Source organism: Hyperolius riggenbachi, chromosome 6 (assembly GCF_040937935.1).
Source record: "Hyperolius riggenbachi isolate aHypRig1 chromosome 6, aHypRig1.pri, whole genome shotgun sequence".
Classification (NCBI taxonomy): domain Eukaryota; kingdom Metazoa; phylum Chordata; class Amphibia; order Anura; family Hyperoliidae; genus Hyperolius; species Hyperolius riggenbachi.
Window position 1 is genome coordinate 361,100,231 of NC_090651.1, and position 144,179 is coordinate 361,244,409.

A 144,179-nucleotide genomic window follows, 5' to 3' on the forward strand; every position below is an offset into this window, starting at 1 on the left:
GGAAACAAACAGCACGCTTAGGAGCTTTACCAGTGAATAAACACGACTGTCGCTCCCTCCTGAAGGCTCTTGTTTGCTCCAGTTGTATTTATAAAATATCGAAAGAAGAATCCCGCTGTACCGTCTGTAGGCTAAAAGTCGGTGCTTTGGCCAAGGATCGCTATACAGCCGCAATATGAGATTCCTGGCAATTTTTCCTATTTTTTTAAACTTTTTTTTTCTATGTTCAGAGGGTGGGAAATAAAAAAAAAAACCGACATGAGGTCGCCCCTCCCGAGTCTCTATAACCCCTTGACCCCGACCGAGTGGGGCTACGCATCCTGAGTTATACCAGCCCGCATGGTCCATGGTATGAGGGGGCTCTGGGGAGAGGGGCGGTCAATCCATGGACAAGGGGCGCTTCCCCACCTCCGGTGCCCCAGGCGTAGGTGGACGTCACCAACTCCCTGGGGGGGGGGGAGTTCATGGTGACATCTGGGAGTCCCCTTTAAGAAGGGTACTTTGCTATTAACTGCTAAATTCGGCGGGTTTTTAATCACGGATAGCAAGTTGTGATCGTGAGTCGGGTGACGAGTGCGATCCCGAGTGCATTCATAATCAGCATTCGTGATCGAGAGCCGATCACAGATGCCGATTACGAACTCGTGGTTGCAAAAAAACAGCTAATTCCTTGTGATCACAAGCTCGTGATGCGCATCACTGCTCACGCGTTTTGGTGCAAACACATGGCTCCTTATTCATAGCTAGGACTAAGGAGCCATGTGTTTGCTCCGGTATTCGTGAGCTGTATTTGCTGTTTGTCCACTAATGCCACAATAAAAATTGGACTTTTAGCCTACAGACGGTACAGACGGATGTCAGAAGCCGCAAGTGTTCTCTAATGGGGCACATCTGGCTACCTATACAGGAGAACTACCTAATGATGGGACACATCTGGCTACCTATACAGGAGAACTACCTAATGATGGGACACATCTGGCTACCTATACAGGAGAACTACCTAATAATGGGGACACATCTGGCTACCTATACAGGAGAACTACCGAATAATGGGACACATCTGGCTACCTATACGGGAGAACTACCTAACAATGGGGCACATCTGGCTACCTTTACAGGAGAACTACCTAATGATGGGACACATCTGGCTACCTATACAGGAGAACTACCTAATAATGGGGACACATCTGGCTACCTATACAGGAAAACTACCTAATAATGGGACACATCTGGCTACCTATACAGGAGAACTACCTAATAATGGGAGACATCTGGCTACCTATACGGGAGAACTACCTAATAATGGGGCACATCTGGCTACCTATACAGGAGAACTACCTAATAATGGGGCACATCTGGCTACCTATACAGGAGAACTACCTAATGATGGGACACATCTGGCTACCTATACAGGAGAACTACCTAATGATGGGACACATCTGGCTACCTATACAGGAGGACTACCTAATAATGGGACACATCTGGCTACCTATACAGGAGGACTACCTAATAATGGGACACATCTGGCTACCTATACAGGAGAACTACCTAATAATGGGACACATCTGGCTACCTATGCAGGAGGACTACCTAATAATGGGACACATCTGGCTAACTATACAGGAGAACTACCTAATAATGGGACACATCTGGCTACCTATACAGGAGAACTACCTAATAATGGGACACATCTGGCTACCTTTACAGGAGGACTACCTAATAATGGGACACATCTGGCTACCTATACAGGAGAACTACCTAATAATGGGACACATCTGGCTACCTATACAGGAGAACTACCTAATAATGGGGCACATCTAGCTACCTATACTGGTGGCTACCTAATAATGGGACACATCTGGCTACCTATACAGGAGAACTACCTAATAATGGGACACATCTGGCTACCTATTCAGGAGAACTACCTAATAATGGGACACATCTGGCTACCTATACAGGAGGACTACCTAATAATGGGGCACATCTGGCTACCTATATAGGAGGACTACCTAATAATGGGACACATCTGGCTACCTATACAGGAGAACTACCTAATAATGGGGCACATCTGGCTACCTATACAGGAGGACTACCTAATGATGGAACACATCTGGCTACCTATACAGGAGGACTACCTAATAATGGGACACATCTGGCTACCTATACAGGAGAACTAACTAATAATGGGACCCATCTGGCTACCTATACAGGAGAACTACCTAATAATGGGACACATCTGGCTACCTATACAGGAGGACTACCTAATAATGGGGCACATCTGGCTACCTATACAGGAGGACTACCTAATAATGGGACACATCTGGCTACCTATACAGGAGAACTACCTAATAATGGGACACATCTGGCTACCTATACAGGAGGACTACCTAATAATGGGGCACATCTGGCTACCTATACAGGAGGACTACCTAATAATGGGGCACATCTGGCTACCTATACAGGAGGACTACCTAATAATGGGGCACATCTGGCTACCTATACAGGAGAACTACCTAATGATGGGACACATCTGGCTACCTATACAGGAGAACTACCTAATAATGGGACACATCTGGCTACCTATACAGGAGGACTACCTAATAATGGGGCACATCTAGCTACCTATACAGGAGGACTACCTAATAATGGGACACATCTGGCTACCTATACAGGAGGACTACCTAATAATGGGGCACATCTGGCTACCTATACAGGAGGACTACCTAATAATGGGGCCGTCTGGCTACCTATACAGGAGAACTACCTAATGATGGGACACATCTGGCTACCTATACAGGAGAACTACCTAATAATGGGGCACATCTGGCTACCTATACAGGAGGACTACCTAATAATGGGGCACATCTGGCTACCTATACAGGAGGACTACCTAATAATGGGACACATCTGGCTACCTATACAGGAGGACTACCTAATAATGGGACACATCTGGCTACCTATACAGGAGAACTACCTAATAATGGGACACATCTGGCTACCTATACAGGAGAACTACCTAATAATGGGACACATCTGGCTACTTATACAGGAGAACTGCCTAATAATGGGACACATCTGGCTACCTATACAGGAGGACTACCTAATAATGGGACACATCTGGCTACTTATACAGGAGAACTACCTAATAATGGGGCACATTTGGCTACCTATACAGGAGAACTACCTAATGATGGGACACATCTGGCTACCTATACGGGAGGACTACCTAATAATGGGACACATCTGGCTACCTATACGGGAAAACTACCTAATAATGGGACACATCTGGCTACCTATACAGGAGGACTACCTAATAATGGGACACATCTGGCTACCTATACAGGAGAACTACCTAAAAATGGGACACATCTGGCTACCTATACAGGAGGACTACCTAATAATGGGGCACATCTGGCTACCTATACAGGAGAACTACCTAATAATGGGACACATCTGGCTACCTATACTGGTGGCTACCTAATAATGGGACACATCTGGCAACCTATACAGGAGAACTACCTAATGATGGGACCCATCTGGCTACCTATACAGGAGAACTACCTAATAATGGCACACATCTGGCTACCTATACAGGAGGACTAACTAATAATGGGACACATCTGGCTACCTATACTGGTGGCTACCTAACAATGGGACACATCTGGCTACCTATACAGGAGAACTACCTAATGATGGGACACATCTGGCTACCTATACAGGAGAACTACCTAATAATGGGACACATCTGGCTACCTATACAGGAGAACTACCTAATGATGGGACACATCTGGCTACCTATACAGTAGAACTACCTAATGATGGGACACATCTGGCTACCTATACAGGAGAACTACCTAATAATGGGGCACATCTGGCTACCTATACAGGAGAACTACCGAATAATGGGGACACATCTGGCTACCTATACAGGAGAACTACCTAATAATGGGAGACATCTGGCTACCTATACGGGAGAACTACCTAATAATGGGGCACATCTGGCTACCTATACAGGAGAACTACCTAATAATGGGGCACATCTGGCTACCTATACAGGAGAACTACCTAATGATGGAACACATCTGGCTACCTATACAGGAGGACTACCTAATAATGGGACACATCTGGCTACCTATACAGGAGAACTACCTAATAATGGGACACATCTGGCTACCTATACAGGAGGACTACCTAATAATGGGACACATCTGGCTACCTATACAGGAGAACTACCTAATAATGGGACACATCTGGCTACCTATGCAGGAGGACTACCTAATAATGGGACACATCTGGCTACCTATACAGGAGAACTACCTAATAATGGGACACATCTGGCTACCTATACAGGAGAACTACCTAATAATGGGACACATCTGGCTACCTATACAGGAGAACTACCTAATAATGGGGCACATCTGGCTACCTATACTGGTGGCTACCTAATAATGGGACACATCTGGCTACCTATACAGGAGAACTACCTAATAATAGAACACATCTGGCTACCTATACAGGAGAACTACCTAATAATGGGACACATCTGGCTACCTATACAGGAGGACTACCTAATAATGGGGCACATCTGGCTACCTATACAGGAGGACTACCTAATAATGGGACACATCTGGCTACCTATACAGGAGAACTACCTAATAATGGGGCACATCTGGCTACCTATACAGGAGGACTACCTAATGATGGAACACATCTGGCTACCTATACAGGAGGACTACCTAATAATGGGACACATCTGGCTACCTATACAGGAGAACAAACTAATAATTGGACACATCTGGCTACCTATACAGGAGAACTACCTAATAATGGGACACATCTGGCTACCTATACAGGAGGACTACCTAATAATGGGGCACATCTGGCTACCTATACAGGAGGACTACCTAATAATGGGACACATCTGGCTACCTATACTGGTGGCTACCTAATAATGGGACACATCTGGCTACCTATACAGGAGAACTACCTAATAATGGGACACATCTGGCTACCTATACAGGAGAACTACCTAATAATGGGACACATCTGGCTACCTATACAGGAGGACTACCTAATAATGGGGCACATCTGGCTACCTATACAGGAGGACTACCTAATAATGGGACACATCTGGATACCCATACAGGAGAACTACCTAATAATGGGGCACATCTGGCTACCTATACAGGAGGACTACCTAATAATGGAACACATCTGGCTACCTATACAGGAGGACTACCTAATAATGGGACACATCTGGCTACCTATACAGGAGAACTAACTAATAATGGGACACATCTGGCTACCTATACAGGAGAACTACCTAATAATGGGACACATCTGGCTACCTATACAGGAGGACTACCTAATAATGGGGCACATCTGGCTACCTATACAGGAGAACTACCTATTAATAGGACACATCTGGCTACCTATACAGGAGAACTACCTAATAATGGGGCACATCTGGCTACCTATACAGGAGAACTACCTAATAATGGGACACATCTGGCTACCTATACAGGAGGACTACCTAATAATTGGGCACATCTGGCTACCTATACAGGAGGACTACCTAATAATGGGACACATCTGGCTACCTATACAGGAGGACTACCTAATAATGGGGCACATCTGGCTACCTATACAGGAGGACTACCTAATAATGGGGCACATCTGGCGACCTATACAGGAGAACTACCTAGTGATGGGACACATCTGGCTACCTATACAGGAGAACTACCTAATAATGGGACACATCTGGCTACCTATACAGGAGGACTATCTAATGATGGGACACATCTGGCTACCCATACAGGATAACTACCTAATGATGGGACACATCTGACTACCTATACAGATGAACTACCTAATAATGGGACACATCTGGCTACCTGTACAGGAGAACTACCTAATAATGGGACACATCTGGCTACCTATACAGGAGGACTACCTAATAATGGGACACATCTGGCTACCTATACAGGAGAACTACCTAATAATGGGACACATCTGGCTACCTATACTGGTGGCTACCTAATAATGGGACACATCTGGCTACCTATACAGGAGAACTACCTAATGATGGGACACATCTGGCTACCTATACAGGAGAACTACCTTATAATGGGGCACATCTGGCTACCTATACAGGAGAACTAACTAATAATGGGACACATCTGGCTACCTATACAGGAGAACTACCTAATAATGGGGCACATCTGGCTACCTATACAGGAGGACTACCTAATGATGGGGCACATCTGGCTACCTATACAGGAGAACTACCTAATGATGGGACACATCTGGCTACCTATACAGGAGAACTACCTAATAATGGGACACATCTGGCTACCTATACAGGAGAACTACCTAATAATGGGACACATCTAGCTACCTATACAGGAGAACTACCTAATAATGGGACACATCTGGCTACCTATACAGGAGAACTACCTAATAATGGGACACATCTGGCTACCTATACTGGTGGCTACCTAATAATGGGACACATCTGGCTACCTATACAGGAGAACTACCTAATGATGGGACACATCTGGCTACCTATACAGGAGGACTACCTAATAATGGGACACATCTGGCTACCTATACAGGAGAACTACCTAATAATGGGACACATCTGGCTACCTATACTGGTGGCTACCTAATAATGGGACACATCTGGCTACCTATACAGGAGAACTACCTAATGATGGGACACATGTGGCTACCTATACAGGAGAACTACCTAATAATGGGGCACATCTGGCTACCTATACAGGAGGACTACCTAATAATGGGACACATCTGGCTACCTATACAGGAAAACGACCTAATAATGGGGCACATCTGGCTACCTATACAGGAGGACTACCTAATGATGGGGCACATCTGGCTACTTATACAGGAGAACTACCTAATGATGGGACACATCTGGCTACCTATACAGGAGAACTACCTAATAATGGGACACATCTGGCTACTTATACAGGAGAACTACCTAATAATGGGGCACATCTGGCTACCTATACAGGAGAACTACCTAATGATGGGACACATCTGGCTACCTATACGGGAGGACTACCTAATGATGGGACACATCTGGCTACCTATACGGGAGAACTACCTAATAATGGGACACATCTGGCTACCTATACAGGAGGACTACCTAATAATGGGACACATCTGGCTACCTATACGGGAGAACTACCTAATAATGGGACACATCTGGCTACCTATACAGGAGAACTACCTAATAATAGGACACATCTGGCTACCTATACAGGAGAACTACCTAGTAATGGGACACATCTGGCTACCTATACAGGAGAACTACCTAATAATGGGACACATCTGGCTACCTATACAGGAGAACTACCTAATAATGGGACACATCTGGCTACCTATACAGGAGAACTACCTAATAATGGGACACATCTGGCTACCTATACAGGAGAACTACCTAATAATGGGGCACATCTGGCTACCTATACAGGAGAACTACCTAATAATGGGACACATCTGGCTACCTATACAGGAGAACTGCCTAATGATGGGACACATCTGGCTACTTATACAGGAGAACTGCCTAATAATGGGACACATCTGGCTACCTATACAGGAGAACTACCTAATAATGGGACACATCTGGCTACCTATACAGGAGAACTACCTAATGATGGGGCACATCTGGCTACCTATACAGGAGAAATATCTAATGATGGGACACATCTGGCTACCTATACAGGAGGACTACCTAATAATGGGACACATCTGGCTACCTATACAGGAGAACTACCTAATAATGGGACACATCTGGCTACCTATACAGGAGAACTACCTAATAATGGGACACATCTGGCTACTTATACAGGAGAACTGCCTAATAATGGGACACATCTGGCTACCTATACAGGAGGACTACCTAATAATGGGACACATCTGGCTACCTATACAGGAGAACTACCTAATAATGGGACACATCTGGCTACCTATACAGGAGAACTACCTAATAATGGGACACATCTGGCTACCTATACAGGAGAACTACCTAATAATGGGGCACATCTGGCTACCTATACAGGAGAACTACCTAATGATGGGACACATCTGGCTACCTATACAGGAGAACTACCTAATGATGGGACACATCTGGCTACCTATACAGGAGAACTACCTAATAATGGGGCACATCTGGCTACCTATACAGGAGAACTACCTAATAATGGGACACATCTGGCTACCTATACAGGAGAACTACCTAATAATGGGGCACATCTGGCTACCTATACAGGAGAACTACCTAATAATGGGACACATCTGGCTACCTATTCAGGAGGACTACCTAATGATGGAACACATCTGGCTACCTATACAGGAGGACTACCTAATAATGGGACACATCTGGCTACCTATACAGGAGAACTACCTAATAATGGGGCACATCTGGCTACCTATACAGGAGAACTACCTAATAATGGGGCACATCTGGCTACCTATACAGGAGGACTATCTCTAGCTACCTATAATCAAAGACACCTAAAGCTTCCTATACTGAGCATAAACCTCTGGCTATCTATACTGGGGGGACATCTTTAGCTCCCTAATAATCATGGGTCTGCCACTAGAATTGACTGATCATTGCCTGCCTGCCTCTATAATTGACCTGGTTTTAGGGGTGGAGTTTAGGGCACCAGACCTTATGAGTGTATAGGCTCCTGCAGAGCCGGATCATCCATAAGGCAAACCTAGGCAGATGCCTTGGCCCCAGAGAGAGTCTAGGGGACTAGTGGATGCTATGCTAGCCCCCAACCAGGGCAGACGCTACCATAGAGGCAAAGGGGGCAATTGCCCCAGGGCCCCTGAGCACTGCAGGGCCCCCCAGGTCTCCCCCCTGACTTGTGCCCTCTGAGATCCCTGCACTGATTTGTCCTGAATAGCAAGTCACCTATGGCGCCACGCTGCTTTATTCATGTTCCCTTTCCTCATCCTTCTGCCTTTTCTCCACGACCAGTTATTATGCAATGACAAGCACAGAGTCATGGAAAATAGGTAGAGGGGATGAAGACAAGGAGCATGATTGGAGCAGTACGCCGGGGTAAGTTGCTATTCTGACCAAAACAGTGCAGGGACCCTGGGGAACACAGTAAATTTGAAGGGGGCGAACTGGAGGGCGGCAGCAGCTGGCTTAGGAGCCCTGGGGGTGAATGTGCTGGGGGGGCCCCAGGCTAATTTTGCCCCAGGGCCCCATTGTGACTTGAAATGGCCCTGCCCCTAACAAATCTTACTAAAAAAGCCAGTTGATCAACAGAGGTGTACAAAAACTGCTATCTTGCTTAGAGCCCTGTTTCATGTTAATCCATTTATGGGCTCCTAATAAGCTGTAAATCCGGCCCCGCACTCACTACAAGCATCTGTAAAACAAAAAGCAGAGGCGCTTGGCTTGCGGTTTAGGCTGGCTGCAGTAAAGCAAAAAGCAGAGGCGCTTGGCTTGCGGTTTAGGCTGGCTGCGGTAAAGCAAAAAGCAGAGGCGCTTGGCTTGCGGTTTAGGCTGGCTGCGGTAAAGCAAAAAGCAGAGGCGCTTGGCTTGCGGTTTAGGCTGGCTGCGGTAAAGCAAAAAGCAGAGGCGCTTGGCTTGCGGTTTAGGATGGCTGCAGTAAAGTAAAAAACAAAAAACAGAGGCGCTTGGCTTGCGGTTCAGGCTGGCTGCAGTAAAGCAAAAAGTAGAGGCGCTTGGCTTGCGGTTTAGGCTGGCTGCGGTAAAGCAAAAAGCAGAGGCTTGCGGTTTAGACTGTTACTAGCTTTTCTCCGTTAATTGCCTGATGAAGCAGGACTGTGCCCTTGAAACACGTTGCAAACTGGAGCTACAAATAAATGTTATTTTTGTGTACTAAAGATAACAAATTTATGTCTGTTTTTCTCCAAGGGAGGTAAGTCCACCAACTTCCCACTTTTATACTGTTTTTTGACGCTTTTATCCTATTTTGGCACCTCTGTTCATACCTCTATCACTACAGGCATGTTCCCCATCAGATAATATTGTGCTGTAGCATGGGCTTAACAATTGTCCTCAAGACCCCCTGGGAAGAGGGGGACAAAGTGGATCCATCCTCTTTTTCCCTATTTAAAGAAACCCAAGGTGTGAGACCTATGGGAGCTGCTATGTTTATTTCCTTTTAAACCATACCTGTTGCCTGGCTGTTCTGCTGATCTTTCTTGTCAGTAGGGTCTAAATCACACACTTTAAACAAGCATTCATGTCATAGACATCTGATCTTCAGGCGTGTTTAGGATCTATGGCTGAATGTATTAGAGGCAGAGGATCAGCAGGACAGCCAGGCAATGTGCATTATTTAAAAGGATATAAACATGTCAGCCTCCATATCTCTCTCACCTCAGGTTCCCTTTAAGCATTGCTGCACATACAGTACTTACTGTAAGGATCTATGCATGCAGATCGTTATCAAGACAAGGCAGGAACAGGAGATCACTGACAAGGAAATACTGAGATCTGCACAGGCGGGTTCTGAAGGTGAAAAACTTGTTTTTTTTCTCCAAAGGTGCATCAATACAAATACACATACCATCATACACATGCAATCATACAATCAGTGACCCGTGAAGAACTACAAGTACCAGAACCTCGCTAACAGACTAACTATACAGGTATTTACTAGAGCAAAGTATACAGGAGCATTGGTCACACAATCGATATATAAAGTATAAACAATGACAACACATTACACAAAAACACAGACTATATACAGGCGTGGGTAAACCTAATCCACAAACAAGAGAAAAGCCACACAGGCCAGACTCAGACCAGGAAATAATATCAGTGAGCAAAGAATAGACTAGCAAGGATCAATACCGGGAAGTCAGAGTAACAGGAATAAGGGCACAAAGTAACGGAACAAGGAGCAAAGCACAGATGGCAAGTCACAACTCTGCAAAACAAACAGAATGGCCTAGCCATGTGCTACTAGGAGATCCAGTCTTAACCTCCTCGGCGGTTTGGACGAGCTCAGCTCGTCTATGTACGCCAAGGAGGATTGCTCAGCCCCTGGAGGGTCTTTTTACTTACTTTTTTTTCCAGAACATGTAGCTAGCACTTTGCTAGCTACATGTTCTGTCCGATCACCACCGCTACCCGCCGATCCGCCGCGATGCACCGCTAAAGGGGCTGTCCCCCCCGAAATGGCTAGCGCAGCATGGCGAATCACCGACAGGCTGCGCAATGGGAAGGATCGGAGCTCCCCATGATGTCATGACGTCGATGACATCATGTCCGATCATCACCATGGTGACGGGAGAAGCGACGATAGGATGTCACGCTTCTCGCGGGATCTCGGACGCGTAAGTATGGCTGGCGGGGATTGGGAGGGTGGATGCGGACGCGGACTGGATGGCGTACTACTGTAGCTACAGCAAGAAAAAAAAAATATTTAACAAAAATGGTAATGCATACTTATGTACGCCCAGAACGCCAGGGAGGTTAAAGGAGTACTGTAAAGGGGTAGGGGGAAAAAAGTGTTGAACTTACCTGGGGCTTCAAATGGTCTACTGCAGACGTCCTGTGCCCGTGCAGCCACTCACCGATGCTCCGGCCCCGCCTCTGGATCACTTCTGGAATTTCCGACTTTAAAGTCAGAAAACCGCTGCGCCTGTTTGGCTGCGGCCTCGCTCCCGCTGATGTCACCGGGAGTGTACGGCGCAGGCCCGGTATGGTTTGCGTCTACGCTGTACACTCCCGGTGATGTCAGCAGGAGTGAAGACGCACAGGCGTAGTGTTTTTCAGACTTTAAAGTCGCAAATTCCGGAAGTGAACCGGAGGCGGGGCCGGAGCATCGGTGAGTGGCTGCGCTGGCACAGGATGTCTGTGGGGGACCATTACAAACCCCAGGCAAGTTCAACACTTTTCCCCCCTACAGTATTCCTTTAGGCCTCTTTCACAGTGGTAAGTTGCGTTTGATGCGACGTTAAGGTTGCACAACGTGCCCCTAACACAGCGTATGTTAGTTTGGAAGTTGGATGTTATATTGAGCTGTGTTATGAGTCTCTTGGTGCACCGTTTTTGTCGCATACTGATAGAACGACAACGGCGCATGCGTCACATTTTTTAAAAATTCAAAAACATTACTGAGCATGTGCAAACAGTCCAACGTAGCTAACAATGCACAGCATGCAGCACTTTATAAATATTGCTACACGTTACACACAAACGCAACGTGTGCACTGTGAATGTTGCACAGACTTACTATTGCCGTGCGTTAGTCTGCGTTATTCCTTTTTATAACGTGCGACTTTAACGTCGCACTGTGAAAGCACCCTTAAAGTGTACCTGAGATGAACTATATCACAGGATTTTATACTTACCTCGGGCTTCCACCAGCCCCCTTGAGCCCCCCTCTCCTGCGTCCGATTTGTCCACTGCGATCAATGGAATCCTCTGTCCTCCATTTTCAAAATGGCCATTACCCCATAACAGCTTCCTGGTCAGCACACTGTTAAACTGTAACATCGCCCACTTGAGTCATAGGAAAACATGGACATTACCTGGCACATCAGTTGTCCTTTCAGTTATAACTGATAACAACTGATATATTGAGTTCTGGCAAAATCTTGTCAGAACTGGAAGGGATCACTGTAAGAAGAAAATGTTGAGCTTCTGAGAGAAACTGACGGTGAGGTAAGTAATATTCATTTGCAGCTACGTCATGTGTTTATTTCAAATCATTTTAGCTCAGGTTACCTTGAGACTTGGAACACACAGCAGAAACGCTAGCACTGTGGTAAACACTGCGTTTTCGCCGCTAATGCAAGTCAATGGGCCACATCAAAAAACGCATATAAAAAAAAGCATATGCGTTTTTTATGTGTTTTAAAACATGCGTTTTCAAAAACACAGGTTTTGTTGCATAATTTTCAAAAACGCATCAAAAAACGCACATAATGAAAGTCAATGGTAACGCAATGGTATGCGTTTTTTTATTGTTTTCTGATGTATTGCAGCATCCTGTTGTCTTCCTAGTGATTTGCATAATACGCAATTAAAAAACGAATGTGAACCGCAAACGCATAAAAATGCCCGCTAAACGCAAGAAAAACGCATCGGCAGTAGAAAAACGCTAACGCAAGCACACTAAAAATGCACTAATAACGCGTGCACACACACACACACACACACACACACACACACACACACACACACACACACACACACACACACACACACACACACACACACACACACACACAAACCCCCCCCCCCCTCCCTGTGCATGGCAGAAAACTCGCCCTTTCACGCACAGTCATGCGTGCACTAAGCCTTAAAGAGGAACTGTTGCGAAAATCTTAAAATTTAAAACACATACAAATAAGTAGTACATTTCTCCCAGAGTAAAATGAGCCATAATTTACTTCTCTCCTATGTTGCTGTCACTTACAGTAAGTAGTAGAAATCTGACCTCACCAACAGGTTTTGGGTTAGTCCATCTCTCCATAAGGGACGCATGGCCTTTATCCTACTATCCTACTAATATAATAAATGGGAAAGTTTGGATGTTTGGATGTTTGGATGTTTGGATGTTTGGATGTTTGGATGTTTGGATGTTTGGATGTTTGGATGTTTGTTTGGATGTTTGGATGTTTGTTTGGATGTTTGTTACTCGATCACGCAAAAATGACTGAACGGATTTGAATGATATTTGGCACACACATAGTACACTACCTGGAATAAAGTATAGGATACTTTTTATTCCCATAACCAAAAAGGGGGCAGAGACAAATACAAATTTCACTGGAAAATGTAAACTGCAGCCATTCTTACACTGTTAATGGCAGGGTTCTCAAACTTTGCACAGTTGGTCGCTGGGTGACTGGGATTAATATTCAGAAAGGTAGGTGGAGTCTATAAAAGCCAATCAAAATTAACCTATTGATTTTCAAGGGGAATATTTACATTGCTGCCATTCTTGCACTGTTAATGGCACAAGCCTCAAACCTGGTACAGTTGATCATTGGGTGACTATGGTTCCATTTCAGAAAGGGGGTGGAGCCACAAATAGCCAATTCAATTTGTTTCATTTCAATGCAAATTATTGATGCCAAACACCGCAAAGATCACAAACTTGGTAATTGAATAATTGTGTGTTAGGGTTAGAAAAGTAGGCACAGCCAACACCAGCCAAATACATAAATGGGCAATGCCGGGTCATAAGTGGGCGGAGACAAATACAAATTTTACTGGGAAAATGTAAACAGCAGCCATTCTTACACTGTTAATGATAGGGTTCTCAAACTTTGCACAGTTGGTTACTGGGTGACTGGGATTAATATTCAGAAAAGTGGGTGGAGTCTATAAAAGCCAATCAAAATTAACCTATTGATTTTCAAAGGTAATATTTACATTGCTGCCATTCTTGGACTGTTAATGGCACAAGCCTCAAACCTGGTACAGTTGATCATTGGGTGACTAGGGTTCAATTTCAGAAAGGGGGTGGAGCCACAAACAGCCAATTAGATTTGTTATATTCCAATGCAAATTATTGATGCCAAACACCGCAAAGCTCACAAACTTGGTAATTGAGTAATTGATTAATTGTGCGTTAGGGTTAGAAAAACGGGCACAGCCAACACCAGCCAAATACATAAGCGGGCAACGCCGGGTCATAACCTAATTGCGCACTGCCTGTACATATACTGTAAATATCCCCACCTCTTGTTTCCACCCCATTCCTTTAGATTGTAAGCTCGAAAGGGCAGGGCTCTCATCCTTTTGTGTCATGGACTGTTATTAATTTAATTGCTTGCACACTGTTAGACATTTATACACTTTAGTCATCATGTTAAATCAAATTGTAATCAGCAGTGCTGTATTTTGTATCAGTGTTCATATTTGATGTATATCATTGTCTGTATCGTTATGTATCCCTTGTTTGTTTTCTTACATTGTACAGCGCCACGGAATATGTTGGCGCTTTATAAATAAATAATAATAATAATAAGTGGGCTGAGACAAATACACATTTTTCTGGGAAAATGTAAACAGCAGCCATTCTTACACTGTTAATGGTAGGGTTCTCAAACTTTGCACAGTTGGTTACTGGGTGACTGGGGTTAATATTTAGAAAAGTGTTTGGAGCCTACAAAAGGCAATCAAAAATTACCTATTGATTTTTCAGGGGAATATTTCATTGCTGCCATTCTTGCACTGTTAATGGCACGAGCCTCAAACCTGGTACAGCTGATCATTGGGTGACTGGGGTTTAAATTTATAAAAGGGGGTGGAGCCACAAACAGCCAATATGAGTTGTTTAATTTTAATGCAGGTTATTGATGCCAAAGACAGCAAAGCTTACAAACTTGGTCATTGAGTAATTGATTAATTGTGTGTTAGGGTTAGGAAAAGTGGGCGCAGCCAGCACCTGCAAAATACATAATCAGGCAATGGCGGGTCATCAGTAGGCGGAGACAAATGCAAATTTCACTGAGAAAATGTAAACTGAAGCAATGCTTACACTTTTAATGCTAGGGTTCTCAAACTTTGCACAATTGGTCACTGGGTGACTGGGATTAATATTCAGAGAAGTGGGTGGAGCCTACAAAAGCCAATCAAAATTAACCTATTGATTTTCAAGAGGGAATATGTAATTGCTACCATTCTTGCACTGTTAATGGCACAAGCCTTAAACTTGGTACAGTTGGTCATTGGGTGACTGGGGTTCAAATTCAGACAAAGGGGTGGAGCCACAAACGGCCAATTGGATTTGTTTAATCTCAATGCAAATTATTGATGCCAAAAACCGCGAAGCTCACAAACTTGTTTATTTAGTAATTGTGTGTTAGGGTTAGAAATATTAGGCGGACCCAACACCAGCCAAATACATACCAGAACAATGTTAGGAAATAAGTGGGTGGAGAAAAATACAAATTTCACTGCGCAAATGTAAACTGCAGCCATTCTTACACTGTTAATGGTAGGGTTCTCAAACTTTGCACAGTTGGTCACTGGGTGACTGGGATTAATATTCAGAAAAGTAGGTGGAGCCTATAAAAGCCAATCAAAATCCACCTATTGATTTTTAAGGGGAATATTTAATTGCTGCCATTCTTGCACTGTTAATCACCTGTACCTGGTACAGTTGGCCATTGGGTGATTGGGGTTCAAATTCAGAAAAGGGGTAGAGCCACATCCAATCAGATTAATTTTATTTCATTGCAAATTATTGATGCCAAAGCTCACATACTTGGTCATTAAGTAATTGTGTGTTAGGGTTAGGAAAAGTGGGCAGAGCCAACACTAGCCAAATACATACCCGGGCAACGCCGGGCGTCCAGCTAGTTCTTTATAAAGAAACTCCCTGAAAAAGATTTATACATAGCTAGCCAGCCTCCCTGCTCGCCGTACACTTTTTTGGCAGTTGGACGGAGCAACAGCCACTCACTAAGTACTTTTTGAAAATAAAGTCATCCCTGTGAACCCCCCATGAGGAGATGGGCTAGTCCAAAACCTATAGGTTCTGTCAGGTTTCTGCTACCTAATGTAAGTGACAGCAACATAGAAGAAAAGTATTTTATAGCTCATTTTACTCTGGAAGAAACATACTTCTTAATTGTATATGTTTGCACATATTTTACATTTTCAGATATACGTGACAGAGGTCCTTTAAGGAGATTGTTGTACTGATAGCCTAATGTGTCATAATGTGTCACTGATCACAAAAGGACATTCCTGTTTGCATGTGATTTACATTGTTTACATACATCTGTCAGAAGGTGAGCGGCTGACAATGTGTGTATAATGATCACATGGTACAGATCACTGAAAGCTCCAAGCTGCTGCTGAGTTATTTCTTAAAGGACCATTACAGCCTAAAAAGTAAGGGGGCTTTTTAGGACCATTGTAGTCCCTTACACACTCCAATGAGTTCTGGGTCACCATGAGCTTACTGGTTAGTCTGTGCCTCTCGGATTCACAAGCCCTACTCCATAGAGCCAAATTAATCCATGCCATGCACTGATGAGGATCAAACAATCCGAAACAGTCTGTATGCAAGTTGGATTATTATGGCTCTGTACAAATTAACAAGCTGACACATCATTGCATTCCAGCGGTTCTGGAGATGTGTTTAGCTTCTAAGGGTAGAATGGTTAATTTGCATATATTCAGCAGTGTTGCACTGGGAGACATCTCAAGCTCACTCCAACCTGAATTATCGCAAATTCTTTCTGTTTTAAGAAAGCAAACTTTTGTTTTTTTTAGCCTAAAAAGTAAGCAGTCAAAATCTAACAGAACCGTCAAGTTTTGGACTAGTCCATCTCCTCGTGGGGGATGCTTAGGGTTTTCTTTGATTTCAAAAGTATTTCCTGAATGGCAGTTGCTAGGTCTATCTGACAAAATAGTAAGATACCAGCCAGCCTCCCTAACGGCAGTTAGGCTTAGCAACTGCCATTCAGGAAATGCGTTTGAGAACAAAGAAACCCCTTTTTCATGAACTGTAAGGGCTCATTCACACTAAGGGCGATTTCGGGATTTTTTAGGCGCCATCGATTTTGAAAATCGCCCTAAAAGCGCGTGTGCAATGATTCTCTATGAGAGTGTTCACATCTGATCGATTCTGATCCGCTCACCAAAACGCTGCCTGTCCCATTTTTGGGCGATTTGCCTATAATGGCAGATATAGGGAAATTGCCAAACGCTTGAAAAAGTGCTTTGTATAGCATTTTCCCCAGTGCTTTTAAAGGGGACCATACACCTAACGATTTTCCCGCCGATATACAGCCGTTTCGATCACAGTGATCGAAACGGCTGTGAAATCGCCGCGCACACCGCTGACAGAATGATCGATTTCCGCCCGAAAACGATCGTTCCCGTCAATTCCCGTTGACCCATCCGTGCGGAAGATTTTTCTCGGTCGCCGGCGGGTTGGGAGTGCGTCGTTAGCAGCGTTCGAATGCCCGACGCCCGACGCAATACAGCGGTAATACATTACCTGCTCCAGCCGGCGCAAGTCCCCTGGTCTTCTTCTCCGGTTCGGGCTTCGGGCTCCAGAGCTACACAGAACTTCCTGTCCCGGCAGGAAGTTTAAACAGTAGAGCGCCCTCTACTGTTTAAACTTCCCCTGGACAGGAAGTTCAGTAGCCGGAGTGGAGCGGAGCTGGAGCGGAGGAGAAGAAGACAGCGCCGGCCGGAACAGGTAATGTATGCGGGGGGAGGGGGGGGGGGCGGCAGCAGCTCCACAGATTGTGATCGGTTTCATGCTGAAATCGATTCACAATCTGTTTGCAGTAGAGGCAGCCATACGATCCCTCTCTGATCAGATTCGATCAGAGAGGGATCTGTCTGTTGGTCGAATCTGATGGCAAATCGACCAGTGTATGGCCACCTTAAGAATAAATACATTGTATTTATTCTTTTCTGGGTCATAGAAAAACAAATTGCTCTGCAAAAGCGCTTAATAAAGCACTTTACAAAAACATTGCAATGCACAGGTAAGCGCCGAGAGGCACTAAAAATAATCTCCGCACAAAATTGCAAAACGCTGGCGTCAGCGATTGTGATTTTAGATGTGAACAAGGCCTAATTAGGGCTTATTTTTGGAGTAGGGCTTATATTTAGGGATGGTCAGAAATGTCGATTCAAGATTCCAACAGAATTACGCATTCCATGAAGTGTCTTTCCAATTACCCCAGAATTTCGCATTATCTTTGTTATTTAATTGTAAAAAAACCTTTTTTTTTTGTGGTATCCGCAATTTTTTTTTTTTTTTTTTTTGCTGATGTACACTATTAAGAGTAATCCGCATTTCCGATTGGAAACCGCGGTACGCCTTTGCATTCTCTGATTCGCCTACTACTTGTGAGTCTTGTGATTGGCCTAAAAAAATCGGTGGCATTCCAATTTCCGCTGTAAAATACTGATTCTCTGATTGGTCCAATACTTACGGGTCTTGTGGCTGGCCTAAAATCTCTGAGCCTCGGTAATGCAGTATTTCCATGGACTTCCAATTTCTGTGTACTGACTTTCCACCACGGAAAGCCAAATTCTGATATTCAGAAATCGGAAATTGGAAGCCTAACCCTACTTATATTTCCAGCATCCTCAAAAATCCTCAAAAATCATGCAAGTGTCAAACTCCAGTCGTTGAGGGCCATACAGTGGGTTGCAAAAGTATTCGGCCCCCTTGAAGTTTTCCACATTTTGTCACATTACTGCCACAAACATGAATTAGTTTCATTAGAATTCCACATGAAAGACCAATACAAAGTGGTGTACACGTGAGAAGTGGAACGAAAATCATACATGATTCCAAACATTTTTTACAAATAAATTACTGCAAAGTGGTATGTGCATAGTTATTCGACCCCCTTTGATCCTTTGATCTGAGTGCAGTCAGTTGCCTATAGACATTGCCTGATGAGTGCTAATAACTAAATAGAGTGTACCTGTGTGTAATCTAATGTCAGTACAAATACAGCTGCTCTGCGACAGCCTCAGAGGTTGTCTAAGAGAATATTGGGAGCAACAACACCGTGAAGTCCAAAGAACACACAAGACGGGTCAGGGATCAAGTTATTGAGAAATTTAAAGCAGGCTTAGGCTACAAAAAGATTTCCGAAGCCTTGAACATCCCACAGAGCACTGTTCAAGCGATCATTCAGAAATGGAAGGAGTATGGCACAACTGTACACCTACCAAGACAAGGCCATCCACCTAAACTCACAGGCTGAACAAGGAGAGCGCTGATCAGAAATGCAGTCAAGAGGCCCATGGTGACTCTGGACGAGCTGCAGAGATCTACAGCTGAGGTGGGAGACTCAGCAGGACAATGGCCCTAAACATAAAGCCAGGGCAACAATGGAATGGTTTAAAACAAAACCAATCTATGTGTTAGAATGGCCCAGTCAAAGTCCAGATCTAAATCCAGTTGAGAATCTGTGGCAAGATCTGAAAACTACTGTTCACAAACGCTGTCCATCTAATCTGACTGAGCTGGAGCTGTTTTGCAAAGAAGAATGGGCAAGGATTTCAGTCTCTAGATGTGCAAAGCTGGTAGAGACATACCCTAAAAGACTGGCAGCTGTAATTGCAGCAAAAGGTGGTTCTACAAAGTATTGACTCAGGGGGCCGAATAATTACGCACAGCCCACTTTGCAGTTATTTATTTGTAAAAAATGTTTGGAATCATGTATGATTTTTGTTCCACTTCTCACGTGTACACCACTTTGTATTGGTCTTTCACGTGGAATTCCAATAAAATTGATGCATGTTTGTGGCAGTAATGTGACAAAATGTGGAAATCTTCAAGGGGGCCGAATACTCTTGCAACCCACTGAATATCGATACTGGTGTTTAGGATGGACTGAGAAATGGAGAAAATTATGATTGTAATCTGCTAATTACAGTTACGCAAAATTACGTGTACAGTTACGCAATTACGCGTACACATAATTACAAATTTGTAATTCAATTGACTTCGTATAATCATTGGTAATTACGCGTAATTTACATGTAATTTCATGCCAAATTTGGAGGTGAATAGAAAAGCCCCCAGACATGCTATTGCTAGTAAAATTGCTACATATGTTAAAGAGCATTTTCGGTACTAGTCAAAAAAATATTTTTTCAAAAAGACCTTGTAGTTTTTGAGAAAATCAATTTTAAAAATGCAAAGAAAAATGGTTTTTAAACCTAGAAAATGACAGTTTAAAAACCATTTGTTTTGTATATTTATAATCTTTTTTTCTCAAAAACTACAAGGTCTTTCTGAACAATTCTTTTTGTAACTTGTACCTGGTATTCTTCTTAACATATGTAGCAATGTTGGTAGCAATGGCACGTACGGTAGCTTTACTATTCACTGCTAAAGTCGGCATGAAATTACATGTAAATTATGAATGAGAACAATTAACTATGAAATTGCCTACACTATTCCCCCGAAATTTCGCATTATGATTACGATGCATAATTGCGTATTAAGATGTGTAATTACGCATGGGCGTCATTTCTGCTCATCACTAGGATAAATGTGCTCTACTTGATGAACCACATATTTCCTGATCCAGTTCCATCACTTGATTGGAACCAAAAAATGTGTGAGGAGGACCTCGGCCTTTGAGGACTGGAGTTTGTCATCCCCGTGCTCGGGCTTATTTTCGGGGTTGGTCTCATTTTCAGGGAAACAGAATAATGCCGGCTTCAAACAGTCCTTCATAGGACCGTGACCAAGGGCTTAAAGGATACCCGAGGTGACATGTGACATGATGAGACAGACATGGATATGTACAGTGCCTAGCACAGAAATAACTAGGCTGTGTTCCTTTTTTTTCTTTCTCAGCCTGAAAGAGTTAAATATCAGATATGTAAGTGGCTGACTCAGTCCTGACTAAGACAGAAAGTGACTACAGTGTGACCCTCACTGATAAGAAATTGCAACTATAAAACACTTTCCTAGCAGAAAATGGCTTCTGAGAGCAGGAAAGAGATAAAAAGGGTCAATGGTTCATAGATTTTAGCTTTGGCATACTTTAATGAATGTGTCATTGAGCAAAAACAATAAAACAGTTAAAACTTAAAGGAGCACTATGGCGAAAAATTTTAAAATTTAAAAAATGTGCAAACGTAGACAAATAAAAAGTACATTTTTTTCTAGAGTAAAATGAGCCATAAATTACTTTTCTCCTATGTTGCTGTCAGTAGGTAGTAGAAATCTGACAGAAGCGACAGGTTTTGGACTAGTCCATCTCTTCATGGGGGATTCTCAGGGATTTATTTATTTTCAAAAGCACTTGGCAGTTGCTCTGTCCAACTGCCAAAAAACTGTGTAGGGAGCAGGGAAGCTGGCCAGCATCACTGTTTAAATCCTTTTTAGGGAATATCTTTATAAAGAAAGAATAAAAGCCTTGCTGAGAATCCCTTATGAAGAGATGGACTAGTCCAAAACCTGTCGCTTCTGTCAGATGATTTCTACTACCTACTGCAAGTGACAGCAACATAGGGGAAAAGTAATTTATTATGGCTCATTTTACTCTGGAAAAAACGTACTACTTATTTGTTTGTGTTTGCACATATTTTAAATTTGAAATTTTTTTCGTCATAGTGCCCCTTTAAAAAGCAGATTTAAACATAAAATAAACTGTGGAAAATCTTAAAAAGTCATTTTTAGGAGCTGGAAGATAGATACAATTGTTTATTTCATTAGTTTATTTTTGCCTCGGGTGTCCTTTAACTAGAAATAACTGGGCCCCCCTGCAAAACTTTGGATCATCCCCACACTCACTGTCTGCACAGGTAAACCGAGAACCAATGTTGATCAGTTGGCTAGTGCACACTTGAATGTGTTTTCCCCATGCAGATAATAATAGACAGCAGTGAAGCACTGGGGACATTTTCTCTATCAATTGCATTAGCTTCTGTGATAAAACGTGCATTTCACTCATACAGACACACATGGGGCTTGATTTACAAAACGGAGCTAACTTTAGCACTGGCCCCTAGCACGTCTAAACTCAGATGAAATGTGAGAAGTAGTGATCGTGCGCAAAGTACCGCGCGCAAAGTTTTGCGCGCACTGCACAGAGCGCAGGGCGCTCCGCGCGAAGTGCCCACTAAAGCCTATGGGACTTCGCGCGCATAGGAGTTTGCGCGCGCAAAACTTTGCGCGTGGTACTTAGCGCACGATCTGATTGAGAAAACTGGTGCTAACCTACTTAGCACCCTGGTTAGCGCGCCTTAAGACTTTAGATGTGCTAAGTAGGTTAGCACCTCTTAGTAAATCAAGCCCATGGTATGTAGACAATGCATATAGAAAACCGACAGACGAGTGTGCTCCCAGCCTCAACTTATTACACTCACTCTGTCCATCTCTGAGGCTGGGTTCACATATGACATAGCTTGAAAGGCTGAGTTTTATGTCATGTGATATGTTAATGTTTTGTGCGTTTTTTTGTGTGTGCATTTTTGGTGTATTTGTGATGCGTTTTTCATGCGTTTTAATGCATTTGTGGTTCGCATATACAAAAAGCATATGTGTTTTTCATGCGTTTTTATATTTCCATTTATGCAAATCACTTGGAAGACCACTGGAAGTGGAAATACAGCAAAAAAAATTATTGTTAGGGGGAAAAACGTATATAAAAACGCTTGCAAAATGCATGAAAAACGCATACCATTGCGTTCCCATTGAATTTCATTATGTGCGTTTTTGATGCATCTATGAATATTATGAAACAAAACCTGCGTTTTTGAACCGCAGGTTTGTAAACGCATAGAAAACGCATATGCGGTTTTTATATGCATTTTCTCCTGCAGCCCATAGACATAGATTAACTGTAAAAACGCAGCGTTTTCCGCAATGCCAGCGTTTCTGCTATGTGTGCACCCAGCCTGATGGAGCAGGACTGGCTCTGCAGACTCCGCCAGCATCACTACAGTACCCAGCACTTGGGGAAAGGATGGAGAGGCAGGGGGCAGGGTGTTGTACACACGAGCCTGTGCACAATGAATAGGGACTGTCTACAAATCTTTGTCTGCAAAATGTATTATTCCTTATCAGTGGTTGAGCAGATGCAGTCATTCAAACAATTGTGCAGAGAGCAGAGAGTTCTTTCTTTGTGTGCCCTTAGTTGTCAGTTTCTCAGGACAGGGAAAAGAAACTTCTCCCCGCGCGGGGCCCCTCATGGCTTCTGGCCCCCCCTGCAGGCAGCTGCATCCCTTGCAGGGTCTATTGTTATGCCCCTGTTTGTGACTGTTGAGCTTGTGTCAAATTACAGTGTGCAAAAATAAGCACAAACAGTGACTGATTTGTCCTGTCATCGCAATCGCTAGAGACACACATTTGCGGAACGAGAATTGGTGATGTGGAGAAATAAAACTTCCTGAATGCCAATGACACAGCTATTTCTCTTCTAAACCCCTATGACTTTTTAGTAGTGCTTAAAAAATAAACAAAAAGACTGTCTAACCTCATCATCAACTGCACCAACCAGTTATTTTACAAATAGAGCCTCCCCAACCCCCCTACCCCCCGATCATCCCCTCCCCCCTTCTCTCCCATATAAGGGTAGGTGCACACATAACATAACATGAAAGGCTGCGTTTTATGTCACCATTCATTATATGTTGTGTGGGGGTTTTTTTTCTGCGTTTTTGCTGCATATGTGCCAATGTTTTTTTTACTGTAGATGCGTATTTCAAGCATTTTGCGTGCGTTTTATTGTGTTTGCGGTTCGCATATACAAAACGCATATGTGTTTTGTATGCGTTTTTCATGCGTTTTTCTGTTGCATTTTATGCAAATCACTAGGAAGACAACAGGAAGCGGAAATACATCACAAAACAATTTTTTTCCCCAAAAACGCATAGAAGAAAACGCATGTAAAACACATACCATTGCGTTTCCATTGACTTTCATTATGTGCATTTTTGCTGCGTTTTTAAAGATTAAGGAACAAAAGCAGCGTTTTTGAAAACACACACATCAAAAACGCATGTGTGTTTTTTGATATGCATTTTTTTCCTGCAGCCCATAGACTTCCATTAGCGGCAAAAACGCAGCGTTTTCCGCAACGCTTGGGTTTCTGCTAAGTGTGCACCTAGACAGTCTTAGTCATCCTTTAACCCCCTTACCGTTCCAATTCTGACAGCAAGGAGGCGGCGCATCACTTTTTTTTACATTTTCTTTTAATCATGTAGCGAGCCCAGGGCTCGCTACATGATAGCCGCTGACAAGCGGCATCCCCCCACCCACTCCGATCGCCTCCGGCAATCAGAGTAAGCAGGAAATCCCGTTCAGAATGGGACTTCCTGCAGGGCTTCCCCATGGCGACGGGGCGGGATGACGTCACCGACGTCATGGACGTTAGGACGTCAGAGGGAATTCCGATCCACCCCTAAGCGCTGCCTGGCACTGGCACTGATTGGCCAGGCTGCGCAAGGGGTCTGGAGGGGCGGCGCGGCGGGTAGTGGTGAATCGGCGGAAAGCGGCAGCGATTGGGATGTGCATGCAGCTAGCAAAGTGCTAGCTGGGTGCAGTAAAAAAAAATTGTGAAAATCGGCCCAGCGGGGCCTGAGAAATCCTTCTGCGCAGGTTACCCCAAGCTGAGCTCGGGATAACTGGCAAGAAGGTTAAAGTGATAATAAGGTAAAAAAAAAAAAAACAACTGCCCATTTAATTACCTAGGGGTCCTTCCAGCTCCCTGAAGTCTTCCTCGTCCTTCGCCATGATCCCCGCTCAGCCGTTCCTCCGCTGTCCTCCTCTGTAATCTGGCCGACTAACGAGTGGGCCGGACACTGCACATGTGCAGCCCCCTCCGCACATCCTCTATCACACTCCCACGTCCGGGAGCGTTCTGCACATGCGATTACTATGATTCCTTTTTGCTTACTGCCCAAGCGCAGTCGCTGGGAGCACGCTACGGGAGGCGCACTTCAGTGTTTCTCGTGAATTTTCGCCAAAGTCCTTCTCACATCAAACTTAAGAGGCGTTTTCAATTTCGAGAAAATTTTCACAAAATGAAATTACATTTGCATTATATTCTGCAATTTTCGAAATATCGCAAAAAGAAAATTTGTAATTTTCACTGCAAAAATGAGAAAAATCTTTATTTTAACGTGAAAACGCAAAAACTATTTATATTTTCTAGTGCAAAAATTCATGAAAAATGTGAAAAATCACAAACTTATTACAAAATGATTTTCAATGGCATTTTCGCTCGAAAACCGAACTTATTTTTTGTCAAAATCAATGCAAAAAGAATATCGACATTTTCAGTCATCATGTATCCAACGTTGGAGAGGGACACTGGAGGAATGGCGGAGTGCGAAATAATGGCAAGGGACCAAGAAATCTTCAGGGGGCTGGAAAAAAACCCAGGTAGGTAAATGGGCATTTTCTTTTTTTAGTTTAGGTTTCCTTTAAAGGGAAGGTTCAGGGACAGTTAAAAAAAAAATCCAAATCCACTTACCTGGGGCTTCCTCCAGCCCGTGGCAGGCAGGAGGTGCCCTCGGCGCCGCTCCGCAGGCTCCCGGTGGTCTCCGGCGGCCAACCCGACCTGGTCAGGCCGGCGGCCAGGTCGGGCCTCTTCTGCGCTCCATTGTGCGTTCCACGCCAGCGCGCTGACGTCATCGGACATCCTCCGGGTTGTACTGCGCAGGCTCAGTAGTTCTGAGCCTGCACAGTACAGCCCGGAGGACGTCCGATGAAGTCAGCGCGCCGGCGTGGAACGCACAATGGAGTGCAGCAGAGGCCCGACCTGGCCGCCGGCCTGGCCAGGTCGGGTTGGCTGCCGGAGACCACCGGGAGCCTGCGGAGCGGCGCTGAGGGCACCTCCTGCCTGCCACGGGCTGGAGGAAGCCCCAGGTAAGTGGAGTTGGAATTTTTTTTTTTTTTAACTGTCCCTGAACCTTCCCTTTAAAGGACACCCAAGGCGACAATAAACTAATGAAATAAGCAATTGTATCTATCTTCAGGGATGCTCATCCGGATTCCGGATATTCGTGTAACCCGGATATCCGAACTTTTTTACGCTATCCGATTCGGATTTAAAAAAAATCCGGCTATCTATCTGCGGATATTTGGGCGCATAACGTGGATATCCGCTGATATTGCGGATATCCGGATCCGAAATACTGTAACTAAGGAGATGACGTCCTGGAGCCAATCAGAGGGCTCCCAGCAGAAGCCCTAGCAACCAATCACTGAGGGGAACCCTGGCCAGCCCCACCTGACCTCATTGAGCCAATCAGAGGGCTCCCAGTCTAAACCCTGGCACCCAATCACAGAAAGGAACACTGGCCAGCCCCCCTGTATAATAAGGAGGGCTGCCATGATGAGACAGATCGTCCTGGCTTTCTGAATGCTCACTGAGAGACATGCTCCAGTGCTGGTGGCCTAGCAAGGGGGCTGTACACCAGAGCTGGGAGAAGGTCCTCCAGCACCCAAGGCTAAAACACCAAAGTGCGCAGCCTCATCCCTCCCACCCCAGCCGCCACACACTGATTGCTATCAGACTAAGAGGCGCCCCAGGGCCCCAAAAACCTCCATCCCCACCCCCCCCTCCCCCCACACACACCTTAATCTCTAGTTTTCTGGCTTGCAGTCACTGCCATGTATCCCCTTTTCATATTTCTCTTTGCTTAGGGGAATGATAGCTGAGTGAGTTGTACGCCGCCCCCCCCCCCCATACTGTGCCCTGAGGCTGGAGCTTCTCTCGCCTCTGCCTCGGCCTGGCCCTGCTGTACACAGTTATAAACCTGAAGCTGTTCAATGATTAACTCCTTCACTACTATCACTACACTATTGTTAAATCGTTAATTAGCTAGATTGATGTCATAGTGTGACAGTCAGAGTGTGTGCTCCAGTTCTGCTGGGCCTAGTAGCAAGGGCTGTACACAGTGATAAGCTGTTCAGTGATTAACCCCCTCATTACTATCACTACACTATCGACACACCATCAGCTCAACTGTGGGTGCTTGACGAAGTGACATGGGCAAGCCACATGCCTTGATAAAAGGGGACCCTGCTTGGCCCCGAAACAATTGTTGGTGTTGTTGGTGCTGGCACAATAATAAACTAATATGTGCTTTGAAGATTGGTGTGCTGACGATTCTTGTTACCTGACACAAAAGATAGTCCCTGCAAGAGAGCAGGGCCGGCGTTTCCATAGAGGCAAAGTGGGCAATTGCCCCAAAGCCTGTTGGGTCCCCCCCAAGGTGCTCCTCCAGCTATGGTGATCCATGAGAGTAGGGATGCTGTGTGTTTACTCTGTATAGGAAAAGGAGAAGGTGAATAATGAGAACCCCTAAAAAGCTTCTTGGGGGGCATATGATTGACACCTAATGACTTGTGTGATGGGGGGGGGGGGGTAGATTGGATCGGGCCTAGCAGCCGGCTCAGGGGCCCTGGGAATGATTTGGTTGGAAGGCGGCCATTGGGTCACTTTTGCCCCAGAGCCCCCATGTAGCTAGAGCCGGCCCTACAAGCGAGTGTGGCCCACGGGCCACATGCGGCCTACGAGCCAGATTCAACCCGCGGGCCGCTAGTTGGACAGCACTGTTTTACGTGATGCCCACCTCCCATAGGATTATGGTGGCCCTGAAACCCTAAGGTGATTTTGTTTTAACAGGTCAGGGGGTCAGATTACTGGTGCAACCTACTGCTCGCCAGGCTTCAGGTTGGAGATGGTTGCTGGGCGTACGTTAAAAAAGGGCGCCGGAAATAAAGGGCGCACGGTTTTAAACGATAAGCATAAATAACGTTTAAAAAAAATTGTGCTATATTTCGTTTAAAAATAATGTTTTATAAAGTTATAAATCATGAAATAATGTGTATGAAATCAGCAATTGTAAAAACGTTAATCTTCCCTGTTTAAAGAGTGAAATTTATAATAACGTTTTATAAAACATTAATAAGAATGTTACTAAAGCTATACCTAACCCTACTCTCACACAGAACCCTCCCTGTACCTATCCCTAACCCCTAGACCCCCCTGGTGGTGCCTAAACCTAAGACCCCCCTGGTGGTGCCTAAACCTAAGACCCCCCTGGTGGTGCCTAAACCTAAGACCCCCCTGGTGGTGCCTAAACCTAAGACCCCCCTGTTGGTGCCTAAACCTAAGACCCCCCTGGTGGTGCCTAAACCTAAGACCCTCCTGGTGGTGCCTAAACCTAAGACCCCCCTGTTGGTGCCTAAACCTAAGACCCCCCCTGGTGGTGCCTAAACCTAAGACCCCCCTGTTGGTGCCTAAACCTAAGACCCCCTGTGATAAGCATTAATAACGTTTTAAAAAATTATGCGGTTTTTCGTTTAAAAATAATGTTTTAAAAAAGAAAAATTTTACAATTTTTCGTTTAAAAATAATGTTTTAAAAAATATTGTACTGTTTTTCGTTTAAAAATAATGTGTAAAAAAATTATAAATCATTAAATAATGTGTAATCATGAGAAGCAGTTATAAAACATTAAAAGTCTCCGGGCGCCGCTTTTAAAACGTTATTTTTCTCCGGCGCCCTTTTTTCCTGTTGGGCGCCCATTAAACGATATTTATATGGGAGTGGATGGCGGCGCCCTTTTTGTCCACCTGCCTCATGCGCCCAAATTTCCTGCTTCCGGTTGCTGGAGGATGAATTCGACCTGTCTGGCCGATGGCAGCTGGAAGTTTTCAAAAATGGTCGGTTGGATATATAAAAATTGTGTTGTTCTTAGGGTCTACTATTTCCACTAGGCACGAATCACAGCTGTTGTGCCGCTTACTGCTCTGTGCTGTTTACTGCCTGTGTGAGGTGTGTTTGTGCTTTTAGGTAGTGCTTTCCATTTTGAGTTTTTTTTTTTTTTACAGAAGTATACTTTTGCGGTTTACCTTATCATCCGCTTATTTTGAGACTTTGGCCCATATGCAATTCATTTTTTCACCTGAGTTTTCTCCTAGGTGATATTTTAAAATTTGTCAATAAAATGCATTTTAAGCCATCAGAAAGCAAGAAAATGCTCAAAATAATTTTGATAGTCCTTTTCATTTACTTTTTGGTACTTTTTTAGTTGAAAAGTGCTGGAAAGTTATTTTAATTTGAAGATGAAAAATTATCTCCTAGGAGAAAAGTCAGGTGAAAAAGTGAATTGCATATGGCCCTTTGTTGGTTTGCTGAATTGGGTACTTGTGCAAGCAGCATGCTATCATGGTATATAGTTTTGCTTTACTTTGAAGACTTCCTGCTTGTAGGGGAGGTGGGGGTCTCCTGTTTGTCGTTACTTGTTGCATTGTTTTTAGGTAGTTTGTGAGTCATTTGGGGTTTCATTTCTCTATGAGAAGATACAGGTGAAACTTGAAAAAGTAGAGTATCGTGCAATGGTCCATTGATTTCAGTAATACAACTTATAAGGTAAAACTAATGTATGAAATAGGAACCCTTTGCAGGTGTTGTGGATGAATTAGCTGATTAGAGTCTACCAGCCTATATTCCTTAGATCGGTGCTGCGTGGGCTCTCCAGCCCTCAGCACCGATCAGGATTGCAGCAGGGCGATCAGACTTTCCCCCTTTTTTCCCCACTAGGGGGATGTCCTGCTGGGGGGGTCTGATCACCGCTGGCTTGCTGCGATTTGCGGCGGGGGCTCTTCAAAGCCCCCCTCCGCAGCGATTCCCGCCCTCTCTGCCCTTCCCTCCCTCTCCCTGTACCTGTGTGCTGCGCAGGTCAGATATCCGTCCTGCGCCAGATAGGATAGGCTTTAGCCTATCAGATGCCGGCAATCCCTGGCCAATCAGAGGCCGGGGATCGCCGATCTCTTTTACGGCGCTGCCGCGCAGCAGCGCCGTATGATGTAAACAGAGGGGATTTCTTCCCCGCGTGTCTACATTAGTCGTGCGAGCCGCAATCGGCGGCTCGCACACTGTTCACGGAGACACCCTCCGTGAACTGGCATGGAAAGGCCGCTTCCATGCTATACCACTAACGACCCGCCGACGCCTATCGGCACTAGGCGGTCATTAAGTGGTTAAGCCTACAATATTGAGCGTTTTCACAATATTCTAATGGTCTGAGATTGTGATTTTGGGGTTCTCATAAGCTGTCAGCCATAATCATCAACATTATAACAAATAAAGGCCTGAAATATCTCACTTTGCATGTAATGAGTCTATTTCATATACTAGCTTCACCTTTTAAGTTGAATTACTGAAATAAATGGACTGTTGATTCATATGTTTGGGAACTTTGTCAGCTTCCTGGAATCCATGTTGCACATTGTTGGTCTGTTTAAAACATGGTGGGGCCCATAGTTGATTTCTGCCCTATCTTACTAGAGTCAGTGTTACAGCAGATTATGTATATGTATGTTTTTTTTTAAAGTGGAATGAAACCTAGCATTTCTTCTTTGCTCTAAAAGTAAAACAGCATTTAAAGGGTTAAATCACAGGACTGACTCTTTCTCCTGCAGGGGCAGCCGCATCCGAACTGATGATAACCTTATCTTGTGTTTACATTCTTCACTTGATACAATGAAGTAAACATTCTCTGACTGTGCAGAAACTTCTGCTAATGAGTCCTGAACAGAAACACTGCTCAGAAATCATTACTGGGTGCATTTACAATAGAAATACAACAGATATGAATAAAATGCACCAGCAGCTTTTTAAAGTAAATAAACTGAACTTTGGGAACTTAGAATTTCTAAATGAATAGTTATACGTGTGCAAAAAAGCAAATATGATAATTGTATGGGTTATAAAAAGTAGGAAAATACATTTTATTTAATATTTTGTCAGAGTTTAAACACTTCCCAACTGAGGGGTTTTACCCCTTGAGCACCAGAGCAATTTTCACCTTTCAGCGCTCCTTCCATTCATTTGTCTATAACTTTATCATTACTTATCACAATGAAATGAACTATATCTTGTTTTTTTCGCCACCAATTAGGCTTTCTTTAGGTGGGACATTATGCCAAGAATTATTTTATTCTAAATGTGTTTTAATAGGAAAATAGGAAAAAATGTGGGAAAAAATGTATTATTTTTCAGTTTTCGGCATTTATAGTTTTTAAATAATGCATGTAATTAAAACCCATGAAATGTATTTGCCCATTTGTCCCAGTTATAAAACCGTTTAAATTATGTCCCTATCACAAGGTTTGGCGCCAATATTTTAATTGGAAATAAAGGTGCATTTTTTCAGTTTTGCGGCCATCCCTAATTACAAGCCCATAGTTTATAAAGTAACAGTGTTACACCCTCTTGACATAAATATTTAAAAAGTTCAGTCCCTAAGGTAACTATTTATGTATTTTTTTTAATTGTAATTTTTTTTTTTAAATTACAAAAAAAATAATAATTGGGGAGTGTGGAGGTAAGGAGTTAATTTTTTTGTGTAAAACTAATTTATTTGTATGTGAAAAATGCTTTAGGGTGTAGTTTTACTATTTGGCCACAAGATGGCAACAGTAACGTTTTGTTTAATGCGACCTGCAAGCGTCCTTCCGGACGCTTGCAGGAAGTACTAGGAGGCTGGGAAAGTTTTTTTTTTCCACAATGATCGAGCTGCTTATCGGAGAAGCAGCGGATCATTGCGGGGCTTAGAACAACGAACGGGAATGGATTTTCCTGTTCATTGATCTCCGGGCGAGCGGCCGGCGGCGTGTTTACGAGCGGGAGTGCGCTCTAGAGTGAGCGGGAGCGCAGAAAGTACGGATTTCTCCATCCCTGGTGGTGAAAGGATGGAAAAAGGGACGGAGAAATTTGTACGCGTGGGGGTAAAGTGGTTAAAACCGCTTTAAATAGTACTGTGTATTCATGATTGTGTGCTTTTTTTCAAGTAATAAATATATCTTTGGTATTTTTGCAAATTTTTGGTCATGTCCGTTTTTGATATAGCCCCATCTTCACTCTTTGTTTTTACGATCAAATATTATTACACTGCGTAGATTGCTTTTTGTTTGTTGCATAGGAAAAATGTTACTTTGAAAAAGAAGTTAATTCTTGTGCGAGTGTAACTAGGCATTCAGTGACATTTATTGCAGTACAATCACAATTAATGTCCAGTGTATGTAAGCTGTGTTCTATAATTTATCAGTATTTAGGAATCAGCCTGACGAAGGCTTCATTGCAGAAAGCTTACTGGTTTTCTTCTAAGTTAGCCAATAAATGGTATCATAATGATTCAGAACTTCTTAAAAAGAAGAAAACGTTGAGCTTTTTGAGATGTGCAACTTGATCTTCTCTGTTAGAGTTTTCTCTAGACTGTCTTCGGAGACAGTTGGTCTGAAAGTGAATGGGGAACCGCATTTAAAAAAACGAGATGGATACTTACCCAAGGAGAGGGAAGGCTCTGGGTCCTATAGAGCCTTCCGGCTCCTCTCCTGGTCCCCTCATTCCAGTGCTGGCTCGCCCCGGTAGTAGTATTTGACTAATTTTTTCAAATACAGCTTTACCCGGCCAAAGGTTGCTTCAGAAGTCTGCAGGGAGCCCAAATGCTCCTGAAGAAGGGCGGCCCTGTACTGTGCCTGCGCAAGCACGCTCTCTTGCACGCTCACGCCTGTGCAGTATGCAGCCGCACGTCTTCGGGAGGACACGGCTCCCGAAGACTTTCAAATACCCTTTCGGTGGCGGATTGTAATGGGGGGAGGGAGCCAGCACAGGATAGAGGGCACCAAGAGAGGAGACGGAAGGCTCTATATGACCCAGAGCCTTCCCTCTCCTTAGGTAAGTATTTGCTTTGTTTTTTTGTAAATGCGGTTCCCATTCACTTGAAGTCCCCTTTGTCTGTGGTTTGTCTCTAGACTGTCTTCGGAGACAGTTGGTCTGAAGTCCCCTTCGTCTGTGGTTGACTACACTTCTTTTTGAACATTTAAAGTGGACCTAAATTAAAAATACAAGATTTCAGAAAAAATATCTATTTTCTAAATTATAATAATAAATAAATAGCAGCCTTTTTTCAGCTGCATGATGAGAAATATCAAATATTTTACATTTATTGGAGGAACCCCTCCCTTCCTTTCATATTGCCGGAACAGAATCCGGCAAACTGGTGGAGTAGGGGTTGTCCGGCAAAGGAGGAATTGCTAATGGCTGCCACCTGTATAACCCTAGTTATGAAAAGAGAAGGGTGAAAAGCATGCACTGAAATGCTCATAGGCTTGAAGGAGTGTTTATTTATCTTTGTATGTGTCCGAGTGGTGCAATTAAATATTTTGAATTAAAAAAATGTTTGGTTTGGGTCCGCTTTAAGGTTCATACACACCTACCAACTATCTGTCCAACTATCTGCCAAACTTGTCTGTTACGCCCCATTCACACACTCAACAGCAGTCTTTTATGCTGGGCATGCAAGGCTCGATTTTGCTGCTTAATTCTCTCGCTCAATCGATTCCGCAGGCGATTCTCTAATCGAATCCTTTTTCTTATCTTTTTCCTTTGTGTTCAATGCGGAACTGAGTGGCGAAACGATCAGGTGGGAGTTGGAGGTGTCGGAAATTATCTATCGAGCCATCTAAATGGCTCAAAAACGAACCGTGTATTCCCAGCATCAAACAGCACAATTGTCAAACAGCTATTGTTCAAAAAGCTGATAAGACTGATAAGAAGTCAATCCAACTGTTGAATTGACTTCTTATCAGCTGTTTGAACAATAGCAAAATACTTTTTTTAGTTGTTTCAACTCGTTTCACAACAAACCTTGTATGGGGCTTAATGCTGGGAATATACGGTTCGTTTCTGCTGTGCGTTTCTGCTCTCGATCGTTTTTGCCACTCGATACAGCTCTCGGTTCTTATCTTCCCCTTGTTTTTCTTATCTTTTTCCATTCACTTCTATCAGAAAACGAGCGGCCAAAGAATCGAAAGGGAGATCGGAAATTATCTATCGAATCATCTTATCAGCTTAAAGTGGATCCGAGATGAACTTTTACTCATTGCATAATTGTGTTCCTTTCCTATTGTTTATAGGGCATTCCTCAAGCCAAATACTTTTTTGTTTTTGTTTTAATACCCTAAGTCCTTATAAACTAAACAAGCCACACCCACAGGTTTTCAGAGAGCCTTGTCAGTAGTAAGGGCTCATGGGAGCTCAGTCTGGGCAGGAGGAGGGGGAGGTATTACTAGCCAGAGATTTCAGAGGCAGAGGGGAGGAGGGAGGAGGAGGGAGGATTAGGTTTTTTTGCTCAAGATGCAGATAAGCTTGGCTGTGTGTAATGTTTACAAACAACATGGCTGCTGTCATTGTATCACAGGAAGAAATAATCATATTCTATTAAAGCTGTTTGCAGCTAGATTTGCTGTGTGAACTATCTAAACTTTAGATAAGATATATAGACAAGTTACTTGTTATAGTTAGTTTTTCATCTCGGATCCGTTTTAAAAAACGAACTGTGTATTCCCAGCATAACAGACAAGTTTGGTAGATAGTTGGAAAGATAGTTGGTAGGTGTGCATGAACCTTTAGTCTGAATTTTTGTAATCCCTTTATGGCGAGGCAGCATCGCAGTCTGAGTTTAAAATAGTTTAAAATAGTTTATGGCAGGGATGTCCAACTCCTCCAGTCCCCAAGCGCCATATCTACACCAGTGTTTGGGATGGACAGAGAAATGTGTTTTACTAGATGAGCCACACCTTTCCTGATTCAGTCCCATCAATTAAATTGAGCTGTGCCAAAAATATGTGAGGACCTCGGCCCTTGAGGCCTTTGTTTAGATTCCAAAGAAGCAAATGTTGTAGGTTTGGAGTGTAGTGGAATAGGAAGTGGTACATGGAAATGTATTGGACTTATATTGTTTTGTTAGAGATATCCATTGTCGTTGTTGCTACGGTTACTTGGGGTTCCTCATTTTTGTAATAAAGGGGTATTATTATTTTTTGACAAAAAAGTCATTGTTTTTGCTAGTAATGCTTATCCTTCAACTCTTGCTTTTTTGTTGAGTTACTTCTTCATTTGGTGTTAGCTTATGCTTCAGTATTTGGTTAAAAGCTCTGAAAGTCACAAGTCATTCTAATGTGTTTGCTGCCTTACCCTCTCATTTGCAGTTTCCTTTCTTCTGGAGTTTGGTGGCACATATGGAGGGAAAAGAGTGTCCCTAGTATCTCTGGGACATTATCTCACTAATCCTACTAATATAATAAATGGGAAAGTTCGGATGTTTGGATGTTTGGATGTTCGGATGTTTGTTACTCGATCACGCAACAATGGCTGAACGGATTTGAATGAAATTTGGCACACACATAGTACATTACCTGGAATAAAGTATAGGATACTTTTTATTACCGTAACAAAAAAGGGGGCGGAGACAAATACAAATTTCACTGGGAAATGTAAACTGCAGCCATTCTTACACTGTTAATGGTAGGGTTCTCAAACTTTGCACAGTTGGTCATTGGGTGACTGGGATTAATATTCAGAAAGGTGGGTGGAGTCTATAAAAGCCAATCAAAATTAACCTATTGATTTTCAAGGGGAATATTTACATTGCTGCCATTCTTGCACTGTTAATGGCACAATCCTCAAACATGGTACAGTTGATCATTGGGTGACTAGGGTTCAATTTCAGAAAGGGGGTGGAGCCACAAATAGCCAATTAAATTTGTTTCATTTCAATGCAAATTATTGATGCCAAACACCGCAAAGCTCACAAACTTGGTAATTGAGTAATTGATTAATTGTGCGTTAGGGTTAGAAAATTGGGCACAGCCAACACCAGCCAAATACATAAGCGGGCAACGCCGGGTCCTAAGTGGGCGGAGACAAATACAAATTTTACTGGGAAAATGTAAACAGCAGCCATTCTTACACTGTTAATGGTAGGGTTCTCAAACTTTGCACAGTTGGTTACTGGGTGACTGGGGTTAATCAGAAAAGTAGGTGGAGCCTACAAAAGGCAATCAAAAATTAGCTATTGATTTTTCAGGGGAATATTTCATTGCTGTCATTCTTGCACTGTTAATGGCACAAGCCTCAAACCTGGTACAGTTGATCATTGGGTGACTGGGGTTTACATTTATAAAAGGGGGTGGAGCCACAAACAGCCAATATGAGTTGTTTCATTTTAATGCAGGTTATTGATTTTAAAGACAGCAAAGCTCACAAACTTAGTCATTGAGTAATTGATTAATTGTGTGTTAGGGTTAGGAAAAGTGGGCGCAGCCAGCACCTGCAAAATACATAATCGGTCAATGTCGGGTCATCAGTAGGCGGAGGCAAATGCAAATTTCACTGAGAAAATGTAAACTGCAGCAATTCTTACACTTTTAATGGTAGGGTTCTCAAACTTTGCACAATTGGTCACTGGGTGACTGGGATTAATATTCAGAGAAGTGGGTGGAGCCTACAAAAGCCAATCAAATTGATTTTCAAGAGGGAATATGTAATTGCTACCATTCTTGCACTGTTAATGGCACAAGCCTTAAACCTGGTACAGTTGGTCATTGGGTGACTGGGGTTAAATTCAGACAAAGGGGTGGAGCCACAAACAGCCAATCAGATTTGTTTAATCTCAATGTAAATTATTGATGCCAAAAACCGCAAAGCTCACAAACTTGCTTATTGAGTAATTGTGTGTTAGGGTTAGAAATAGTAGGCGGAGCCAACACCAGCCAAATACATACCTGAACAATGTTAGGAAATAAGTGGGTGGAGAAAAATAAAAATTTTATTGCGCAAATGTAAACTGCAGCCATTCTTACACTGTTAATGGTAGGGTTCTCAAACTTTGCACAGTTGGTCACTGGGTGACTGGGATTAATATTCAGAAAAGTGGGTGGAGCCTATAACAGCCAATCAAAATCCACCTATTGATTTTTAAGGGGAATATTTAATTGCTGCCGTTCTTGCACTGTTAATCACCTGTACCTGGTACAGTTGGCCATTCGGTGATTGGGGTTCAAATTCAGAAAAGGAGTGGAGCCACAGCCAATCAGATTAATTTTATTTCATTGCAAATTATTGATGCCAAAGACCGCAAAGCTCACATACTTGGTTATTAAGTAATTGTGTGTTAGGGTTAGGAAAAGTGGGCAGAGCCAACACTAGCCAAATACATACCCGGGCAACGCCCGGAGTCCAGCTAGTATTATAAATACGAAAGTTCGGTTGTCTGGATGTTTGGATGTTTGTTGCACAATCACACAACAATGGCTGAACGGATTTGAATGACATTTGGCACACACATAGTACATTACCTGGAATAACATATAGAATACTTTTTATTCCCATAACCAAAAGGTGGGGGGAGACAAATATAAATTTTACTGGGAAAATGTAAACTGCAGCCATTCTTACACTGTAAATGGCTGAGTTCTCAAACGTTGCACAGTTGGTCACTGGGTGACTGGGTTCAACCAGCTACTTTCTTTATACTTTGGATGAATATTTGGGTGTGTGGCACCTTCAACATGGGCTTCAGGGGCGTAACTAGATGGGAGCAGCCCCTATGGGGGGCCTAGAGCTGTTTTAGGGCTTAAACGACTAACCTTCCCTTCCTCTGATACAGGAAGCTATACCTCACATCAGGTGTTTTGTGGCTACTCTTGTTATGGGTGTGGAGATCCTGATGGCTACACTTGTTTTATGACCCTCGTGACATGGGCCCCATTACCATGTAGGGCATCAAGGGGGAGGCATGGGAACGGGTATAAACATTGGGGAGCCCCATGAGTTGTAGTTACCCCACTGGTGGTCTTCATATTTTTCTGCATGGAATGTATTACATTTATGTGAGGAAGGGAACAAGAAGAGTGGTCTGGTCACATTCATATGTACTTCAGCACCACGGAAGATGCTGGCGCTATATAATTTAATAATAATATATTAATAATAAAAATAATATTGGAAATTGCTGTTATTTCCCACAATGCAATAAGCCTCATGCAGTGTGATGTCAGTACCTAGGTGTTGACATCACACTGTAGGAGGGGTTGTTATTATTATTAGTAATAAATATTTAGGTATGTATTATTATTAGGTATTAATAATAATAATAATATGTAGGTAAAGTGTACCTGAGAGGAAAGGAAGGAAAGGATTTATAGTTACCTGGGGCTTCCTCCAGCCCCCTGTTGTCCATCAGCCATCCTCCCGGTCCCCTCGGCTGAGTCTGGCTGAGCGCAGTAGTCCGCAAACAGGAGCATGCCCCGATCGAGCTCCCGTGGTTAGGAGTGTTTTGTGCAGTTTGTTTTATGTCTGTAAATTTGCTTGTGCAGAATGTTTAAAGCCACGAAAGCACAATTGAGGGGGCACGTGGACAGAACAGCACATGCGCAGTGGCCCGCAATCCTGCTGGATCGTAATCTTCGCTGTGGTACAATGGAGGGGAGTGGTTGGACATTGAGGGCGCGCAGATGCAATGCAGGGGGCTGGATGAAGCACTAGGTAAGTAAAAAATCATTTTGTCCAAATTGTCTCTCTCAGGTTTACTTAGGCCCCATTCAGACTGCACGCGTTTCCAGCCGCGTTTTGGAAACGCGTGCAGGAGGCCGACACGCACAACATCAGACAGTGCATAGAGTGCACTGTCTGATGTTCACACTGCATGCGTTCCGGACCGGTTCGGGAACGCATGCTGCACGCATTTTTTGCAAAGACGCGTGGCAGTCCCATTCACTTTTCAGTGATGGGATCAGCCACGCAACGCACACAAACGCGGATGGCGTGCGTTCGCATGCGTTGCTTTCCGCACCCATGGCCATCCGCGTTTGTGATGTGAACGGGGCCTTAAAGAAGAACTCTAGTGAAAAGGGGGAAAAAGTGAGAAGTTAAAAAATTTAGATCAAGAAATGATTGATACTCACCATGTAATTTGTTCATATTGTAGACAGCACCAACTGCCATTACCTATAACCACACCCCCTAACAATGCTATAGGCTAAAAGGCTGTTTTTTTTTTTAATAGCTATACATATTCATAGAGGGAGATACTGGCTGCTTGGCAGTTGATAACAGCTGTCATTTCCCACAATGCAACAAGGTTCACAGGCAGGAAACTGTCAGGACCTAGGTCCTGACATCACACTGTGGGAGGGGTTTCACCACAATTTCAGCCATACAGACTAATGGGCCCCCCCATGTCCTATTCAAGAAAAGGTAAAGATTTCTCCAGGGAAAGGGGGTATCAGCTACTGATTGAGATGAAGTACAATCCTTGGTTAAAGTTCCTTTTTAAAGCTGTAGGTTGGTATTTCTTTTTCATGATTTCACATTTGACTTGTAATCAGGGCCGGGTTTAGGCCAAGGCCGCCTAGGACATGGCCTAGGGCAAGTGCCTGACCACGGTTCTCTACTGCTAGCGGCCTGTGCAGCAGCCACCTTGCTCTCTGTGCACGTTGGCATTGTCGCTGGTGGCTATGGACATGGGCGGCATTGGAGACAGAGGGGAAGAGAAAGCTTCTGCACTGCAGACAAACGGAGAAATGAGTGATACAGATGGCTGCTGTGGTGTGAAGGTGAGCTGGCTACCTATACTGAAAGGTGGGAGGGGGGGGGAGGGACTAAGGGAGTCATCTTGCTACCTATACTGGAGGGAAAGGGGGAGGAGTCATCTCGCTACATACACTAAAGGGAAGGGGAGGGGTCATCTGGCTACCTATACTGGAGGGAAAGGGGGGAGGGGTCATCTGATTACCTATACTGGGGGGGGGGGGGTTTCATCAGGATACCTATACTAAAGGGAAGGGGAAGGGATCATCTTGCTACCTATACTTAAGGGGGGTGGCTGGTGACAGTGGCCTAGGGCGGTAAAGAGTACAAATCCGGCCCTGCTTGTAATTACTTTGTCTCTGTGAAACAAATGCTAGAAGGATACAGAAAATCTACAGTAGGAGTCTGCTGTTCTGAACATGAAGCGCTACTTTTCCAAACTGCATTCCCGCCTCTAGCATTCTTTGTAGCGCCCAGAATCCAGGACCCGGTGGCTCCTTCCATGTATTGGTGAGTCTTGACTTTTATTTGTGCCTGTGTTCTTATTTTTAAAGCGGAATGAAACCCAGTATTTCTTCTTTGCTCTAAAAGATTATTTACAGCATATTATATATTACCAGTTTTGTTGGGGGCCCCGTGAGCTCTAGATATACCCCTGGAAGCATTGTCATTTTTAAATAAGCACATAGCAAAATAATGTTGAGAAACGTGAGTAAAATAACTTTGGTCTTCATTATCACCATCGGGTTTCTTCAGCAGCAGGAAGCCACCAAGTTCTTCACACAGAAGGCGCTTTTTCTATATTCTTCAGCTCAGACGTTCCCAGCTCATGGCTTGAGGCTTGTGCACTTCCTGTGTAGGCCTCAGCAGTTTACTTTCACATCCTCCCTTCCTTTCACACTGCTCACATCTGCTCACCCACTTAACTGATGTAGCATCCCCACTTCCTGACCAGAGGTTAGCATTTCAGCCAATAGAGGTTAATACTTCGCTCCACAGAAAGCAAAAGCGGGAACCTTTAGGCAGATCTAGAATCTGATTAGACCTCACTGCAAAGTTCCTGTTTGGCCCTCACTTTTTGCTGTAGAACCAACATTTCAAGTGTAACTGAAGCAACATGATGAGATAAACTTGTGTGTGTACAGTACAAAATGTATCCATAACCAGGAGGTTTGTCTTGCTTCATATTGCTGCCTGAAAGAGTTAATTTCTAGGCATACAAGTGACAGGTTCTGTCTTGTCGGTACCTTGTCGGGAATATAGTAAGCATCACTGATAAGCAAATCACAGCCATAAAAGCTTTTCTGCCAGAATACAACTATTGAGAGCAGAGGGAGATAAAATACATGAGCTATTGACCTTTTTCTAACTCTGGGGCACTTATTAGGCTGGTACTTAGCAGAGGCAACAAAACATTCTAGTTTGTAAATGTTTAAATACAAAAAAACAAAAACAAAAACATTCGATAGCTAAAAAAAAAGTATTTTTTAGGAGTAGGAGGATAAATACAATTGTTTATCTCATCAGTTTATTTTCACTTCTGGTTCACTTTAACTTTTAGATGATTTATATAGTCACTCTATTAGTAGGCATAGCTGGGGGAGGGCAAGGGGTGACATATGTACCTGGGCACAGCAATGCATGAATTTTTATGAACAAATGTCATTCATTACGTTTGACATCTGTGGCGTCAGAGCCACGCCGCGGTTTGTCCGGCCGCTGGGAATCATGGGGGAATGTGCAATTTGCTGTGGAAAGGGGGCAGACAGTGGAGCTAGGCATTTTCTACAAATGGAAAAGCTGTGCCCTTCCCTGCTTCCAAATGGTGTATCCTGAGTGGCAGCGTTGGCCACCGATCCAGCACAGGTGCAGTAGCAGCAGCTTTCCGCTTAGGCTCAGGCAGAAATACTGTAGCTGAGCCTGATCAGGTCCAATCTACTGCCCAGGTGCAGACGAGTCGTGTCTTCACAATAGAGTGGACCCGATTGCACTCAGCTATTCCCACCTGAGCCTGCGCTGGAGCTGGTGAAAGTAAATATTGCAGACGCTAGTGCGCTTGCGTCACAGCCAACATCCTTGTCGGGTGTGGCTTCGTGGAGTCCAGCACTGGAGCAGAGGACGGGGGAAGCCTCATTAGGATCCAGAGGCTACACCCTCCTGAGGTAAGTACCACCCGGGGGGGGGGGGGGGGGGGGTATTTTATTTTTCTTACAGATCCTCTTTAAACTGATAGAGCAGAGTGGTAGGTACACGGATGCAGTTAGGCACCCAATATGACAAATTAGAACTCTTTACTGAAGAAAACATACAAAGATAAATCATATACCACCATCAGGAAATGCACAGAGAGTAAATACAGGAAAACACCATAGAGATCATCACTTCATTTTACAGACAGTGACATCTTGTGGTTGATTTACTATACTGCCATTTAAAGTAATTTTGTTGATACTTCTAACATAAAAAGCCAAGAAACAGTGAGAGACAGCTTGAGATAAGGTTTTACTGCAGGGAAGTTTAAAGGATCATTATTTCTGCTTTGTGATACAGCTTAACCTCCTGAGCATTACACCACTCAGGAGGTTATGTTACTTTGTGCCCCATGATGAATAAATGTGCTGTAATAGCTGCAAAACATTTAGTAAGCACTAGGCTAGCTAGTAAAAGTGTCCGGCACCCCCCGATACCCCGATCCAGAGTTTATACATTACCCAGCCTGGATCCAGCGATCGGCGCAGCCTCCCTGCACAGCTCCTGTCTCTCTATGGGGAGGATCAGGGCAGCCATCAGGGGGGGACAACTGACATTGCAGTGAGGAGCCCAGGGCTTCTGGAGGCCCTGGGCCCCCCAAAGTGCTGGAAAGGCTGCATGTGCTGGCTGTGCGCCTGTGGCTCACTAACCAGCACACCACGTTTCAGCACTATAGGGGTACCTATACCTGGGTAGTGGAGGTAGACGAGCTGAGACAGAAGGGGACAGGAGGTAACACAGGGGATAAAAGAGGCACAGGGGGAACAGAGGCAGACAAAAGAGGCACAGGGGGATAAAAGAGGCACAGAGGGAACAGAGGCAGACAAAAGAGGCACAGGGGGATAAAAGAGGCACAGAGGGAACAGAGGCAGACAAAAGAGGCACAGGGGGATAAAAGAGGCACAGGGGGATAAAAGAGGCACAGGGGGATAAAAGAGGCACAGGGGGAACAGAGGCAGACAAAAGAGGCACAGGGAGAAAAGAGATGAGATGGGAACATGAGGTCACACAGAAGGACACAAAAGAGGCACAAACTGAGGTGAGACAGAGGTGGACAAAAGATGCACAGGAAGATAAGAGGGGGACAAAAGAGAATGGATAAAGGATAAGAACGGACCTACAAATCCCTATCTCATTTGTTAACCGGGGACTACCTGTATTTTGCTAGTATTTGGCTCCACCCACAATAAGCCATGGTCATGCTCACTTTTTGCCGCATCACGCTGTGCGTGCTGCTTTCATCAGTGTCGGAGCCATGCACATTTTTCGCCGCTGCGCACTTCACGCACGTACATGGGGGTGGGGTGGCTAGTGGGTGGTAGCAGCAGCCAGTGGGTAGGCCCAGGGAGGAGGGGGGGGGGGGCAGGCCTGATGATGTGTGAGGGGCCCCAAAATTTCTAATGGCAGCCTTGGGGAGGATCGCACATGACGTTATGCGCAAACCCGATCCTCCCCATAGAGAGACTGGAGCTGTGCGGGGAGGCTGCGCGATCGCTGGATCCAGGCAGGGTAATGTATAAACGGGGGGGATTGGGGGGTGCCCGACACTTTTACTAGCTAGCCTAGTGCTAGCTAAAGATTTTGCAGCTAGTACTGCAAATTAATTCATCCTGGGGCACTCCTGAGAACAGAGAGCGATATGCCCAACATTGTGGTGTCGGGCACACCGCTAAGGAGGTTAAAGGACAAGATTGTTGGTGTCCAAAGTTTCCTGACATGTTTTGCGTTCTTACCGGAGCAGCACTCTTATCCTCTATGAGTTCAACCAAACTTGCGTGTAGAGGGGGCTATGGAGATTAGTGTTGGGGAGGGGGGGGGGTCCCAATTTGTAAATACAGAGTCAGTATTGGTTGGCTGGGTAGAAGGTGCCAGGAAGTAGTAGGGGTTAACTTCAGTGCTGCTCGGATAGCCCTTTTCAAAATCCAGATTGAATTTGGATCCGGATACCCAGATATCCGATCCGTATCGGATATCCGAGTTTGACATTTTGGAATCCGAACTGGATATCCGAACCCAGTATCCCAGATATCCGCCCGGATTCAGATATCCGGGTAGAAAACCGGAAGTGGGCTTTAAATTGCTTTTAAAATGTTTTTTATGGTAAATGAGGCATGTAGCATCATGTTTTCTTAAAAGGAAACACTTATTGATGATGTGGGGACTCTCTCTCTCTCTCTCTCTCTCTCTCCCTCTCCCTCTCTGTCTCTCTCTCTCTCTCTCTCTCTCTCTCTCTTAGCTTCTGCTTGGATATCTGAACTAATTATCCGCCCGGATTTCAGATTTCAAATGGGAAATCCGAGTTTGCTTGGATAGTGCTATTCGGATTTTAAAAAATATCCGAATTGCTATTCAAAGTTCGGATAGTGGAAAAAGTTCGGATTACCTGGGTAACTCGGATATCCGAAATCTTGCTGAGCAGCACTGGTTACCTTCCCCTTCCCTGTATAAAGTAATTGCTAGTTACTTTCAGTAGCCGGAGGAAACATTCCACCCGCCCAACCTCCATGTTGTTTGCAGTTAGATACAGCAAGCCATGGTGTTTTTGGGGCTGGGTGTAGAATACATATTCTTGTTAAAGAAGGCTTGCGGGTAAGGTGAGATATGACCCTGGCTGATATGTTGTTTGTTATGGTAATCAGAGCAGATCCATCCACAAGGCAACCTAGCAGGGGCAGGAGGCCAAACTCCTACTCTCTCTGTCCTGTCTCCCACCTCAGATTGCCAAAAGGACCATCAGGATGAGCCAAAGCTACTACCTCGCCTAGGGCCCAATTTCATCTTAATCCATTATTGATGACATAATGTGTGATTGTATCTGTTCTTTTCAGGCTTGTCACAGCTTGCGGTGGTCCCTTTGCTGGTCAAGGTAGCTACAGTGCATGAGTAGGTGAAAAAAGTTGGGTAAATTCCTCTGACACTGTTGGAGGCTCAGGTGTTTTCTCTGGATTTTAGTTACCAGGTATGGTGTGGTGTTTGGGTTTGGTGGTTAAAGGACACATGAGGCAAAAATAAACTAATGAAATAAATGATTGTATCTATCTTCCTTCTCCTAAAAATGACTTTGTAAGATATTCCACAGCTTCATTTTATGTTTAAATCTAGTTTTTAAGTTTTAACTGTTTTATTGTTTTTGCTCAATGACACATTCATTGAAGTGAGCCAGAGCATAAATCTTTGAACTATTGATCATTATTATCTCGTTCCTGCTCTCAGAAGCCATTTTCTGCTAGGAAAGTGTTTTGTAGTTGGAATTTCTTATCAGTGAGGGTCACACTGTAGTTACTTCCTGTCTGAGTCAGGACTAAGTCAGCCACTTACATACCTGATATTTAACTCTTTCAGGCAGAGAAAAAAAAAAGGAACACAGCATAGTTATTTGTGTGCTAGGCACTGTACATACACATGTCTATCACATCATATCACATGTCACTTCCTTTAAGGGTGAACACATGTAAGCCAAGGGGTTCCCGAGCCATTCTGGGTGTCTGGGAGTGAGGAGTTTCATGCTAATACCCTGGCTATGGTCAATGGGCCCCTCAGTCACCACCAGCAAAGATATGAGTACTTTGATTTTTGATATACAGTACATGGCATTGGTGAATATTATTGTTAATGTTATTTTTGGTTATGTAAACTGTTATTTTATGATTTACATGTATGTTGAATGCAACATCTCCAAGATCCGGCCTTTCCTGACCCCAGACATTGCCAAACTCCTTGTCCATGCCCTCATCATCTCCCGCCTGGACTACTGCAACACCCTTCCTCAAAACCGCACCGCCCCCTACAATTCATCATGAACACAGCAGCCGGACTAATCTACTCCTCCTTCCGTTCTGTCTCCATGACTCCCCTTTGCAAATCCCTTCACTGGCTTCCAATTCGCTTTAGAATCAGCTTCAAGACCCTACAAATGTTTGGCCTACAAATCCATACACAAGTCCTGCCCGACCTACATCTCTGACCTGGTCAGCAGATACACACCGGGCTCCTCCAACAACCTCCTCCTAAGCACCCCACGCATCTCACACTCCGATGCACGACTATAGGACTTCACTAGAGTTTCCCCCATTCTGTGGAACTCTCTCCCACTGCCCATCAGGCTTTCCCCCTCCTTCAATACCTTCAAAAAAGCATTCAAACCTCACCTCTTCAAGGAGACCCACCCCACCTCGATGCTGCCCTAATTCTCTCTGCCGAGATCTTCTTGATTCACCCCTCCCCCCTTTCAAGTCACCACCCCCTCCTTCTAGATTGTAAGCCTTCGGCAGGGCCCTCTCCCCTTGTGTATCATACTTAATTGTGTACTCTACCCAGAATATGTAAACTTTATTATTAGTAGTATTTATTATTACCATTATTATGTATCAGGGGTGTTACTAGAAATCACCGGGCCCCCCTGCAAAAATTTGGATGTCCCCCCTCCCTCCCAGGTCCGTATTGTGGGGCTGGAGGGGTTGCAGCACGAGAGGAAAGCATGGCCGCACATCGGCAGGGAGGGGGGACAGCCCCCCTCAACTTGGGCTCTTCTCTCTGCACTTCCCTCCAGCATCTATTATCAGTGGCAACAGGCGGGCAGCAGCCACACATACAGTACCTCCATCGTGGAGGTCTCCGATCTCTTAGTGCTTCATGCTACTTCCTGCTTAAACAGGAAGTAACATCAAAGATGAGACCTCCGCGATGAGGTATGTGTTGTTGCTGCTCGCCTGTTGCCACTGATAATAGATGCTGGAGGTTAGCACAGAGAGGAGAGCCCGAGATGAGGGGGGGGGGGGGGACTGTCCCCCCTCCCCGCCGATGTGTGACCATGCTTTCCTCTCGAGCTGCGACCCCTCCAGCCCCACAATACGGACCTGAGCGGGCCCCCCGCGGGGGCAGGGCTGCATCCCCTATAGTTACGCCAGTGGCTCTATATTACCCAGATACGCCCCTGTACCTCCTTTCAACTGATCGCACTGCATACCAGGCTCATCCAGTCCTAACCCTAATCCAGTTAAAATTTGTGGCATATTTTTGAGTTTTGTACACCAGGTTCGTAGATTCATGTAAGGTTTTCTTTGTAGAACTACAGAGGAGAAGAAAAACTATACACAGTGGCATTAGGATACTACAGAACAAAGTGAGTTCGTTTTAGGCTGGAGAACAGAGAACGGCAATAAAAAAAAAAAAAAAAAAAAAAGAGACCCAGTAATCGTTGACTGACTTTTTCTTCCATGATCTTCTATTATAGCATTTTCCCACTGTGTGTACTGTGAGCAGGTATTGGGAGAGCAGGCAATTTGCTAATCACAAGGACACTTGCTTTATCAGGCGCATCGCAGTGTTCTCTTTCCACTGCTTGTGATGTGATTTAAATGGAACTTTCCAATCACACTGTAATTGCATTAAAATTAAATGCAGAGCAATAGCTGAGAAAAAAAAGCCTATTGCTTCCTCCCGTGCACTTGTAAATAGCAGTGGGCTTGGAATCGGGCTTGGAATACACAATGGGCTTGATTCACAAAAGGGTGCTAACTTACTTAGCACGCCTAAAAGCCCCTTAAAGCCCCTTAGCACGCATAAAGCCCTTTAGGACGCGCAAAGTTTCTCACGCTAAGGTAGCGCGTGCAAAGTTTTGCACCGGGTGCGACTAAAACGGCACCCCGGTTGCCCCTAAAACGATGCACCGGGTGGCAGGGGCGTAACAATAGACCCTGCAAGGGTTGTAGCCGCAGGGGGGCCCAGAAGCCACAGGGGGCCGCATCCTGAGAGACTGACAACTGAGGGCAAGGAGAGAAAAAACTTTCTGCTCTCTGCACAATTGTTCTAATGACTGCATCTGCTCAGCCACTGATAATGAATTATACAAAGTTTTTCAGACAAAAATTCGTAGACAGTCCCTATTCAGTGTTCAGCAGGCTCTTCTTTCAGCCCCCAACCTCTCTACCTCTCCCCGAGTGCTCTGTCCTGGCGGAAGGGGGCCCCATCCAAAGTTTTGCAGGGGGACCCAGTGATTTCTAGTTACGACCCTGCCGGTTGCGCCCAAAACGACGCACGATGCAACATTTCGGGTGCACTGTTTTAGTCGCACCGGTGCGACGATTCGTGCGCACCGTGCATCGCTAAACTTTGCGCTCAATAAAAACTTTGGGCTTGCTAACTGCTTAGCACCCTAGTTAGCACGCCCAAAGCTTTTAGGAGTGCTGAGTTAGCACCTTTTTGTGAATCAAGCCCAATGAGTTTTTTGGCAGATAGATGGCTCGAGAGATCATTTTCGACAAGTCCGATCTGATTTTGATGATAGAAGTGAATGGAAATCGATCGAAAAAATTATCGGAAAATCGAAGGGCCAGTAAATCTACCGAAAAAACTCATCATGTATTCCCAGAATTATGAGGCAAGAGTTTACACTGTGGTCATATCAGAACATTGTGACCATATGCAACATACACACCAATAAGTTATGTTTATTAAATCCAGGACAGCTTAAAGAGACTCTGTAACAACAAAAACCTCCCCTGGGGGGTACTCACCTCGGGTGGGGGAAGCCTCCGGATCCTAATGAGGCTTCCCACGCCGTCCTCTGTCCCACGGGGGTCTCGCCGCAGCCCTCCGAACAGCCGGCGACTGTGCCGACTGTCATTTCAATATTTACCTTTGCTGGCTCCAGCGGGGGCGCTGTGGCGACTTTTTGCACGGAAATAGACGGAAATACCCGATCTCCGTCGGGTCCGCTCTACTGCGCAGGCGCCGGAAACTTGCGCCTGCGCAGTAGAGCAGACCCGACGGCGATCGGGTATTTCCGCCTACTTCGGCGCCGAGAGGCATCAGAGCGCCTGCGCAGGAGCCAGGAAGGTAAATAATGACGTCACCGCTGCCCGGACTGCACGGAGGGCTACAGCGAGACCCCCGAGGGACGCAGGACGGCGTGGGAAGCCTCATTAGGATCCTGAGGCTTCCCCCACCCGAGGTGAGTACCCCCCAGGGGCCGTTTTGGCGTTACAGTTCCTCTTTAAAGTGGATTCGAGGTGAACTTTTACTCATTGCATAATTGTGTTCCTTTCCTATTGTTTATAGGGCATTCCTCAAGCCAAATACTTTTTTGTTTTTGTTTTAATACTCTAATTCCCTATAAACTAAATAAACCATGCCCACAGATTTTCAGAGAGCCTTGGCAGTAGCAAGGGCTCATGGGAGCTCAGTCTGGGCAGGAGGAGGTGTTACTAGCCATTGATTTCAGAGGCAGAGGGGAGGAGGAGGGGGGATTAGGTTTTTTGCTCAAGATACAGATAAGTCTGCCTCTGTGTAATGTTTACAAACAACATGGCTGCTGTCATTGTATCACAGGAAGAAATAATCATTTTCTATCACAGCTGTTTGCAGCTAGATTTGCTGTGTAAACTATCTAAACTTTAGATAAGATATATAGGGCTTGATTCACAAAGCCGTGCTAAGTGTTTAGCACGGGTGTGCTAAACAGTTAGCACGTGAAGTTGCGTTCGCGGACTTTTGCACGCGCAAAGTGCCGCGATTTGTGCGATCGCGAATGTTTGCGCGCGCAATTTGCTGCGATATACGCGAATCGTGGCAAATTGCAGGCGCTAAAGTCCACGAATGGCACTTCACGTGCTAACTGTTTAGCACACCCGTGCTAAACACTTAGCACGGCTTTGTGAATCAAGCCCATAGACAAGTTACTTGTTATAGTTAGTTTTTCATCTCGGATCCACTTTAAGGTCCTCATACACAGGTACTCATACACATCAATTTTCCTACATGATTCCCTGCGGATTCAATTCATCTTCTGGGAACCAGTTTCCCCAAAATGTCTGATCAATTGAATTTGATTGAGAGTATCAATGAGACAAGGTGGAAAATCTAGTTTAGAGGAATTAGGGGTGGAGCACGAGTGGTAGTCGATTGATAGTTCATAACATTGCATTGCATCAAACAGTGCAACAATGCAATTCGATCGATTTTCAATAAATTCCCTGCGTGGAATCTATTAAAAAAAGTGATGTGTGTGGAAGGAATCGCTTCCTTTCTGAATCGATTCCAATCAGAGAGGAATCCATCCTTTTGCTACATCTATAAGTGTAGTTTATTAGAAAGAAAAGCTTGCTACAAGTATGTGTTTACCCGACTGACAATGCCCAGTTTCTAATGCTGGGATATCAGTTTTTTTATCACTGATCTGAGTCTGGTAATAGCACACCCCTTTAGGGAGTCATCAACTGCTAAGTAAAGCTAGTTTGGGCTGATAAAGGGGTGATGGTGGGGGTGTGGGCTGTGTTGGTCAGTATTGATTAGACTATCAATGAATGACACTCTCATCTCTCATCCAAAAATGAGTCCCAGATATTTTGCTGCACTCATGAAGATAAGAAACTTGAGACACACCTGGAAAGACTTCTTAACAAAACATGTTAACAGGAACAAACAACATTAATACTTAGAGTACATCTAAATGTAATACTTAAAGGGACTCCGAGGAGTGCCCAAATGTAAAAAAATACACTTACCTGGGGCTTCTTCCAGCTCAGGGTAGGCGGCGTGGTCCCGCGGCGTCCTCCTGGCTCGTCTCCTTCAGCCTCCGCCGACCCCCGGTTTTCAGCGTCCCCCTACGACACCCGGGCCTGGTGTCGGCCGGTTCTTCCTGATTAAAGACGCAATGCATCATCATGCCAGCCGCTTTGCGTCATCACGGCGGCTGGCGTGACAGATCTGCGCATGCGCGGAAAACACGCGCATGCGCAAACCTGTCACACTGGCCGCCATGATGACGCTCTGGAACAGTGATGGGCAGAAATTTCGCATATGCAAAATTTCGCATCGAAATGTACATTTTCGCATCGTAATCGTAATGCGAAATTTCAGGAAAAATCATTGATTTTGTATGTAATAGTAGTATTTCATAATTTTGCCTAATTTTTCACATAATTGTTGTGCAATTTTGCAAATTTTTTTGCTGAATTTGGCAGTTAATAGCAAAGCCCCCATACATGCTATTGCTCTCAAAAGTGGTACATATGTTAAGGAGAATATTGGGTACAAGTCAAAAAAAAATATTTTTCAAAAGGACCTTGTAGTTTCTGAGAAAATCGATTTTAAAAATGCAAAGAAAATGTTTTTAAAGAGTAAGTGTCAGGCTGCAAAAGCTAATTTAAACCTCTATTCTCCTGTGTTAAACAGTTTAGAAGGAAGCCAAAAAGGCAATACTGAAGTTAAAAATCTCTCTTACTTTGATGCTTGCTGAACAGCAAGGCTCATTATTCCCAAGCTCCTAAGGAGGCCGGCAGGACGCATAACAGATACTGCAAAGCATTCTGGGGCTGCTTCTTCTCCCCACTGCACTACCTTGGGTCCTCCCCTTCATTTCCCTATCCCGCCCTAAGGCTGCTTTCACAGTGGGAAGTTACAGGCTCATGTTACAGCAGCTTTTTTTTGTGAGTCGAATCATCAGGAAGCAAGGTTAGGGAGGATATTACATCACAAATGGCTTCATACAAGACAGACAAACATGGAACCTGCCATGAGCTGTCAGGAGCATCAATCTCTGCAAATACTATATAAAAATTCTGTGAAATCCAAACGTGGACAGTGAAATGCATATGTAATGTAAGTACAGCCAATATTTAGCTACTGATATATGTGTTTATTTTCTCTGAGACCCTATACCTAACAGCTCCTCTTTAAACTGTCTTTTTTCCAAGTTTAAAAAATATTTTTTTGAGGGAGAACAATAGCAGACAATCTCGGATGTGATTGTCTGTGTCTGTTTACAGGCAATTACAGGCAAACTGCTACCTGTAACCAAAATGCAATCTTTTGATGTATGGACTAGACCTGTCGAACTGTAGACGTCTGCCTGTGGGAATTGGATTTTGAAAGAACACAGGATTGCTTTGAAGTCTGCGAAGTGTGACAGGAAAAGCCTTGAAACTCGCATGTCACAAGGGGCTCGGCAGACTGTGATGTCACAGTCTGGGAAAATGCGTTAGTTGTTGGACTTGTACCCTCAGGCACCAAATCAGGCTATAAAACAGCAGCTAGGATAGGCACAACTCGTAGCTCTCTGGAGATAGCAAACGCTAGGGCTGCCCGACTACTGGTCGAAAGCGGCGTTCACCCGCCAATGACGTTCAAACAACGCACAGATCGATACGCTGGTACGTTTATTTCCCTGTTACTTTTGCAATTTGTCGTGTGTGTATCATTGTAACTTTTTTACTTGCATTGTTCCACTTTCTTTCTTGGAATATTAAATTGTTATTTAATAAGTTTGACTTCTGCTGTACTAAACTAACACTCATAGCCTAGAAGAGACTGAAGTGCAACTGTTTATAAGTCCATGCCTGTTTGTATGTTTGAGCAACCCTACCATATAAGATTGTAATTGCATTGTGTGTGGGACGTTTGTCATACGTTGGCCTAAAGCGCGCATCTGACCCAATGTACGAAAACGCCAGTGCGAGTAGCTCGACAGCAGAGTGGCTAACAGTATCGTTCGGAACGACTGTTAGTGGTTTTGCTTCACTACAGTGTAAGATTGCAATTGTGCGTGTGTACGTGGCGTTCCCGTATTCGGCCTAAAGCGCAAAGCTGACCTGAATACGAAAACGCGGATTGCGCGCTGAGCATTCGACAACAGAGTGGAAGTGTCTAGCAACAGCTAGTGGTGGCAGTGAGAAGTGTTCTGAGGGGTCACAGCCTTGTTTTAGCTTGACTAAGGCTGCTTCCCCTCTCGATGTGGTCAAACCCGCAGTCGGGAACCGTATACGCAGGCATGCCGCAGGCCGGTTCCTGACAACGATCTGTTGTGCGGCTAATTGGTCATCGACTAATACATTCATTACACACTACAAAGTAGATCCAGGAGCTTTATCCATGATGCAGTTCGGCAGAGGAGTCTTATCTTCCGCTATGACAACAGGAACATATGTGAATAACTATATTATCATTTTTTTTTTGTGTACAGGGATGATCCTGTAAAATAGATATACTTTCTCCTTTCTTTATATTTTAACCACTTCCGGATTCTCGGAGCGTATATACACGCCCCTGAATCCTGAAGTGTATTCCATGGAAACACGAGCGGCCGTTCCATGTCAGTTCCCGGAGGGTGTCTCCGTGAACACCCTGCGAGCCGATCGGCGGCTCGCAGGGTAAATGTAAACACACGGGGAAGACCTTCCCCGGTGTTTACATGTATACGGCGCTGCTGCGCAGCAGCGCCGTAGAGGAGATCGGTGATCCCCGGCCTCTGATTGGCCGGGGATCACCGGCATCTGATAGGCTAAAGCCTATCCCATCAGGCGCAGGACGGAAATCCGTCCTGCGCCGCTCACAGGGGGAGGGAGGGAGGGAAGGGGAAGGAGGCCAGGAAGCGCTGCGGAGGGGGGCTTTGAAGAGCCCCCCCCCCCCCGCAAGCGCAAGCAGCCGGCGGCGATCAGACCCCCCCAGCAGGACATCCCCCTAGTGGGGAAAAAAGGGGGGAAGTCTGATCGGCCTGGCTGCTAGCTGATCGGTGCTGCGGGCTGGAGAGCCCACGCAGCACCGATCAGCACAAAATAGCGTGGTAGGGAAGTGGTTAAAACTGAATAAATGTGAATTCAGTGGTGTGCCTGAGCAAAGTGAACTGTGCCCCTCCCTTCTGTCTTGAAATATAGTTAAAGGGGCACTATGGCGAAAAATTGTAATTAAATTAAAATATGTGCAAACATATACAAATAAAAAGTATGTTTTTTACGGAGTAAAATGAGCCATAAATTACTTTTCTCCTATGTTGCTGTCACTTACAGTAGGTAGCAGAAATCTGAAAGAAGCGACAGGTTTTGGAACCGTCCATCTCTTTATGGGGGATTCTCAGGGATTTATTTATTTTTAAAAGCACTTAGCGAATGGCAGTTGCTCTGTCTGTCCAACTGCCAAAAAACTGTGTAGTGAGCAGGGAAGCTGGCAAGCATTATTGTTTAACTCCTTTTAGGGAATATCTTTATAAAGAATAAAAGCCTTGCTGAGAATCCCCTGAAGAGATGGACTAGTCCAAAACCTCTCACTTCTGTCAGATTTCTACTACCTACTGTAAGTGACAGCAACATAGGAGAAAAGTAATTTATGGCTCATTTTACTCTGGAAAAAAACATACTTTTTATTTGTCTACTAGCCGACCCGCGGCGTAATATATGCCGCATAAGGGGGTAGCGGGCAGGAAGGGGGTATTGGGCACAGTGGCGGGGAGGAGGGTCGGAGCTCCCACTCCATCACCTGAGTCCCATGTGTGCTCTCACTCCAGCTTAGTTTTGTGGCGGGGAGGGGGGTCAGACCCCCCCTCCCTCACCTGGGTCTCCCATCTGCGCTCCCCCTCTAGCTTAATTTCAGCAGCAGCCGCCGCTATTAGTAAAAGGCAGCGGGCGTGGATGACTCACCTCTTCTGCGTTCCACTGTCGTCACTTCCTGCAATGCCGCCCACTGTATTGTAAGTGGCCAGCATTGCAGGAAATGACGACAGTGGAATGCACGCTGGACCGCGGAAGAGGTGAGTCGTCCCCGCCCACTGCCTCTTATGCTACGTACACACATGCGACAACGATCGTTCGTTGAGGACGACGAACGAACTTTTAATTGATGAAAGAACGACCTAAGTAAAGTTAGTTTTAAAAGGTGTGTAACGATCTGATCATTAGAACGAACGTTACATCACGTAAAGTAACTATTGCGCCTGCGCATAAAAATGAGAAGTTTCACGGAGAAATTGTGAAATGCGCATGTCAAGCCTAGTACGAACGACCGTTTCCAACGATGTACTACTTTTGCAAACGATCGTCGCGTTGGTTAAAATCCGCCGAGACAGAACTTTCTTTTGTAGCGATTTGGCTCGTTCGTCGTTTGCCTTAATAGTCGGTGGTTCGTTTTTTGTAACGATCGTCGCTGGTAAAGATTGGGGAACGATGGTTACAAACGACTATAGTCACATGTGTGTACGCACCTTTACTAATAGCGGCGGCTGCTGCTGTACTTAAGCTACAGACTAACCAACAAGCTCATGGTGAACCAGAAGTCATTGGAGTGTGTGAGGGGCTGCAATGGTCCTAAAAGCCCCTTTACTAAAATGCCATAAAAAACAAAAGTTTGCTTTCTTAGAACAGAAAGTATTTGTGATAATTCAGGTTGGAGTGAGCTCCAAGATGTCTCCCACAATGCATCACTGCTGAATATATGCAAATTAACCGTTGTTGCCCTTAGAAGCTAAACACACCTCCAGAACTGCTGGAATACAGTGTTTAGCTTCTTCTTGCTTGGACCGGCCCTGGGGGCTGGGCGATACTTCTTCTTGCTTGAAGGTTGAGGCACTTAAAATTTTGCTATTTTTTTTGCCATAGTGCCCCTTTAAATACTCTTAGTAATGCTGCCATGAAGAAAGGTAGAAAAACTGAAAATTGTATACTTCTCTGACTGTAATTTTTATTTCCTTTTTGACTCCATGATGGCATTCAAAGTTCCCACCCTAGATAAAAAAAAGCGCAGTATTACATGGTGGCACTAATAATAAAAAAAAGAAAAAAGCAGGAAGGGGCGGTTAGGGTGCTGGGCTAACCCCCATCTCCGTCGGGCCGCTCTACTGTGCAGGCGCAAGTCTCCTGCACCTGCGCAGTAGAGCGGACTCGACGGAGATCAGCTATTTTCGCCTATCTTCGTGCGGAAAGCCACCACAATTGCTGCAAATGGGAATGTCTTTATTAGTACACCCATTAATCAGTGTTGCCCGTGACTCCTGTATAAGTCGACCCCTATACTTTTTATGAAGTGAATCAGACCTACATTTCTAGACTACTTGAGTCTATAAAGTAATCATTTTAATGTTTGTTAACAACTGTTGCTGATAATAAAGTATCATTGCATTGAATGCATTTTGTCATTGGTTTATGTTGAAGGAAGGTTAGATTAGGAAAGGTGTGGTTGGAATGAGTGTGTTGGCCATCAGCTGTGGAGCGGCTCAGTGAAAGTGGTTGGCGATTGTTTGGTAGTTAGTGTTAAGGTGGCCATACACTGGTCGATTTGCCATCAGATTCAACCAACAGATAGATCCCTCTGTGATCGAATCTGATCAGAGAGGGATCGTATGGCCACCTTTACTGCAAACAGATTGTGAACCGATTTCAGCCTGCAACCGATCACAATCTGTGGAGCTGCCGCTGCTGCCGCCTCCCCCCCCCCCCCCCCCCCGTATACATTACCTGCTCCGGCCGGCGCGAGTCCCCTGGTCTTCTTCTCCGCATCGGCCCCGCCACGCTCCGGCTACTGAACTTCCTGTCCAGGGGAAGTTTAAACAGTAGAGGGCGCTCTACTGTTTAAACTTCCTGCCGAGACAGGAAGTTCTGTGTACCTCTGGAGCCCGAAGCGGAGAAGAAGACCAGGGGACTCGCGCCGGCTGGAGCACGTAATGTATTACCGCTGTATTGCGTCGGTCGTGGGGCATTCGAACGCTGCTAACGACGCACTCCCGACCAGCCGGCGACCGAGTAAAATCTTCCACACGGATGGGTCGACAGGAATCGACGGGAACGATCGATTTTGAACGGAAATCGATCGTTCTGTCAGCGGTGTGCGCGGCGATTTCACAGCCGTTTCGATCACTGAGATCGAAACGGCTGTATATCGGCGGGAAAATCGTTAGGTGTATGGGCCCCTTAAGTAGGCCCCGTTGACACTAAGGATCACAAAGGCTAGCAAAATCGCTTTGCGATAGGGCTTTTTTTTGTGTTTATTTTGCATATTTTTACTGGACAATTTTGTGATTTTTGAGCAATCACAATTCACTTTTTTTTTTTTTTACATTTCAATAGTGATCGCTCTAAAATCTCACAAAAACGATGCACATTTTCTTTTTCCGCGAATCGCCTGCGATCGCTGCAGTGAGATCTGTGCTTTAAAATACTACTTTTAACTACTGTACTGTTAATTATCCTACCACTGTTGAAAGCGCTAGCGATCACGGGCGATTCTGAAATGTGTGCATAATCTGAGGAAATTGCCCCAGTGTAAATGGGCCCTAAGCCCCATCTTCACCATATGATTCTTTGTCCGATTTGATTCAATTCAATTTGATTCATTGATTTGATTCGATTCAATCTGCCATGTCCGATTCATGATTCGATTCAATTTGCAATTGTTTTGAATCAGAAATTGAATCGAATCATGAATCGGACATGTCGGATTGAATCGAATCAAATCAATGATTCAAATCGAATTTAATCAAATTGGACAAAGAATTGTATGGTGTAGATGGGGCTTTAGTGTATTGCGTGGGGAGGTATCACCGCTGCAGTCCCGTGGATGATGCGCTGTGGATTGGTAGTGAAATGAAAACATGAAGTTGCAACACTGAAGTTGAGGCTGGTTTGGTAACAGCTTCGTAGATCATATTTTGTCCCTCGCCCCTTCCTCTTTAGATTTCCTAATTCTTTATGCAAATAACTTCTGTAGTAAGAAAGAAAATGTATATTTAGCATAGCCAGGGCCGGTTGTAGACTATTTGCTGCCTGAAGCAAACTTGTGAGAATTTACTGTGCTTCATTTAATGTTCTCACATGACATGCTGCAGCTCAACACAGTAGCACACTTGGCTGGCTGTGAGTCTGTGACTACAAACTTCTCACCCTCAGCCAGTCGGCTGTCCTCCATTCCTCTGCAGTCAGGACAGCAGTGCCACCTCCTCCCTTCTGTTGTGCAAGTCAAATGAAACACTGCTGCTCTCCTGTCTCCCCCCCCCCCTCCTTACTCACTATCAGACTTCTAACACAGCACAACAAGCTGCTTTTCTCCAATGATGACCTCCTGCCTCCCCCCTTATCACTCACTGTCAGACTCCCCACACAGCACAACAAGCTGCTTTTCTCCAATGATGACCTCCTGCCTTCCCCTCTCATCACTCACTGTCAGACTCCTCACACAGCACAACAAGTTGCTTTTCCTCAATGATGACCTCTTCACCTCACTCTCCTCTCGCTTCTCCTCCTACTCTGACTGCATGCTGTAAGTGCAAGCACAGTACAAACATGTTGCCCCTGTAATCTCTGCCGCCTGATGCAAATGTTTCTCCGTGCTTCATGGGAGAACCAGCCCTGAGCATAGCTTATCAGAGGAACTTTGAGGCTGGTATCATGAGCGGCGCCACAGGACACAGGATGGAACTGTGAGCTCCGCATTACAAGCGTAATAACTGCCGCTAGAACGCACGGATCCGGGCATACAATATAGCCCCTGAAAGCTGAGGACTCAGACTATGCAGCGATCCCCCCGGGTGTACCCAATTCGCAGCAGAACGAGCTATCTACCGCCTCTATGCAGCATCAGGAAGTAGGCCACAGCCCTCTGCAGAGCCCGGAGACAAAGCCATCATCCAGAGCACCACCTACACCGGTGCTAACGTCCCACAGCACATCGGGACCTGGGGCCAGCACTGCTCAACCTCGGGCATCCCCCCCAAATCTGGATCGCAACCGCTCAACCGCTCAGGTCAGTGACGAACGCAACCGCCAAGGCGTACAAATGGCCGCGTGGCCCGAGGGACAATGCGTACAAAACACATCTCCAGCTTCTGCAAATTACGCATCAAACCCATACACAGGCGTACTTTCGGACGCATCCCCTCCAATATCAACACACGGCCCACGCGTATCTTTAGACGCAAACCAAGAGAGAAATGAGCAAGATATAGGCGTACAAATTGGAGGGATGTCTGCTGACCAACTGATTACCACTTTAACTACGCCAAACTGTAGTGAATGCCCCCTCGATAAGACAACAGCAAGATGCACTGACGAAGCCCACGTGACTGAGTGGGCGTAACGCGTATGCAGGCGTGGTCCAACCAACCACCGGAGCGGGAGCGCAGGAGTCCGCAAACACTCACAACTACAGTTTGGCGTCTGGCCGGCCAGAGAAGATACACCTCGTAAGAGTCCCAAGTGTTGAAACACCAGGGCGGGGTGAGCAGTGGGACGCCGCAGCCACAAGCCCGAGGAGTTGGAGACAGCGCAGGGTCATAGAAGAGGTGGTGAGTGCTGCTATGCAGCATGGATGACATGTAAGAGACTTTTGAGCGATGACATAAGAAGGAGATGTCTTATCAGTTAATGTGAAGTTTCCAATTGATTGAACTGTGGAGTTATGATCGGTGGAAGATTTATACTGCAGTATATCCAGCATATGGAGCTCTAATCTGATTAAGACGGTAGATCCGTAGTTTGAAACTCTGAAGTATCCACCGTCTATGTTGCCACAATAATAACAGCATTAAACTGGCCAGACCCCGTGTTTCATGTATGGTTGGTGAGTGAATGTTAAGGAGCGCTCCTGGGTCCAGGCAGAGATTTTTAGAAGGGTAGGGGGTTTTAAGGGATTATATGTGCAATTGATAAATAAACTATTTTTTATATGCAGATTTAGAACTTGGGTTTCTCGTTTTTGTGCACAATTAATCATGATCCAATGTTCTCCTCACATGAGTTGCTGCCCTAGATATAAAGGCGTCAATTCACCAGAGGTTACCAACCTATTTATCTCTTGGGAGGTAATTTACCTTCTGTGATATCTCCAAATAGCAATTCTCCAGAAGTATAGGGGAAAATATCGACAGAGAGAAATGCAAGAGATAAATGTGAGATAAGTATGAGATAAATAAGTGATAGTTAGTAGTTAGTTTTTCTCCAAATCACAATTCACCAGGGAAGAAAGGGGGTGTGGCCATTCGTTATTTTTTCATCTCTTTATCCCCTGAATGAACCTGGAGATATCGTGGTTTTCACACAGCAGCTGCTGCTGTGGAAGATGGAGCCTTTTAAGCTTACTCTGTTAGGCCTTGTGCACACCAAAAACCGCTAGCAGATCCGCAAAATGCTAGCAGATTTTGAAACGCTTTTTCTTCTTTTTCTGTAGCGTTTCACCTAGCATTTTGCGGTTTTGTGAAGCGTTTTTGGTGTAGTAGATTTCATGTATTGTTACAGTAAAGCTGTTACTGAACAGCTACTGTAACAAAAACCGCCTGGCAAACCGCTCTGAAGTGCCGTTTTTCAGAGCGGTTTGCGTTTTTCCTATACTTAACATTGAGGCAGAAACGCCTCCGCAATCCAAAATCTGCAGCAGCCCGGGAGTATGCGTTTCTGCAAAACGCCTCCCGCTCTGGTGTGCACCAGCCCATTGAAAAACATTACCCAAGCGTATCCGCAGCCGCAAGCGGATCGCAAAACGCAGCCGAACCGCTCTGGTGTGCACTAGGCCTTAGAGCTTGCTTCTATTATGAGGAGACAAAGGCGCAGGAGGAGGGTCTGTTTAATCGCCCCTCGTATTTTTCGTGAGAGAACAGTTCTTGATAATTTTACTGAGACAGAGGTGGTGAAGAAGTTCAGACTCACTCGTGATATGATTTATGATATGATCCGGCAGTAAAAGGCGGGAATACTCTGGTCAGGTAGTGGTAAAACTCCGCCTCCTACCCACAATGCTTCACTTTCAAGCTTACAGAGAGGAAAAGTATCCCATGTAAATCATTAATACAGATTACCTAACTCTCTGCTTTCTCACACTTTCCTCATGCATATCTCTCCATTATCCCCTGCTAGCAAACATTTTTCTCTCTGTCCTCTCACACTGGTGAATTGACTCCAGAGTGTTAAAATACCTCATGAGATAAACTACCTACCTTTTTTCTCTTAGTAAATCCTCTCTGGTGAATTGACGCCAAAGTCTAGTTCACCAGGATTATACTAAATTGTAAATAAAAAGTAAGCTTTGGCTAATAAGCCTTCTTCAGACTTAAAGAGGAACGCCAGTGAAAACAATGTAATAATGTAATAAAAGCTTCCTTTTTACAATAACTATGTATAATCCTTCCACTCCCTGATTTACATTCTGACATTCATCACATGGTGGCATTTTTACTGCTGGCAGGTGATGTCAGTGGAAGGAGATGCTGCTTGTTTTTTTGGCAGTTGGAAACAGCTGTTATTTCCCACAATGCAACAAGGCTCCCACAGTTGGATGTCAGGACCATGTGGTTTTACCACAATATCAGCCATACAGACCAGTGGTGCTCAACCGGATTCCGAATATCCGGGTAACCCGGATATTCAACCTTTTTTTAGCTCTCAGATTCGGATTCAGATACCGGATTTCTGTGGAAATCCGGATAGCTATCTGCAGATAGTTGGCAGGCAATGCGGATATCTGCGGATATCCGCAAAAATCCGACTATTGAGATACTGTAACTAAGGATATGACATCATTGAGCCAACCAGAGTGCTCCCAGCAGAAGCCCTAGCAACCATTCACAGAAGGGAAGCCTGGCCAGCCCCACCTGACCTCATTTAGCCAATCAGAGGGCTTCCAGCCTAAACCCTGGCACCCAATCACAGAAAGGAACCCTGGCCAGGCCCGCCCTGTATAATAAGGAGGGCTGCCATGATGAGAAATATCGTCCTAACTTGTGAATGCTCACTGAGAGACATGCTCCAGTGCTGCTGGCCTAGCAAGTGCTGTATACAGTGATAAACCTAAAGATGTTCGGTGATCAACCCCTTCACTATCACTACACTATTGTTATATTGTTAATTAGGTAGCAGCCAGCTAGCTTGATTTCATTCAGTGAGTGACAGTCAGAGTGTGTGCTGCAGGGCTAGCAAGTGCTGTATACAGTGATAAACCTAAAGCTGTTCAGTGATTAACCCCTTCACTATCACTACATTATTGTTATATTGTAAATTAGCTTGATTTCATTGTGTGACAGTCAGTCAGAGTGTGTGCTGCAGGGCTGCTGCAGCTGCTATGTGTCTGTGTGTGTCCTGTGCACAGACCAGGCCATCTGCTGCCTGCTGGCCAGCTAGCCTTAGCTACAGTATAGGTTAGGGAATAGGATTACTGTGTTATTGTGTAGTTAGTACTGTAGTACTGCAGTCAGTGCTAGTAGTTGTTAGCTTACTTGTGTTAGCTTACTAACTGTGCTGCTGAGCAATGCCAGTGTGACAGTTAGTGTCTTCTCCTCTGCTGTCACTCGGAACGTGGCACTTGGCACGTGACCCTTGGCAGGTGTAACGTGGCACTTGGCATGTGGCACATGGCACTTTGCACTGGGCACGTGGCACTTGGCACGTGGCACTTGGCACATGGCAGGTGGCACGTGGCATTTTGCAAAGTGCCATGTGCCAAGTGCAAAGTGCCAAGTGCAAAGTGCCATGTGCCAAGGGCAAAGTGCCACGTGCCACTGCCAAGTGCCACGTCCGGCATGCTCCTGGCAGATGTTACACCTGCTGCTGCTGCATTGCCCTGCTCCTGCTGCCTGTGCAGCTCCCACCGTCAGGGTGCCACAGGCCACTGCTGCTGTGCTGATACCACCTAAATTTAACCCAAAACACAATTGCTGCGTAATTTCTGGAGGTTTCTGGGCTGAAAACTGGCAAGTCCCAGTTGTGCGGTTGGACTTTGGACACAATGTGGGCTGCACGACCGCTGTCTGGAACCTAGGCCTGATGTTAATTGACAGCCATTTTCGGGGGGGGGGGGGGGAGGGGGGGATTTTAAGTCCCCACATCATCAATTAGTGCTTCCCTTTAAAAAATAATGATGCTACATGCCTCATTTACCCTTGAAACCGTTTTTAAAGCAATTTAAAGACCACTTCCAGTTTTTCTATCCAGATTTTGCCTGGATACTAGGGTCGGATATCTGATTCTATTCGGATACCCAAAAGGTTGGATCCAGATATCCAATCTGGAACCGGATATCTGGGTATCCGGAACCGGGTCAATCCGGATTTTGAAAAGGGGTATCCGAGCACCCCTGATACAGACCCCCCCCCCCCCCCCCCCCGCCCCGATGATCCGTTTGTGAAAAGGAAAATATTTCTCATGGGAAAGGTGGTATCAGCTACTAACTATGATGAAGTTCAATTCTTGGTTTCTTGGTTACGGTTTTTATTTCAAAGAGAAATCGTAAACAAGGATTGAACTTCATCCTAATCAGTAGCTGATACCCCTTTTCCCATGAGAAAACTTTTACTTTTCTCAAACGGATCATCGGGGGTGGGGGTCGTCTGTATGGCTGATAATGTGGTGAAACCTCTTCCACAATGCGGTGTCAGGACACACTGTGGGAGCCTTGTTGCATTGTGGGAACTAACAGCTGTTTCCAACTGCCAAAAAAAAGCAAGCAGCATCTCCTTCCACTGACATCACCTGCCAGCAGTAAAAATGTCACCATGTGATACATTTCAGAATGTAAATCAGGGAGAGGAAAGATATTACAAAGGGCAACACTGACAAAATCATTTATACATAATTATTGTAAAAATTAAGCACTTTTTTTATTACATTATTTTCACTGGAGTTCCTCTTTAAGTTACGGGAACACAGTCTGAGGAAAGATTATTAGTCGAAAGCTTACTTTTTATTTACCTCTAAGTTAGCCAATAAATGGTATCTTCCTGATTCAAAACTTCTTGCTTTTACTAAACATGCACAATTGCCTCTGCTTATCCACCAAATCTCCTTTCCGAAGCGAAGTGTGAGCTGTCACATGACAACATGCCTCTGAGTTCCAATAATTAGTTCTCAAGGTTTTGGAATCAATAAAATGACAACAGTGCCCAAATTTATACACCTGACTAATTTTGTTTAAACAATTATTGTGCACTTTCTGTAAATCCAATAAACTTCATTTCACTTCTCAAATATCACTGTGTGTGTCTCCTATCTATATATATAATAGAGTAAAGCTGAGTACACACGTACGATAACGATCGTTCGAAAACGAACGATAACGACAATCGGACCGATAATCGTGCGTTCCAAATTTTCCAACGATCGTTTTTTTGGACGATAACGACCGTTATCGTTCAATCCGACCGATCCAACCCGGCGGATTTTTTCGAAAGATAATCGTTCAATCGTTGCAGTGTGTACAAAGATCGTCCGATAATGATTATCTGTGGAGTAGTACGCATGTTCTTATTGCCTGTCATAACGTCACTTCCGTTTGCGCACGCATTTTTTTATCGTTCGTCGTTCAGTACTTTATACTTATATCGTTCATGTGTGTACACAATCGTTCATTAAGAACGATCTTTTCGGTCTAATTTGAATATCGTGTAAACGTCACGAATCGTTCGTAACGAACGATCTTTATCGGACGTGTATACGAACCTTTAGTGGCTCAACCTTCGAGCAAGAAGAAGAAGTACTTTGCATGAGAAAATGTATGCGTGCTCAATCACCAAGTTTTAGGCTTCTTTTCCACGGACTGTTGAGCTGTGTGCTCAGCAAGCAGTTACCAGGCAGCAGCAAGCAGTTACCAGGCAGCAGCAAGCAGTTACCAGGCAGCAGCAAGCAGTTACCAGGCAGCAGCAAGCAGTTACCAGGCAGCAGCAAGCAGTTACCAGGCAGCAGCAAGCAGTTACCAGGCAGCAGCAAGCAGTTACCAGGCAGCAGCGAGCAGTTACCAAGCAGCAACGAGCAGATACCAGGCAGCAACAAGCTGTTACCAGGCAGTAGTGAGCAGTTGTAAGAGTTTGAGAGGCATGTTACTGCCTATCAACTGTCCGTGGAAAAGAGGCCTACCCTAGCAAGTCTGGCTTTGCAAATCTGGCCTAATTGGCTATTCATGAGGCAATGCTCATGCAAATATGCATTTGCTTTTGCATGCCAACCTATGCAGGGTCAAAAAAACAATACTGCAAAGCAGTCGCCCTGCTACATGCCAGTGATGAGCGAAAATGCAAAAATTTGTTTCGATAAATTTTTACCGAATTTTCGCCTAATTTCGTTTTGACAGGCAAATTTTCCATCTAATTTTTTTCACGTTAATTTTCGCCTAAGGCCAGTCATTTTCGCATTACTTGCGTATGATTGCGGACATTTTCCACATAAGGGTATTAGCGCCCGCATTCAGAGAAGTTTCTTGCGCATTATTGCGGGCATTTTTCCGTATAAACGTCCGCATAGATTGAATTTCCATGCGGATTATTGTGGACATTTTTCCGCATAAGGGCATAAGCATCCGCATACAATGAATTTTTGATGCTGGTCGAAAACGCAAATATTTCTGAAGATTTTCGTGAAAATTCGCCAAAAAACGAAAACGGGATTTTCGAGGCGAAAATTCGCAAGCAACACTGCTACATGCTACATTAGCACTATCCAGGAGCGCTATCTGATGTGTGTACCCACCTTTATTCTTCTTGCTTCAAGGTTGAGGCACGTACTCTATTAGATAGATTGAAGATGCGGCGTATGCTACGACGCGGGACAGCTAGTATGATATATTTACCTGACAATTTTTATCGTAACAACCAACTTTTATACAGGAAAATCATGAAAATTAACAAGGTTGTTCAAACTTGTGCATCCTACTGTAAGTAAGCAGTTAAAATCTGACAGAACAGACAGGTTTGGGAATAGTCCATCTCCTCATGGGGGATTCTCATCATTTCCTGAATGGCAGTTGCTGAGTCTAACTGTCAAAACAGTGTGCAAGTTGTTGGGAGGCTGGCTGGTATCTTAATGTTTTGACAATTAAACTGCCATTCAGGAAATGCTTCTAAAAAGAAAGAAATCCCTGAGAAACCCCCATGAGGAGATAGACTGGCCCAAAACCTGTCAGTTCTGTCAGATTTTAACTGCTTACTTTTTTCGCTGGAGCGGTCCTTTAAGATGTAAGATAGCTAGTTTTTGCCCACCGCTGATGGTCCTCTGTCTTTTATAGTAAGATTTGGTGGGGAGGCTAGCATCCACCAGGCCCCCTAGACTCTCTCCAGGCCCTAAGAAGCTGCCTAGGCTTGCCTTGTGGATGACCCGGCTCCGATGCAGAGAGTTAGGAGTGGTTTGCAGCTGAACGAGGGAAGCCTACATCTCTTTACAGTCACGGGAAATGCCACAGGGGTTAAAGTACTGAGACAGCTGTGACTCCACCTCAGTGCTCCTTCCTTAATTATTATAAACCAAACAGCCCCACAGACAAGTCAGTCTAACGAGGTCCGTCAGAATGTGCTAGCGGCTCGGTAAGTAAATATTCCTCACCTTGTAACAGTAGCGGAGTTCAGGAATCATAGCCTGCAGGGTGCAGGAGTCACTCTGAAGCCCTCTGACTGGGGAATCGCTGCTGCCTTCTAAAAAAAACCCCAATGCCGTTGTTTAAAAGTTTTCTTATGTACCTGCTTCGTAGTTCATTGTTACCCCAGTTATATGTTTCTATATGTCTGCATTACAATAGTAGGATCTGGGGTATTGTTTGTTGTATGTTTCACTTCTTTTAAACACAAGAAAATCCCGGGAAAACAGATGTATTTAATATACAGGTAGTTTCCGCTTAACAAACAAGATACGGACTGTAAGTTCGTTCTTAACCTGAATCCGTTCTTAAGTCGGAACACTGTCATCTCTGTCCCCTGTACCTACACCCTTGTACCTACCCTGTGCTTTCATGTGCCTCCAGTGTCCCCCTCTGTGTCACCTCTTTTCCCCTGTGCCTCCAGTGTCCCTCTCTGTGTCACCTCTGTTCCCCCTCTGTGCCTCCACTGTGTCCCCCTGTTTCACCTGTCCACTCATTTTCCCCTCTGTGTCACCTTTGTTCCCCTGTGCATTTAGTGTCCCCCTCTGTGTCACCTCTGTTCCCCTGCTCCCTCTGTGCCCCCCCCCCCCCCAATGTGCCATCACCTGTCTAATCAGTGTCCCCCTCTGTGCCACCTCTGTTTCCTTGTGCACTCAGTGTTCTCCTGTGTCACCTCTACCCCCTCTGTTCCCTCTCTTTGACCCCCCCCCCCCACTGTGTCCCCCTGTGTCACACCTGTCCACTCAGTGTCCCCCTCTGTGCCACCTCTGCTCTAACACTGTGTAACCCTCTGTCCCCCTGTTCCCTCACCTATGACCCCCCCCCTCCCCCGGTCCCCCTTTGTGCCTCCTTCTGTCTTCATAATGTGCTAATTTTACTTATGTAATTTCACGTAAAATTTGGCAATTACTATTATACACATTTATGATTTTGAAATTGATTTGATTTCATGTAATCGACACAAACTTCCTGAAGTTCCCGGCGCCGCATTGCCTTAAAATGTATAAAATGTGTATACAGAGCCCAGAACTCGCTATATAGTGCACCGCAGCAAAATGCCATTTTACCAAGTTTAAAAACCATTCTATCTTTCATTTAAAAAAAAACAAAAACTTTTTTTTCCTCAAAAATGACAATGTCATTTTTGGGGACTTTTAAAAAAAAGTTTGCTGTTCGTATCAACGAGTTGTTTATAAGTCAGGCATTCGCCAATCGGGGACTAGCTTTGTATGAAATAGATACAGACAATCCCCTACTTGCAAACCACTCAGTTACCACGATTCAGAGATACAAAGTTGACACCATGTACAAATTATACAGTACTGTTTTTTTTTTTATTACATGTTTTTTTGTTGATAAATGTTACAGCATTGTGTAAGCTCTTATAAGTAGTTCTGATCACTTTAAAAGCAGATTGAAAGAAAAAAGAAAACCAAAAAACATAGTTTAGGCTGGGTGCACACGCGTACGTTAAAAAGGGGCGCTGGGAAAAAAGGGCGCCGGGTTTTTAACGATAAGCATGGATAACGTTTAAAAATGTATTGTACTGTATTTCGTTTAAAATTAATGTTTTATAAAGTTATAAATCATTAAATAATGTGCATTAAATCGGCAATTGCAAAAACGTTAATCTTTCGTTTAAATAGTGAAACGTATAATAACGTTTAAAAAAAAAAATTACTAAGTAACCCTCCCTGTACCTACCCCTAACCCCTAGACCCCCCTGTTGATGCCTAAACCTAAGACCCCCCCTGTTGGTGCCTAAGTAACCCTCCCTGTACCTACCCCTAACCCCTAGACCCCCCTGTTAGTGCCTAAACCTAAGACCCCCCTGTTGGTGCCTAAACCTAAGACCCCCCTGTTGGTGCCTAAACCTAAGACCCCCCTGTTGGTGCCTAAACCTAAGACCCCCTGTTGGTGCCTAAACCTAAGACCCCCCTTTTGGTGCCTAAACCTAAGACCCCCTGTTGGTGCCTAAACCTAAGACCCCCCTGTTGGTGCCTAAACCTAAGACCCCCCTGTTGGTGCCTAAACCTAAGACCCCCCTGTTGGTGCCTAAACCTAAGACCCCCCTTTTGGTGCCTAAACCTAAGACCCCCTGTTGGTGCCTAAACCTAAGACCCCCCTGTTGGTTTTTTCGTTTAAAAATAATGTAAAAAAAAAAAAAAAAAAAAAAAGTACTGTTTTTCGTTTAAAAATAATGTTTGAAAAAAATATTGTGCTGTTTTTCGTTTAAAAATAATATTTAAAAATGTATAAATCATTAAATAATGTGTAATCATGAGAAACAGTAATAAAACATTAAGTCTCCGGGCGCCGCTTTTAAAACGTTATTTTTCTCCGGCGCCCTTTTTTCCTATCGGGCGCCCATTAAACGATATTTATTATAGGAGTGAATGGCGGCGCCCGATTTGTCCACTTGCCTCAGGCGCCCGAATTTACTGTTACCGTGATTGTCATGTGCGTTTGTGTGTTTTTATTGCGTTTTACGTTTTCGGTGCGTTTTGTGTTTTTTTTTCCTGCACATGCATTTTTCATGCGTTTTTCATATGCGTTTTATGCAAATCACTACATAGTTACATAGTTACTTTGGTTGAAAAAAGACATACGTCCATCGAGTTCAACCAGTACAAAGTACAACTCCAGCCTGCTCCCTCACATATCCCTGTTGATCCAGAGGAAGGCGAAACAACCCTTACAAGGCATGGTCCAATTAGCCCCAAAAGGGACCATGCCTTGTAAGGGAAGTCAACAGGAAGCAAAATACATCAGAAAACAATGCTTTGTTTCTTTTGTACAAAACCGCATGCAAAACGCATACAAAACGCAATATATTGACTTTCATTATGTGCGGTTTTTTATGTGTTTTCGAAAAATATGCAAGAAAACCTGCATTCTAAAAACGTGTATTAAAAAACGCATACACATGCGTATCTTCATGCGGCCCATTGACTTAACATTATACGCGTTAACACTGCGTTTTACGCAACGTTAGCGTTTCGGCTTAGTGTGTTCCCAGCCTTATGCTACATGTCCAGAGGTACAGACTAACCAGCAAGCTCACGGTGAACCAGAACTCAATGGAGTGTGTAAGGGGCTACAATGGACCTAAAAGCCCCCTTACTAAAATGCTATGGAAAACAAAAATTTGCTTTCATAAAACAGAAAGTATTTGCGATATTGCATGTTGGATTATTATGGCTCTGCACAAATAACAAGCTGACACATCATTGCATTCCAGCGGATCTGGAGGTGTGGCTACCTTACAGGGACAACAATTGGATAATTTTCATATCTCAGCAGTGCACACCAGGGGCTTGATTCACAAAGCGGTGCTAACCTACTTAGCACGTCTAAAGTCTTTAGACGCGCTAACCAGGGTGCTAAGTAGGTTAGCACCGGATCTCTCAATCAGATCACGCGCTAACTTTGCGCGCGTAAAGTTTTACGCGCGCTAAGTCCCATAGGCTTTAATGGGCACTTCGCGCGGTGCGCCCTGCGCTCTGTGCAGTACGCGCGTAAAGTTTTACGCGCATAAAGTTTTGCGCGCGTAAAGTTTTATGCGCGAAAAGCTTGTTTAGACGTGCTAAGGGGGTTTTCACAGGCATGCTAACAGTTAGCACCGCTTTGTGAATCAAGCCCCAAGAGTGCTTCTAAACGTTTTTCAAATCAACAGTGATTTGAAAAGCGCTTGACTAATGTTACCCTATGAGGGTGTTCCCACAGCAGCGTTGTGACTTTTTCAAAATCGCAGGTATACTGCATGTAGCATGTTTTTGAGCGATTCATTCAAAAATCGCTCTGAAAATTGCTTCACAAAATCACACTCACAAATTGCTAGCGATTGCTATTGTCATTTTGGCATTGCACTAGCCCAGAGAGAGGAGTGGAGAAATTGAGAACAGCCTGAGATGGAGCAGGGAGCTCATCTGTATTGCAGTCCAACATCACACAGAGGCTACTTGCCTGTAAAATGACTCCTGTCCCTGCCAGTCTCTCACACAAGTCAGCCCTCCTGGAGTCTAGGGACTGTCAAAAACTTTTCAACTTGTTTAACACCTTATCCACACATGCAGTCATTAAAACAATGGGGAGAGACCAGACAGATGTTTGCCCATGGACCCTCCAGGCAAGCTCTGCATCATGCTGTGCATATTTACCAGCTTGCCTGCCCTCTAATTGCATCATGTACATAAAGTAAACCTCTTCTGCCCTACATTACACTACAGACAGGCATTTCAGGGGATACTTCAGGGCACTTATAACGGAAAAGGCATTTACACATTTATAGGCTAAAATTCAGGAAATAACCTAAGCTCTGTCAGGCATCATGAAATAGTAGCAGTGTTTGCAGCTTCACTGATTTGTTAATGTTTGTGTTTTCTTATCTGCTGCACTTATTTACCTCTAGCAGAGCTGAGTTGATAACACAAGGAGGTCAGTTCCTCCCAGGTCCATCCGAGGTTACACACTCACAGCTTCTGCAGACTGCAGCACAGGGCAGGCAGGAGTGACTGGTGTCTGAGTCCTGGCTTAGCTGACACTTCTGTGCTGTGGAGAGTCCGGGACTCTGAGAATCAACATTCTCTCACTGCAGGCTGCAGCTTCTTGTGGGGGAAGCTGGGCTGCCTCTCTCATTCTATTAGCTGGAGGGAGGCGCCAGAAGTAAGAAGGAGAAGTAAGAAGGGAGGGAGAACCAGGCTGTTTATATTATGCAGGCTTCCCTGGCTGAATACACAGCTCAGTGCAGGGGGGGTGTTCCAGACACCCGGAACAGCCCCCTCCGTTCGCCAGTGGCATGATCCGTGTTTACTGCACAGATGACGCAGCAATGCAAGTCAGTGGGTGATGTGCGCCAGGCGGGAGTGTGGTGGGATGGGGCATTCCAGTGACGTACATTCCTGCCCAGCAGGGGAGTGTTCGTCACCGAGCAGGGGGCGGTGCTATGCATATGATCCTGTCGCCACACCGTGGTGCAATCCCCGCGCCCTTTTTTTCTAGGCGCCTTTTTTAGATGAATGCATGCTCCCTGCCAGCCTGCTGGATCCTCTGAGAGTATAGCCGGTCAACGAGAGACATGTAATGCTGGCTTGCATGCAAATTTGATGCAGACTATATGCAGCTTGGAACCAAGTCAACCACAATTACCAGGAAGTGAATTGCCCCATTTGAGAGCTGCAGGCCATCCGGAATTCTTTGTATCTCTTTTCAAGACATTCTGAAGAGTTCTGCGGCTGTGCAGCATAGGGGCGTATCTAGTTAATATAGCGCAAACAGTCAAAAGCGGCGCAGAAAAAATGGCGCACGGTTCGGAACGCCCTTAAAACGGTGTTTAGCGTTTTAGACTTTAAAACGTAATTTTCCGTTTTAAAAACTCAGGCTGCCCTGTGGTATTTGCAATCAAATTTCAAACCAGTAGATGGGGCTGTTTGACATAGTGGTGTAAAAGGATGTATAAGTATTGTTAAAGGAGAACTGTAGTGAGAGGTATATGGAGGCTGCCATATTTATTTCCTTTTAAGCAATACCAGTTACCTGGCTGTTCTGCTGATCCTCTGTCTCTAATAGTACTAGCCACAACCCTGCACAAGCATGCAGCAGATCAAGTGTTTCTGACATTTTTGTCAGATCTGACAAGATTAGCTGCATGCTTATTTCCGGTGTGATTCAGACACTACTGCAGGCAAATAGCTCAGCAGGACAGCCAGGCAACTGGTATTGCTTAACAGGAAATCAACATGGCAGCCTCCATATACCTCTCACTACAGTTTTCCTTTAGGCTACTTACACATCCAGACGTTGCGTTTTAGGGGACGTTATGGTCGCATAACGTGCCCCTAACGCAACGTATAGTGATGTTGAAGTTGGACGTAAAATTGAGCTGTGTTATGCAGGTCTCAAAGCAGCTGCTCCAGGTTAGTCATAGGAAGTCTAGATCTTTTTAAGGATTCGGATCATTTGAATCGGATCATTGAAAAGATCCGGATCTTTGAACCGAATAATTTGAATCATTTTACTAGGGAAGCAGACTGGATGAAATGACTAGCAGGACAGGACTTTTCCTGCACTGTACATTCTGTATGTTCCTGTTTCTTCCAGACAGACATCCACTGTGAACCGAATCTTTCATTGTGATGATCTGGATGATTCGACTCACAAAAAAGATCCGGATCAAATGAACTATTCGTTCATGATCCGGACAACACTACAGTCCTACCACAGTCTCTGCAGTGCAGTGAATATTTTAATTAGCCACGTGGCTGGCTGCGGAGGAGGAGGGGAGACCTCCTCCTCCAACATTACTGAGCATGTGCAAGCAGTCTAACGCTGCTTAGCCCAGTATATCGTACAGCATGCTGCACTTTGTTTAAACGTGCTGCGTTACAATGTAACACAACGTGTGCACTGTGAGCAGCACATTGATTTTACAGTACTGTGAGTTAGGATGCGTTACTGGCTGCTGTAACGTGGGACTTTAACGTCCCACTGTGAAACCAGCCTTAAAGAGAACCTGAACTGAAAATAAAAAGTCAAAATACCAATACACAGGTCATACTTACCTCCTGTGTAGTCTACTACTCAATCTCTTTCTCCTCTCCTGCATCCCATTTGTCCACTGTGATCAATGGATTTCTCGGTCCTCCATTTTAAAATTGGCCATTACCCCCTAACAGCTTCCTGGTCAGCACACTGTTAAACTGTAATATCGCCACTTGAGCCATAGGGAAACATGGACATTAGCTTGCACATTCAGTTGTAACTGACAGCTGCTGATATATAACTGACAGCAACTGGTATATTTCAGTTCTGACAAAATATTGTCAGAACTGGAAGGGATCAATGTAAGAAGAAAATGGTGAGCTTCTGAGAGGAACTGATGGTGAGGTTAGTATGTAATCTTCATTTGCAGCTACGTCATGTGTTCATTTTAAATATTTTTACTCACTTCAGGTTCCCTTTAAGCTAGGTTTGCAAGAAGGAGGATTTTTGCAGGTTCGAATCTGTGAACGTACATTTTTTTGTTGTTGTTGTTTAATTGATAGAGATACCGCTGCTATTTATGCTTTGATAAAAGATTAGTTTAAATATACTTTTTTTTTTTTTTTGTAAATTCTTTATTTCGAACCAACAACAGATATACAGTTATCCAGCAGACATTTTGTATTACATCAAAACAAAATATAAGGTATGCCTTATACAGGAATGTGGTATACAGATCAAATAGTGGCATTATTACCATTAGCACAGAATGTTGCCGAATGGGGCTAGGAAATTTATATATAGCCAAATATGTTAAACTTGATGGTAATATATAGGGTTATATTGTAGCAGGCTCTCATTTGCTAATAGAGTGATCTCCAACTGCCACCTTTGAAGCACCCTGGCTAAAAAGGGCAAATTTTCATGAACTTTCCTAGTCAATGCTGTAATGTTATAAACACATAAACATAGATAAAACCAGACAAACCAGACTGGGGTTTCAGGGGCAGTGACGGATCGCACACAAAAGGCGGTCCCACTACGGCCTTTCTTTTAAGGCTAAAGAGTATCACGACTACACACTTGTAAACACCAGCATCATAGCAGTATGTCCTACTAATAATCAAAACAGGTTCCATCAACCTCCAGTGTAGGTCATTAGGTCTAACATCCTGAGAGAGAGGGCTTACATATCTGCCAACAACGTACTTAGCTCTTCCGACTCTCTAACTGAGGACCAATATCTCCACGTTTTATTGAATTTTTCCGTGTCATCCGAAGCAATATGGGCCATGTGTTCCATCATGTAAACGTGGTCCAATTCTGTCAATACCTCTCTAACATTGGGGGGAGTGGGGTCTCGCCAGTGTCTCACTACAACACACTTTGCTGCATTCAAAATATGTTTTACTACAGATTTTTTATATTTTTTCATGGACCAGTTATTAACATGTAGAATATAGAATTCCGGGGTGAAGGGAATAGTCCCGTTAATAACTAATATCACCAGCATTTCTATTTTTTTCCAAAAGGTGTCTAGTCTTGGGCATGACCATAGGATATGTAACAAGGTGCCTTGCTCTGTTCCACATCTCCAGCACTCGGGACTAGATGTAGGAAAAATCCTATGTAATTTAACTGGTGTCATATACCATCTTGAGAGGATTTTGTAATTGATTTCCTGAATGCGTGAGGATCTGGAGGTTTTATGAGCGAAAGAGCACATTTTTGTCCTTTGAAATGAGTCAAGGCATATCCCCAGATCAACCTCCCATTTGTCCAAGAAAGGCATCTCCGGGGTAGATTGCTCGATCAATAGCAAGTAGATTGTCGAGAGTGTTTTCTCTATTGGGTCCCCTTCTATACACAAAGCTTCAAAATCAGAGGTCTTTCTAACCATTGTAGGTAGTATTCTATGGCTTCTTAGGTAGGATCTAATTTGGAATAGTGTCCACCAATTAAGGTTTAAGGTAGGAAGTTTTAATCTAAGGGCTTCTAAAGAGAGCCATCCATTATGATCACAGACCATCCCAAGAATCAATTTGTTATGTTGGCTAGGGACTCTATCCTCATTGCAAAGAGTTAGAGGTAAGTCTGGGTTGTGCGATAGCGGAAGTAGTGGTGAGGGGTGAGGAGATATTTCAGGAAGATGCCTAATTTTTTTTAAACAGTTGAGCGTATAGAGACTCAATGGTGAGATTTGCCAATTAGACATGTCAGGGTCTTTCACCCAAAGCAAGTCCAAAAGGGAGTAGTTAGATAAACTCATTTCAAGATTAGTCCATTGTTTAATATTTTTATGTCTAGCCCAATCAACCTCTCTAGATAAGACTGCAGCAAAGTGGTATAGCCTGACATTAGGCACAGCCAGGCCTCCTGCTTGTTTAGTACTGTAGAGAATATCTCTTTTAATTCTGGGTGGTTTTCCCTTCCAAATGTATCTGTTAAACAGTGTTTGGGTATGACCTAAAAATTTAGACAAGATTGGAATTGGTAGAGTTTGGAATAGGTACAGGAGACGTGGCATAACGTTCATTTTGAGCACAAAGATGCGTCCTAGCCAGGACAGGTGGGGGAAATTCCACTTCTCCAGATCACTAGCAAAGGTTTTTAGCATAGGGGGAAAGTTTAATGCAAAAGTTTCACTCAAAGAGTGGGAGATATCGGTGCCCAGATAACGGATACATCGTTTGTTCCACTTAAAAGGAAATTTCTGTTCAAGTTCCTGTCTTATTGGTTCTGGTAGACCCACATTATACGCTTCACACTTATCAAGGTTAAGCTTAAATGCAGACAGCTTAGCAAACTTGTCAAATTCAACCAGCAATCTCGGGCGAGATGTATCAGGAGACGTTAGAAAGAACAGCAGATCAGCCGCGTATGCGGCTACCTTATTGTCACCATCTCCCAGCTCAATTCCCCTGATGTCCTTACAGTCCCTAATGTGGTTCAGGAATGGTTCCAGCGCCAGCGCGAAGATCAATGGTGACAGAGGGCATCCCTGGCGTGTGCCATTTCTAATAGATAAGGGTTTTGAAAGGTCCCCATTAACTTTGATGCATGCCGTAGGGTTCGTATATAATGCATTGATAGAGAGTAGCATACGTGGGCCCAACTTAGTGTTTTTCCACACTTGAGGAAGGGTCAGTTGACTCGTAACATGTAGTGTGTCTTGCTCAATAAACACAAACGCAAGTTTGAAGCCTGTGGAGTGCCTTTTTCTACATTGGTGGAGTGTACGTTTGGCAGGAGTGGTGGACCTGCAGAGAAAGAGCACCGGCATTTGCTACCTATATCAGGTTAGCTGGATCTGAGCACCAAGGTGGATTATTCATTGTTTTTAAGGATAGCCCTGATCCAGTCCCAACTCACCCGGTCAAATGCCTTTTCGGCGTCAGTGGAAAGCAGCATACAAGGGACGTTGCGTGACCGGGCAAGTTGCATCAGGACCAGGGCTCTTATGGTGTTGTCCCTGGCTTCTCTATGAGGGATGAATCCAACTTGGTCCCAGTGTACCAGCGTGTTCATGTGTTGTGCTAATCTGTTCGCTAAGGCTTTGGCGAAGATTTTTATATCAATATTTAAAAGTGATATTGGCCTATAGCTCCCGCAGTTGGCGGGGTCCTTGTTTGGTTTCAAGGCGCGCAATTCTGCTATCATGTAGGTCGACTTCATCCTGGACGACTTGTAGCTCAGCTCTGGAAGCTGCCGCAATGTGGTCTGCGAGTTCGGATAGGACATCCTTAGTAGGTAAAGTATGGAGAAAGTAACAATGGAGGGTATAGCGACTGGCACTACGGCGGCACTCAAAATATGTCACAGCTTGCAAAACAAAGAGGCATTGATTCCACCAGGTATCCGCACATGTACAGCACAGCGTGCTCAGGATCAAGAAAACAAAGATATCAAGCTCATTCACAACAAAGATGTATGAAGATCCGGCACTGCTTCTCGCTTTAAAAAGAGCTTTATTGCCAGCGGCTCTTTCAACATGCAAAAAAGTTTCCAACAAGTTTCCAACAAGGTAATTCATGCGGTAAAAACATGCAAGGTGCACATACCCGTTGTGGTTAGTAAAGGCTGTGGGGCATGGTGGCAGGAACGGCCCGCCTAACGTCCGTTTCGCTTCAGTAGCGTCTTCAGAGGCAGTGTGGCAATTCACGACTGTCCGTTTCCGGGTTAAATACTGTATGAGGAATCATTTCCGGGTCGCGTCGTCGCTTCTACGCGTACAAAAGTACGCATGCTCCCACTAACGTACGTATGAAAGCGTAATGACGTCAATGGAGAATGCGCACACTACCGGAGCTCCCCTGCGTCGTTTCATGCTCGTAATTACGCATACAAACATCGATGCACGCATGCAAGCGTATGAACATCGATGGGAGTATGCAAACCATGCTTAAGATTGCCATTTACAAGTCGAATCTAGCAATCTGCTACATGGCCACAAGGTGGCAGCACAAACGGGTATGGGCTAGTGTATTAACAATTTAAAGAGATAAAATATATAGGGGAATATATCTGCACATCAAGAGATGCAAAAAGCTCCCAACAAAAAATTGTTGAGGGCTTCATGGAGCTAAGACTGGGCAGTGGCCCCCCCGTTGACAAGAATTCAATTGAGAGAATATTTTCTACTGATTAACATATTAAAGCAAGTCGGAGACCCACGGCCCAATCAGCCCCATTATGGCACTCCCGATGCGCAGAGATCGCCCCCATCCTAAAAACAACACACTTCCTATAGTAAAGACATATAAATGGACCTACTCTATACTCTCAATTTTTAAAGCTAAACCATACTCTAAGGATCCAGGAAACATGCCATTTCTATATTTTCGTTCAGGCCTAAAGGGCCCATCGCATCTGTTTTTATGATCCAATTTGATTCCTTTCTTAAGAGTAATCGTTCTCTGTCTCCTCCTCTATGTGGCACTGGCATATGGTCTAAGCCAGCAAAGGTTAGGCAGTTCGCATTGCTTTCATGAGCCATCCTAACATGCTCTATGAGCCTTGGGCATCCTTTCCCTGAATCCACAGATCTGAAGTGCTCCAACACTCTCGTTTTCATTTCTCTAGTTGTCATACCTATGTAAAACCGGTGACATGGGCACCATATTATATAAACCACGAACTTTGTTTGGCAAGTAAAAAAGTGTTGTACTTTCGTGTCCACAGGACCCACTCGTACATTTCTCCCTCTGCCTAATTGTGGGCAGATTGAGCAATGCCCACACCTGTAATTACCTTTGGTCTGTCCTCTTTCTAGCCAGTTAAGTTCCCTTGGCATCGTGAACTCACTGGAGGTGACTTTATCGCCTATGGTTGGGGCTCGTCTAAAAGTTATCAGGGGCGGCTCTTTGTAAATATCTTTCAGGGATGGATCCTGTTTTATTATATTCCATTTCTCTAAAATATTGCGCCTTATTGCGTCTGCCATTGGATTATAGTCAAATGAGAACACTAACCTCTCTCCTATGTTTTTATTTGATTCTTTCACATTTTTCTTTTTCACTATATCTTTCCTATCTATCAAGCTAGCTTTTTGTATTGCTTGGTCTAGTTCTGTCTGAGTATAACCCCTATCCAATAGCTTTGCTCTAAGGTCCATTGCTTGTTCAAGGAAATCATCAAAAGTGGTATTGTTTCTGCGCAGGCGTAAAAACTGGCCATACGGTAGTGATTTGAAGACGTGAGATGGATGATAGCTGGTCCGATGTAGGAATGTATTTCCTGATACTGGCTTCCTGTAGCCAGGGGCGTAGCAATAGGGGTTGCAGAGGTTGCGACCGCATCGGGGCCCTTGGGCCAGAGGGGCCCCAAAGGGCCTTCCCTCAACTGCAGTATTAGCTCTCTATTGGTCCTGTGCTCATAATAATCACTTCTATAGATACTTTAAATGGTAGTAACCATTGATAAGCTGTTTCCAATACCCTTCTTGCACCTCTGACACTGTAGTTGCCATTGGCAGGTTTTGGTGCGCCGTATCAATTGTTATTTATAGAGTGCGTGGGGGGCCCCATTGTCAAACTTGCATCGGGGCCCAGAGTTCCTTAGCTACGCCACTGCCTGTAGCCTTTTGCTACTAGTTGGTTCTCTACTATGCATAATTTTAGGTCTAAGAAGGCTACCTTGTCCTTACTGAATTCATGTGTAAATTGCATGTTTTCTTTACCATCATTCAAGTAGCCCATAAATTGCATAAACATCTCATAAGTCCCGGACCAAAACACCAGCACGTCATCCACGTATCTGGACCATCTCCTGAGGCCTCCCCCATGGGGAACATCGGTACCATACACATACCTCTCCTCCCACCATGCCAAAAAAAGATTGGCGTATGTGCATGATACCGAGGTCCCCATAGCTGTGCCGGACAGCTGCCAGTACCACCTACCATCGAACATAAACGCATTATGCGTAAGTACAAAATAGAGGCATTCACATATGTAATCGATGAAATTTTCATCTTTGTCAGTCTGAGACAAAAACGTCTTTACAGCAAGGACTCCGATATCATGCGGTATGCGATTGTATAAATTCACCACGTCTATGGTCGCCAAAGCATCCCCTTCTCTCCAGACCACATCTTCTATGCTTTCAAGCACGTCCAATGTGTCTCTGAGGTGGGACTGCACCCGTCCTAGCAAGGGCCTCAGGAGATGGTCCAACCACCTAGACATTCTTTCGGTGAGGGAACCAATACCCGATACAATTGGACGTCCCGGCGGATTGGTCCGGGACTTATGGATCTTTGGTAAATGGTACCAGATAGGTTTTTTAGGAAACTCTGGCAAAAGATCCTCTGCTAGCTTCTTGGACAGAAAGCCCCCCTCCACCCCCCTTCTCAGTAGCGACCTCATAGCATTTTGAAATTTAAAAGTTGGATCCCCTGCTACTCTTTTATACGTCGTTGGGTCATTTAGCTGGCGTAAAGCTTCTTTGTTATACTGCTCTGCTGTGAGTACCACTATCGCTCCCCCTTTATCAGCTTTTCTGACTATTAGTTCTGGTCTTTCCTTAAACCATTGTAGAGCTTTCATTTCATCCTGATTTAAATTAGGATCTGCTTGGGTGTATGTGAGGGCCTTAATGTCCTTCTCCACTAGGCTTTGGAAAATATCAAGTGCTGATCCCTGGGTCACCGGGAATGGTTTGATTGACTTACAAGGTATAAATTTTTGTTGGCTTTCTAGGTGATCCTCTATTTGGGGGGTCTGTTCACTATGCTCCCTATTATCTGTTAGAAGTTCCTCCAAGATCCTTAAATTCCCCAAATCCTCATCTGTCCAAGATGCATTTGGCGTAAACCCCAAAGGGCCCACCGACGCTTCTTCGGCTTTAGCTTGAAGAAAGGTCTCTCTCTTCAGAAAAAATTGTTTGATGCTCATTTTTCTCACTCCCTTATAAAGATCCACCTTAAACCGGCAAAAGTCGAATTTCTGTGTAACCGAAAAGTTAAGTCCTTTCTTCAATATTGATTCACATGCTGCCGGTAATGGCGTTTTGCTCAAGTTGACTATTTCTATTTGTTGTTCCCTCTGTAGTACTTCCTTTTCTTTGATTTCTGTTGGACTGGATTGCTCTGGCTGTCCTCCCAAGTTAGCTGCCTCCCTCCTTTTCCTTTTGAGACGGCCCCTTCCTCTGCGTGTTTTTTCCCTAAAGGGGCACTCTTTGGATTGGATGCACATTCTGATTGATTATTTTCAAGATTGCTTTTTTTATTATTTTTGGGTATTACTTTTGCAGTCTCTTCTTCACTGGTCTCTGTGTCTGTCGTCCAGTAACCTTTCTTAGGACGTTGTGGTCTCGGACCTCCAGGTCTGCCAAAACGTGGTCTGGAAAAACCCCAATTAAACTCTTTCCCGGCCTTAAAATCGTCGGTATCTCTAAGATATTTTTGTAATTTCCTTTTCTTTATTTCCTCCTGAATTGGGGCTAGCCTTTTATCGATTTTCTTTAGGGTTCCACTATAGCGTTCCTGGTCTACGAGACCCTTATATTGCTCTTTCAGATCCTTTATTTCTTTCTGGATCCCCGTATGCTCCTCTTCGGTCCTTTCTAGGACTATATTTTGTAAAGTTGTTACGTATGTTAGATGCGCTTCACGCCATTTTTCCATGAACTTGACCCGGAAATGATTCCTCATACAGTATTTAACCCGGAAACGGACAGTCGTGAATTGCCACACTGCCTCTGAAGACGCTACTGAAGCGAAACGGACGTTAGGCGGGCCGTTCCTGCCACCATGCCCCACAGCCTTTACTAACCACAACGGGTATGTGCACCTTGCATGTTTTTACCGCATGAATTACCTTGTTGGAAACTTGTTGGAAACTTTTTTGCATGTTGAAAGAGCCGCTGGCAATAAAGCTCTTTTTAAAGCGAGAAGCAGTGCCGGATCTTCATACATCTTTGTTGTGAAAAAGTATGGAGAAAGTCTCTAATTTCATTAAGGGACTTCATGGTTTCCGCCTCGGCGCCCATAAGTTTCGCCGTCTTATTGGAGAAAGGAGACTCGTCGCCCATCTTGGCTGGCGTCTGCGTTGCTTCGTTCCTCTTTAAGTATTTTGTGACCTGTTGTTGTGTCCCAGACTTTTCACGGGTGGATTTTTTGGACCCCGATTTCCCTTTGGATCTCCCTGACATGCTGTGGGACCATCAGGTGCAGGAAACTCGCCTTCTAGTGCGGATTTCAAACGGGTAGACGGGGAGCTCCGTTCAGACACGTCCTCACTGCTGCATGGCTAGCTCCGCCCCTCCTAAATATACTTTTTTATGAAGTAAACATTTAGTGTTTTTAATATCCCCGCTGAATAACGTATGCAAGGTGAAAAAGGAGACAAGGGGCTTGATTCACAAAGCCGTGCTAACTGTTAGCACGCTGGTCAAAAAAAGCCCGTTATCACGCCTAAAGGTGATAGAATAAACTCGCGCCATTAAACCCTATGCGACGTTTTGCGCGCACCGGACTTTTGCACGCTTTTCCCTCAAAGCGGTGCTAACCTACTTAGTGCAATGCTTATCACGCCCAAAAGTCTTTAGGCGTGCTAACTAGGTTAGCACCGCTTTGTGAATCAAGCCCATGGAATTACTGGCTGCAAACTCATCTTTATTCTGCGTTCCCACTTCCTTTGCATATGTTATGCAGCTGGGATATTAAAAACACAAAACTTTGACTTCGTAAAAAGTATTTTTTAAACTAATCTTTTATTAGTTCTCAGATAGCAGAGCATGTATCAATAAATGAAAAGGATTAAGAAAAGAGCCTGGGTTCGAACCTGCACCTGCACAAAAAATAACCAAAGTTCAGTACTTTACTGCTGCACTTTACTAACTAGATAAATCCAACCGAGTTGTCATATATTGTCAGCGCGGAATGCCAGGCTGACGTGTCCAAAGAGCAGGAGATAAATAGAAGCTTCAACTACTTTTATAATCAATGGGGAACTTCCTGGAGTCTCCGGCTCAAAGTGCAGCAGCCTCCCTTCAATTCCAAGTGCAGCCCCCCTCCCCCCTCTTCCATAGGTACCATCGATGTGCAGCCAGGCCCAGCCCGCCCATGATGCCAAGTGAGGCAACTTCCTCGGGCGGCAGAAGTCTGGGGGCAGCACCAGGCAGAAACAGGAGGTGAAGAGAGTGCCTGGTAAACCTATACTGGGGCAACTGTGCCGAGCTACCAATACTGGGGGCACCTATACCTGGCTACCTATAATGGGGCCACCTATACCTGTCTTCCTAGACATGGGCACCTATACCTGGCTACCTACCTACCTATACTGAGGGTGTTTTTTTGGGAGGGCTCACCGCAGCTATAACGTGTGGTGCAAATTCTGAGTTGCTGTGCGATCATTCCAATTTGGGGGGGAGGGGGCGCATCCTCACAAGTTTGCCTCAGGCAGCAAAAAAGTCTGGAACCGTCCCTGTGTGCAGCAGCCCTTCTTGGAGTGTACATTCTGAAAGGGCGCCACGGTCATTGGAGTGCCACGGAATGCCGCTGCTGTAATATCAGTAAAATTAACGATATTGCACTACTTAATTCCCTCTACCTAGACCTAACCCCAGTGATGATTGTAATCAGCTGATTACGATTACGCAAAATTTCACGTAAATTTTCCGCATTTGCGCTTATATGTAATTACGAGTTGTAAAGTCAATTGATTTTTATATATTCGTAATTTGCCTAAAATTTGGCGTAATTTTCGCATAATTTTGTGCCAACTTTGTCAGTGAATAGCAAAGCCCGCGTACGTGGTAGTGACAGCAAAATTGCTACGTGTGTGTAACGATTTGTGTCAGCAAGGAACAGAATTCTGATTATTAGGTGATCCGCAGTATCACCTATAATGCAGATATATACCTGATTATATGGTGATCTGCAGAATTACCTATTAGGCCTCTTGCACACTGCAAGCAATTCCGATTCAGATTCCGCTTTTTAATCAGTTTTTACATCCGATTCCAATTCCGATTTGCAGTTTGCTCCCTGCACACTGCAAATCTGAATCTGAATCGGATGTAAAAACTGATTAAAAAGCGGAATCGAAATCGGAAATGCATGCAGTGTGCAAGAGGCCTAATACAGATATACAAGAGCTGAGGAGGCAACCAATAGCAATAAAAACCATTTTTCTTTGTATATTTAAAATTGATTTTCTCAAAAACTACAAGGTCTTTTTGAAAAATTATTTTTTTGACTTGTACCCAATATTCTCCTTAAAATATGTAGCAATTTTGGTAGCAATAGTATGTATGGGGGCTTTGCTGTTGACAGTTAAATTCGGCACAACATTTCGCAAAATTAAGCAAAAATTACGTGAACAATTACGCAAAATTCTGAAATATTACTATTGCATACAAGATGAATTACGATGTTCTCTGAAATTTCGCATTACAATTAAGATGCGTAATTGCAAATTTCGATGCAAAATTTCGGCCCACCACGGCCTAACCCTAAACGATACCCCCAAAATTGACCGATATTTACAGTATGCCTAATCCTAACCTACTCTCACACAAGCCCTCGTACCAATGCCTAACCCAGACTGATCCTCCCCCTGCAAAATGCCTAACTGACCTCCCCAACTGATGCCCAACCCTAACTGGTCCCCCACTGCAAAATACTTTAACCCAACCACCCCCCAACGAAGCCTAGTCCTAACTGACGCCAGGCAATCTCTGCCAATTCCATGCTGATTTGTTGCTAAATATTTGATTTGTTGGCTCCTGGACCCAAATCTACCATAATGCCAAGTGGGCTCCCCCATAATGCCTAGGGCCCTCCAATCCAAAGGATCGTGGTCAGGGCCGCCATCAGAAATTTTGGGGCCCCTCACACATCATCAGGTCTCAACTAGAGGTGGTGCCCTGGTATAGGTAGCCTGGTATAGTTGCCCCCAGTATAGGTAGCCTGGTATGGGTGGTGAACCAGTATAGGTTAGCCAGGTACAGGTGCTCCCAGTATAGGTAGCAAGCTATAGGCGCCCCTGTATAAATAGCCAAGTATAGGTGGTGCCCCAGTATAGGTATTCAGGCATAGGTGCCCCAGTATAGGTAACCACTAGCAAAGTATAGGTGGTGCCCCAGTATAGGTAGCCAGGTACATGTGGTGTCCTCAGTAAAGGTAGCTACTAGCCAAGTATAGGTGGTGCCCCAGTACAGGTAGCCAGGTATAGGTGGTGCCCAGTATAGGTAGCCAAGTATAGGTGGTGGCCCAGTACCCAGTATAGGTAGCCTGTAACTAGATATAGGTGGTGCCCCAGTATAGGTGGTGCCCCTGCTGTAGCAGGCTCACTTAATCAGCTACCCATGTTCAAGCACTGATGTCACTCTTCTCTCAGTGCTGGAACGCAGTGTGCTGGTTAGTGAGCCACAGGCCACAGCCAGCACCAGTGCTGCTCAGCAAGATTTCGGATATCCGGGTTACCCAGATAATCCGAACTTTTTCAGCTATCCGTCCGGATTCGGATTCCGGATACCTGGGCCTAAATCCGAATAGCTATCTGCGGATAGTTGGCAGGCAATCCGGATATTCGCGGATATCCACGGATATTCACAGAAATCTGACTATTGAGATACTGTAACTAAGGAGATGACGTCCCTGATGTCATTGAGCCAATAAGAGGGCTCCCAGCAGAAGCCCTAGCAATCAATCATAGAAGGGAACCCTGGCCAGTCCCACCTGACCTCATTGAGCCAATCAGAGGGCTCCCAGCCTAAGCCCCAGAGCCGGGACAAGGTCCTCCAGCACCCAAGGCTGAGACACCAAAGTGCGCCCCTCCATCCCTGCCTCTCCAGCCGTCACACACTGATTGCTATTAGACTAAGGTGCCACAGGGCCCACAACCTTCCCAACACCTTAATATCTAGTTATCTGGCTTGCAGTCACTGCTATGTGTCCCCTTTTTTTATTTCTTTCTGCTTCAAACACAATTAGGAATGACAACTGAATGAATTGTGCGCCCCCTCCTACACTGCGCCCTGAGGCTGGAGCCTCTCCAGCCTATGCCTCGGCCCGGCCCTGCTAAGCCCTGACACCCAATCACAGAAGGGAACCCTGGCCAGCCCCACCTGACCTCATTGAGCCAATCAGAGGGCTCCCAGCCTAAACCCTGGCACCCAATCACAGAAAGGAACCCTGGCCAGGCCCCCTTGTATAATAAGGAGGGCTGCCATGATGAGAAATCTCGTCCTTGCTTGTGAATGCTCACTGAGAGACATGCTCCAGTGCTGCTGGCCTAGCAAGTGCTGTATACAGTGATAAACCTAAAGCTGTTCAGTGACTAACCCCTTCACTATCACTACACTATTGTTCTATTGTTAATTAGGTAGCAGCTAGATTGATTTCATTCAGTGAGTGACAGTCAGAGTGTGTGCTGCAGGGCTGCTGCAGCTGCTATGAGTCTATGTGTGTGCTGTGCACAGACCAGGTCAGCTGCTGCCTGCTGGCCAGCTAGCCTTAGCTAGTATAGGTTAGGGAATAGGATTACAGTGTTATTGTGTAGTTAGTACTGTAGTACTGCAGTCAGTGCTAGTAGTTGTTAGAGTAGTAGTACTACTGTGTTAGCTTACTACAGAAATGTTGTGCTGTGAGCAGTGCCAGTGTGACATTTAGTGTGCATTAGTGTCTTCTTCTCTGCTGTCTGACTGTCACTCGGCACGTGGCACTTGGCACTTTGCATGTGGCACTTTGCACGTGGCACTTGCCCTGTGCCACTGCCAAGTGCCACGTCCAGCATGCTCCTGGCAGATGTTACACCTGCTGCTGCTGCATTGCCCTGCTCCTGCTGCCTGTGCAGCTCCCACCGTCAGGGTGCCACAGGCCACTGCTGCTGTGCTCATACCACCTATATTTAACCCAAAACACAATTGCTGCAGAATTTTTTGGAGGTGTCTAGGCTGAAAACTGCCATGTCCCAGCTGTGCGGTTGGACTTTGGACACAATGTGGGCTGCACGACGGCTGTCTGGAACCTAGTCCTGATGTTAATTGGCAGCCATTTTTTTTGGGGGGGGGGGGATTTTAAGTCCCTACATCATCAATTAGTGTTTCCCTTTAAAAAAAAAATGATGCTACATGCCTCATTTACCCCCAAAAAAAACTTTTTTCAAAGCAATTTAAAGGCCACTTCTGGTTTTTCTATCCACATATCCGAATCTGCCCGGATACCCCGGATACTGAGGTTGGATATCTGATTCGGATTAGAAAAGTTTGAACTCGGATATCCGACCCGGATCGGTTATCTGGGTATCCGGATCCGAATCCAATCCGGATTTTGAAAAGGGGTATCTGAGCAGTACTGGCCAGCACATGCGGCCCTTCTAGTGCTTTGGGGGGGGGGGGGGAGGGGGGCAGGGCCCCCAGAAGCCCTGGGCCCCTCACTGCAGTGTCAGTCGTCCCCCCCGATGGCTCAGGTACTCTCCTCCATCTTGGTAGTGGCAGGCAGCCAATTAGCTGTCTGACATCCCAGCATCGTCACCACAGCCATAGCCCTATAGAGTGTGTGGCTACCTGCAGCACTGGTGAGCTAGAGATAGATAGATAGATAGATAGATAGATAGATAGATAGATAGATACTGTAGATAACTAGATACATAGATTGCTTGCAAATTTTCACATCTAAAATGGCATTTTTAATTTTGAGAATTTTTTTGCGAAAATACATTGTATTTTTTCAATATGGCGAAAGTTCATGAAACTGCAAAAATCGTTATTTTTACAGCGAAAACACCAAAAGGTTTTTTTTCAAGCCTTTTTCACATTGCATTCCATTCTCGTGTCCGTCCGCGTTTGGCATTTTTTGACGTGATTTTTATTTCCGCTTCCCGGTGATTACCTGCGCGCTGGTTTTTTTGTGAACCGCTTTTCTAATCGGTTTTGCCGAGTAATTGCGTTTTTTCACTTCCTGACATCAGGAAAAGAATAAATACAATGTATTTAATTTGTAAAAATGCGAAAAGCAATCGCTGCACACAGCAATTTTGTGAGCGTTTGCGTTTTTCCTATACCTTCCATTGAGGCAAAATCGCCTCAAAAATGGCCCATGCAGTAATGGCTAAATCACAGACCTAAAACAAGCATGCTGCTAATCCAGTCTGACTTCAGTCAGAGCACAAAAACATTTTTCCTATGGAAATTTAAAACCAATTTTCTCAAAAACTACCAGGTCTTTTACAATTCCTTCTAATCTCCCGAACATAGCTAGTAAAGTTAGGGGTGATAGTGCGTATGGAGGCTTTGCAGTTAAACATAAAAATAGGCGCGATTGAGTTCAATGTAAAACGCAGAAAGGAACGCGAATCTTAGAGTTCGGAATATACTAGCAGAACTCAGAATTCTGCTGGTCCGATACTCACTAGTAGAGATTAGAGAAATAGATGGCAGAGGGCCTTGCTATAGATTATGCCGAACACAGGCCGCCCAGAGGCAATGTGAATGACCGGCAGACCGAAGAAATAGACAAATATTTACTAAAAATGTACAATCTAGTGAAATAATGCCGTTTTCTAGTTTTCCAGTAACAGCAGTACTTGGGGATTGTGACTAGTGTTTCATTAGTGTGTATGTATATATGTATATATATATATATATATATATATATATATATTTTTTTTTTACAATATTAAAAAGGAACTTAAAGAGAAACTCCGACCAAGAATTGAACTTAATCCCAATCAGTAGCTGGTACCCCCTTTTACATGAGAAATCTATTCATTTTCACAAACAGACCATCAGGGGGCGCTGTATGACTGATATTGTGGTGAAACCCCTCCCACAAGAAGCCCTGAGTACCGAGATACTTCTGGCAGTTTCCTGTCTGTGAACCCAGTTGCATTGTGGGAAATAGCTGTTTACAGCTGTTACCAACTGCCAAAACAGCATACAGCAGCTACATCACCTGCCAACAGTAAAAATGTCACCATATAATAAATGTCAGAATATAAATCAGGGATTTAAAATATTTTACAATGGGCAAACACTGACTAAATCATTTATACATAATTATTGTAAAAATGAAGCACTTTTTTATTACATTATTTTCACTGGAGTTCCTCTTTAAGTGAAAGGGGGGAAAAAAGATATTTCAATACATTGCAAAGCAAAAAAATAGAAGAGAGATTGAGAAATGATTGATATTTGCCATGTAATTTGTTCATATTCTTAGATCCACAATCAGCTTGCTCCTCATCATCCTTACTACTGGCAGACAAGAAAAAAACTAGACAGCACCAACTGCCATTATCTATGGCCACAACCACTAGCATTGCCATAGGCTGAAAGGCTGTTTTTTAATAGATATACATATGCACAGAGGGAAATACTGGTTGCTAGGTAGGTGGAAACAGCCGTTATTTCCCACAATGCAACAAGGAACCTAGGTCCTGACATCACACTGTGGGAGGGGTTTCACCACTGGCGTACCAATAGGCCCTGCAGCCCCTGCGCCTGCGGGGGGGCCCGGCCCTCCCCTGGGACCCGCTCGGGGCCGTTTTGTGGGGGCTGGAGGGGTGGCAGCATGAGGGGAAAGCCTTGGCCACAGTCGGCGGGGAGAGGGGACGTTCCCCCCCCCCTCTCCCTCACCTCGGGGCTCTCCACTCTGCGCTCCCCTCCAGCTAGTTACAGTGTGGGCAGCGGCGGGCAGATACATACCTTCTGTGCGTTCCACCGCATAATCTTCGCTCTGGCGTATGACGTCACTTCCGGAAGTGACGTCAGACGCTAGAGCGAGGAGGGAGGGAGGGCCCGCTCTGAAATTTTGCAGGGGGGCCCGTTGGGGTCTAGTTACGCCCCTGGGTTTCACCACAATATCATCCACACAGACCCCCTGGATGATCGATTAGAGAAAAAGGTAATGATTTCTCATGGGAAAGGGGGCGACAGCTACTGATTGGAATGAAGTTCAATCCTTGGTTACAGTTCCTTTTTACAGAACAGCCTGATCACGTTTTCTTTGTTTTTTTATTGAGAAGTGTTGTTTTGTGGTTTTTGATGATTTATATGTGTGATTTACACAGCACAGCATCCAACTGGGTTCACCGCTTCACAAATGTTCTTTGTGTACATAACAGAGAGGCCTATTTGGAGTTTGTTGTATATACATATGCACATGTGTATATGCATATATATTTTTATTGAATTGTATAAAAAAAAAACCTCACTTTTCATTTAGAGGTGGATTTATCTAGAAACACCTTTCTCCTATGTTCCTGTTGCTTACAGTAAACAGTAAAATATGATATGGGAATAGTCCATCTCCTCATGGGGATTCTCAGTACAGTGGAACCTTGGATTGTGAGCATAGTTCGTTCTGGAAATATGCTTGTGATCCAAAACACTCTTATATCAAATCCAATTTCCCCATAAAGATTCATGGAAAATCAGATGATTTGTTCCACAATATTTAAAGTGGAGCTGAACTCAGAACTTCCTCTCTGCTCTAAAAGATAAGCAGCAGCATAATAACCTTGAAAGAAAAAACATGTATTTGTTGCAGCTGATACAAATCCTACAGTCAATCTGTAGTGTGTCTACTTCCTGCTTTCATGGAAGCAGACATATTGTTAGCATCCTGTTAACTCAGAAAAATGACAGTTTAAAAAACATATCTTCTTTGCATTTTTGGTAGGGATGCTCGCTGAATTCCGGCGGTCAGAACGGAATTGCTAAACCTGTAAAACGGAATTCTGCAGAAAATTTTTTGTGTCCGCGGAATTTTACAGAATTGAAAAAATCTCTCTCTCTCTCTCTCTCTCTCTCTCTCTCTCTCTCTCCCTCTCTCTCTCTCTCCCTCTCTCCCCCCCTCTCTCTCTCTCTCTCCCCCTCTCCCTCTCCCCCTCTCCTTCTCTCTCTCTCTCTCTCTCTCTCTCTCTCTCCCTCTCTCCCCCTCTCTCTCCCTCTCCCCCCCCCCCTCTCTCTCTCTCTCCCTCTCCCCCTCTCTCTCTCCCTCTCCCCCTCTCTCCCCCTCTCTCTCTCTCTCTCTCTCTCTCTCTCTCTCTCCCTCCCTCCCGCTCTCTCGCTCTCTCGCTCTCTCTCTCTCTCACGCTCTCTCTCTCTCTCACTCTCTCCCCCCCCTCTCTCTCTCCCTCTCCCCCTCTCTCTCTCTCCCTCTCCCTCTCTCTCTCCCCCCCTCTCTCTCTCCCCCTCCCTCTCTTTCTCTCTCTCTCTCTCTTCCTCCTCCTCCTCCGCCATCAGCGGCTCAATTGATAAGAAGGAATCCATCCGTGTATGCCCAGCATTAGACAGCGAAACCGCCATCTATTTAATGCGATCCATGGCAGCGCTGTACTGGGGACAGCCGTGTGACATGGCTGTCCCTCTGGGGGAGACAGGAGCGACCCGCTGTCATGGGCTGGAAGGGGGAGGAAGGGATAGGAAAATTAGGTTTATTTATTGAAAAAAAAAACAAAAACAAAAAAACAATAAATATTTGTAAAAAAATAAACAAACAATACTGGGAGCGATCAGAGCCTACCAACAGAAAGCTCTGTTGGTGGGCAGAAAAGGAGGGCGGGAGTGGGTAAATCCCTTGTATGCTGAGTTGTATGGCCCTGCAGCGAGGCCTTAAAGCTGATTGGCCTTAAAGAGACTCTGTAACAAATTGTTTATCTTTATTTCTTCTATGCTATAAGTTCCTATGCCTTTTCTAATGTGGTCTGGCTTACTGCAGCTTTTCCTAATTGCACAGTAGCTGTGTTATCTCTGTTATATGATCTAATCTTCTCTCTATAGTCGGCACAGTCAGGCTGAGGCAGTCAGACTGGAATGTGCAGGGCTGCTTGTGATTAGCTAGAAGCTGTACACACCCCCTGCAGGCTCTGTGTGACTAACACACTCTGCTTAGCTGAGCCTATTAGAAGCTGGTTAGTTTGTTTGTAAACACTGCCTAAAACTGGCAATTACAAGCCAGGTTTGCAGCAGAGAATGGCAGAAACAGCACAGAGGGGACCAGGAGCACATAATGAATAGAATGGTATGCTTTTTATTGTAAGAATTTCAGAGTACAGATTCTCTTTAAGTGCAAAAAATAGCCTGGTCAATAGGGGGGTGTAAGCCTACGGTCCCCAAGTGGTTAAATCACTTTTGCAGATCTGAAAATACTGGATATGTGAATCATGTGACCTGTGAGCCTTTTTCCAAAACCCTCTCAAGGTCCATACACATCAAATTTTTATCTGCAGGTCACTGGCCAATTTTACCACCTTCCATGAGAGCATATCTACACAGTTTATTCTATTAAGCTGAGTACACCCATCAGATAAAAATGTATCTGTCGCATAGGTTGGTCAGGGAGGTCTGAAAGACTGATCTTTCTAAAGGTGGCCACTAACGGTCCAATTTCTAGCGAAAAATCATTAGAGCGATCAGAAATTCTGATCAGATTGGTTGTAAATATTCTCCGTTGATGGGCACAATCGATTATGAACGATTATAAAAATAATCGTCCGATTTGATTTTGGTCAATACAAAATGTGGATTTTATAGTTGCTTGTGATAGATAGGAAGCAAAGATTGGTTCGTTGATGGTGTAGTGAACAATTTTTCTTCCGATCAGAATTATCTGATCGTTAGTGGCCACTTTAAAGATGCTGCACACAAGCAAAAGATCAGTATCTGCAAAAGATCAGTTCCTGCAAAAGATCCATTCCTGCAAAATGCATTCATAGTCTATGAGATCTGCAGATCCTCATACACACACCTTGTTTAACAGACATTCATCTTCAGATCAGATCCACCAGGATGAATCTGGAAGATTGAAAGATAAAGATCTTTTGTTTGGCTCTTTTAATGTCTTTCTTTTGTGAACTTTTTTTTTTTACAAAGATTATCTTTGATCTTTCATTTTTCAAAGACTTTTATCTTGTCTGTACCCAGCTTTAGTATTCAAAATCTGTTGGCCCTCATATTACATGACAGTGGTAAAAATTGGCCAGTCATCTGCAGATTAAAATTGGATGTGTACGGAACCTCAGACCAGCATGCTGCTTTGTTGTTGTGTCTGTTTACTCCATCTATTTGGGTGCTTTAGGGCTAGTGAGGGTAGGTAAGGCCCTTTTAGAGCGTACAAGAGGAATCGGCGCGGGAGACTTGGGCACAGGATACAGCCGGTATATGGCTGATCCTGCTGCTGCACAAGTCCCGGACACAAGTCCCGGACACTGTTAAATACTATTCCCCCTCCAGGCCGCCATGGATGGTGGGGAATGCAATTGCTGGAGGCCGAGTTATTGTGTTTTAAAAGTAACTTCAGCTCCATCTTCAGACGGCGGCGAAGGTACTCCCTGTGCTCTGCTATAGCCGTAATTCCTATTACGGCCTATGGTGGCTCTGGCTGCGCCAAAGTCTCCTGCACTGGATTCACTGCGTTCGTTTTTAGACTCCTCTGGTAAGAATAGCAGCCAGAAGCTGCAGTACAGAACAGAGACAGTTGCAAAGCCGATGCAGATTATCTCTCATTGCAAAATACAGAAAGGAAGTAAAGAAGAAATGATTTCCCTTACAAAAGGAAGTTTTCCCTCTGCCAGGTCACGAGAAAACACAATTACGCAGTTTGTTGGGTTGAAAAAAAAGACACACGTTCATCGAGTTCAACCAACAAATGAAACCTTTTTGTGCCTTTGTGACTTGAAGCAAATCAATATTTTTTTTTGGGGGGGGGGGGGGACAGTTAAAAACAACTATGCGAAAGTAGACGTAGGTGAGTACACCATTTTGCAAAGACTATCAACTGAATCCAAATTTCAACTTTTTACTTATATCTCAGTAATAATAATATTAATATCTTCTCCTTCAGCTAAGAAAGAGTGATAGAGAAGAGGAGCTGGGCGCAGGTGAAGAATTTAAGATAACACCTTGGAAAAATAGGTATTTTTTTCAAGAGTGGATTTTAATATAAATAAACGGATATGTACGCTTTGTTTTGTTTTACTCTTTTTTCCCCTTTGTGTGGATGTTATCTTTCTTTTACTTTTAGAAGGGGTTGTAACATCCAAAAATAAAAAAAAATTAAAAAAAACAGGTCCTTAAAGTGTAACTATCCGGCATAAAATCAAAAATCAATTATTATTTTTTTCTGGTAAACAAGTAATAAGGATGCTAACCAGGCAATGCAAAAGTTAAAATCTCTATTACTTTTCTTGTTGATAAATGATCATTCCCTAGTTTACCTGACTCTTATTTGGTACGTTGCTGCAAAAAGGAAGTTGCAGGGCATGCTGGGTTGTCCTCTTTTGCTTGTACATTAGTTTAGTCTAAGGGGAAATAAAGAAGCAAAAAAAGACAACCCAGCATGCCCTGCAACTTCTTTTTTGCGGCAATGTACCAAATAAGAGTCAGGTAAACTGGGGAATGATCATTTATAAACAAGAAAAGTAATAGAGATTTTAACTTTAGGATTGCCTGGGTAGCATCCTTATTACTTGTTTACCAGAAAAAAATAATAATTGATTTTTTATTTTATGCCCGACAGTTACACTTTAAAGGACAACTGAGATGGATATGGAGGCTGCCATATTTATTTCTTTTTACACAATACCAGTTGCCTGGCTGCCCTGCTTATCCTCGACCTCTAATACTTTTAGCCACAGACCCTGAACAAGCATGCAGCATATTAGGTGTTTCTGACATTATTGTTATATCTGACAAGATTAGCTGCATGCTTGTTTCTGGTGTGATTCAGACACTCCTGCAACCAAATAGACATTATTGCTGCCAAACAGGCAACTGGTATTGTTTAAAAGGAAGTACTGTAAATATACCTCTCATTACAGTTGTTTGTTCCCCTATGTTTTTATTTCTCTTTACCTGATCTGGGTGCCTATGCCTATCTGCAGGAACTTTGTAGTGCCAGTAGGATTGTGGTTTTTTTTTTATCTTATCTCAGCATGGAAAAAAACAGAAAGCTTCCTATTTCAGATAAAATAAGGACACTATGACCAGAAAATAATCAAACTATCACCCCCCCAAAGGAGTCACTTTTAACAGTTTACCCAGAAATGTAAGCTTTTTGTCTAGGTAAGGATTGTTGTGTGGAGGGACAGTAAGCTGGCTGAAGCAGTAGGGAGGGAAAATGAACACTGACCGTGGTTGAACAAACATAATAACAGAAATGATGTCATTTTTGGCATTTTGCTCTGGCGATTTTTGGTGATTAACGCCAATCGCGTTTAGCGCTTCTTTAGCACTAAACACGATTGCCGGGAAATCACCTGAAAATGGTGCAGGATACAAACTTGCATTTAACAATTTGCGTTAATCGCTGGCGATTAACGCAAATCGCCCAAGTGAGAACGGCCAATAGGGTATTATGGCACTAGCGCTTTAAAAAGCGATATCGCTTGAGCGTTTTGCCGAAATCGCCGGCAAAGCGTTCAGATGTGAACGGGGCCGAAAGCATATCTGCTGAGTATTGCAGGCATGTGCTGCCTCTTCCTACCTCTCTACACTTATCTCCTGCAATCAATACAAGACAAAGGTTAATAATAATCAGCCAGCCCATGAAGAAAACATTAGCTTTGTTCTCTCCAAACATCGGCGCTTTCAGGCGAGATTCACACTCACATCTGAGAGATACAGTATAGAATGCCCTAATGGTATTTACCCAGCATTTGACCTCAATGTCAAACATTGAGATTAGCCCGGCATTCGCTTGGTGCCAGAGGACGCCGCCAGTGAAGTCCAAATAAAAAGCTGCTGACCCCTCCAGGTGCATTCTGCGTAGGGATCAGCAACATCAATTTTGCCAAAAGCGAACAAAAGCGAAATAGTCTCGGCGCCGGGGCTGGTGCTACTGTAGGGGCAACCTGGGCAATTGCCCCAGGGCCTCCGAGATAGCTGACGGGCTCCCAGGTCTCCCCCCAACTGTATTATTTTCCTTGCTGGCCTGTAGAGTTTTCAGCCGATTTCTGCACCCCCCCCCCCCCCCCCGCACCGCGCTTTAGCCCCCCGAGTTTAGCTACAAGACTTGTCGCTAACTCGGAGGTAAACACAGGGGAGAGGAATTTTATGTTTAAAATGCCCACAAGGGGTGTTCCTGCAGGGTTTCCTGAGCTGCCATTGGGCAGCACTCTCTCCCTGGCTGCGCCTCCTGCCGCTCCCCTGCCTCCCTGTTTGCCATAAGAGACACAGTCTCTCAGTGCAGCGTCGTAACCCAGAGGTCACAAAAGTCAAAGTGTGCTATTGTGGCCCACGAGAGCCATGGGGAGCGGTGAGGAGCTGCATTTTTTTTTTTTGCGGCTACCTGAACTGCTCAGCCCTGCAGATCAGGTAGCCTACTATTTTTTTTTTTTCGTTTTTTGAGCCCACCACGGGCACAAAATTACGAATGGATTACGGGAAATCAGTTGAATGTATAAACCATAATTATGTATGACCGTAATTGGGAAAAATTACACAAATTTTATGTAATCGTAATTAGCAGATTATGATCATCACTAAGGCCTTGTCCACATTGCGATCCGCTCGCGTGTCCGTCCGCAGTGGGCTTTTTTGAGGCATTCTTTTTCCAATTCCCGGCGCTCGGGTGGGCAATTTGTTTTTGTGGTTAGCAGTTTCCGACACGTTTTTTCCCGAGCGTTTTAGTAATTCGCTCTCTGACGCAAGTGAGGAAGTGAGCGCTTTGATCCGGAAAATAATAAATACAATGTATTTATTATAAAAACCGCCAATGCAATCTCTCTACAAAGCGGTGTTGTGAGCGTTTCACGGTTTTTTCTATACCTTCCATTGAGGCGAAATCGCCTCAAAAATGACTCAAGCACGGCTTTACAAAGCAGAACGCAAACGAGCCGCTCATAATTTAATTATCTCATACAGAATCATTGTGTAAGTGCTTTTAGGGAGATTTTGAAAAATCGAGCGCGCTTTAAAAATAACAAAAACGGCTGCAGTGGGAACAAGACCTCATTCACACTAATTGTACCCATACATGGTACAATAAAAACATTCGATTTTCCAGGTTTTTTTTGACCAAAACGATCAAATCTAATGAAAGTTGAAAATAATCTTTTTTTTTTTTCGATCTAGAAATTCCGTTAGATCGAATATAAAGATTTTTCCAACATGTCTGATTGGATTTTTATAGAAAAAAATGGGATAGTTTGTTTGTTTGTTTGTTTGATCGAAAAAAATATTATTTTCAACTTTCATTCGATTTGGTCGTTGTGGTAAAAAAACATGAAAATCGAAAGTTTTTATTGTACCATGTATGGATACAATTAGAGCGGACAGAAGCGCACTAGTGTGAATGAGGCTTAACTGGTTAGTAATATATTGGTAACTTTATCAATCACATACGCCAAACTCTCACATTACCTCCTTACGGCTAAGAGGGTCCTCTGTTGGTTAGGAGGACTCGGGTGGAACTGGTAAATGGATGGCAAATAGGGAGAAGAAAAGAGTCAACCTTTAGATGGGAGTGGGTTGCTACAAAGGGGATAATAAATGGGGTTATCGTAAGGTCAATTGAAAGCGGGGGAGGATTTTTATAGTGACCCTAAAAGCAAGGAAATGTCTCCCTATGTAAAAAGCCCAGCTGGCAAACTGCACGTCGTACAACATCTGTGGTTTATTAATATGTAACTAACATATCTCGGATACAGGAGGAAGGTTGCCTTTGTACTGCTGCTATCTTCTATGAGTCATTAAAGTGACTCCATCACTAAATATAAATAAGTAAAAACATAGGTTAATAGTCTGCCATTATGTGGTAATAATCATAGGAGTGGCTTCCGGTTGACAATGACGCCGGGAGGACCAGCAAACTTGACGTTTACCCGGCAAGACGCAACATAAGGTAGCTGTTTGCACAGAGAGTGGGGTCAGTATGAACAGTTGTCCATATTTTGACAGGTTTTTTGGTATTTTTTCTTCTTGTTTTTTCTTTATTTGTTCATCAAACAGTCATTTAATGGTCTTTGTGTAAACTCTTCGAGATAACTATGAGATAATAGGTCCACAACCCTATGCTGATATTTCTCCAATTGGAGAGTATGATATAAAGTATTCCTCCCTTGGCTCGAATACTTTTATTGGTTGCACACCCAGACCCTAGTAGTGTGTAAATGCTACCCAAACAATCTCTAATTGGCGTGTAACTGGAAATCATAGGGCCCCACTGCAACACCCTCATGGAGGCCCTGTATGTTTGCACCCCTTCCCCTCTTGGTGACCCCCATGGCCAAGGACCCATCTCCTAGGGGTTATATAACAAAGGTGGCTACCATGAACCTCCCTAACAGGGCAGCCACTTTAAAGGGGTATTAAACTCTAAAAAAATGAACGTCTAAAAAAAAACCCACTGTACTGTGTTAATCAAAGTAATATTTACAAGACCCTGCCTTAACCACTTTAGGATCCTTGGTACGCATATCCACGCCCCTTTAAACTTCACGTGCGGATCAGGGGCGTAGATATGCGTACTGCTGCCTTACCGTCGCATTCACGATCCCCGCGCTGGTTTCTGCCGATCGACCGTCGCAGCCCCCTCCATCTGTGATCAGGATGTGAGAATCTTTTGATTCTCAATCCCGATCACCGTTCCCGTGTCTTCGCAGAGCTTGTTAATGTCGCATAAGCTCTGAGACCCCACACTTCCGTGTTCTGCTGTGTTCTATTAATAGAAACACGGTCTCAATAGCACCATCTTGTGGCCAAAAAGTAAAATACACCTATTTATGCCACTATACTGTTTTCCATAGCAAGTTTATTATTATTATTTTTTTTATTTTATTACTTTTAACACCTTCCATCCCTGCCCCACAGTTACAGAAATAAAACAATTGTTAAAAAAAAAAAAAAAATTACATCATTTATTTTTTTTTACATAAATAGTTACCTTAGGGACTTTTGTAATACGGATGTCATGAGTATATTTTTTCAAAAAAAGTTCTTGTAATAAGTGAAAAAGTATTAAAATCCCTAAATGGAAAAATGCTCCTTCATTTCCAGTTAAAATATTATCACCATACATTGTACTAGGGACACAATTTAAACGTTGTAATAAACCGGACAAATGGGCAAATAAGATGTGTAGGTTTTATGTACCAAAGCACATTTTATTTTAAAACTATAATGACTGAAAACTGAGAAATAATCATTTTTTTTCTTTTTTCCTTATTATTCCCTTTACAATGCATATAAAATAAAATAATTCAGAGCAAAAACTACCACCCAAAGAAAGCATAATTTATGGCGAAAAAAACAATATATAGATCATTTCAGTGTGATAAGTAACAATAAAGTTATCGCTGAATGAATGGGAGGAGCGCTGAAATGTGAAAATTGTTTTGGTTTTTAAGGGGAAAAACCTGTGATCCTGAAGTGGTTAAAATCCCTGTTTATTTTTAATTGTTCAAGTGTAACATACTGGTTATTTTTTGCCCTTGCCGATGAGGCTGTTATCTTAAAGAGTACCAGAGGCGAACCTCGGATAAAAAGTTAAATACTTACCTAAGGAGAGGGAAGCCTCTGGATCCTGTAAAGGCTTCCCATGCTATCCTCTAGTCCTCAGTCCCCCCCCCCCCAGCATCCAACGAGCTCCTGTCAGATTCCAGGCTTGCAACCATGCTCTTTTTCAAGCACCTGCGCAGTAAGCTGTAGACGCTCTTGCATGAGTGCCTCCATGGTATTGTTCAGATGTGGCTGTGCTCACACAGGTGCAACTTGGCCATGCTTGTGGATGAAGAGCAGTGCGATCGCGATGTGCAGGAGGGTCCCAGGCCTTTTGGACAACATGGGAAACCTCTTTAGGCAAATATCTAACTTCTGACGCAAAGTTTCCCTCGGGCTCTCTTGAATTGTGCTGCTGGTAAGATATATAACTACAGTCACTGCACCAAGGAAAGAGCATTAAGCATGACCTCGCTGATAAAATCTTTCCAGGAAGGAGTCAGCAGGAGTGGCCCTGCCTTGTAGTTTGAAAACATCACCAATAAGCTTCCACCTTTCTGAGGTGACTGTAGTTATATCTTATCAGTATCACCATTAAGATAACAGCCGCTTCAGCAAAGGCCAAAAATAACTAGTGTAAAATGTACAATATTTAATGCTTTTTTACCTTTAACCCTAGCGGTATGGACAGATATATCCGTCCATAAAAACATGCTGTGAACAGTATAAACGTGCATACACATAATACTCTCCTGCACTGTATACCAGACCCTTGCTTGACATATTTTGGCAAGTTACAGGAAAAAAAAAAGTTTGAAAAATAAATGTTATCACTTTTTGCACAAAAATCCTGGGGAAATTGAACGCCAGGGAGGTTAAAGTGAATCTGAAGTAAAAAAACAAAAAAACACCAGATACTTAAGGGGCCCATACACCTAACGATTTTCCCACCGACATACAGCAGATTCGATCACTGTGATCGAATCTGCTGTGAAATTGTTGCGCAAACACGGACAGAACTATCGATTTCCGTCCGAAATCAATCGTTCCCATCGATTCCTGACGATCCGTCCGTGCGGAAGATTTTGCTCGATCGCCGGCGGGCCGGGAGTGCGTCGATAGCGGCGTTCGAATGCCTGATGACCGACGCTAGCGACAATACATTACCTGCTCTGGCCGGCGCGACTCCCCCGGTCTCTGCTGTCTTCTTCGCCGCGCTGGTCTCCGGGTCCGGCTGGCTGGCACTGTGAACGGTTTCAGGCTGAAATCGATTCACAATCTGTTTGCAGTAAAGGCAGCCATACGATCCCTCTCTGATCAGATTCGATCAGAGAGGGATCTATCTGTTGGTCGATCTGATGGCAAATCGACTAGTGTATGGCTACCTTTAGTTAAGGAGAGGGAAGGCTCTGGGTCCTGTAGAGCTTTTCCAGTCCTCTCCTCATACTCTCGTTCCCCCGCAGGCTCCTCCATTCAAATCTACCCTGGCCAGAGGATTCAGAAGCCTTCGGAAACCGGAGTGCTCCCAAAGGTGAGCAGTTCTGTACTGCGCATGCGCGAGAGAGTGCGAGAGAAGGTGCAGCATGGAGTGGCCCTTCTTCAGGAGCCCAAGTCCTCCCTGAAGACTTCTGTAGCCCATCCGCAGCAGAGGAGAGCAGTTTCCAACCGATCGGTCGTAGACTGCTAACAGCGGGAGCCAAAGCAGGAACAGGAAGACTCTATAGGACAAAAAAACCCTGTTTCTTTAAATATCAACCCTCCCTCCCTCCCTATAGCCAGCCAATTATATCGATCGGCTGTCATAGGCTTCTGCCTATGAGAGCCGATCGCTCTCTTGTCCCCCAGGGGGACAGCCGTGTCACACGGCTGTCCCCAGTGCAGCGTTGCTGCTGATCGCAGTGCTGCACCAAGTAAATAGACAGCGATCACGCCTTCTAACAGTCTCCCGAGCGACAATAGCCGCTCGGAGACCGAAGGCGGGGCGGAGCTCCGCCCTCCAAGCAGGAGATGCGCGCGCAGCCTGCGCCCGATCTCCTGCAAAACAGAGCCCCAGGACTTTACGCCAATTGGCGTTAGGCGGTCCTGGGGCTGCCGCTGCGGCCACGCCCAGGGTTAAGGTGGCCACTAACAAACTAATTTCTAGTGAAAAATCCTTCAAGCGATCAGATAATTCTGATCAAAAGTGAAATCATTAACTACACCATCAACGAACCAATCTTTGCTTCTTATCTATCACAACTGATAAGAAAATCCAAATTTTGGTTAGACAAAAATCCAGCCGGACAACTGTTTTTATAATCGTTCGTAATCGATTGCGCCCATCAACGGAGATTATTTATGACCAATCCTATTAGAATTTCTGATCGATCTAACGATTTTACGTTAGAGTAAGTATCTGGGGTTTTTTTTGGCTTCAGACTCCCCTGAAAACAATAAAAAAGTAATTGTAAAGCAGGGTCTTATGCTAGGTACACACTATGAGATTTTCTGGCAGATTTACTGTCAGATCGATTATTTCCAACATGTCCGATCTGATTTCAAATCGATTATTTTATTTTATTAGTTTAATACCACTTCAACTCTCCTTTTTATTTATTTTAAACTCCCCGAGGCACTTCCTCCCCTGTGCTTTCAGCATTGAGTATCTAATCTATACAGTTATTGTTTAACTGAGAAAGTCTGGAAAGCAACTGGTAAGATCAGAGACCTGAGTAGGTCAAGGGCAAATTAAATAAAAGCTCCTGGAAATGTTGGCGCCGGATATAGCCAATTGTAGAATATCGATAACGTTTACCGATATTTGACTATTTTAGAGTGTTAATTTTCATTTAGTAAAATATCGGTAAATGTTATGGATATATTACTGCAGCCTGAACTTTTACTCATTGCATAATTGTGTTCCTTTCCTATAGTTTATAGGGCATTCCTCAAGCCAAATACTTTTTTGTTTTTGTTTTAATGCTCTAATTCCCTATAAACTAAGCAAGCCACGCCCACAGGTTTTCAGAGAGCCTTGGCACTTTCAGACAGTAGCATGGGCTCATGGGAGCTCAGTCTGGGCAGGAGGAGAGGGAGGTATTACTAGGCAGAGATTTCAGAGGCGGAGGAGGGGGATTAGTTTTTTTTGCTCAAGATGCAGATAAGCCAGCCTCTGTGTAATGTTTACAAGCAACATGGCTGCTGTCATTGTATCACAGGAATAATCAACCATATTCTATTAAGGCTGTTTGCAGATAGATTTGTTGTGTAAACTATCTAAACTTTAGATAAGATATATAGACAAGTTACTTGTTATAGTTAGTTTTTCATCTCGGATCCGCTTTAACGTTTAGCATTTTGCAATTAAAGATGTACTGAGCAGTGGAGGAAAAAGTACTGTCAAAATTATTTTTGAGTATTTTCTTGCTTGTTAGGGGTCTAGAAGGCATTCTCCTACCTCTGCCTACCTATATTGGGGGGGCACTTACTGCAGCTTATACTTGGGGGGTACCTGGAGCTTCCTAATTCTGATTCCTCTGGTGCTGGTTCCTCTGCCTGCTGATACTAGACGCTTTCTAATACTGAGGGCACCTATGGCTACCTAATAGTGGGGGATGCTAGCTACCGTGTTTCCGCAAAAATAAGCCCTCCCCCGAAAATAAGCCCTAGCTGTATAGAAAATTGGATGCTATGTTAGTGTATGAGAAGGTGTGCAGTCTCCTACCACACCTCCCTTGTGGCTGAGTCCCCCTCCATTCACCTGTAAACAGCTCCAGTATCCTAGGATGGTCGGACCCCTTTGACCCCGTACTTAGGATGTATGCGGCTCCATGGTGACCACACTCCTCTCTAGTCATGTTCAATGTGTGTGCGCGCATGTGCTGATTTGTCACAAAGGAGCCAACCCAGCATACAGCGCATGTGTGGCGACTGGATCAAAGGGCGTGTCCATCTTAGGATACTGCAGCCATTTACAGGTGGTCGGAGGGGGGCGCAGCCCCAAGGGAATTGCGGTAAGAGACTGCACACCTCCCCATACACTAACATAGTGTCCAATTGTCTACCATATACTCCTCAAAGAAAATAAGACATCCCCTGAAATTAAGCCCTAGCACATATTTTGGGGCACACATTAATATGACAGTGTCTTATATTTGGGAAAACACAGTAATACCGGGACCCTTCTGGCTACCTATATTGGGTAGCACTTCTGACTACCTACAAGGGGGGGTTCTATATAATATGGGAGGTACCTCTGGCCACCTATAACTGGTGTGTCTGTGGGGTACAAAGATGGTTTCTAGCAATATCCCTGATTCAGGGCTGGTCCTCTCATGAAGCAAGTGGAAACATTTGCACCAGGTGCAGAGATTACAAGGGCAGCATGTTTGTACTGTGTTTACACTAACAGCGTGCAGTCAGAGTAGGAGGAGAAGTGAGAGAAGAGCGAGCGAGGTGAAGAGGTTATCATTGGGGAAAAGCAGCTTGCTGTGCTGTGTGAGGAGTCATTTTCATTTGACTCGCACAGCAGAAGGGAGGAGGTGGCACTGCTGTCCTGACGGAGGAGGAATGCAGTGGCTGAGGGTGAGCAGTTTGTTTGTCAGAGACTCACAACCAGCCAGCGTGCTATTGTGTTGAGCTGCAGCATGTCATGTGAGAACATTAAATGAAGCAGAGTAAATTGTTGGGTGCTGTGTGATCATTCCAAGCCAGGGGGAAACATCCTTACAGATTTGCCTCAGGCAGCAAAACGTCTAGAACCAACCCTGCCCTGGTTACCTTTTGAGCAGGGGTGCTCGGATACCCCTTTTTCAAAATCCGAATTGATCCAGATCCAGATACCCAGATATCCGGATCCAAATCGGATATACAAATCCAAACTTTTTGGTATCTGAGTAAATTCGGATATCCGAACCCTATATCCGGCCGAATTTGGACATCCGGATAGATAACCGGAAGTGACCTAAAAATTGCTTAAAATGGTTCCCACGGTCTCTTCAAATGGCAAAAACCCCTTTCGAGGTCTCTCTCTCTCTCCTTCTCTCTCTCTCTCTCCCTCTCTCTCTCTCCTTCTCTCTCTCTCTCTCTCTCTCTCTCTCTCTCTCTCTCTCTCTCTCTCTCTCTCTCTCTCTCTCTCCCTCTCCCTCTCCCTCTCTCTCTCTCTCCTTCTCTCTCTCTCTCTCTCTCTCTCTCTCTCTCTCTCTCTCTCTCTCTCTCTCTCTCTCTCTCTCATTGAAGGTGATTTTGACTTCTGCTCGGATATCTGAACTGACTATCCGCCCAGATTTCAGATTTCAGATGGGAAATCCGAGTTTGTCGGATAGTGCTTTTCGGATTTTAAAAAATATCCGAATTGCTATTCAAAGTTCGGATAGTGGAAAAAGTTCGTAGTATCTGGGTGGTTCAGAATCAGAATCAATTTATTTTTGCCAAGTAAGTTTGCACCTACAAGGAATTTGTCTTGGCAGTTACTTAAAGCGGTATCGTCACCATAAAAATCAAATTTCAACAGCAACTGGTCTGAGTGTATTAAGTGATAAAGATGCTAATCCTGCATTCAAAACTTTCAAAACTTTTTCTGCTGTTATGATTTGGAGTTATCACATACTTAAGGAACACTGGCCCTTTAGTAGTCGTGCCAAAGAATTGAATGCTGGGGGTTCTTTTTATCTATAATCTATTCCCCCTCTTCCCTTTATTTCCCTGCCAGTTTCTTATCTGAAACCTAATCCCCTACTCACTTGTGTTTACAAGCAAGGCTGAGGTGACTCAGCGATTGGAGGAGACAAGAAAAAAAGTAAAGGGCAGAAATGACATCACGAGTTAGCCTTAACTGTGGGCAAAAGACATGGCCCCCACCAGGAACAGAATTCTCGTAATTTACTATATAATATTCACTGAAATCAAAACGTGGACAGTATAATACATGTGTTATGTAAGTAGCTCAAGTATTTATCTACTTCTATATGTGTTTTTTTTCCCTGGCATAGTATGGCTGATCATACCGCTTTAAAGAAAACCTGTACTGAAAATTAAAAGTCAAAATAACCACACACAAGTCATACTTACCTGCTGCGTGGTCTTCTCATCAATCTCTTTCTCCTCTCCTGTGTCCTGTTTGTCCACTGTGATCAATGTAATTCTCCGTCCTCCATTTTGAAAATGGCCATTACACCATAACAGCTTCCTGGTTAGCACACAGGTAAACTGTAATATTGCCCACTTGAGCCATAGGGAAACATGGACACATCAGTTCTCCTCTCAGCTGTAACTGACAGCAACTGATATATAACAACTGATATATAACTGACAGCAACTGACAAAATGTTTTTAGAACTGGAAGGGATTATTGTCAGAAGAAAATGGTGAGCTTCTGAGAGGAACTGATGGCAAGGTAGTAATGTAATGTTAATTTGAAGCTACCTCATGTGTTTATTTTAAATAATTACTGACTGTCAGAGAGCTTGATGTGAGTTTACCAAGTCTAACACACTGTCTTCTGTCGGTTAAGAAATCGGTTATCCATTTGCAGATGGATTCAGGTATGTGTAGCTTGCTGTGTAGCAGTGATGGAATTATGGTATTAAATGCAGAGCTGTAATCTATGAATAAAATCCTGGTGTAGGTTCCTGGGGTGTCTAGATGCTGTAGTACATAATGCATACACATGTTCACGGCATCATCTGCGGATCTATTAGGCCTGTAGGATATCCAGAATGAGCAACACTGCTTTTGAGTTTTCTTTTACTATACTTGATCTTGTCACATGCATTATCTCATTTGTTTTTCAGGGACGTCACTGGAGGACATGAATATCCGGCCGGGATATTTGCAGAAGAGGCCAAAGAATATTTAAATACTAAATATGAAGCACTCCTAAAAAAAAAAACTATCATGCTTTGCTTAAAAAAACTCAGCTGTCCTCTGGGCACAAAATGGAAGATAAATGTGTTCCTGTTCCTTATTCTTATCACATTAGCCTTGCTGACCCTAAGTTACGTTGTTTTGTTTCCACTGAAGCTGGTCAGCACCGACTTTCGTATCTACAATATGTTTCTCATTCTCTCTAGGAAGGCTCAAGCACATGAGTCAGTAACGGAAGACTATCCAAGCCTTAATGAGACTTTGGTTTTAAACATTAGTGATTCGCATGCTAGAACATCTCTGCCTGAAGGGAGTACTACTGAAGATTATCTACCCGCAGGAAGGCCTACTAGAGATCCTCTGCCCGCAGGGATGCCTACTGCAGAATCTTTGGCCACAGGGAGCCCTACTGGAGAAACTCCAAAAACCCTCCATGTGTATGAGTATCTCATCAACGAACCAGATAAGTGCAGAGAAGATGTTCCATTCTTGCTTTTTCTTCTCACCGTGGAAGCATGGCAGAAGGAAGCCCGACAAGCAATTAGACAAACGTGGGGAAAGGAGGATTTTCTACCAGGAGTTAAGATACTGCGGTTATTTTTCTTAGGCAAGACCGCCAAATGGACTCAGGATAATCAGCAGTCTCTGTTGACAGAAAGCCAACAATACCATGACATTATTCAGCAGGATTATTTGGATACCTACTGGAACCTCACTATAAAGGTCCTCATGGGCTTGCACTGGGCTTCCACGTATTGTCCTAAAGCCACCTACATAATGAAAACTGATAGTGACATGTTTGTTAACACTGAGTATTTAATAAAAAGTGTCCTGAAACCAGACCAACCACCAAGAAAGGACTTTTTCACAGGATACCTTATGATAAATGCTTCGCCTATTCGCAACCTGGACAGTAAGTGGTACGTGACACCAGAAGAGTACCCAGAGTTATCTTATCCTCCATTCTGTTCTGGCACTGGCTATGTGTTCTCAGGGGACCTGCCATCTAAGATAGTGAGGATCTCTCCAAACATTAGATGGCTCCACCTTGAAGATGTCTACATTGGCCTATGTCTGAATAGGTTGGGAGTTGAACCCGTGGCACCACCAAGAGACTCTGACTTCAATCCATGGAGAGTTGGATACTCAGATTGTGGATATAACCACATTGTTACATCGCACCAACTGAGACCAGGGGAGATTATCTATTACTGGAACAGGGTACAGCAAAACAAACATAATTGTGGCTAGAGTTGTATAACTTATCTCGGCCAAACTAGAATTCAATGTGGATCAGGCAGGAGAACTGGCTTCAGTTTATGGTTAGAGTTGCTATGGAAGTCCTCTACATGGTGATGGCCACCATTCATTGAGTAATGGATCACTGTTCCATTCTCAAGTGCCCACTCAGTGCTTCTGTGGAAGGTCATCTTTCACTTACCACCCTCTGTGAGGGTTCATCTTCTCCTCTTCTGAAATAGTTGGACAACACTTAAGTGAATGGATGCAATATATTATTGAGAATGAATGATGGATACAAACAGAGAGAAAGAAGCCCAACTTGAGACGAGGGCAGTTATGAGTCTTTTATCTGGGCTTCAGAGGAGTCTTGATTGGGGAGGACCCAAATTCTGTACCGTGCAGGTGCACCTCCTCGTCCTTCCGTGCTTCTTCCACTCATGCAGTGGCGCCCTCCTCCCCAACACCAGACCCCCGATTAGAGGCAACAAGGAGACCGAATGGAAAAGTGGCCACCGGCGCTCAGTGACCTCACCTCCACTCATCTTCCCTGGTGGCTCTACTTGCAGTGCACCCAGAAGTTCAGAACTCCTCACTTGCACACTGGCCTATGCACTTCCCCCTTCTCCTCCGCTGCTCTGCAGGCTGCAATGTCTGTCCCCCATCCTAATGTGCCGGGAAGCAGTATACCCTCGTCCAGGTCAGGTCAGGTTTAAGCTGCACAGGGGCCTCAGGGTAAAGGTAACGTGCCCCCCCCCCCCCCCCCCACCACCAGTGTTAGCCCCTGATCTGGTCACCACCATACGTCCACCCCGATCACAACAGTTGTGATTTACTTGCAGCGCTGTGCAGAAGATATGGAGGCCCCGCACATCCGCACTACTGCCCCCACAATCCATTGAATCGCCTACTGCTCATACCAGGTGACAGCTCCTAGCCAAAGAGCGGTCACCTGGTACAAGCAGTAGGGGATGCAATGGATTATTCTGGCTGCAATGCCATTTTATGTATGCATTACAGTGCTATGAGTATGATAGTGAAAGTAGTGTAGTAGGGGTGTCTCAGCACCTTGCAGGGAAAAAAATATAGGAGACAAATACGGGAGCCCAATAGTGTAGTATATTAGTATGCAATTGAAAAAAGGAATTTAAATAAATTACTACTCACAAAAGGAGGTTGCAAGGGCAACCAACCGTAGGAAGCAGGTGGAGACCATAAACCCGACTCCACTCGGGGTAGTCCCAGCCGGGACCTGGATGTGGTCGCTCTCCTTGAAAAAGTAGGGACAGGTGTCCACTGTGGGGCACCCACAGGTGGTCTGTCACCACCCCTCAAACACAGATTGTTTGGGGGTATAGCTATGCACAATTGAAGGTAAAGAGGCGCCCTGGTTGAAATAAAAGCATCTAAAAACAGCCTAAATCGAGGAAATAATATGAGGTGGCTTACCTCAATAACGAAATCCTTGTATATGACAAAAGATTTTTATTTAGCACAGGCCTGCCTGTGCTAAATAAAAATCTTTTGTCACATACAAGGATTTCGTTATTGAGGTAAGCCACCTCATATTATTTCCTCGATTTAGGCTGTTTTTAGATGCTTTTATTTCAACCAGGGCGCCTCTTTACCTTCAATTATGCATAGTGAAGGCATCGGGTGAACTGGGCGTCGCTGGATACCAACAGTTAAGATATCATTAATATATTTCCAATATGTTTCAATAGATTAACCCCATTTACAAAATAACCCTCCCTCCTAATGCCACTCCTAACGCCTAGTGAACACTCTGGCCTTTTTTCTTTTAACTTCCTTGCCAGTCTAAAAAATCCGGCAAGGAGGCAGCGCCGCACTTTTTTTTTTTTTTTTTTTTAAATCATGTAGCGAGCCAAGGGCTCGCTACATGATAGCCGCTGAGCGGCGGCATCCCCCTACCTACTCCGATCGCCTTCGGCGATCAGAGTATGCAAGAAATCCCGTTGAGAACGGGATTTCTTGCAGGGCTTCCCCGGTCGCCATGGCGACCGGGGGCGGGATGACGTCACCGACGTCATGGACGTCGTGACGTCAGAGGGAACCCCGATCCGCCCCTTAGCGCTGCCTGGCACTGATTGGCCAGGCTGCGCAGGGGTCTGGGGCGGGGGGGCGGCTCGGCGTGGCGGGTAGCGGCGAATCGGCGGCGAGCGGCGGCGATCGCAAGTTACAAGCAGCTAGCAAAGTGCTAGCTGCTTGTAACAAAAAAAAAATTATGCAAATCGGCCCAGCGGGGCCTGAGAAATCCTCCTGCGCAGGTTACCCCGAACTGTGTTCGGGATAACCGGCAAGGAGGTTAAGGACATCCGAGGTGAAAATAAACGAAGGAGATAATTAATTGTATCAATCCTCCTGCTTCTAAAAATGACTTTTTTTTAGATTTCCCACAGTTTTATTTTATATTTAAATCTATTTTTTAAGTTTTTACTGTTTCATGGCCTCTTCTCAATGACACCTTCACTGAAGTATGCTAGAGCTCAAGTCTATGAATTATTGACCCTTTTTATCTCTTTTCTACTCTCAGAAGCCATTTACTGCCAGGAAAGTGTTTTATGGCTGCCATTCCTTATTAGTGAGGGTTATGCTATAATCTGAGCTAGTTTGACCCGGACAAAAATGATCCCTTGCATACCTGATTTTTAACTCTTTCAGGCAGAGAAAGAAAAAAAGGAACACAGCCTACCTATTTGTGTGCTAGGCACTGTACATACACATGTCTGTCTTATCATGTCACATGTTACCTCGAATGTCCTTTAAGTATTGACTGGTTAGATCTTCTGGCAGTACAGGGAACTCCCAGTAGCTTTCTCCCCAATAGCAGTTCAAAAGCATCACTTTTTCTATGCAAAATTATCTTTGTTGGGTTGTCTTAAGGTGGCCACACACCATACATATATATATTTTTTTTCTAATTTTGATTTGATTCGAGCATTCCGATCCAAGTTTCCGATTGATTGGAAGTTTTGATCAGGATCTTGAAGGTACCATATGTATTTTCGAGATTACCACAATTTTGGGATTAAAGATTGTAAACTCCGAAAAAATTGGTTAGTTAGAAAGATTGAGAGAAAAAAGTGAATTTTTGATAAACACCTAATATATGACTGGAATTTATGCATTAACGTGATATTCCCACAATTTTGCTTGCATTGTCACACAACATGCATATATATATATATATATATATATATATATATATATATACATACACTGTATTTTTTGGACTATAAGACTCACTTTTTCTCCCCCAAAAGTAGGGGGAAAAAGTCACTGCATCTTATAGTCCAAATGCAGGAAGTTCCTGACTTCTGAATGTCTTCTGAATGTCTGCCAATACGACTCTCCAACCCGCCGCAATGTTGGGACTCCCTGTACTGTGCCCATGCAGAGGAGGACACAGGGGGACAAACAGAGGACATAGGGGGACACAAAGAGGCATAGAGGAGGACACAAGGAGGACAGAGCTGGACACATGGGGGACAGAGGAGAACACAGGGAGACAAGAGAGGTACAAGGGGACATGAGGTACAAAGGGGGCATAATCTACAAGATACCCCTTCACCATGGATGCACCAGGTTTAGTATATATATTTTTTCCACTGGTTTTTATACTCTAAACCTAGGAGCGTCTTATGGTCAGGAGCGTCTTATAGTCCGAAAAATACGGTATATATTACATTCACATTACATATTGAACTCATCCCATCGTTTTATTATATACACTAGCAAACCTAAGCCCATTTAAAAATGGGCTCTAGGTCTCTGGTTCTCGCCGTGCCCGCCACCCGCCGCCGCGTGCGCACCCGCCGCACATCCGGCCGCCCGCTCACCCGCCGAAAATCCGACCGTCCGCTCAAACGCCGCCCGCTCGGCTCCATGGCCCCGTCCCCATCCTCCCGTCTCTGTGAGGCTGGGTCCGTGCTGCGCACATGCTCAGTAGCAAAAAGCACGGACCTGCTACACAGAGACAGCACACGCAGGGACACAGGGGTTTTATTATAGAGGATAAAAAGACACCCGATCCTTTATCATTCCAACATTTTTTTTTTTTATCAATAGTTTTTATTAAGGTTTTACAAAGTATTAAACAATTATCAAACTTGTACAAACCTTATGACATATAAACAGATTCAGAAAACATTAACATTATGTTAAGCGGACTGTCAATCAACAAACTGGAGTTAGTTATCCGCTAAGGTAATATACTATTATACACCTTTTGTTAAAGTCAATAGAGGGTTTGGTTGAGGCTTCTGTAGGTAAAGTTAAAGTGACTTGGAAGGCCATGAAACTTGCATGACAAGGGGGGTAGTTGTGATGTGAATTTGAGATCTGGTTGCCTTTTCCATTTGTAGGTTAATATCAACTTGTCTTTAAAGTTGAGCCATCATTCCATCATTTTTGATGTTTATACAAGCAATAATAAAGTTTGGTATGTACTGGATAGTTACCTACATTTTTTCAGGTTGAATACAATTTCACATTTCATCATACAACATACAACTCTTGATAAAATCGGTCTGAATTTTCCAATATGTCCAATCTCAAAAAAAAAAAAAAATCTGGAAAAAAAGGGGAAATTCAATTGGATTTCTTGATCGAAAAAAAAAGTTTTCAATTTTTTGGTACAAACAATGGTATTTAGCGATTTGTTGTAAAATTGGATCTTTCAGTTGTATGGTGTGTGGCCACCTTGGGTCTGTAATTCTACCCCTGAAATTTTAGCCTAAAAATTACAGCACAGTTTCATTGCATCCTTTCCATCATTTAGGGCCTGAGCCCACTGATGCAGCCGTGCCCGCTTTTCGGTTACTTATCAATGTTAGGGCGCATTTCCATATAGCGTGCTTGCCTTTTAGCCATGCTTATGGAAACGCAATCGCAGGGACATCAGACAGCTGATAGACTGCACTGTCTGCTGTTAATTTCTGGGCAAACGCACCCCATTCAGTATAATAAACGGGATTGCAAGCGCCACCCCTGGGGAGTCATGTGCAATGCAGAGCCACATGGAAACAAGCCCTTAGGGCCTCAGCCCACTGCTGCGTTTTTTTAATGCATAAAAACGCATGCGTGTTTCAAATGTTTTTAGATACGTTTGAAAGCGTTTCAACGCGTTAAAACGCATCCAACCCCTTTCCAAAATGCTTGAAAAATGCAGCAGTGGGCTCAGGGCCATACAGCTGCTGAAAAGTGGACAGAAGCGGACACAACTGTGTTAGTGGGATCAGGCCCTTAACTAGCAGTTGTGCATAATTTCACAAGGCATAGTAAACTTGCCGTAGTTGTGTGGCCTTCTAAGAAACAGCCTAAGTAGTGTCAGAGGCGTAGCTAGGGTTTTCAGTGCCCGGAGACCTGGGGCGTGGCCACACATCAAAATGTGGTCATGGGTGGAGTCAGAAGTTATTTAGATAGCTATATGTACCCCCTCACCCCATTCAGATCGCTAGATGTGCCCCCCTTTAAATAGACAAATGTGTGCCCGTTTAGTTAGCCAGATGTGCCCCCTTCACCCTTTTTAGATAGCCAGATGTGCCGCCTGTTAACGCTTCTGCAGAGGGAGGGAGAGAAGCGGGGGCACTTTGAGCAGCCAGTGAGCCACCTCTCATGCACGTGGGGGTGCAATAGCCATGCTGAACGCCCTCACAATGCTGCGCCCAGGGACCTATGTCCCCCCTTGCCCACCCATAGCTACGCCTCTGAGTAGTGTTGGTTGTTCATTTGGCATTCATTTTATGATTTTATTTGTTTTATTTGTATGATTTTTTGTTGTTGTTGTTGTATGCTAGTTGCTGGAAAAAGTATATTATATACCTCTAAATATATATAAAAATAATGTCAGTTACCTTCCTAAAAGGAACTCTTTAGGGCCTTTTTGGGTAAAATTCTAGGCCTTTCGTCTTGGATCATGATTGATTTGATCAGGTAAGCATTTTTGACTTGTCTGATTACAGGATCATGGTGTTATGATCACGTCTTCCATCATTCTTGGATGTAAAGCAAAAGTGAGGCATAATCACATGACTGTGAGTCATAATCACGTGACTGTGACCAGCCAGTCAGAGCAGTAGAAATGGATCACCTGATTAAGTCGATCACATGCCCTCTGTGAACTCTCCTTTTCAGAGATCATTTCCACTGATTGTAGTTATTGTAACTTCTGATTCAGGGATGCTGACACACACGTCTAACATTTCCTAAGAACTTGTGTTCACAGTGAATGCCGGAAACGGCTGGACATATTTCAAAACTATATCCTGTTCAGTAATTCACATCAGTAGAATGATTCTGTGGTTCGCCACATTTTAATCATGTAAATCAATTCAAATTAAATTTCAGTGCAAAAAGAAAAGCATCCATGACACAACAAAATAACTGAACATCCAGCTCCATATACAGAGTAATAATCTTTATTAAAGGGGCACTATGGAGAAAAATTGTAAAATTGAAAATATGTGCAAACATAAACAAATAAGAAGTATGTTTTTTTTCCAGAGTAAAATGAGCCATAAATTACTATTCTCCTATGTTGCTGTCACTTACAGTAGGTAGTAGAAATCTGACAGAAGTGAGGTTTTGGATTAGTCCATCTCTTCATAGGGGATTCTCAGCAAGGCTTTTATTCTTTATAAAGATATTCCCTAAAAAGGATTTAAACAATGATGCTGGCCAGCTTCCCTGCTCGCTACACAGTTTTTTGGCAGTTGGACAGAGCAAATGCCATTCACTAAGTGCTTTTGAAAATAAACGAATCCCTGAGAATCCCCTATGAAGACATGGACTATTCCAAAACCTTTCACTTCTGTCAGATTTCTACTACCTGCTGTAAGTGACAGCAACATAGGAGAAAAGTAATTTATGGCTCATTTTACTCTGGAAATATGTACTTCTTATGTGTATATGTTTGCATATATTTTACATTTTACAAATTTTCGCCATATTGCCCCTTTAAGGATTCCACAATAAAACACCATTAAAAGCAAAGGGCAGCATTAGGGTCTAACATGAGTGCGGAGGCAATAGCCAATAATATACAATGCTCTTATAATCATATATCCATATAAATCTAATCCCTGTTTAGGTGGAACAATCACAGTGAAAGCACAAATGTAGACAAATAAATAACAAGCAAGGCAGCTGCCGGGGCCGCCAGAGTGACCTGTCTGGGCAAAAACTGCCCAAGGTTATAAGAGCATTGTATATTATTGGCTATTGCCTCCGCACTCATGTTAGACCCTAATGCTGCCCTTTGCTTTTAATGATGTTTTATTGTGGAATCCTTAAAGAGAATCTGTATTGTTAAAATCGCACAAAAGTAAACATACCAGTGCGTTAGGGGACATCTCCTATTACCCTCTGTCACAATTTCGCCGCTCCTCGCCGCATTAAAAGTGGTTAAAAACAGTTTTAAAAAGTTTGTTTATAAACAAACAAAATGGCCACCAAAACAGGAAGTAGGCTGATGTACTGTATGTCCACACATAGAAAATACATCCATACACAAGCATGCTGTATACAGCATTCCTTTTGAATCTCAAGAGATCATTTGTGTGTTTCTTTCCCCCTGCAGCTATCTTCCACTGAAGTGTCAGGCTGTTTCTTCCTGCAGAGTGCAGACAGCTCTGCCTGTATGTAATTCTTCAGTATGTGAAAGCCCAGCCAGCTCAGAGGAGGATTTATCCAGCTTGTAAAAGATAAGAGAGAAGAGAGAAGCTGCCCTAATCTAAATAATACACAGGCAGTGTGCATAGAGGGGCCTGGAAGGGGGAGTTCATAGCAGAACCACAACACTGAAGAACTTGGCAGCCTTCCAGACACAGGCCGACAAGTCTGACAGGGGAAAGATACATTGATTCATTACAGAGACTGTGATAGCAGAAAGTGCTGCAGTAAGCCAGAACACATTAGAATAGCTTTTGGAACTTGTAGGGTGATAAAAAACAGGATGCAATTTTTGCTACAGAGTCTCTTTAATAAAGATTATTACTCTGTATATGGAGCTGGATGTTCAGTTATTGGGCTTAATTCACAAAAGGGTGCTAACTTAGCATGCCTAAAAGCCCCTTAGCACGCCTAAAGCCCTTTAGTACGCGCAAAGGCGCTCGCAAAGTTTAGCGCTGCGCGGTTTGCGCGAAACGTCGCACCAGGTGCGACTATAATGTTGCACTGGGTGCGTCTAAAACGTTTTGGGCGCACCCGGTGCAATGTTTTAGTCACACCCAGTGCGATGTTTCGCGCAAACCGCGCAGCGCCAAACCTTGCACGAGATCAATAAAAGCTTTTAGGCGTTCTGACTGAGTTAGCACCCTTTTGCGAATTGAGCCCATTTTGTTGTGTCATGGACGCCTTTCTTTTTGTACTGTATTAGTTGATTGATCCATAGACACGGACTTTGGTTACAGTATTGTAGTACTCTGCCTTTTTGGGGTTAGTTCAAATTAAATTTCATTCTTATTTCATTTTGTATTTTCTATTTTTCTATTCTATTTTTTTAGTTTCTGTTCTGATGATCATCACTGTAAAATATCTGAAAAGTGCCTTATTTAAAAAATAAAACGGGAAGAATTTGTGTTTTCTGTGTGTTCATTCTTGATGAGGCTGAAAAAAATGATTCACGGAGAAGATTCACCAGAGAACTTTGTTCCCCTGTCCTGGATAAAGTTTAACCTCTGAGACAGGCACATGCAGAGGGGGTGCTCTGGGTGCCCAGCCCCCCCCCCTTTTAAATCTTCAAAAAAGGACCCTCTGGCCGAGAAAAAAGAAGCCCCGTCCCCAACCGCTATAAGTCCCCCCCCACCAGCAGTAAGCTCCTCCCTCACTGTGTGGGAGCAAGAAAAATGGTGTCTTACTAGCTGCACCCACTATGACCTCTCCCTCTCCCAGCAGCCAAACTGACCTCCCTCCACCTAGCAACCACAGTGACCTCTCCCTCCACCTAGGACCCATACTGACCTCTCCCCCAGCACCCGCAGTGCCAGTGACCTTTCCCTCCACCTAGCATCCACAGTGACCTCTCCAACCACCTAGCACCAACAGTGACCTCTCCCTCCACCTAGGACCCATGCTGACCTATCCCTCCCCAGCACCCACAGTGACCTCTTCCTCCACCTAGCACCCATAGTGACCTCTCCCTTCCCCAGCACTCACAGTGACCTCTTAATCCATCTAGCACCCACAGTGACCTCTCCATCCACCTAGCACCAACAGTCAGTGACCTCTCCCTCCACCTAGGACCCATACTGACCTCTCCCCCAGCACCCGCAGTGCCAGTGACCTTTCCCTCCACCTAGCATCCACAGTGACCTCTCCAACCACCTAGCACCAACAGTGACCTCTCCCTCCACCTAGGACCCATGCTGACCTCTCCCTCCCCAGCACCCACAGTGACCTCTTCCTCCACCTAGCACCCATAGTGACCTCTCCCTTCCCCAGCACTCACAGTGACCTTTTCCTCCATCTAGCACCCACAGTGACCTCTCCATCTACCTAGCACCAACAGTTACCTCTCCCTCCACCTAGGACCCATGCTGACCTCTCCCTCCCCAGCACCAACAGTGACCTCTCCCTCCACCTAGGACCCATTGCTGACCTCTCCCTCCCCAGCACCCACAGTGACCTCCTCCTCCACCTAGCACCCATAGTGACCTCTCCCTTCCCCAGCACTCACAGTGACCTCTCCCTCCATCTAGCACCCACAGTGACCTTTCCCATACATCCCAACTTTTTGAGATGAGAAAAGGGGACACTTAAGCCACATCCCCTTTTTACCCCTGATCACGCCCTCAACACGCCCCTAGCCACGCATACCGTAAAGATTTCATAAGAAAAATATGTTGTTTTATATTTTAAACCACCCTGGTCCTCTCTGCCCTGGTTCATTTTCCTTCTTAGTAACATTTTAAAATTAGTAATATATCAATTTAAAGGATGGGAATAAAGTTTAGAGTCAATCAAACACATTTTTTAGTATAGAAATATATATATTTATATAAAAAGAGGGACAAAGTCCTGAAAGAGAGACAAATGAGGAGGAAAGAGGGACAGAGGGACAGGGCTCCCAAAGAGGGACTGTCCCTCCAAAAGAGGGACAGTTGGGAGCTATGACCTCTCCCTTCCCCAGCACTCACAGTGACTAGTGTTGTTCGAACAGTGCTCGACACTATTCGTTATTCCCCGAATAATGGGCCATTCGGGTTCGAGTCGAACACAGCCGAACGCCGCATGGTGTTCGTGACGATGCTCGGCCACGCTGCTCGAACTCCTCCCCCCTACTGTGATTGGCCGAGCATGCATCGAACTTGACTGAGCGGTCACCCGAACGCGCGGCTCGCGCTGTGATTGGCCGAGCTGGTCACGTGGTTCGGGACTATAAATACCTGAACGCACGTTATTGACGCCATTTGCTTTGGGGTTTTGCTTTGGCTAGGTAGGAGGGAGCATCAGCGTAGCGCACTTCCAGCCAGGCCAGCCACAGGTCCCTGGCCCACCACCCTCACCGCTGACAGTAGCACCCACAGGGCCTCTGTCTCACACAGCACTGCTGCAGGCCTGCAGCCAAAGAGGACAGAGCCTCTGCCTCACCGCTGACAGCAGCACCCAGCCACCCACAGAGCCCCTGCCTCACCACTGCCAGACAGGCCAGGCACAGGGCCCTATCCTCACCACTGACAGCACCCACAGGGCGTCTGACTCACCACTGCCAGCAGGCACTGCTAGCAGCAGTGTTGCACCAAAAGACAGTACTTTCAGTGGCAGGTGGGACAGTTGTCTCCAAAAAACACACTGTATTGCAATAAATTTTGTCTTAGTGTTGCACCATAAGACAGTACTGTCAGTGACAGCTGGGATCAGTTGTCTCCCAAAAAAACACACTGTATTGCAATTAATTTTGTCTTAGTGTTGAACCAAAAACTGTAATTTCAGTGCCAGGTGGGATCAGTTGTAGCTCTAAAATAAACACAATTTATTGTTCTTGTTTTTTTTGCGTAGTTTTGAACCACAAACAGTACATTAATTGCCAGCTGGGATCAGTTGTGTTTCAAAAAAACACACTTTATTGCATTTTACTCGTGCTTAGTGTTGTATAATAAAACAGCACTTTCAGGGGGAAAATAGTGCCCACAAATAACTAAAAAAAAAAGTTTATTTCATCTTTGTGACAAGTAAAGAGTAACGACTACTATGAAGAAATCCAGTGAAAGAGGGAGGGGCAGGGGAAGAGGTGTTTGCCCTGACGGTTCACGTAGAGGCCGTGGTGGCGCACTTAAGAAAACCCACTCAATACCGCCCATCTTGTCCAGGCAAAAAACAACCCTCAATAATCCAGAAGAACAGGACCAGTTAGTAAATTGTTTGACCTCTCAAGCGTCCAGCAGTGGGTTAAGCACCAGCCCATCCTTGTCAGGCATAGTGTTGGGCGAACATCTAGATGTTCGGGTTCGGGCCGAACAGGCCGAACATGGCCGCGATGTTCGGGTGTTCGACCCGAACTCCGAACATAATGGAAGTCAATGGGGACCCGAACTTTTGTGGTTTGTAAAGCCTCCTTACATGCTACATACCCCAAATTTACAGGGTATGTGAACCTTGGGAGTGGGTACAAGAGGAAAAAAAAAATTAGCAAATAGAGCTTATAGTTTTTGAGAAAATCGATTTTAAAGTTTCAAAGGGAAAACTGTCTTTTAAATGCGGGAAATGTCTGTTTTCTTTGCACAGGTAACATGTTTTTTGTCGGCATGCAGTCATAAATGTAATACATATAAGAGGTTCCAGGAAAAGGGACCGGTAACGCTAACCCAGCAGCAGCACACGTGATGGAACAGGAGGAGGCGCAGGAGGAGAAGGCCACGCTTTGTGAGACACAACAACCCCGGCCTTGCATGAGGGCAAGAAGCGTGCGGATAGCATGCTTTGTACCGCCATGCAGTCCTAAATGTAATAAAGATAAGAGGTTCCATAAACAGGGACCGGCAACGCTAACCCAGCAGCAGCAGCAGCAGCACACGTGATGGAACAGGAGGAGGCGCAGGAGGAGAAGGCCACGCTTTGTGAGACACAACAACCCAGGCCTTGCATGAGGACAAAAAGCGTGCGGATAGCATGCTTTTTCGGGCCATGCAGTCATAAATGTAATAAAGATAAGTGGTTCAATAAACAGGGACCACGCGGCAACGCTAACCCAGCAGCAGCAGACGTGATGGAACAGGAGGAGGCGCAGGAGGAGAAGGCCACGCTTTGTGAGACACAACAACCCAGGCCTTGCATGAGGGCAAGAAGCGTGCGGATAGCATGCTTTGTACCGCCATGCAGTCATAAATGTAATAAAGATAAGAGGTTCCATAAACAGGGACCGGCAACGCTAACCAAGCAGCAGCAGCAGCAGCACACGTGATGGAACAGGAGGAGGCGCAGGAGGAGAAGGCCACGCTTTGTGAGACACAACAACCCAGGCCTTGCATGAGGACAAAAAGCGTGCGGATAGCATGCTTTTTACCGCCATGCAGTCATAAATGTAATAAAGATAAGTGGTTCAATAAACAGGGACCACGCGGCAACGCTAACCCAGCAGCAGCAGACGTGATGGAACAGGAGGAGGCGCAGGAGGAGAAGGCCACGCTTTGTGAGACACAACAACCCAGGCCTTGCATGAGGGCAAGAAGCGTGCGGATAGCATGCTTTGTACCGCCATGCAGTCATAAATGTAATAAAGATAAGTGGTTCAATAAACAGGGACCACGCGGCAACGCTAACCCAGCAGCAGCAGACGTGATGGAACAGGAGGAGGCGCAGGAGGAGAAGGCCACGCTTTGTGAGACACAACAACCCAGGCCTTGCATGAGGGCAAGAAGCGTGCGGATAGCATGCTTTGTACCGCCATGCAGTCATAAATGTAATAAAGATAAGTGGTTCAATAAACAGGGACCACGCGGCAACGCTAACCCAGCAGCAGCAGACGTGATGGAACAGGAGGAGGCGCAGGAGGAGAAGGCCACGCTTTGTGAGACACAACAACCCAGGCCTTGCATGAGGGCAAGAAGCGTGCTGATAGCATGCTTTGTACCGCCATGCAGTCATAAATGTAATAAAGATAAGTGGTTCAATAAACAGGGACCACGCGGCAACGCTAACCCAGCAGCAGCAGACGTGATGGAACAGGAGGAGGCGCAGGAGGAGAAGGCCACGCTTTGTGAGACACAACAACCCAGGCCTTGCATGAGGGCAAGAAGCGTGCGGATAGCATGCTTTGTACCGCCATGCAGTCATAAATGTAATAAAGATAAGTGGTTCAATAAACAGGGACCACGCGGCAACGCTAACCCAGCAGCAGCAGACGTGATGGAACAGGAGGAGGCGCAGGATGAGAAGGCCACGCTTTGTGAGACACAACAACCCAGGCCTTGCATGAGGGCAAGAAGCGGGCGGATAGCATGCTTTGTACCGCCATGCAGTCATAAATGTAATAAAGATAAGTGGTTCAATAAACAGGGACCACGCGGCAACGCTAATCCAGCAGCAGCAGACGTGATGGAACAGGAGCAGGCGCAGGAGGAGAAGGCCACGGTTTTTGAGACACAACAACCCAGGCCTTGCATGAGGACAAAAAGCGTGCGGATATAGCAGCAATGCTTTTTGCCGCCATGCAGTCATAAATGTAATACAGATGAGAGGTTCAATAAACAGGGACCGGAAACGCTACACCATCCCAGATGTTCATTGGTCATGTTACTTGGTTGGGGTCCTGGAGTGTTGCGTAGTCATTTCCAATCCAGGATTGATTCATTTTAATTTGAGTCAGACGGTCTGCATTTTCTGTAGAGAGGCGGATACGCCGATCTGTGACGATGCCTCCGGCAGCACTGAAACAGCGTTCCGACATAACGCTGGCTGCCGGGCAAGCCAGCACCTCTATTGCGTACATTGCCAGTTCGTGCCAGGTGTCTAGCTTCGATACCCAATAGTTGAAGGGTGCAGATGGATTGTTCGACACAGCTACGTCATCTGACATGTAGTCCTTGACCATCTTCTCCAGGCGATCGGTGTTGGAGGTGGATCTGCACGCTTGCTGTTCAGTGGGCTGCTGCTGCATGGGTGTCAGAAAATTTTCCCACTCCAAGGACACTGCTGATACCGTTCCCTTTTGGGTACTAGCTGCGGCTTGCGTTGTTTGCTGCCCTCCTGGTCGTCCTGGGTTTGCGGAAGTCAGTCTGTCTGCGTACAACTGGCTAGAGGAGGGGGAGGATGTCAATCTCCTCTCTAAAGTCTCCACAAGGGCCTGCTGGTATTCTTCCATTTTGACCTGTCTGACTCTTTCTTCAAGCAGTTTTGGAACATTGTGTTTGTACCGTGGATCCAGAAGGGTATAAACCCAGTAATTGGTGTTGTCCAGAATGCGCACAATGCGTGGGTCACGTTCAATGCAGTCTAGCATGAATTGAGCCATGTGTGCCAGAGTCCTACCAGAATCCTCATCATCCTCTTGTGAGCGTTGTGATAGTTGTTGTGATGCATCATAGTCGTCACCTTCCTCCTGGTCTGCTTCTGCTGACCATTCGCGTTGAATTGTGGAAGTCCAACGTGCACCGCTCTGGCCCTCGTCAGTGGTGGCATGAAATTCCTGCTCCAACTCCAGCTGTTCCTCCTCCTCTTCTTCGTCATAGCTGCTGGGGCCAGCGTTCCCTGAGGCGGATGGCCTGATGTTGGTACCATCACGCTGATCGTTTTCTCCTTCAGATTCCCCCAGTTGCATCATGACAGCTGTTTCCTTGATTTTTAACATCGACCTCTTCAGTAAACACAGCAGTGGTATGGTAATGCTGACTGAAGAGTTGTCACTGCTCACAAGCAACGTGGATTGCTCAAAATTTTGGAGGACTTGGCAGAGGTCCAACATGTTGGCCCAATCGGATCCACAGAAGCTTGGCAGCTGGCCGGATGCGCCTCGGTACTGCGCCATCATGTACTGGACCACTGCACTCTTCTGCTCGCAAAAGCGGGCTAGCATGTGCAGCGTAGAATTCCAGCGCGTAGGGACATCACACAGCAAGCGATGGTGGGGGGAGATTGAAGCGCTCCTGCATCTTGGCGAGTGCCCCCGAAGCAGTACTGGAATTTCTACAATGTTTGGCCACTCGACGCACCTTCAACAGAAGATCGGCCACGCCTGGGTATGTCCTCAGGAACCGCTGAACTACTAGGTTCATCACGTGCGCCAGGCAAGGGATGTGTGTCAGCTTAGCCAACCTTAAAGCGCGAATGAGATTACTCCCATTATCACACACAACCATGCCCGGTTTCAGGTCCAGCGGTGCCAGCCACAAATCCGTCTGTTCCTTTATTCCCCTCCAAATTTCCTCCCCTGTGTGCTGCTTATCCCCAAGGCAGATTAGCTTCAGCAACGCTTGCTGACGCATGCCAACAGCTGTGCTGCACTGCTTCCACGATCCTACTGCTGCTGGGTTAGCGTTTCCGGATGAGGTACAGCTTTGAGATGCGTTGGAGGAGAAGGAGTCAGAGAGGTAGGTGCTGCTGTTGGTATCCAGTGGGAGGGACGGCGGTGCAGCTGTTTGTGGCGTGGGCAACACCCGTGCCGTAGCAGGTGAGGAATCGCTGCCAGGCTCCACAAGGTTCACCCAGTGTGCGGTAAGGGAGATGTATCGACCCTGGCCGAACGCACTCGTCCAGGTGTCAGTGGTGAGGTGAACCTTGCAGGCAACGGCATTCTTCAAGCTTCGGGTTATTTTGCTGACCACGTGCTCATGCAACTCAGGCACTGCAGAGCGCGCAAAGTGGTAGCGGCTGGGAACCACGTAACGTGGGATGGCCACTGACATCATGCCCTTGAAGCTGTTTGTCTCCACCACTCGATATGGCAGCATTTCGCAGGCCAGAAGCTTGGCTATGCTGGCTGTTACTGCCACGGCCCGGGGGTCATTTGCTGGCAATTTCCTCTTGCGCTCAAACATCTCCGACACAGACAACTGAACCGTAGCGCTGCACACGGAAGGGCTGTTGGTTGTTGTGTTTGATGAACACTGGGAGACCTCAAGAGCACTACTCCGGAAAGTGACAGTGTCAGCGTCGTCTGATGTTTGTGAATGTTGTGAACCACGCAATGGCTGGGCTACTGCTGCTGCTGAGGCGGGTCTGGTGGTGAGTCTGGTGACCCCAAGGGAGGCAGTGTTGTTGCTGGTACCCTGTCCTGACGCGTTTGCCCACAGAGTGGGATGTTTGGATAGCATGTGACGGCTCATGCTGGTGGTGGAGAGGTTGTTAATACTTTTCCCCCTGCTCAGGCGGGTCTTGCACACCTTGCAAATCGCCATGGTAACATCCTCAGTGCAGTCTTCAAAGAAAGCCCAGACTTTGGAGCACCTGCCTCCTTGCTGGCGATTTCTGTTTGCTCCTCTTTTGCCTCTCACTTGAACTTCCACGCTTGTGGTGCCTGAAATTGCGCGCCGCCTACCTTGTGGCACAAGGCGAACTCGTGCAGCAGTGGGTTCTTCAACAGACTCATCTGTGCTGCTGCTACGACGGCGATGTTCTCGTTCACAAACAAAATCTGGGTCTCTGTCCACATTGTCCATACCCTCCTCTTCCATCTCCTCAAACTCGTCATATGTCATTGTGGGCCGCCGCCGTGGAGTAGAGCTCCGCACAACAACCTCTGCGCAGCACACTCCAACGTCGTCTTCCAGATCTTGTCGGCCGACCTCCTGCAATTGCAACCCCTCCTGCCCAAATTGCTCTGGGATTTGGGTTTCCGAGTCCTCCTCGGACTCGCCTTGTATTTCAGTGCGCGGTGCATTTCCCACAGTTAATGGTTGTGAATCCAGGCACAACATTTCTGGCTGTTCCTCCATTGACCTTTGAAAGGTGGAAGTTTGTTGGGCTGGGAATAGCTCCTGCGAATACCCCATTGTGTCCTGAGGTAATTCATCGGACTGGTTATCTGGCAGTTGTGTGCGTGGTGTCGCTGCCGGTTGTGTCAGCTTTGTGCCCACTGGCTCCTTGTAACTGGCTGAGGACTCGGACCTCGTGCGTGATGTGCTGGTGCTGCTTAACCCACTGCTGGACGCTTGAGAGGTCATCCAAGTAATTATCTGGTCCTGTTCTTTTGGATTTGTGAGGGTTGTTGTCCTGGACAACATGGGCGGTATTGAGTGGGTTTTCTTGGGTGCTCCCCTGTGGCCTGTACGTGAACCGTCAGGGGAAACACCTCTTCCCTTGCCCCTCCCTCTTTCACCGGATTTCTTCCTCATTTCACTTATCCTTACAGTACACGCTGACTGGCAGCAGTACAGTGGCAGTACAGAAATGCTATACAGTACCACTATTCCCAGCAGCGACACAGAGCACAATGCTATACAGTGACGGGTGAGCGGTGTACCACTATTCCCAGCAGCGACACAGAGCACAATGCTATACAGTGGCGGGTGAGCGGTGTACTACTATTCCCAGCAGACACAGAACAGTAAACAGAATGCTATATAGTGTGGCTGAGCGAGCGGTGTACCACTATTCCCAGCAGACACAGAACAGTAAACAGAATGCTATATAGTGTGGCTGAGCGAGCGGTGTACCACTATTCCCAGCAGACACAGAACAGTGAACAGAATGCTATATAATGTGGCTGAGCGAGGTACACAGAGTGGCAGTAAACAGAATGCTATATAGTGTGGCTGAGCGAGTGGTGTACCACTATTCCCAGCAGACACAGAACAGTAAACAGAATGCTATATAGTGTGGCTGAGCGAGCGGTGTACCACTATTCCCAGCAGACACAGAACAGTGAACAGAATGCTATATAGTGTGGCTGAGCGAGCGGTGTACCACTATTCCCAGCAGACACAGAACAGTGAACAGAATGCTATATAATGTGGCTGAGCGAGGTACACAGAGTGGCAGTAAACAGAATGCTATATAGTGTGGCTGAGCGAGCGGTGTACTACTGTTCCCAGCAGCGACACAATGACAGGGGGGACCCTGGCTAGCGTGGCTGGAGCGCGAACTACCCTGCCTGCCTACCCAAAGCTAAACCCACAGACAAATGGCGGAGATATGATGTGGTTCGGGTATTTATTTACCCGAACCACGTGACAGTTCGGCCAATCAGAGCGCGTTCGGGTCCGAACCACGTGACCCGTTCGGCTAATCACAGCGCTAGCCGAACGTTCGGGGAACGTTCGGCCATGCGCTCTTAGTTCGGCCATGTGTCCGAACGGTTTGGCCGAGCACCGTCAGGTGTTCGGCCGAACTCGAACATCACCCGAACAGGGTGATGTTCTGCAGAACCCGAACAGTGGCGAACACTGTTCGCCCAACACTAGTCAGGCACGAGGTCCTCTGCCAGTTACAAGGAGCCAGTGGGCACAAAGGTGACACAACCAGCAGCTACATCATGCACACAACGGCCAAATAACCAGTCCGAAGAATTGTTCCACGACACAATGAGCTATTCTCATTCCCATTCCCACCCCCACAAACTTGCATCTGTGAAAGGACAATGGAACAGCCACAAATCTTATGCCCGGATTCACAAGCAGTGGATGCTGAAAATGCACCAATTACTGAAAGGAAAAGCGAAGACACCCAAATCTCAGCACAATGTGCGCATGAATTTGAATTGCAGGAGGTCTGCCTACAAGATGAGGAAGAGATGGGATTGAGGTGCGCAGAGGTTGTTCTGGGGGGGAGCTCTACTCCACTGCACACATATGAGGCGATGGAAGAGGAGGGTTTGGACGATGAGGCCACAGACCCGGATTGGGAACCAGCAGACCGTCGCCGTCGGGATAGCAGTACAGATGAATCAGCTGAAGAACCCACTGCTGCAAGAGTTCTCGTTGTGCCACAAAGTAGTCAGAGAATATCGGCCACAACAAGCGCACAAGTGAGATGCAAAAGAGGCACGCACCAAACTCCCAAGCAAAGCAGTAGGTCCACCAAAGTCTGGTCTTTCTTTGAAGACAGCAGGGAGGATGTAACCACACTGAGCTGGGGAAAAAATGTCAACAACCTCACCACCACCAGCATGCGCCGGCACATGGAAGCCAAACATAGCACTCTGTGGTCAAACGCGCAAGGCCAGGGTACTGGCTCGCTTCCAGCCCCCAGCAACACTGCCTCCGTTGTGGACACCAAACCCTCCTCAGCAGCCCAGGCATTACGTGGTGGCCAAACATCCATAGTACCCGGTTTCAGTTTCAGCAATAGTGCTCTTGACTGTTCCCAGTCATCGACGACGACAACAACAAACATCAACTGCCCTTCATTGTGCAAGCCTACTGTTCAGTTGTCTGTCCCGGAGATGTTGTTGGAGCGCAGGAGAAAATTGCCAGCAAATGACCCCCGGGCCATGGCACTAACAGCCAGCATTGGCAAGTTTCTGGCCTGCGAAATGCTGCCAGCATTACATGATCACATGGTCGGCAAAATCACCGAAGCCTAAAAAATGCCATTGCCTGCAAGGTTCACCTCACCACTGACACGTGGACGAGTGCATTTGGCCAGGGTCGGTACATCTCCCTTACGGCGCACTGGGTGAACCTTGTGGAGCCTGGCAGCGACTCCTTACCCACTACGGCACAGGTGTTGCCAACGCCGCAAATAGCTGGACCTGCGTCCCTACGAGTCGATGACAGCACATGCCTCTCTGGCTCCTTCTCCCCCAATGCCTCTCCAAGCTCTACCTCATCCGGCATCGCTAACCTAGCAACAGGAGCATGGAAGGGGTGAAGCACGGCTGTTGCCATGCGTCAGCAAGCCTTATTGAAGTTGATCTGCCTTGGAGATAAGCAGCACACAGGTGCAGAAATTTGGAAGGGAATCAAGGAAGAGACCCAGTTGTGACTGGCACCGCTGGACCTGGAACCAGGCATGGTTGTGTGTGATAATGGGAGCAATGTCATTTGCGCGTTAAAGTTGGCAAAGCTGAGACACATCCCTTGCCTGGCCTACATTCTGAACCTAGTTGTTCAGCGGTTCCTGAGAACATACCCAGGTGTGGCGGATCTTCTGCTGAAGGTGCGACGAGTGGCAAAACATTTCTGAAAGTCCAGTACCGCTTCGGGCGCACTCACCAAGTTGCAGCAGCGATTCAGTCTACCCAACCATCGCTTGGTGTCTGATGTCCCCACGCAGTGGAATTCTACGCTGCACATGCTAGCACGCCTTTGCGAGCAGAAGAGTGCAGTAGTCCAGTACTAGACGGAGCAGTACCGAGGCTTATCCAGTCAGCTGCCAATCTTCTGTGGATCTGAATCGGCTACCATGTTGGACCTCTGCAAAGTCCTTCAACATTTTGAGCAATCCACATTGCTTGTGAGCGGTGATAACTCTTTAGTCAGCATTACAATACCAATGCTGTGTTTACTGAAGAAATCAATGTTGCAGATCAAGGAAGACGCAATCAGTATGGAAGAGGAGGAATTGAGAGAGGACAACGATCAGTGTGATGATACCAACATCAGACATTCTGCCTCAGGAACTGCTGGTCCCTTGTATGATGAAGAAGAGGACGAAGAACAGCTGGACTTGGAGCAGGACTTGGATGCCTCCACTGCTGAGGGACATGGCTGTGCACATTTGACTTCCACAATTCAGCAGGAATGGGCAGGAGAAGAAGAGGACGAGGAAGAAGGTGGGCGTGATGCTGGTGATGGTGCATCACAACAATCAAGCACAGAACATGATGAGCAACCTGTTGGGACTCTGGCACACATGGCTCAGTTCATGCTAGGCTGCATTGAACGTGACCTGCGCATTGTCCGAATACTGGCCAACGTGGATTACTGGGTTTATACCCTTCTGGATCCATGGTACAAAGAAAATTTTCCAACACATTGAAGAAAGTGTCAGACAGGTCAAAATGGAAGAATACCAGAAGGCCCTTGTGGAGAAATTAGTGAGGAGATTTGCATCCTCCTCTAGCCACGCCGACAGACTGACTTCCGCAAACCCAGGACTTGGAGGGGAGCAAAGAACACAAGCTGAAGCTAGTGCCCACAAGGGAATGGTATCGGCACAGTATCCAAAGTGTGACAAAATGTTCTGACACCCAGGCAGCAGCCCACAGAACAGCATTCGCCCAGTACCACCTACAACACCGACATCGCCTGCAGAAGATGGTCAAGGACTACATGTCAGATGGCGTAGCCGTGTTCAACAATCCATCAGTCCCCTTTAACTATTGGGTCTCTAAGCTAGACACCTGGCACAAACTGGCAATGTACGCAATAGAGGTGCTGGCATGCCCTGCAGCCAGCGTTATATCCGAACGTTGTTTCAGTGTGGCCGGAGGCATCGTTACAGATAGGCGTATCCGCCTCTCCACAGAAAATGCAGACCGTCTGACTCAAATTAAATGAATCAATCCTGGATTGGAAACGACTTCGCAACACCACCCGACCAAGCAGCACCATGAACATCTGTGCTGGGTTAGCATGCCATTTTCAGGAATATCTCATTTCTATTACATTTATCACTGCATGGCGACAAAATGCATTGCTTTACGCATGCATTTTGTCCTCATGCCAGGCCTGGGTTGTGTCTCAAAGCGTGGCCTTGCTCTCCTGTACCTCCTCTTCCATCCTGTGTGCTGGGTTAGCGTTGCCGGTCCCATTTTCAGGAATATCTCATTTCTATTACATTTATCACTGCATGGCGACACAATGCATTGCTTTATGCATGCATTTTGTCCTCAGGCAAGGCCTGGGTTGTGTCTCAAAGCGTGGCCTTCTCCTCCTGTACCTCCTCTTCCATCCTGTGTGCTGGGTTAGCGTTGCCGGTCCCATTGGTACTACGACAGCTTTTCAGGATCTCATTTGCCCCAACCCACACACACACTATTTCCGAGCCATTTTGCATAAGTTTCCCTCATTTTTTGTGGTTTTTCTGGCCTGCAAAGCAGGAATATTCGGGCCCCTATTGACTTCCATTATGTTCGGGATTCGGCACTAATATGCCGAATATCTGGACCATGTTTGGCCGAACCGAACCTGAATATCTGTATGTTCGATCAACACTAACAGTGACCTCATCCTCCACCTAGCACCCACAGTGACCTCTTACTCACCATAGCACCCACAGTGACCTCTCCCTTCCCCAACAGCCACAGTGACCTCTCCATTAGTGTTGGGCGAACACCTAGATGTTCGGGTTCGCGAACGTTCGCCGAACATCGCCGCGATGTTCGGGTGTTCGCGCCGAACTCCGAACATAATGGAAGTCAATGGGGACCCGAACTTTCGTGCTTTGTAAAGCTTCCTTACATGCTACATACCCCAAATTTGCAGGGTATGTGCACCTTAGGAGTGGGTACAAGAGGAAAAAAAATATTTGAAAAAGAGCTTATAGTTTTTGAGAAAATTGATTGTAAAGTTTCAAAGGAAAAACTGTCTTTTAAATGTGGAAAATGTCATGTTTCTTTGCACAGGTAACATGCTGTTTGTCGCCATGCAGTCATAAATGTAATACAGAGAAGAGGTTCCAGGAAAAGGAACCGGTAACGCTAACCCAGCACCAGCAGCAGCACACGTGATGGAACAGGAGGAGGAGGCGCAGGAGGAGAAGGCCACGCTTTTTGAGACACAACAACCCAGGCCTTGCATGAGGACAAGAAGCGTGCGGATAGCATGCTTTTTACCGCCATGCAGTCATAAATGTAATAAAGATGAGAGGTTCCATAAACAGGGACCGGCAACGCTAACCCAGCACCAGCAGCAGCACACGTGATGGAACAGGAGGAGGCGCAGGAGGAGAAGGCCACGCTTTGAGACACAACAACCCAGGCCTTGCAGGAGGACAAGAAGTGTGCGGATAGCATGCTTTTTACCGCCATGCAGTCATAAATGAAATAAAGATGAGAGGTTCCATAAACAGGAACCGGCAACGCTAACCCAGCAGCAGCAGCAGCACACGTGATGGAACAGGAGGAGGCGCAGGAGGAGAAGGCCACGCTTTGAGACACAACAACCCAGGCCTTGGATGAGGACAAGAAGCGTGCGGATAGCATGCTTTGTACCGCCATGCAGTCATAAATGTAATAAAGATAAGAGGTTCAATAAACAGGGACCGGGCGGCAACGCTAACCCAGCAGCAGCAGACGTGATGGAACAGAAGGAGGCGCAGGAGGAGAAGGCCACGCTTTCAGGCGCAACTCAGGCCTTGCATGAGGACAAAAAAATGCGTGCGCAAAGCAATGCAATGAGTAGTTTTCAGGACACAATGGGCTATTCGGAGGAGCTATTCCCACCCCCACAATCTTCTACCTGTGAAAGGTCAATGGAACAGCCACAAATGTTGTGCCTGGATTCACAACCTTTTTCTGTGGAAAATGCACCTCGCACTGAAATGCAAGGCGAGGCCGAGGATGAACATGACGTCAACAACTCAACATGACGCAAAATGGGGGCGGAACAGAAAGCTGCTTTCAATGTTTTGAAGGCCTTAATTGCCTCCGGTGGCCAGTTAGATGCATCATTCATCACACCCAAATTCCAGAGCAATGTGTGCAGGAATTTGAATCGCAGGAGGTGTACCGAGATCATCTGGACAAGTGACCAAGTGACCAAGTGACCAAGTGACAAGTGACCAAGTGACAAGTGACAAAGTGAAAAGTGACAAAGTGACCAGTGACAAAGTGACAAGTGACAAAGTGACAAGTGACAAAGTGACTGACAAAGTGACAAAATGACAAAGTGACAAAGTGACAAGTGACAAAGTGACAAAATGACAAAGTGACAAAGTGACCAGTGACAAAGTGACAAGTGAGAGGTTGTTCTGGGGAGCTCTACTCCACTGCACACAGTCACATATGAGGAGAGGTCTCGTCGGGACTGCTGATCCTCCTCAGCTTGCTCAAAGCCTTGAGGGTTCCTGAAGATCCTCTGCTTGGAGTTCGCCGGGGTTCAGCTTGGTGTCGGGGTCGGCGGCGTCCTCCTCACTCCAACGTGGCAGATCTTCTGTTGAAGGAAAAAAAAAAACATTTTTTAAAGTCCAGTACCGCTTCTGAAGGACTCACCAAGAGATGCAGGAGCGCTTCAATCTAGCGCACCATCGCTCGCTGGGTGATGTCCCTCCCTACGCGCTGGAATTCTACGCTGCACATGCTAGCACGCTTTTGCGCAGTGCCGAGGCGCATTCCAGCAGCTAGCTACCAAGCTTCTGTGGATCTGATTGGGCCACCATGTTGGATCTCTTCTCTGCCAAGTCCTACAAAATTTTGAGCAATCCACGTTGCTTGTGACTGAGCAGTGACAACTCTACAGTCAGCATTACAATACCACTGCTGTGTTTACTGAAGAAATCAATGTTGAAGATGGAAACCGCTGGCATGATGCAAGTGGGGGAATCTGAAGGTGAAAACGATCAGCGTGATGATACCAACATCAGGCAACCTGCCTCAGGAAACGCTGGTCCCAGCTATGACAAAGAACAGGACGAGGAACAGCTGGAGTTGGAGCAGGAATTGGATGCCCCCACTGCCGAGGGACAGAGCGGTGCACGTTGGACTTCCACAATTTAGCGGGAATGGACAGCAGAAGAGGAAGAAAGTGATGCTGGTGACGAATATGGTGCATCACAACAATCACAACGCTCACAAGAACATGAAGACAGAGGAGTCTGGCAGGATTCTCTGGCACACATGGCTCAATTCATGCTAGACTGCATTGAACGCGGCCCGCGCATTATTCACTATTCATTATTATTCATTATTCTGGACAACACCAATTACTGGGTTTATACCCAGTTTATACAAACACTATGTTAAAAAACTGATTGAAGAAAGTGTCAGACAGGTCAAAAATGGAACAATTCCAGCAGGCCCTTGAGGATGGAGACTTTAGAGAGGAGATTGACATCCTCCTCCTTCTCTAGCCAGTTGTACGCCGACAGACTGACTTCAGCAAACCCAGGAGGACCAGGAGGGCAGCAAAGAACACAAGCTGCTGCTAGTGCCCAAAAGGGAATGGTATTGGCAGTGTCCTTGGAGTGGGAACATTTTCTGACACCCATGCAGCAGCCCACAGAACAGCAATCGGGCAGTTCCACGTCCTCCAACACCAATCGCCTGGAGAAGATGGTCAAGGACTACATGTCAGATGGCGTAGCTGTGTTGAACAATCCATCTGCAGACAGACGGTGAGTTTGACAGCACAGAAGGATCATGGCAACTCACTCATAGTACCACAGTTTGATAGTGCTGCCCAAAAAATTATATGGATCCGTGGACCCGGGCACTGCAGGCAGTACTGGGAAGTGGGAACGCAGATTTTAGTACCTAAACACACGATACAACATGTTTTCCGGGGTCGGACTCTGAGGCACATACAGATGGTCCCGATCATCATCCTCATCAGGGCCGGATTTGTACTTTTTACCGCCCAAGGCCAACTATAGCGTCTGTATGGTTGTTGTCTCTGCGTGCCCCAATGAGAATTCTACTTACATCATTGGATGCCACAGACAATAACTATTTTAGTAATACGCATATAAATTATGTTTTCCTTAAGAACTTTTATGTAATGTTTGGCATCTCATTAATGATGCACCCATTGTGTAACCATGAGTTAGGCTGATGTGTACCTGCAGGATAGAGCTTACAGGTCTTGCAGGGACGACACAAGTACAGGACAGAGAGTTCAAAGGTTAAAGCTGTCTTTGTAGATAGGGATGGCTGCATAGAACAGCTTCACTGCCCCTCACTCAGACGCCCCTAAATTTCTGGTGCCCTAGGCCATGGCCTATGTGGCCTTGCCAGAAATCCGGCCCTGATCCTCATCATACAACTCTTCTCCTGAGTCTGACCCACCCACCACCTCTGCCACCCCAACATCCCCAGACACAGACCCCTCATCGTCCTCAACATTAACTTGGGATGCTGGCCTGAGCCCGACCTCCTCCTCCACATCAGGCCCCATCATCTCCTCAATGGCAGCCCTCAATAATCGCTCTGGCGCCGGACCGATGGACACAACGTTCTCCTCCGGGGAGGGCTGCTGCTGACCACTGGCTGCTGGGGTGGATGCTATAGCTTGCGTGGGGCGTTGGCTGTTGCTGTTGTTGGGAGTGCTGCTCACAGCGGAGGTCTCTGAGGAACTCATGGTGAGCTCATATAGTGGTTGACGTTGAGTGGAGTATTACTGATCCCAGCAATATACACACTGACTGGCAGAGTACGCAATGCTATATAGTGGTTGACGGTGAGTGAAGTACTACAGATCCCAGCAATATACACAGTGACTGGCAGTACAATGGTATGGGTGGGTGAGAAGAGTACTACAGATCCCAGCAATGCTATATAGTAATGGGGTGACTGAGTGAGCGGCAGTGTACTACTGTTCCCAGCAGACACAGAGTGGCAGTAAACACAATGCTATATAGTGTGGCTGAGCGAGCGGTGTACTACTGTTCCCAGCAGACACAGAGTGGCAGTAAACACAATGCTATATAGTGTGGCTGAGCAAGGTACACAGAGTGGCAGTAAACACAATGCTATATAGTGTGGCTGAGCAAGGTACACAGAGTGGCAGTAGACACAATGCTATATAGTGTGGCTGAGCGAGCGGTGTAGTACTGTTCCCAGCAGACACAGAGTGGCAGTAAACACAATGCTATATAGTGTGGCTGAGCAAGGTACACAGAATGGCAGTAAACACAATGCTATATAGTGTGGCTGAGCGAGCGGTGTTCTACTGTTCCCAGCAGACACAGAGTGGCAGTAAACACAATGCTATATAGTGTGGCTGAGCGAGCGGTGTACTACTGTTCCCAGCAGACACAGAGTGGCAGTAAACACAATGCTATATAGTGTGGCTGAGCAAGGTACACAGAGTGGCAGTAAACACAGTGCTATATAGTGTGGCTGAGCGAGCGGTGTAGTACTGTTCCCAGCAGACACAGAGTGGCAGTAAACACAATGCTATATAGTGTGGCTGAGCGAGCGGTGTAGTACTGTTCCCAGCAGACACAGAGTGGCAGTAAACACAATGCTATATAGTGTGGCTGAGCGAGGTACACAGAGTGGCAGTAAACACAATGCTATATAGTGTGGCTGAGCGAGTGGTGTACTACTATTCCCAGCAGACACAAAGTGGGAGTAAACACAATGCTATATAGTGTGGCTGAGCGAGGTACACAGAGTGGCAGTAAACAGAATGCTATATAGTGTGGCTGAGCGAACGGTGTACTACTATTCCCAGCAGACACAGAGTGGCAGTAAACAGAATGCTATATAGTGTGGCTGAGCGAGGTACGGCTGAGCGAGGTACACAGAGTGGCAGTAAACAGAATGCTATATAGTGTGGCTGAGCGAGCGGTGTACTACTATTCCCAGCAGACACAGAGTGGCAGTAAACAGAATGCTATATAGTGTGGCTGAGCGAGGTACACAGAGTGGCAGTAAACACAATGCTATATAGTGTGGCTGAGCGAGCGGTGTACTACTATTCCCAGCAGCGACACAATGACTGGGGGGACCCTGGCTAGCGTGGCTGGAGCGCGAACTACCCTGTCTGCCTACCCAAAGCTAAACCCACAGACAAATGGCGGAGATATGACGTGGTTCAGGTATTTATTTACCCGAACCACGTGACAGTTCGGCCAATCAGAGCGCGTTCGGGTCTGAACCACGTGACCCGTTCGGCCAATCACAGCGCTAGCCGAACGTTCGGGGAACGTTCGGCCATGCGCTCTTAGTTCGGCCATGTGGCTGAACGGTTTGGCCGAACACCATCAGGTGTTCGGCCGAACTCGAACATCACCCGAACAGGGTGATGTTCTGCAGAACCCGAACAGTGGCGAACACTGTTCGCCCAACACTACTCTCCATCCACTTAGCACCCACAGTAACCTCTCCCTCCACCTAGCACCTACAATAACCTCTCCCTCCCCAGCTCTAGCAGTTTTCCTGCCTACCCCAGCACCCATACTGACCTCTACCTTCCACACCACCCACAGTGACCTACCCTTCCCCCAGCACCGACACTGATTTCTCCTTCCCTCAGCAACCACACTGACCTCTACCTTCCCTAGCAGCAACTATGCCATTCACAGCAGCACCCACAGTGACCTCCCCTTCTTCCAGCACCCAAAATGACCTCTACCTCCCCCAAGACCCCCAGGGACCTCCCCCAAAGGACTCACAGTGATTTCCCTTTCCTCCAGCACCCATACTAACCTCTACTTTCCACAGCACCCACAGTGACCTACCCTTCCCCCAGCACCCACACTGACCTCAACCTCCCCCAGCAACCACACTGACCTCTATCTACCCTAGCAGCAACTATGCCATTCATATCAATACCCACAGTGACCTCCCACCCCCTGCACCCACAACAATCCCACCAATATTCAGCATCCACATTACACTCAACCAGTAACTCACACTATAACACGCACCCAGAACTTGCACCACGCGCCTTGCACCCAATACTCACATCTGGCCTCCATATGGCATTTAGTATTTTAATCAAACAGCCACATGACACTCACTACCTGCTCCCCTTCACCCCATAGCTGGCACCCAGTACTCACACCCACATGGCACAGTACTTGCACCCAACCCTGATATGGCACCCACTACTCACACCTCCACACAGCCTCCACATGGCACCCACTATCTGCATCCACATAACCAGTACTAGCACCCGAAGTACCTGCAACACACATGACACACAATGCCCACCCATAGCTAGCACCCAGTGTAGGCATGGTACCAAGTATTCGCACCTATTTGATACCCAGTACCTGCACCCAACACCCACATGTTTCATCAGCAGTAGTTCCAGTTGCACTAAGCCTCCACTTGGTGGCCAGCACAAACATCAAGCACTCACATGACATCCAGTACTTGCACTCAGAACTCACAAGGGGCTGAGTACCTGCAATCAATGCCTACATGATGGTTGATACACACCCATATAGCCAGAATCCACATGACACCCTGTGCCAGCACCCAGAGCCCACATGGCACCCAGCATCTGCATTTAGCACATGCCAACAAATACCCCACTAGCCAGCCCCCATCATCCATATGGCACCATATACTCACTCCCAGTACCCACTTGGCATTCAGCATTTGCACCTAGGACCCACTTGACACCCTATACCCCCCATAATCAACCCCCACATGGCACAGTACTCACACAGCACCACGTTCCAAAGCCATTATATGCACTTAGTACCAGTCCCTTCATCCGAACCCATATGAGACTCAGTACTCACCCATGGCACTCCCTACTCACTCATATCCAGCACTCACATGGCTCCCTGCACCAATTAGCACTCACATTATTATTATTATTATTATTACTATCATTTAGTATTTATATAGCGCCGACATATTACGCAGCGCTGTACAGTGTATATATATATATATATATATATATATATATATATATATATATATATATATATATATATATATCTTGTCACTAACTGTCCCTCAAAGGAGCAAACAATCTAATCCCTACCATTGCCATATGTCTATATTATGTAGTGTAAGTACTGTAGTCTAGGGCCAATTTTTAGGGGGAGCCAATTAACTTATCCATATTGTTTATTACCATCTGCTACTTATTCAGCACCTAATACTACTTAGCACCCACTGCAAACAGGGATGGTCGTAGTCAGCCAACTTCGCTAAACTGGAACTACGCGTATTGTTACGCAAATACGCTTTGCAATCTACGGCTACGAAATCAGAAACTTTGCTACGTTTGCATTCCGTAGACTACGCGTTAAAATATGCAAGCTTAGCATAGTGCGAAGCGTAGTTGATGCGACCGCTGATGCCCTTATGCGGAAAAATTTCCGCAATAATCTGCTACCTATGTGCATATATAAACTAATATAAGCGTACATTCCACCTTCCAATGCGGAATTGTATGCGTATAAAAGGGCAATAATATTTCTGCACATGCGCAATGATCCATATAGATGCAGTTACCGCACGCGTAGTTGACTTCGCAATACATACGTCAACTACGCGTAGCAGGCAAAGCTTCGCATAGTGGGACTACGACTACGCGGAAATGCGTACGTGTAGTTCTTAAACTTCATCTATGAACTACGATGCGTAGTTGCGTACTACGACGCGTTGATTTGCGCTGGCGTAGTTTACAAGCAACCCTGACTGCAAATAAACACCCAATACAATCTGGACCTTGGTACCCACAGCAGCTTGACACAGTCTGTACTTTGGCACCTCAGCGCCCACTGCAACTTAGCACAAACTGGACCTTCGCATCTTACCACCCACTGCATCCAGGCACCCACTCACCTTAGCACTTACTGCAGTTTTGCACCTACTAATGCTTAGCAACCACTGCATATTGGCAACCACTTCTTCTTTGCCTGAAAAGAAGCTTGGGTGCTAATCAAGAGGGATAGAGGTCCCAGTAATGAAAGGTGAGTCCATGCCTACCTCAGGCTCCACTGTGCCCACTCTAATAGTGGGCACCTATTGTCACAGACCGCAAGGCCGGTCTGCGGATGGGGTAAATCGATCAGCGTCAGAAATCCTCTCACACGGTCATTTTTTCATCACGAAGGGTAACCCGCGTTCGCAATTTGATGAACTGACTCGCGAAGGGAGCGTTCTGCCACTAACGGATTCACCACACACATACAATTCAAAGATCTGCCACCAAGCGAGTTACACAGCCCGCTACTGTAATTATACTAGGACTTGGAGAACGCTCTATTAACCCTTAGCAGTATGCAGGAACCTGGGTCAGATCGTTATATCTGGGCCGGGTTCTCGCATACGGGTTATAAGTGTATACTTCTATTAAACACAGGGTAGCGAGTTCAGGAGAATAGGTACGATTGTGTATGTTCAGCAACAGGTCATAACCGCTAAACGATTTTTAAAACGTTTAATAACAAAAATGCATTACCTACAGTTATATACACCAATTAACATATACACAGAGCTTAAAAATAAAAAGGAATAAAATCAGAAAATTCTTACTTAGTTATGCTGAGCAGTCCATTTGAAGAATGAAGAAAATAGTCCAGTTTAAAGGTAGGCATTCAGGTTAAAAGTCCTTTGCACACAACATGCGCCCGGTTCTCCGTGAGCACATGTCTAGACTTCCCTGCTCGATGGAAATTGAAGAACTGAGGTGGAGTTCCTCGCAAACACTTTTTACTGACCTCAGTTTTGGGGCGGTCACTACCTGGAAAGTAGGTGTGTTTAAGGCAGGGTTCCCTCCTGGAAGCCAGGTTGCCACCCTCAGACTTAGAGCAAGAAATGTACCAATTTATTAATAATTTGTGTGACTCGGCCCAAGATTAGTGTATCGCAAATCCGAGCCCATATTCATAAGCAGCATGCGACTCTGTATTAAATGAGGCTATACATGCCTAGTCTAACACATTCGCTCTACGCATGCCGGATAAAGTGGTTTCTCTATTGATTCCTGATAGCTAGAGAATGATAATTCATGTGAATTATAGACCTGTTTCCTAGGTATCAGGAAATGTAATTTTGGTCTTGCTGTGCCAAACCTATTTTGATTTATTAATAAAGTAAATGTTCCCATTGTGTGAAGCTATGAGCTTGGAGGGAAATTTTGAATCTCAACCAGTTTGAGGAGGTTTTTCTTTTGGGGAAAGATGAGCTGTGTAGCCAAATGGCTTCTCCCCAGGGAAGCTAGCCACGTGTGACATTCTTTCCTGACACAGGATGTGGGGGAGGCTACTGTACTCCTGCAATGCTCTTAGAAGAAGAGCAAAGAAAGGTATTTGTTATTCTACCCAGGGCTGACAGTAACTGTGCACGACCATGCGAAAATCGATGGCGATTTTGCGCACGACTTTCCGTAATGTTCGTCACATCTCTCCCCTACCAGTCAGACGCACAGAGTGGGTCTGCCAGACCCGCTCTACGCGCCGCTTAGCTACTGAACGGGTTATCTGACTGCCCTTTTGACAACTCACCAGAAGCATAAGGCCTCATGGTCCGGTGTGTCCCAGTGTCCGCTTTGCGGACGGTGCGATGCACACCAACAGGCTTACCTCTAAAGGCCTGGCTGGGTTTGCATAGTGCTTCCTGTAAGGGAGAGAGTCGCTGGCTGACATGTTTGTTAACAGCAGGCAATGGTGGAGCACTCTGGCTGTCATAGCAGGAGGGGAGGTCTAGGCCCCCAGCTGCCTGCTCTGACACCTGGCCTGCTTCCACTGCCCTGCACGGATATGACCCAGGCAAAACAAGACTGTTACCTCTTAGATTAGAGACTGTCACATTTAAACATACATCATTTTTAGCACTGTGAGATTCAGCATGAAAGCTATTGGCAACATCTGGTACAACATTAACATCACAATTACGTTCATTTTTCACATCATGTACACAGGTATCTGGAACAACAGGGACAGGTTTAGAATCAGACAAACCGTGATTACACAGCTGTCCATTAGAAACAGGTACCGCTTCCTTGCCCCCTTCCCTAGGAGGGCTAGGTACCATTACCCTGGCTGCCTCCCTCTGTCCCACCCCAAGCTTGTACAGTACCTGAGTGGGTCCAGACTGGCAATCCGGGGTGTTGATCACAGGTTCATAAAAGGATCGTAGGGTGCCAAGATCGGTGCCCAACAGCACAGGCACTGGGATGTCATCTGTCACTCCCACAACTTTTGACTGGCGGCCCCTCCCCAATCGAGAACAACACGAGCTTTGGCGATGCGTGCGTGTGTGCCACCAACTCCCACAAGTGTGACACTCTCATTAGGCAGGAAATTTGCCCTGGCTACAAGATGAGAGCGAACCAACGTAAGCTCTGCGCCTGTGTCGCGGAAACCAACAGCGATCTGGTCGTTAACTTCCACGACTTGATGATTTCCGGAAAGTCGAGGATTTGCTGCTCCCATGACGAGGTAGGCGTGTGCAGTAGAGGATGCGCTAGCCGATTCTGCGCTAGGCTCTGGAGACGGCGTCCTCACCTCGGGGCAGGCAGACTTGAGGTGTCCTCGCTGTCCACAGTGGTAACACTTCGGAACATATGTGGCATCAGGCGGATGAGTAGCAGGTGCAGGATCCGGCCTCTGTGGCTGTGGGACCCAATCCCCACGGTTAGCAGGGGGAGGAGAGCTGGGTTGCATAGGTCTCCCCCCTCTCCAGCTCTGGGCTGGAGGTTTGCGGCTGTCCGGCACACGGGTGGCCACAAAAGTGTCTGCAAGTTCTGCGGCAGTTTTGGTGGAGTCCGGCTTCGGCTCCAAGACAAACTGCCGGACATCTGGAGTGCAGCAGTTCAGTAACTGCTCCTGCACGATAAGGTCCTCCAGACCTTGGTGAGAGTCTTTTTTGAGGCCCCGCGACCACTGCCTGAACACAGTCAGCAGGCGACTCTCCAGGTCGGTGTAAGAGTCGGTGTGGCCTTTCTGCAGGGAGCGAAACTTTTTGCGATAGACCTCTGGGGTCAGCTGGTATTTGGCGATAATTGCAGCTTTTATCGCCTCATAGTCATTGTCTTTCTCAGCGAGTAAGTCCACAAACGCCTCAAGCGCTTTGTCCCGCAAGTTGGGTGTCAGATATCTCGCCCACTGCTCCTGGGGCAGATGATGCTGACGGCAAGTCTTTTCAAATGAGTGTAAATAAGTGTCCGGGTCGGTTCCCTTCTCCATTTCTGGGAATTTAAACTTTGGAGTCCCAAACGGGCCTGCTGTGGGCCGGGTTTCCAGAGCACTTTGCGAGGGATTTTGGCCTGGCCCTCGCAGTTTGGCCATTTCCAGGTCGTGTCGGCGGGCGGATTCTCTCTCTGCCGCCTCCTTCTCAGCAAGCCACCGGCGCTCTGCCGCTTCCCTTTCTGCCTGCTCCCGGCGTTGTGAGGATTCCCGTTCAGCCTGGCGTTCTAAACGGTCAGCGTCTCGTTCTGCTCTGTCAGCGTTTTCTCTGACAATCTGCATGTACAGCTCAGGATTTGTCTCCAACAACCTTTGTAATCCAGGTTGCATTCCAGCATCAGGAACACAGAACAGGTTGGCATGGGCGGGCTCCTGCCGGCCACCATGCTCCTCAGCAGTTACAGCGACCGGTTCAGACGCGGTACCGTTTTCCTCTGGGTCCGGAAGTGGGTTGCTTTGCTCCAACCGCTCACTTTCCTCTGCCCCAGTTACAGCACCGTCTGAACCAGGAGTGTGCTCTCCCAGCATCTGCTCCGGCTGGGTATTCAGTCGCAACAAGTCCTCGATCAATTGCGATTTCTTTTTTCTATAAGTCACAATGCCTTTTTCCTCACACAAGTTTACTAGGTCTGCCACTGACATTTTCTTGTATCTTGCTGCAGCCATTTTTGCCAAATAAAAGATAGGATAGCAAAAGAGATTGGGGGGGAACTCTGTGCTACACGTTTAGTCTATATAAATGGTAATGCACCGGTTATTGACCACAGATTTTTGATCTGTTCTGGCAGGTTAATCAAATAACGTTGCCGTTACATAGTTACATAGTTATTTTGGTTGAAAAAAGACATACGTCCATCGAGTTCAACCAGTACAAAGTACAACTCCAGCCCGTCCCCCACATACCCCTGTTGATCCAGAGGAAGGCGAAAAAACCCCCACAAGGCATGGTCCAATTAGCCCCAAAAGGGAAAAATTCCTTCCTGACTCCAGATGGCAATCAGATAAAATCCCTGGATCAACATCATTAGGCATAACCTAGTAATTGTAGCCATGGATGTCTTTCAACGCAAGGAAAGCATCTAAGCCCCCTTTAAATGCAGGTATAGAGTTTGCCATAACGACTTCCTGTGGCAATGCATTCCACATCTTAATCACTCTTACTGTAAAGAACCCTTTCCTAAATAAATGGCTAAAACGTTTTTCCTCCATGCGCAGATCATGTCCTCTAGTCCTTTGAGAAGGCCTAGGGACAAAAAGCTCATCCTCCAAGCTATTATATTGCCCTCTGATGTATTTATACATGTTAATTAGATCTCCTCTAAGGCGTCTTTTCTCTAGACTAAATAAACCCAGTTTATCTAACCTTTCTTGGTAAGCGAGACCTTCCATCCCACGTATCAATTTTGTAGCGCGTCTCTGCACCTGCTCTAAAACTGCAATATCTTTTTTGTAATGTGGTGCCCAGAACTGAATTCCATATTACAGATGTGGCCTTACTAGAGAGTTAAACAGGGGCAATATTATGCTAGCATCTCGAGTTTTTATTTCCCTTTTAATGCATCCCAAAATTTTGTTCGCTTTAGCTGCAGCGGCTTGGCATTAAGTACGATTATTTAACTTGTTGTCGATGAGTACTCCTAAGTCCTTCTCCAAGTTTGATGTTCCCAACTGTATCCCATTTATTTTGTATGGTGCTAGACCATTGGTACGACCAAAATGCATGACTTTACATTTGTCAACATTGAATTTCATCTGCCATGTATGTGCCCATATAGCCATCCTATCCAGATCCTGTTGCAATATGACACTATCTTCCTGAGAGTTGATGATTCTGCACAATTTTGTATCATCTGCAAAAATAGCAACATTGCTCACTACTGCATCTACTAGGTCATTAATAAATAAATTGAAGAGCACTGGACCCAGTACAGACCCCTGTGGGACCCCACTGCTAACAGTCTCCCATTTTGAGTATGATCCATTGACCACAACTCTTTGTTTTCTGTCCATTAGCCAGTTCCCTATCCATGCACACAAACACTTCCCCAGTCCTTGCATCCTCAACTTTTGCACCAGACTTCTGTGGGGAACAGTGTCGAAGGCCTTTGCAAAGTCCAAGTATATCACATCTGCAGCATTCCCAATATCCATATTAGCATTCACTACCTCATAAAAGCTGAGCATGTTAGTCAAACAGGACCTGTCTTTAGTAAACCCATGTTGATGCTGAGAGATAAGATTATTTTTTACTATGAAGTCATGTATAGTATCTCTTAGTAACCCCTCAAATAGTTTGCATACAACTGATGTTAAGCTTACAGGTCTATAATTTCCTGGATCAGATTTTTTGCCCTTCTTAAATAATGGGAAAACGTGGGCTGTACGCCAATCCACTGGGACTCTGCTAGTTGCAAGAGAGTCACAAAAGATAAGCTAAAGGGGCTTAGCTATAACTGAACTTAATTCTCTTAGGACCCGAGGATGCATGCCATCCGGGCCAGGTGCCTTGTCTATTTTTAATTTATTTAGTCTTGCCTTTACTTCTTCCTGCGTTAAGTATTTAATATTACAGTTAGAAGATTGAGACTCTTCTGCCTCTGTAATTTGCAACAGTGCTGTTTCCTTTGTGAAGACAGATAATTGGCCGTTAATGTTCTGAACATACACAAATCCCAGTAAGCTGCCAAACAATGTCACAGACCGCAAGGCCGGTCCGCGGATGGGGTAAATCGATCAGCGTCAGAAATCCTCTCACACGGTCATTTGTTCATCACGAAGGGTAACCCGTGTTCGCAATTTGATGAACTGACTCACGAAGGGAGCGTTCTGCCACTAACGGATTCACCACACACATACAATTCAAAGATCTGCCACCAAGCGAGTTACACAGCCCGCTACTGTAATTATACTAGGACTTGGAGAACGCTCTATTAGCAGTATGCAGGAATCTGGGTCAGATCTGACTATCTGAGCCGGATTCACGCATACGGGTTATAAATGTATACTTCTATTAAACACAGGGTAGCGAGTTCAGGAGAATAGGTACGATTGTGTATGTTCAGCATCAGGTCATAACCGCTAAACGATTTTTAAAACATTTAATAACAAAAATGCATTACATACAGTTATATACACCAATTAACATATACACAGAGCTTAAAAATAAAAAGGAATACAATCAGAAAATTCTTACTTAGTTATGCTGAGCAGTCCATTTGAAGAATGAAGAAAATAGTCCAGTTTAAAGGTAGGCATTCAGGTTAAAAGTCCTTTGTACACAACATGCGCCCGGTTCTCCGTGAGCACATGTCTAGACTTCCCTGCTCGATGGAAATTGAAGAACTGAGGTGGAGTTCCTCGCAAACACTTTTTACTGACCTCAGTTTTGGGGCGGTCACTACCTGGAAAGTAGGTGTGTTTAAGGCAGGGTTCCCTCCTGGAAGCCAGGTTGCCACCCTCAGACTTAGAGCAAGAAATGTACCAATTTATTAATAATTTGTGTGACTCGGCCCAAGATTAGTGTATCGCAAATCCGAGCCCATATTCATAAGCAGCATGCGACTCTGTATTAAATGAGGCTATGCATGCCTAGTCTAACGAATTCGCTCTACGCATGCCGGATAAAGTGGTTTCTCTATTGATTCCTGATAGCTAGAGAATGATAATTCATGTGAATTATAGACCTGTTTCCTAGGTATCAGGAAATGTAATTTTGGTCTTGCTGTGCCAAACCTATTTTGATTTATTAATAAAGTAAATGTTCCCATTGTGTGAAGCTATGAGCTTGGAGGGAAATTTTGAATCTCAACCAGTTTGAGGAGGTTTTTCTTTTGGGGAAAGATGAGCTGTGTAGCCAAATG

The 144,179-nt window shown here is 45.3% G+C and overlaps 1 protein-coding gene across 3 annotated transcripts; it reads left to right on the forward strand.

Annotated features, from left to right (window-relative positions):
* Positions 1-66,098: 66,098 nt before the first annotated feature.
* On the forward strand, positions 66,099-107,422 carry LOC137523035 (beta-1,3-galactosyltransferase 2-like). 3 transcript variants are annotated; one of them, XM_068243221.1, is made up of 3 exons: positions 66,099-66,163; positions 92,987-93,057; positions 105,351-107,422. In XM_068243221.1, the coding sequence occupies exon 3, from the start codon at positions 105,454-105,456 to the stop codon at positions 106,672-106,674; it is 1,221 nt and encodes a 406-aa protein (XP_068099322.1). In that variant the 5' UTR covers positions 66,099-66,163; positions 92,987-93,057; positions 105,351-105,453; the 3' UTR covers positions 106,675-107,422. The 3 variants fall into 3 exon arrangements, with proteins under 3 accessions (XP_068099322.1, XP_068099324.1, XP_068099321.1); XM_068243223.1 differs by lacking the exon at positions 92,987-93,057 and having other exon boundaries at positions 66,117-66,163; XM_068243220.1 differs by lacking the exons at positions 66,099-66,163; positions 92,987-93,057 and adding an exon at positions 104,866-104,953.
* Positions 107,423-144,179: the final 36,757 nt, after the last annotated feature.